This window comes from Gymnoscopelus braueri, assembly GCF_963280865.1.
Source record: "Gymnoscopelus braueri genome assembly, chromosome: 7".
Classification (NCBI taxonomy): Eukaryota; Metazoa; Chordata; class Actinopteri; order Myctophiformes; family Myctophidae; genus Gymnoscopelus; species Gymnoscopelus braueri.
This window is the reverse complement of record NC_137608.1, coordinates 42899335-43013767: the sequence shown is the minus strand read 5'-3', so window position 1 is coordinate 43013767 and position 114433 is coordinate 42899335. Positions and strand designations below refer to the sequence as shown.

Here is a 114433-nt window from a genome sequence, read left to right as displayed (position 1 = left end):
CTTAAGTAAAAGGATCAATTCCACAATGTAGAAAAACTCTGTTAGGGCGCGCTCCCACCAAGAGTTGGCTGGCCGCTGTTTGCAGAATCTGCCAATGCATTGTCAATGCAAATGCGTTGATTCACGCAAGAGCAGATTTTTCCGCTTGTCGCGCAGACCTTGCGTTTATCTGCTCTCCGCGACTAAGCATAAAACTGCTGGAGGCAGGCGCTGATTTTCTCCCTCTGTCCAATCGGGTGAGTTGAAGGCGGACCGTCCCAAGATTCAGGAAGCACCATGGTTCTCAAGGCAGCAGGCCGTGCGGGCTGCGGGGACGATCTTGAGTGTGAGTGACAGGTGCGTCACAGCGTTTTTTTTAATCCGCTGGCTGCAAAAAACTGTGACCGCGCACAACCTGCGTTTAACAGCGGCCAGCCAACTCTTGGTGGGAGCGCGCCCTTACAAGTAAAAGTCAATAATTAAACATTTACTTGACTGAGTAAAAGCACCAAAGTAGTGGTATTAAAATGTACTTAAAGTACCAAAAGTAGAAAGTACTCATAGCCTATGCTGAATGTTCCATTTCAGTTTTCAAATGTATACAAATCTTTTGAAAATAGCAGATCTACATAACAGATCTACGCGATGCGACGCATTAAACTTGTAGATCGGCTATTTTCAAATGGCTGAAATATAAGGGTTGAAGTGTATGTTTTGTAATAATAATCAAAAATCTACAAAGTAACTAGTAACTAAAGTTACAAATACATGGGGGCTTTCACCTCATATAGTTTCTTTCCAATCCAATCCACTTTATTTATATAGCACATTTTACAACTCAAGGTTTCCTGTACAGAAAATCAAAAAACAATCTTTGATAGGTCACCAACTCACCATAGCCACTAAGTTTGATTGAGTGAGTCCTGGTTGTTATGGTTATTGCTGTTAGTAGGTCCACATCAAGGACACCATATGGTTATTATTATGACTGCCCACCAGTGGTGGAAAGTAACTAATTAAATGTACTCAAGTACTGTACTTAACTTAAGTACAAATTTGAGGAATGTTTACTTTACTGGAGTATTTCCAAATTTCAGTACTTTTACTTCTACTCCACTACATCTCAGAGACAAATATTGAAGTTTACTCCATTTGAAAACAGCCTGGCTCCTGGATGCCATTGTCAGGCGCCAATACCAATACTATAGCATCTTCACAGGTAATAATAGTTACTTACTAGTTACTTTGTAGATGTTTATTGTTATTACAAAACATGCATTAACCACTTTGTCTTTATTCCTATATACTTCGGCTATTTTCAAATAGCCGATTTACAAGCTCATGTGAGCTTGTATCTACAAGCTCACATGAGCTTGTAAATCGGCTTGTAAATCGAGATTTTGATGCCAATACTTTTGTACCTTTAATCAAGTAAATTTTCAATACCAGACTTTTACTTGTAAATACTGCAATGCAGTATCAATACTGCATTGCAGTATTGATACTTTTACTTAAGTAAAACATTTGAGTACTTTTTCCACCACTGCTGTCCACCCAGCACCCCATACAAGGAGCTGAATGTCATATCCAAGTCTGACATCATGGACCTTATTTGGACATGGCTGACCTGGGGAATCCATGTGGATATCACAGACTCATCATGACATGTCAGGATGACACGAGTAGTCTAACTGACGGTATAAAAGAGGTCTCCAGATAAAGGATGAATTCAAACAACGCTCTTGAATTCTCCACCATTATTATCTTCAGGACTCTTGACACCTTTCTTTTAATAAAATTCAGATCATCCTTGACTCAGGTGGCCGCAGCTGGATCCTCTGGACTCTTGAATCACCTTCCAAATCCAAACCACACACACACACACACACACTGTTTAAATACCCCCTCCACTGTCCTGGTCGCAGTCAACCAGTAGAGCTACCCTTTCTTTTATTAGTATTGTTTCAATATAGTCTTGTTTTGATGTGAAATAATCCAGGGACTCATACTAGGGACTCACACTACACACTCCGGTACAGTAGGTGGCGGTATGCGCCTCAAAGCAATGGTTGCAAAACTATCATAAAAGAAGCACGTCAGCTGACACATAACACTAGAAGAACCAACATGGCGGCGCGCACCACCAGGTTGCCCTTCTTGCAGGCGTTCAACAAAAACACCCCTCTGTTGTTCAGGAGGCTCGTCCACAGCGCCGAGGCGGTGGTCCCGCAGGCGGTGTATCCGCCCGTGGTCTGCTCTCTCACGGCTAAAAGCAAGGCGGCGCGCCGGCGGCAGACGGACGTGCATGTGGAGAAGGTGCGTAATGTCACTGTGCAGGAAAGACTCGAGCTGCTCACCCGCATCGAGCGGATGAAGTACGTGGTTTACCCGCAGACGTTCGCCCGCAACGCGGATACATGGTACCAGCACCTGACCAAGACGGCGGTTCTCCCCGGCCTGCCGGAGATATTCCATTTTAATGGTCAGGGTGAGAGTGAGAGCTCCACCATCATCACAGAGGATGGACATCAGAGAGCGTCATCATCCCCCCCTAGCGGCGGGGAAGAGGAGGCACTGCTGCTGGATGATGTCAGGTCCTATGTCACACATGCAGTCTTACAGGTAGGGATGCACAATGTCAGTGGTGGAAAGACTACTCACATTTTTTTTTACTTAAGTAGAAGTATCAATACTGCAATGTAGAAGTACTCTGTTACTGTCAAAATGTACTCTCACAATGCCTCTCGATGCCACGCATTGTGAGCTTTTCAAATGGCAGAACTGTATATAGGGCTGAAGTGGGTAATGTACAGTATGTGTTGTAATAATATTCTAAATCTACAAAGTAACTAAGTTTTCAAATTATTTCTAGTGGAGTAAAAGTACAATATTTGCTTCTGAGATGTAGTGGAGTAGAAGTAAAAGTACCGAAATTTGGAAATACTCCAGTAAAGTAAATCTTTTACTTTACTGGAATACCTTGAAAGTGTACCAAGTACAGTACTTGAGTACATGTACTTTGTTACTTTCCACCACTGGGTAGGGATGCACAGTATTGAAATTTTGGCCGATATCCAATCGATTGCATGGTCAAATTAACTGAAGCTGATATTGCAATACAAGGTTTGCTGTACAGGGTGTACCTTATACAGTAACTGATTCTGGGTGCAGGTGGAGATTAAAAAAACTAAACAAAATAAATGTTATTGGATTTATTAGGTCTACCGATGCACTGCACACATTAGTTCAAACAACTTACAATGTATTTTTGCTTAACATTTTTCCAACTTGTTGACCCTTTTGAAAACCTATCCAGAAAACACGGGCTGAATCTGCAGCCTTCACCACAAAAGGCTTTATCCAATATATTATTTTGTTATCGCTTTGATACCGATATTGCATTTTTAAGGCCGATGGAGATATGATGACCAATTATCCCTACTTACAGGAGTTCTGGCACATGAAGAAAGGCAGACCTTTCCTGCAGAAACAACAGGAGCACTCTGCGGCCCCCTTTCTGCGGAATCTGGTGTCTGGACTCACCAATATGCTGATCAAACGCAACCCGGTGTTCTCCCATTCATGTTTAGGTATACAGTCAAATCCTTAGGGTTAATTTCATGGGGGTGTAAGATAAAGGGGTATAGAGTTAAATCTATACCCCTGGAGGGTCAGTAACAGGGTTCTCCCCGTCTCCAGCTCTTAAGTGAACAGAAAATAAATCTTCAGGTTGGGATACCAATTGTTATCCAATCAGGAGAGAGAACTCATTCATGATACAGGATAAACAAGGGGTATTGGAAGTAATGAAATGAAACACAAAATGAGAAGACAAAATTAGAACTGGAACAAAATATTTTACAGGGTTGGTTCTCCTGATTGGTATGTATTTTCTGTAGTTTACTAAAGAGCTGAAGAGTTGGGAAGAATTAAATGGAATATAGAGCAACCAAAAGAATACCTTTTGAAAATGAAAATATCACTTTAACTTTACAATATTTTTTACACAAATTAACTAATTGATTTACTATGTGTAATTGTGGCATTATTGTTTGATATTTTGTCTTGTTAGTCTTAATTTGAGATTTTAATTCCTGAGCAAATGCTCAGTCCATGCTGTTGCTATTCGTAATTGTATTATGTCTTCTCACACCCCAACATCCTATTGCTTCTTTTTTCTTTTAGATATTAGCCCTCAGGTGAATTTCTATTGGCTGAGAGGACAAAGGATAATCCCTAGAGGTCATCGGAGAGGCAGAATAGAGACAACCCGGTTCCAGATTGATGATAAACCACATAGTCAAATTAGGATAACCCAACAACTGCCACAGGTAAGTCGATCAATAACTAGAAAATGTGCTCCTCGGAGCACAAGTCTCCGCCAGCAGACCTGTGCTATTTTAATCAACACTTACCCTATCTTTAACAATAGTTTTCTGGGAATGTTCTAATTCTTACTTAAAATAGAACATGTTACTATATCATAGCAATTATATTATCATAGCAATAACTAATGAGATACAGTAGGGTAAAAGATATATCTTTTAGTTAAACAAAAAGTTCTTTGTTAAAAGGTGAATGTTAAAGTAATTTATGTACCCCTGAGATGAGGAACATAAAGAAATATTTATTGTCAAAAATATGTTCTAAAAGCACATTTTGCCAATAGGCTGGTGAACCTTTTGTGTTTTTTAGGAATTTGAAGGCTATGTCTGTGAATAACATTGTTTGTACATTTTGTTGTGATTTGAATATGCCAGCATTAACCCTTTGGCAGAAGGCCAAAGCTAAGAAACAGAGACAAAGAACACTAAACAGAGACAAAGAATCCCCTAAATGATTGGAATGTTTGACCGCCAGGAGATAGTCTATGTCTTTAGCAAAACGGTCATCACAATGCTTTTTTGCTCTTTCTGTTTTTAAACCACCGCGGCCATAAGGGTACTTTGATGGGTTTGCCAACTCTTCAAACTTGTCGTCTTGGTAGAATGCGCGTGGTTTTTGGTGTTCTGCAGGGGCGACTGAATATGTAGTGTCTGCATCTAAAAAATGTTCTTCTTGAAGGAATGTGTCATGTCATATTTTGATCTGTTTCAAAAACATTTAAAATGATTTAAAAAATCTGGAAGGTACTGTTCCTGTCTAAGCTATTTATATATTTATATTACATATTGTGATGTCACATGAAACTTGACCAATGTTAGGTGTTCTCAGAGGGACACACACACGCACGGACGGGTGATTTGTACTGGAAGGTACTGTTCCAATCAAGACTGATTGATCCTGTCTTACCTCACTTCATAAATGGCTTTTTGAAGTGACACACCTATTTATAGGATTTTATTTCGTCATGCGTCTCGCTAGCCAATCAAAAGCATTGGTGACAACATATTGTCACGTGTCACGTGAAGTTTGACCAATGTTAGCTTGGCTAGGGGGGGGGGACACACAGCGGGACAGAACGAAAACATACTCTCCACCTCCGGCGGAGACAAAAATGCCCCCAAAGTTGCAACCACCAATATTCACAAGCATCTTTACAGAAAAAGAAGCCCAAAGTAGCTTATAATAAGCGGACATGGCAACAATGTTAGAGCCATCCTTTCCTAGACCTTTTCCTCCTTTGCCTCGTCCTGGCACTTTTTCGTTAGACATGGAGAAACTTTTGTGATTGAATGTACTTTCACCACGACGTGTATAGTTTGAATGTGTTCTGAGGACGTAAGGGAAGGCAGGCAGATTTTGGGCGTTGCCAAAAATCTGCTCCTCCCACCCCCTCCTGCACACTATTTCAAAATAGCAGCCAATTAACTGTTCTGCAGCATGCCATGACCTCACCATCGTTCTAGACCATTGGGCATAGAAACAAAACCACACAATGTCAGGAAGAGGGAAGAGCGGTGGAAAGGCTAGGGCCAAGGCCAAGACTCGCTCATCCCGTGCAGGGCACACACAGCCGATCAATAAATGAAATCTATTTTCAATTTAATATATTAACTTGTGGACAGTAATATATATATACATATAATATATATATATATATTTTTTTCTTTCTTTTTTTTTTTTTTTTTCTGGATCACTGGGATTTATTTGGGTGACAGCAGGAGAGTGCCTGCACAACTTCACAATAAATCAACTCATCATCATACAGTACACTCACACACCGGAGCAATGAGTCAAGATAATACACTCCAAAAACACCAGGGATGTGCTTAGTGATGAATAGATGGACGGGCGGACAGAAAGGGACAGATGACAATGAGAGGCGGATGGATTTGGACATGTTCCTCCTCTGATTGCTTGGGGCCCTCAGCCACGGTTGCTCAGCAAGCTCTTCTTGGCTTGCTGGATGCAGGACATGTACTGCTTGGCCAGGCTGGAGCACTCCAGGGACTGCTGTGGGTTGTCTCGGTAGCACTGGAGCACACGGCCCTGCAGCTCAGTGCACACAGCTTGAGTCAGAAGATCCAGGCCCTGTGTCAGTGCACTCACTGCATCTTCTCTTTCCCTCTCCTTCTGGGCCAGTCTGGCAAGCTGCTCCTGCTCAGACTTTCTGCGCATTTCCTCCTGTATATCTGCAACAGATGGCCCTGTTTGTATTGGAATTGGTGGTGGTGGTGGTTGTTTTTTTTGTGGTGGTGGTGGTGAAGACCCCTGGGCTTCCCTCATCCGCTGGAGGACCTCTTTTGAGAGCTTCACTCCTTGAAAGACTGAGACATTGTCCTCTTCGTCCAGTCCGAACGATACCTTCCTGGTCGTGCTTCCATTGCCTCCCATTCTGGTCTGCTGTTTAATATTAAACTAGAAAATGTGCTCCTCGGAGCGACACACCTATTTATAGGTTTCTATGTCATCATGCGTCTCGCTAGCCAATCAGAGCATTGGTGACAACAATATTGTCACGTGAAGCTTGACCAATGTTAGCTTGGCTGAGACGGGGGGACACACGGAAGGACAAGAACGAAAACATACTCTCCACCTCTGGCGGAGACAATAATAGACTAGAGAATGTGCTCCTCGGAGCACAAGTCTCCGCCAGCGGACCCGTGCTATTTTAATCAAATGAAATCACCTACCTTATCTCTAACCATAGTTCTTTAGGAATGTTCTAATTTTTACGTAAAATAGAACATGTTTACTATATTATAGCAATTATATTATCATAACAATAAGTAATGAGATACAATAAGTAATGAGATACAACCTCCGGCAGGTGAACAGACAATAATACTAATTTTCATAAATGTATTACTGTATTACAAAAATGTATATATACTATGACGCATCTGATATATATAGCAATTATATTATCATAGCAATAACTAATGAGATACAATAGGGTAAAAGATATATAGTAGTGGAGAGCTTACGGGAGGACACGGGACGGACAGAGCGCTGCTTGGGACGACAGCTTGGACAGAACCAGTCTCCTTCCGGGACAGACTTCAGTCTGGGTCTCAAACACTGCAAATGATGTCCTCGGTCACATCCGTCACACAGTAACATAGTCTCTGCGTCTCCTTTCCGTCTGCACAGTTTACAGCGAGCGTTGTGGAGAGACTTTGCCCAAATGATGCTCTTTTCCAAAGTGGATAGGTGGACAAACACTTGGGAAAGACTGGAGCAGGACTGCAGAGATTCTCTCCAACGTTCCAAAACCATCTTATCACTGGCACTGCCATTGTCACTGGACGGGTCGTCATTTTTTCTTCCTGTTTTTACCGTTCTTCTTGTCTTTCTTGGACTCCTCGCCGCCCAGAGGAACTTGGAGAAACCTGCGTTCGATTTCCTGTTCTATCTGAAACAGGGCATGAGCAAGGCAGTGGACGGTACTGTTCACTGGCGGAGAGTCATCCACCTCCATCTCCTCTCCACCATTCATCTCTCTGTTCTTTCTGCCATCAGCAGCCAGCAGTTCATATTGTCCTCTCTCCAATGCTGATCTCCATGTCTCTCTCTCCGTTATCTTCAGCGTTCACAGATTTCCTTCGTAGATTCTTTCCTCAATGTCCAACAGCATATCTCTGAGTCGGCTCTCCACGAAACTCTCAGCTGTAGCAAGGGATTCTGGGGCCTTGGTTTTATAATTATATTTGACAGCAGCAGTGTTGTTCAGTATCTGTGTGATTCTGTCTTTCTCCTGGTGTAGCGTCTCCTTGAGGCTGCTCTCTCTGTGACCTCGCGGGTTCAATGCCTCCATCAGCTGCTCCACCTCCTCCACCGAGCTGTAGAAGGCCCATTGGTTGGGGCGTATGAATGGCAGGCAACTGGCAGGGATACAGGTGGGGCTATGTATGGTGTCCATCTGTGTGTCCCGCTGTCCTTCATCCTCCATCTGTTCATCCTGTAGAGATGCAGGGTGGGGTTCCAGCATGTCCTCCGTCAGCCCAAAGTAATCATCCTCCACAAACAGAGCACAGGTGGAAGGGAAAAGCCAGTATTGTTTGTAGATTCTGTCTCTGCCCAGAGGAACGAGCGACGTACGACGGGAAGCCTTCTGGATACGATTCTGCTGTTCCTCCTCCAGCTCTTCAGCTGTGAGGCTGACAGGGGCAACTGTGGAGGAGACTGCCTGATGTCCCTGTTGTAGATGAGTATGCTTTCTTAGCTTTGGCCTTCTGCGCCTTTGCTTGACCAATGTTAGGTGTTCTCAGAGGGACACACACACGCACGGACGGGTGATTTGGACTGGAAGGTACCGTTCCAATCAAGACTGATTGATCCTGTCTTACCTCACTTCAAGAAACGTAAACGGCTTTTTGAAGTGACACCTATTTATAGAATTGTATTTCGTCATGCGTCCCTCTAGCCAATCAAAGGCATTGGTGTCAACATATTGACACGTGTCACGTGGAGCTTGACCAGTGTTAGCTTGGCTAGGGGCCATGCTCACACACGGCGGGACGAAGCGAAAACAGACACGGGACGGACAGAGCGCTGCTTGGGACGACAGCTTGGACAGAACCAGTCTCCTTCCGGGACAGACTTCAGTCTGGGTCTCAAACACTGCAAATGATGTCCTCGGTCACATCCGTCACACAGTAACATAGTCTCTGCGTCTCCTTTCCGTCTGCACAGTTTACAGCGAGCGTTGAGGAGAGACTTTGCCCAAATGATGCTCTTTTCCAAAGTGGACAGATGGACAAACACTTGGGAAAGACTGGAGCAGGACTGCAGAGATTCTCTCCAACGTTCCAAAACCATCTTACCACTGGCACTGCCATTGTCACTGTCACTGGACGGGTCGTCATTTTTTCTTCCTGTTTTTACCGTTCTTCTTGTCTTTCTTGGACTCCTCGCCGCCCAGAGGAACTTGGAGGAACCTGCGTTCGATTTCCTGTTCTATCTGAAACAGGGCATGAGCAAGGCAGTGGACGGTACTGTTCACTGGCTGAGAGTCATCCACCTCCATCTCCTCTCCACCATTCATCTCTCCGTTCTTTCTGCCATCAGCAGCCAGCAGTTCATATTGTCCTCTCTCCAATGCTGATCTCCATGTCTCTCTCTCCGTTATCTTCAGCGTTTCCAGATTTCCTTCGTAGATTCTTTCCTCAATGTCCAACAGCATATCTCTGAGTCGGCTCTCCACGAAACTCTCAGCTGTAGCAAGGGATTCTGGGGCCTTGGTTTTATAATTATATTTGACAGCAGCAGTGTTGTTCAGTATCTGTGTGATTCTGTCTTTCTCCTGGTGTAGCGTCTCCTTGAGGCTGCTCTCTCTGTGACCTCGCGGGTTCAATGCCTCCATCAGCTGCTCCACCTCCTCCACCGAGCTGTAGAAGGCCCATTGGTTGGGGCGTATGAATGGCAGGCAACTGGCAGGGATACAGGTGGGGCTATGTATGGTGTCCATCTGTGTGTCCCGCTGTCCTTCATCCTCCATCTGTTCATCCTGTAGAGATGCAGGGTGGGGTTCCAGCATGTCCTCCGTCAGCCCAAAGTAATCATCCTCCACAAACAGAGCACAGGTGGAAGGGAAAAGCCAGTATTGTTTGTAGATTCTGTCTCTGCCCAGAGGAACGAGCGACGTACGACGGGAAGCCTTCTGGATACGATTCTGCTGTTCCTCCTCCAGCTCTTCAGCTGTGAGGCTGACAGGGGCAACTGTGGAGGAGACTGCCTGATGTCCCTGTTGTAGATGAGTATGCTTTCTTAGCTTTGGCCTTCTGCGCCTTTGCTTGACCAATGTTAGGTGTTCTCAGAGGGACACACACACGCACGGACGGGTGATTTGGACTGGAAGGTACCGTTCCAATCAAGACTGATTGATCCTGTCTTACCTCACTTCAAGAAACGTAAACGGCTTTTTGAAGTGACACACCTATTTATAGAATTGTATTTCGTCATGCGTCCCTCTAGCCAATCAAAGGCATTGGTGTCACGTGGAGCTTGACCAGTGTTAGCTTGGCTAGGGGCCATGCTCACACACGGCGGGACGAAGCGAAAACAGACACGGGACGGACAGAGCGCTGCTTGGGACGACAGCTTGGACAGAACCAGTCTCCTTCCGGGACAGACTTCAGTCTGGGTCTCAAACACTGCAAATGATGTCCTCGGTCACATCCGTCACACAGTAACATAGTCTCTGCGTCTCCTTTCCGTCTGCACAGTTTACAGTGAGCGTTGAGGAGAGACTTTGCCCAAATGATGCTCTTTTCCAAAGTGGACAGATGGACAAACACTTGGGAAAGACTGGAGCAGGACTGCAGAGATTCTCTCCAACGTTCCAAAACCATCTTACCACTGGCACTGCCATTGTCACTGTCACTGGACGGGTCGTCATTTTTTCTTCCTGTTTTTACCGTTCTTCTTGTCTTTCTTGGACTCCTCGCCGCCCAGAGGAACTTGGAGGAACCTGCGTTCGATTTCCTGTTCTATCTGAAACAGGGCATGAGCAAGGCAGTGGACGGTACTGTTCACTGGCTGAGAGTCATCCACCTCCATCTCCTCTCCACCATTCATCTCTCCGTTCTTTCTGCCATCAGCAGCCAGCAGTTCATATTGTCCTCTCTCCAATGCTGATCTCCATGTCTCTCTCTCCGTTATCTTCAGCGTTTCCAGATTTCCTTCGTAGATTCTTTCCTCAATGTCCAACAGCATATCTCTGAGTCGGCTCTCCACGAAACTCTCAGCTGTAGCAAGGGATTCTGGGGCCTTGGTTTTATAATTATATTTGACAGCAGCAGTGTTGTTCAGTATCTGTGTGATTCTGTCTTTCTCCTGGTGTAGCGTCTCCTTGAGGCTGCTCTCTCTGTGACCTCGCGGGTTCAATGCCTCCATCAGCTGCTCCACCTCCTCCACCGAGCTGTAGAAGGCCCATTGGTTGGGGCGTATGACTGGCAGGCAACTGGCAGGGATACAGGTGGGGCTATGTATGGTGTCCATCTGTGTGTCCTGCTGTCCTTCATCCTCCATCTGTTCATCCTGTAGAGATGCAGGGTGGGGTTCCAGCATGTCCTCCGTCAGCCCAAAGTAATCATCCTCCACAAACAGAGCACAGGTGGAAGGGAAAAAACAGTATTGTTTGTAGATTCTGTCTCTGCCCAGAGGAACGAGCGACGTACGACGGAAAGCCTTCTGGATACGATTCTTCTTCTTCTTGAACCTTCTGCTGTTCCTCCTCCAGCTCTTCAGCTGTGAGGCTGACAGGGGCAACTGTGGAGGAGACTGCCTGATGTCCCTGTTGTAGATGAGTATGCTTTCTTAGCTTTGGCCTTCTGCGCCTTTGCTTGACCAATGTTAGGTGTTCTCAGAGGGACACACACACGCACGGACGGGTGATTTGGACTGGAAGGTACTGTTCCAATCAAGACTGATTGATCCTGTCTTACCTCACTTCAAAAAGTAAAGCCTTTTTGAAGTGACACACCTATTTATAGAATTTTATTTTGTCATGCGTCCCTCTAGCCAATCAAAAGCATTGGTGTCAACATATTGACACGTGTCACGTGGAGCTTGACCAATGTTAGCTTGGCTAACAATGTTTGCTCACACACGGCGGGACGAAGCGAAAACATATTTTCCACCTACGGCGGAGACAATAATAGTGTGGCGCAAAGTCTAGGGGAAAATAAATGTAATGAATGGGCTAAAACTGTGAAAACAAAACTTGTTTAGTGGCCCTTCATATTGGGACAATACAGTATCATGATTGGTTTACAAAGCAGTGGGTGTAGGTTTGTTAGCGTTGGTTATTTTTGCTGTTCTAGTCCATACTGTACATTGAATGAAGAGTTCCCCAAACATATCAGTAGGCTCTGATCGTCTGACTACGTGTGACTAGCCACATTTCATGTGGGCGCTGTCACTAGGCCAAAGAAGTACCTCCACACATTTACAATTTGTTCTGTAAGTCAATGGGGCTCGGATCATACATCATAGATGTATTTTGTCATAGACAACTGATGTCACAGGCTGGTGAGTGGCTACATGAAGTCACGCCGAAAACAGTCAAGCATTCAGTTTCCTGTGTGTACTCTAATGATCTGATCTCATGTACTGTTTCAGTTCACCCCCCTGGAGGATTCATACACAGCTGAAGTTCCAGAGATCAGCCTGGCTCCTGACAGGTTGCCGTTGTTCAGGCGCCAATACCAAAATAGCATCTTCACAGGTAATACAGCATCCTGCAGCAAATCACACCCCAGTCTGATTTATGTTAATCAGCCTCACGTGGTCCATGTCCAATTAATATCAGCAAAGCGGTGAGTAGTATTTCTGGGGTTTACCACGTGGTCAGTTTTCTCTCTCCTCACTGCGTTTCCTAAAATAAAGGAGACGCATTTCACAACTGGGGCGTGTAATCCAGTCAGTCCAAGTGCAGACGGCCAGTCTATTTGTATGCCCTTGATACTGGTGATGGATCAATGCACAGTCACAATACCTATGCCTCTAGTTCTATCTACTAATGGCTCATACATTATGCAAACCTGACCAGCCCAGGCACAGGCGGCCTGGTCGGATGTTAACTCGACTCTTACATCGTTAGTTCTATTACTTATACTTATGCTACTTCGTCTCTACCCATACCTGTATCTTTGTTTCACCCATACCAGGTTGCTGCTATGGCAACTACATTTCTCTTGGGATCAATAAAGGTCTATCTACTGCATCTATACAACAAGGGGTTCCTCAACTTTTCCCTGTCTCCCTGTCACAGGTGCCAAGGTACCAGACCCAGCATGTTACGGCCACACACAGTTCCACCTGGTCCCTGATCGCTATCACAGGGACAGAATGGCCAAACGTAATGAAGCAGACCAGGTGGAGGTCTTCCTCAGGGCCAATGGCATCACCAGTCTCTTCGCATGGACAGCAGCTCAGGCCATGTACCAAGGTAGGTCGTCATGGCAGAGATGTCAGATGTACAGCTAATTTCATATTTCGTTTTTTTTTTTCTCAAACGTTTGCATGTCAACGATGCCCAAATTGATATTTATCTGAAAAGATTTTGTGCCAGGGGCCTCCAATCAGAGAAGATTTGTTTTGATACATTTTTCAAAAATATTCACAATTCTTCTAAATCCTTAAAAAAAATAGACATAAAATAGGGACTATTTTGATTTTGATTCTATATTAACTAATCTTGCTCGGGCCCCCCTTGGAACCCCCTCAAGGACCCACTTTATTATTATAATTTCGCAATAGAGGTTGGCTGCAGCCAGCGACTACTATGGCTATTTCAGGGTCCATGGCATGGAGAAGTGGGGAACCCCTCATGTAGTCATTTTTTTTCTTATATCTGCAGGGTTCTGGAACTGGGCGGACGTGAGCAGGCCGTTTGTGTCCCAGGCTGTCATCTCAGACGGCCAGTACTTCTCCTTCTTCTGCTACCAGCTCAACACTCTGGCTCTGTCCGTAGAGACGGACGCAGACAACCCCAGGAAGAACCTGTTCTGGGGCACGGAGAGCATGCGTCTGTACGAGGGGGTTGAAGACGGCACAGTGGTGGGCCTGGACGACCGCGTCCTCAAACTCCTAGTCCAGTTCCTCATGAACAAACCATCTACTGTGTAGGTTCTTCCGACTAAGGCGACGGTTCCTGTTTAATTTCAAGGACCCCCTGTTTGATATGCATCAGGACCCCGATCTGCACTGTAAAATTCTCAGTGTTCATTTATCTCTTTAGAGTGTGCAAATGGAACCAAATGGACCTGTAAGGGTGGAATGAAATTGATCCAGTATGATCGATCCCTCTATCACTGACCTGCCATTAGATGGCACTGAAGTGTTTCAGAATGTAATGCATGCTGTGTTTCTTCAGCATTTTACAGGAGTGGGCCTCAGCAAAGCAGTAAATCCCTACATAGTTATTAAATACATGTGACGCTCCAAGGCCTCTTAACTGATTCACTGCCAATCACGTAGATCTACGCGAACATATTTAAAGCCGCCACGTGCCAATCACGTAGATCTACGTGAACTAAAAAAAACAAAACAAGGAGATATGATTTTTCGAAGATCTAGACTCCTATCCACTTCCTTGTTAACTTAAAACTTAAAAATTCTGTATCTCGGCTCCTGAGTACTCTGGCACTGGCTAAAAAAATATGAAAATACCTCTGGCAGTTAATGGGTTAAGCAGCTGTGACATCCAACAAGTTTGATGAAATCAAGACTATGTATAAGGTTCTTGATGATAATACATTACCTGTGAGTGTTCATGGTTAGGGCCATTCTTATTTACCCATAAGGGTCAGTTTGGTTCCATTTGTACACTCTGAGTTACAGACCCATAAGGGTACATTTGATTCCCAACTATCAATCATTTAGCTTGTTCAATAACACGGGACTCGCCATCTCTCCAGTAAACAGAAAATGCATACAAAAATACATAACATTTGAACAACATTTGTTTCACTTCACTTATGATAATAAAATAATGCTGTTTAAATAAACTCACTTTACACTCAAGAGAACAAGGAGTGTTTTGGACTTGTCTGTGCTGCAGAGAGGAGTAGACGCATAAAATGTAATCACTATGAACATGGATACATCTGATCTTGTGTTGGAGAAAACCAACATGTCAATCTATATTGTACATGAATCACTGCTATTGTGTATGTATTTATGCAGAGAAATAAAGTAGGCTTTTCATAGTTTTCAAATGTTCATAATTGTGTCAGAAATGCTACTTTTCCAGCTCACAAGTCACTACATACTTTGGGTAGGGTTTCGTTAGATTATAGTTCGACTACTCATCCACTAGGGGGCACACAGTCACATAAAATAGCCGTTTACAAAGTTCTTTGACACAAACACAATTACCATGTTGCATTATAGGTTTAATTTTTGTGTTTGCAAACATACCTTAAATATTCATATTATCTTGAACTTTGTGAATGCAAAACATAAATAACACATTTAGGTAAAAGTTTAACTCAATGTAGGTAAAGTGCAGGTAAAGGTGTATACAGTCGATAAACTTGTATGACACTTATTGCAAACCAACAGTTCTATGGTAATCATGTCCCTTCTACTTTGAGAAGATGAGTGATGGTCATTTAACCACATGAACCCTGGCGTCCCTATTCTGGGCATGGCAAAATAGGTGAACATTTGGTGGAAATAGATCTACAAGCTCACAACGTGTCAGCTATCTGACATACAATTAAGTATATAGGGTTTAAAGTGGTTAACTGTATTTGGTGCTTGTCTACACCAGGATATAGTTCATTCATAAATAGGTAATTCTACTCTTAAGGACAGTACTTCAAGCAGGTACTTCATAAACGTGGGTCATCACTAGAGATGAATAAAAGAAACCTACTTTCCTTTTAGGGAAATAGTTGATGGCTTTTTTTCTTTATAGAATAAGGCACTGCACACGAATCATATGTGTATTGTCAAGCAAATGTTTTGAATAAGTAGTTGGAAAGTAATGTGGCAGGAAGCGTGAAAAGGTTTTGTGGCAGATGACATGACTAAACCACACTTTCATATCAGCAAATGTCTTCCACAGATGTTAGTCAATTGGTTGAAGGCAAACTAAGCTAAACTAAGCACTATTTGTTTAGTTGTCATAGCCTCTATCTTGATACAAAATAAACATGATCTTCTATAGTCAACATGGAAAGACATATAGTGGAGTGGATATATTGTGGTGAAAATACGTACATGCCAAGATGAGTCAATACAGATGAATATTTGGTGCTACTAGTGAAAATTGTTTTTTGGTGGACATGTTTTGATTGCACATCCTCAGTGTACATTTACCTCAGAGAACTTGGCAGGTCATTGTAGGCAAAATGTAGATGGGCTATGTTCGCCGCAGGGCTTAAGTGGTTAGTTATTGTGTAGTAATATTGCTACATTATTGTAGCCTATTGCTGCATTAGCTCAATACCAGTGCATCCTCATGATTACAACATTAATCGGGCCAATTTCACAAACGGCAGGAAATATGCAGACATGGTGAGAATCATCTGGAGAATGGAAGCTGTCATCTTCACTGCTTCAAACCTTCCGTTGTCTCATTGTCGTCTCACTATTCTCTCCTTGTGTACTGTACAAAGATTGAAAAAAGACAAAAATATCATGAACAGAGATTAACTGTAGACAGACAGACAGACAGAGGGTTAGTTCATAATCAAGCCTCTGAAAGAATATAAATAGATCCAACTACTTACAGCTGGCTAGTTTGCTCAGTATTTGTCCCATCTTCTGAGAATAAAAAGTGATGAACACACAATTAAAATGGTCATAGAAATATGGAATTCAATTAATCATCTCCGACTTGAAAATGTACAAAAGAGTCTTTATACAATAAAGTTCATGTAGCTACAGTACATACCTGTGGCCTCTGGTGTCTTTTTGCTACTCCTCTCATAGAGCAGAATGAGGACGACGAGGATGATGACCTCGATCACGATGGCTATGAAGGGCTTGAGAGGCTCCATGAAGGTGATGACCCTCAGCTCCGCGTGGCTCAAGCTGGTGCCCACCTCGTAGACGGCACCGCAGTGGTACACGCCAGAGTCACTCTGCGTCACGTCATGCACCACCAGCTTGGTCTTCTTTTGGTCCGCTTCGTTTTTGATGACGTAGCGATGCTCCACGCTGGTGTTGATGAGTGCCTGGTATACGAACACATAATTAACCACTTAAACCCCCATATGGTTGACTGGAGCGGAGTCCCTCAGGGGTCTATACTAGTGTGTTTTCTGTTATTGTGGGGGAAAGCTTTCGTTGAAAATAGCAGATTTCTTTCTTTCTTTCTTTCCCCACAATGCGGATGCTGGAGTTTTAAGTAGTTAATTAACCACTTAAGCCTGATTTGTATATTCAAATCAAAATAAATATTATACACAAATGAAAAAAAAAATATATATATTTTTTTTTAATAAAATAGGTTTAGGTTTAAAAAGTAACATAAGAAAATATTATAAAAAATAAATATTAAAATAAGACAAAACTATTATAAAATAAAATGAAATAGGTCTATGCTATAAAAAAAATCATATTATCAAAAATTATAAAACAAATATGATATTTATATTTTGAGAATGTGTGCATATAATTACAGTACATGCCTGAAATAGGGACGCCAGGGTTAACGTGTGAATGAACATGAACATGTAGGCACGATAATATACTTCATACCGTCAAGTCATTTTAAGTCATTCAGAGGTAGCCTATAGCCTACAGTGGTCCTCAAAGTGGGGTCCAGGGACTCTCGAGGTTCCTTTAGGAGTTTAGGGGGAAATTGACCCTTACAAGTCTGTAACTTTGACAGTATACAAATGGAACCAAATGGGGTCCATTTGGTTCCATTTGTATACTGTCACAGTTAAGGGGAGACCTTGAAATGTTAAAGTTTGAGAACCATTGGCCTATTACACAGGACTACAGTGTATCCCACACACCTTGTCTGTTCCGTTTGGTTTGTACCATTGCCAGGTCGTGGGCGGTGGTTTGGTGTCTTCCATTTTACATGTAAGAACCACAGAATCGCCCACATAGCTGACAACGGGCTTGTCGTGTACCTCGCCCATCTGCGGAACTGGAAGAAAGGAGGAAATGGGTAGAATGAGTGAGAGGATGCAGCTCAGTGTAGCTTACACATCCTGTATTACCACATTCACCGCCAAAGTTTTTTCATAATAAAATCACCCACTGCCAGGGTTTTAATCATTTTTTTCTAGAAACAATGTGAATTATTTGACCGTTTATTTTTTAACATTGAAGTGAATGGATTTTTTTTTTTTTTTTTTAATTCGTTAGGGTTAGGGTTATAAATTTATACTAAAAAATTAGAGAAACTTTTTAAGAATTCAAAAACAGAATAAAAGAAAATAATTAAAAGGGGAGAATTCTCCCCTTTGGCGGTAAAGACCATTGACTGAAAAGGGGAGAATTCTCCCCTTTGGCGGTGAGTGTGGTATGGGTTTCTGGGGGGGGATTTAAAAAAAAAACTTAAGTAAAGGTATCAAGAATACAGTTATGTAGAAATACTCTGTTCCAAGTAAAAGTATTTTTAAAATAATTCAACATTTACCTTTAAAAGTTCAAAAGTATTGGTATCAAAATGCACATAAAGTACCAAAAATAAAAGTACTCGTTATGCAGAATGTCCCGTTTCACAGGCTATCAAATGTCTAAAATGTATAGAAATCCTTTGAAAATAGCCGATCTACAAGCTCACAACGGTTCGCATCGCGACGCGTTGTGAGCTTGTAGATCTGCTGTTTTCAAATAGCCAACGTTTACATAGGGCTGAAGTGGTTAATACATGTTTTGTAATAATAATCTAAATCTAAAAGTAACACATTTTAGTAACTAAAGTTTTCAAATAATTATAGTGGAGTAAAAAGTACAATATTTGCCTCTGAGATGTAGTGGAGTAGAAGTAAAAGTATTGAAAATACTCCAGTAAATTAAAAGTACCTCAAAATTGTACTTAAGTACAGTACTTGACTAAATGTACTCAGTTACTTTATCAGAGGGTTTCTAAGAATTGTGTCATGGAGAGCTCGGCATTAACATATCGATATTACTTTTCCTGGTTTGACCCATTTAAGCCTCGTTTTATACATAAACTATTTTTTATTTAAATAGTGAGAATAGCAGATAAACAGCACAAGCTTGTAGATCGTCTATTTTGGCTATTTTTGAAGATTTTGGAATAATTAAAAAGAAAATGTATATTAGCAATATGACGATATCAGGGTATTACCAAAATATTGTGATATTTGATTTTGTCCATATTGCCCAGCCCAGATATAATTTCCTTTTTGACTATGGTATGTCTAATATACTCAACAGTCTGTGTGTAGCTCCCCAGATGTTGGGATATTGTAATACTCCCTAAGCTCAGAGCAAGATCTTTCTCAAAGCTGCATGAAACACTGTACCTGCGAAAATAAAGTCTATTTTTGCGTCCCCATCAAAGACACAGGTGTAATTTCCGAGGGTTTCATCACCAACAATGCTGAACCTGTAAATTAAAATTACATCACTCAATATACAATATATAATGAAATTCCATGTACATGAACTCAGCAGACAAGACTTTGAATTAAATTGTTAAAAGTGTGATATGGTCAAACATAAGTATCAAACATATCCAACGGTCTACATCAGTGGTTCTCAAACTTTTTCATGTCAAGGACCCCCAAATTGACACTTATTAGCCCGCGGACCCCCATTTCAAAAGATATGCCAGGGACCCCCATAAGAGAAGATTTTTTACGGCTCTAGCAGCGATTCTCAACCACTTTAATTTCAAGGACCCCCAGTTTGACATGCATTAGGCTATGGACCCCCATTTAATGGCATTTATATCTCTGGAACTCCAATTCATATTGTAAAATCAATGTTAATCTAACTCTGAGAGTGTACAAATGGAACCAAATGGACCATAACGGGTCCATTTGGTTCCATTTGGTTTTAATTCGGTCTGACCTGGGGATATACATGCATGTGTCAATGATTCATAAAATACTTACTCTCTTTTGAGGTTGTATTGGTTATTCTCCAATGGTACCGTGACCTGGCTGTTCTCAATTTCACCCCCATTCTTTGTCCAAACCCCAGTGATGTTTGGTAATTTGCTTTCGGTTCCAGTCCAGGTACACTGTAGCTCATATCTGACGGGCTTCAACACCTCAATATACTCAACGTGACTGTTCCCTGTGGTGAGAAGTGTATGGGAGAGGGAGGGGTTTGAAAACACAGTCAGACAGCTGTTCCTTCACAACACAGCTGCATGTTAATGAACAGAATTAATGATCACTTTTGATGAAAATCCTTGTCCCCGTCATAAAAAGAAGAAAAACTTTTTCTCTACTGTAACTACCTTGCTTTAAAGGGGCATTTCACTTTTAAAACACTTCTGGAGTCATTGTAACGTATACGCTGGCTTTTGTGTCTTTTTTATTTTTCCTTTTCATTGTCAAAACATAAATAAAAAAAATGGAGGGGGCCCCATGCATTAGGAGGATGTTAACCATGTTTGGTTAACATGGAGTTTTTTATAATTTAATATTGAATCAACTGCACATAAAAGCCAGAGAAGGCATTACAATGACCCCAGAAGTGTTTTAAATTTCCATTTTCTGAAAAGTTTTTGCATATCATATATGGACACCAGGTTAAAAGTGGTTACCAGCGTCAATTGATCAAGATGAAACGTTGGGAGATATAATGTAATATGGTGAGACAATTAAAGACAATTGAACACATTTATCACACACATACTGACTGTTAACAGGTCGTTGTGGTCAATCAAACAGGTCTGTTTACCTTTTAAGACCGCACTCCTCCGGACTGGTTCACCGGGGACCACTGGGGGGCCAGGTGGTTCAGGGGCCTCTTCTAGAAAGAGACACAGCAGAAATTAATACTTTATAAAACGTAAAGCTGCAATCTGTACATTTCAAATCCTCTCCCAATGGAGAGAGAGGATTCATTTGCAATGTTAATGACCAGGATTAAAAACCCCAGGTCTCTTGTGTGGGAAACCACATTTCCACCCTTATATCCCCACTTGGCCGGGTGAGATATTGGCTCATGAACTTCGGATAGTACTACTTGTCAACAGTAGACATATGGAGATCACCTCCAACCACTGCAGATATAGTTATATTGTATTAACTCTACCATACGGATTGGTTAAAATACTCATTATGCAGAATGATCCATTTCACAATAATATCATTGGATTGTAATTAGTAATGCCTTAATGTGCAGTTGGTAGGTGGGACTGATTTTAATTACTTTGTGCTGAGTAGCTCAACCTATTATAATAATACGGTACATCAATTTATCAGTTAATGTATGCTTTGAATTAATATTCTAAATTTGCAAAGTAACTAAAGCTGGAGTATAATAAAGTATACAAAAATGGAAATACTCAAGTAAAGTAAAAGTTCCTCATAATTCTACTTAAAGAAGCACTTCCCCCATTTGCAACCTTATCTTCAGATCATGTGTCCTCACTAAGGCTGATTATTGGTACCATTTCTGTCTACTGTGTACACAGAAAGGGCTGCGGACAGTTTAGAAACCCTGCCTACCAATGACATCAACCGTGTTGATTCCAGGAAGAGAGAGGCTGTAATTTATATTAATTTGTAAACCCCATCGATGATGTCATTGGTAAGCATGGTTCTGAAGCACTCCTTTAATTAAATGTTTCGAGTAAATGTCCTTAGATACTTTCCACCACTGGTTAAAAATGTTTTATTCATTAAAATAAGTCCGGATTGCAGCAATAATATAATGTTTCTTAATCGTACAAGGGGTATAATATACAATATACTATGATAATTCAATGTCAGCATCAGAACACCAGTTCAAACAGAAAATGACATCTCTAGAGACTCAAACACTGAAACTCTCACACTGAAATCCTCAGTGTTAATTTAACCGTTTGTAACTCAAGAGTACAAATGGTTGTAACCAAATGAACCCTGTACGGGTCCATTTGGTTACATTTGTACTCTCTGAGTTAAAATAACATTTTGGATGGATGGATACAGTGTAAACAGCAGAGCAGAGCTACAGAATGCTACTCTGCCAATGCAGTGCATTAAAAAGGATACATGACCTCCCCCTGTTTGCAAGGTCACACATGATTCAGCAACAAGCCACAGAAAGTGGTGGCAGCACAACACGCGTGCACACACACACACACACACACACACAGTGTCAGTTACTTGTATTGATGCCTCTGGAAGACAGGAGGAGGAGGAGGACTTGAAAAGGGAGCCGGGTCCACGAAGCCAACATGATTTTTCTCAATCCGTTCTGCTGCGTCTATATTCTGCCACAGCGTTCTCTCTCAAACAGAAAGTAGGTACAGCAACCTTTCCACGGGCTGTTTGTTCATCCGAGGTCTCTACGTAACAGATCCCCTTCACTCTGCACCCCCCACTGGCCCAGCAGCAGTATTCAGTGACGCAGTCAACCGCTCTCCTCCTGCTCTGTGTGGGCTGGCTCCCTCCTCCTCCTCCTCCTCCCATCCATTATTCAAACAGACACACCGTACGTGTGGCTCGTGTCCTGTCAAACACTGTCCGCTTAAACCCTCTATTTATAGTCAAAACTGATCTGAGTTGCACCTGTACTTGGACCGCTTTTATTCCCTCCACGCAAAATGTCTTCACCAAAAATAGCAGATCTACAAGCTCACAGTAGATCTGCTATATTTGGTGAACAGAATAGGTAACTCTAGAGAGTTGTGAGGAACAAAATATGAAATATTGCCTTTATTATAAAAAAACGATTTAAGATTATAATATGTGGCGTATTAATATTCCTACGCATGTACAGTGTGTGTCTGTGTGTGTCCCTGTACATTTGCAGTGGTATTCTGTTGGTTTAAATGTGTGTGTCATGATGAAGAGTTGAGATAAGGTCGGGCGTGGCCCAAGTCAGGCTGTGGGTAGTGTGTGTGTCAGATGAACGCAGAGGGTACCATGTGCTCAAATACAGATTAGGCAAAATGACATGCTTTGAATATATTAACCAATTTAGACCTGAAGGCCGATTCTACAAATGTCTTCTAAATAGTTGAGTAGTTCTCAAAATTTTTCGTGCCAAAGACCCCCAATTCGATGTATTTGACTGCGGACCCCCATCTGAAAAGACTTTGTGCCAGGGCCCCCAGAAGAGAAGATTTGTGTTCAAAATAATTCAAAATTATTAAAAGTTTTCTTAACATTTGATATAAAAAAAATAAAAAAAACATAACAAATTTACGTGCCGTGAGCTTGTATATCTGCTATTTTTTAGAACCATTGTTCTAAACCCGTCCCCATTCTGGGCATGGGCGAACATTTGGCCAAAACAGGTGAACATTTGGCAAAAATGGCATCCATCTACAAGCTCGCAGCGTGGCTATTTTCAGCAAAGAGATTTGTTGTGGAGGGGGAAAAAAGGAGAGGGCCAAGTCTAGAGCCCTGGGGCACCCCAGTCAATGAAGTATACAGGGTTTAAGTGCACAGAAATGTGTGCTAGAGTGGAACACTCACAATATGAGACCATAGCTTCTCTTCACTCGTTGCTGCTGGCGAGTTGCAGGCTTTCAGTCTCAGGCTCCCAGTTACATTTTACATTATGCTGGTCCCATGTGTCAGTGGTTGTCAAAGTAGGGGTCGGGGACCCCATCCTTGAGGGGGTTCCCTACAAAATCAGTTAATATACAGTAGCATCACAATCAGTTTAACCACTTTAACCCTATTTAATATACAGTAGCATCACAATCAGTTTAACCACTTTAACCCTTCAGCTATTCAAAAATACTACTTGAATAGCTACTTGTTCTACTTGTAGAACTGCCAAATTTGGGGGTCCGTGGGGTCCGTGGCCTAACGCATGTCAATTTGGGGGCCCTTGACATGAAAATGTGTGAGAAACAGTACCATATGTATGAGGCTGAGTACAGGCTTAGATTCTCAGATAGGGCTTTCTTGGTTGTTCCCAATCTGCAGCAGAATCTGTCTTGAGAGATGAGGTTGTTCCTAAAGCTGGCCTCATCACCTATGGGGTGATCAAGCTCTGGAACGCCCCTACCTGAGGATCTAAGGCTAGCAAAGTCAGTGTCATCATCCTTTAACTCATTACTGAGGCCGATTCTACAAATGCCTTCTAAAATCAGTAGTTCTCACACTTTCTTTTTCAAAATGTAAAAGATTGCAGATGTACAAGCTCTCAGCTGTATATCTGCTATTTTTGAATAATAACCTACTTTATCCTTTTCAGTTTTCTTCCTTCTTTTATCCATGCTCTTTTCCTTGTATACCTTTTCATGTTTGTTTTAAGTCGTTTAAACCGACGTTAATGTTTTTTATTGATATCTAATCTATCCACTGATTTTTACTCTACTGTAAATGGAATTTTTTGTCATGCTACTGTAAAGCACTTTGAAACCCTGTTTCAAAAAGCGCTTCGTAAATAAAACAAATTATCATCATAATCATGGACCTAGGCAGAGGGTAAGTGCACAGAGAAAGGATATAGGCCAGGGCGAATTACTTTCTATTAGAAGCCTAAAGCAATTTGCTCAGTTAAACTGATTATTTTCTTCAACGTTTAACCACATGAACCCTAGCATCTCTATTCTGGGGGCATTAGTCAAAAAAATTGCAGATCTAAAAGCTCGCAACACGTTGTGAGCTTATAGATCAGCTATTTTTGGCGAAGATATTTAGTGTATAGCTAAATTGTCAAAGTGTTGACATGGTGACATGAGATTTTTTCTTCGATCAAACCTTTGTAGAAGTACTGAATTCAACTGGATTTTGTAACTGCCTGCTTGTTTAATAATTTCAGTTTTTCATACTCTACTAGTACTAGTACTAGTAGAGCCCCCTTGTGGCCGTGATAGCAATTCAGTTCTAAAGTATGTTTTTCTTGATCACCAAGGGAGTAGAATCTATATATCTATACAGTAATCAATCTCTCTCTCTCTCATACACAACCAACAATATACACCTTAAAAATATATATATAAAAAGGGAAATAATCTTTTAACTTGGTCTGGTGGCCAAGTGGCCAAGTGTCAAGGTCCTTGACATGAAAATGTCTGAGAACCAGTTGTGAATTTGAACCAAATGTATCCATACGCAAGAGAGTGTTACATTTGTGACACTTTCAGAGTTAAATGAACACTCGGGACTTTACTGTGTACACAACAGCACAAGACAAAGTGTCCTCTGTGTTCCTCTCCTCTCACTGTCTTTACACAGTCAAATCCCCAAGTGTTCATTTAACCATTTCACCACAGCGGGTTCTTCTCCTCTCACTGGTGCTGAAGCTGCAGACTGTCGATGAACACGGCCTGCAGCTCGTTGATGTCCTCCGTGGTCTCGATGGGGATGCTGGGCCCGCCCGGGGAGCCCACCACCACCGCCGCGTCACCGGAGGTACTGAGGTTATCGTGATGGCGGCAAAAGCCGCCGCCGCCCCCCATAGCCCCCTGTAGGGGCTCGTAGACCTCCAGGTAGGGACTGGGGCAGTGGGGGGACAAACGATCATGGGCTAGCTGCTGCTGCTGCTGATGATGGTGATGGTGATGGAGGTGGCGTTCGGACCCGGGGCTGTGGCAGGGGCTGTGGGACGGGCTGTGGGGCATCAGGCAGGTCTGCAGGCAGCTGTTGCGGCGCATGGCTCGGTGCAGGTCCAGCCTGGCGACGAGCGGCTTGCCGATGTCGACGCTCCTGGTCCAGTGGACGGTCTCGTCTCCCAGGGCGGTGAAGGTGCCCTGGAGGCACACGGTGAACACCAGCTCCTCCTGCACCAAGGACATGAAGTATCACATGCCAGTAAGTAAGTAAGTAAGTAAGTAAGTAAGCCTCCGAGCCATGTGGTCAATAGGTCAGGAGCCTAGGGCTGGGCTAAATGACTTCAAATCAATATCACGATTATATCGTTGCTGTCGGGCAGAAATCTCCATATTCTAACTTTTTGTGTTTTTTTTTCCGTAAAGTAATGCCATACTTAATCATCCTACAGTGTCACACAGTCTGCAGACGTAAAAACGGATGATGATGAGCGGAAAGAGACAATATCAAACTTTTGCCTTGGTTACGATTAATGAACAATAAAAAAAGAAGAAAGAAATAGTGAAAATAGCAGATCTAGATCAGGAGTTATTTTTCCCCGATTTGGAAATCTGGTTGCATCACACACTACTACAGGATAATCTTAGAAGATTATCTTAAACATGCACACACTACACGTTTTAAACATAAAGCTGCATCATACACTACAGAATTGTATTAACCCATTAAGGCCTGAGGCCGATTCTACAAAATGTAATTTTTTTTAAAGAAAGCGTATGTTGCTATTTCAGTGGTTCTCAAACCTTTTCATGTCAAGGACCCCCAAAATGATATGCATTGGGCCGCAGCCCCTCATCTCAAAACATTTTGTTCCAGGGACCCCCCAGAAGCAAAGACTTGAGTTACAAATGTTAGCTATAAAAATATATACAGTATATTCAAAGATTAGCAAAAATGTTCACGATTTTTCAAAAATAGCAGATCTACAAGCTCATAGCGCGGCACTCGGTGAGCTTGTATATCTGCTATTTTTGAACAGCCAAAGTGTAAAATAATGCTTTTTTAGCTCAAATCAAAAAATGACACGTCCGAGGTCTTAAAGGGTTAATATTGTCGGACTTGCAGGAGCAACGCAAACATGGGGGAGGTCGCGGCCTGAAAAGTTTAGGGCACCCTTGCTGTAGTGTGAGCCCAGCATTAGTGCCACTAGGTGATAATGAGCATGTTTTGTACCCGGAGCTTCTGTAGGGAGCTCAGTCTGGTGTAGAGGCAGTGCTGGGGCAGGTCGCTGGAGAGGAGGTAGATGCCAGTCTCCTCTGGAGTCTCTCTGTTCATCTCTTTAGGATCCACATCAAGGTCCTGGAGAAAGAAAGGGTGGCTGTTAGCTCTTAAATTCAATGTACAAGTATTCAAACTCTGCTTGAAATGTGCTTGGTGATGATCACTATAGGGCTGCAACTGTTGATTATTGATAAAATAATGTACAGTTGCAGCCTCTGCAACAGTTGCAGCCTTGCAGCCTCTGCTTCTCACCTATTCGTGCTTCTCACGAATAAGTGAGAAGCACGTTATTTTAACTTAATATAACATTATTAATATGCAACTTAATAATCAATTAAATTGATTAGTTCGATTAACTGTTGCACCACTAGAGCAGTTATTCTCAAAGTGGGGTGGGGTCCCAGGGGGTCCCCAGCAAAATGTTTTAATACAGCATTGCAATCATTTTAACCACTTTATCGATTTATATGTTGGCTATACAAAAATGATGAAAAAATATCAAAAATCTTTTCATAAATATTTTCTTCTAGGGGGGTCCCAAAAACTTTTCAGATGGGGGGGTCTGCGGCCAAATACATATCAATTTTAGTGGTCCTTGACAGGAAAACGTTTGAGAACCAGTGCGCTAGAATAATCATTGTTTAATGAAATACAGCTGAAGGCCCGTCCGGGGGGAGTGTCTGACCAGGGAGAAGTCTGTGACGTGAGCCTGGCAGAAGGACATGTCGTCAGGCTTCTTCACGATGTGCGTGTAGATGATCAGCACGTTGGAGAACTCTGCTGCGAAACCCAACTTGATCTGAGCTCCACAGTCAAAGTCCAGACGCATGGTCTCAGGGAGCTCTGGGACAACAGACACAACAAGACCTGGGTCAAAACCACTTCAAATCCCCCTGACTGGAGATCAGTTAGAACAGTTAGTTCTCAAACCTTTTTGGCTTCAGTAACCCCTTTCCCAGATTTTTTAACCCAATTACCTCCTTTACCTGACTACACGTTGCTTAGAAAATGGCAAGAAATCCATCCCTAGCATATGAAGCTATGAATTAATTAATAACCCACCTTTTGAAGAATATAACATAACAAATAAGAAATATAGTGAAAGAGTTGCAATTCGTGCCTCCAAGAAGTCCAGAACAGATTTATTTTAATCTATGGCCATAACATTTCGGTAAGTCCAGTTTTGCAGTCAATATGTTCAAAACAATGGCATCATACAATTAAGTAGGCTATTGTTTTCTATTGAATAAAGTGCAGCTATATAGATATCGTTATAGTTATCGTGCTTGGTAGGAACTGGCCTTTACCAGTTGTACTAGTCACGGTTTGATTCAATATGGTTTTACACTTTATACTGTAGTAGTATTGTTTGTCAATGTTTTATCATTAAGAATAGTAAGTAAAATAATTTTTCTATTTTCTCTCAAGTAGCGTACCTATGCATACCTGTTGAGAAACACCGAGTTAGAATATCTATACCTCTGGTCGATTACAGAAACTCTAATGTGACTAAACTCCATGTTAGCTTCATGTTTTATAGAGTAATAACATCCACACAGATAGCGAGTTAGCACGCATGCATCTCACCGTGGACTTTAGCCCACTGGCGGCTGTGTGCCAGGGTCATGTCAGCGCTGTCGCCAGGCAGAACGGGATCGGTCAGAGCTCTCCTCTCCGATAGGCTGCTGCGGATCTCCAGGGCCTGTTTCCCCTTGGTGGCGTCAAACTGACCCATATCTGGACTCAGAAGGTTAACATAATTCACATCTTCAAAGCAATAAGACTTCATAACCACATTACTAAGGACTCCTGCACTGTTTTCTTAACCCATTAAGACCTGAGGCCGATTCTACAAATACCTTTTAAATCAGTAGTTCTCACACTTTTTAAAGAATGTTCAAAAATAGCAGATGTGCTGTGAGCTTGTACGTAGATCAGCTATTTTTGAATAGCCAGCGCAAAAATCTAAAATGACAGACACTTTCTCGGTTTGAATGGGTTAAAAAAGGTGCAGTATGTGATATTTTATTGTTAAAATACGTGTTAAATATCACTGTAATCTCCCTGTCTCAACAGCTATAGTATATCCACTCAGGAAAGAGAACTCATACAGGATAAACAAGTGACATTGGAAGCGATGACACAAAGAAATGAGCAGACACAATTGGAACTGGAACACAATCAAATTGAAGCTGATAAATGGGGACTCTCTCTTGAAATTGGCAACCCATCTGAAATTTTATTTTCAGCAAGACTATAGCAAAAACCTTTGTTTTAACCATAAAATATAACTTAAAATACCTTTTACTTGCAATAATTCTTTTTTTAATCTTTATTTTTAAACATTCACCAGAAAGAGCCGATCTACAAGTTATTTCCGGCAAAGAGATTTGGTTAAGATATAGATAAAGGGTTTAAGTGGTAAAAAAAAGAAAACCTTTTCATGAAACTTATATGTAGGCTGTCGCAAAGAGATGATTCACTTTTGGTTGTCGTCAAGGTCAAAATGACTATACCATTCATATACTGTATCTGAGGTGGAAATTACATATATTTGGTGGAAGTGATATCCAACAATAGCATAGTGTTGGTGGAGGTATGTACTCTACTGAGTGTTAGATAATGTCTCACTAATGTCTAATGTCTCTAGTGTAATCTCACCCTCAGCTACTCTGTCCAGCACCACTGTAATCTTCTCATCGTCCAGAAGACGCTTCTTCAAAAACTTGACAAAGACGCCGTTGGTAAAGCCACTGGAGCTCAGCTCAAAAGCTTCAGCGTCTTGGCAACTGAATAGCGATAAGAGACAATGATTACAAAACAAAGCATCTTGTATACTTTACCCACTATCACACTTTCAAATAATTGTCAACATTTTTTAAAGTGACAAAAACTGCTGATCTTTTCACCATTTGTCATAATGATGAAGTATATAACAGGGCTTAAGTGGTTAAAAAGTGATTTGGTCATTTATTACATTTTTTTCATTCATTTATGATTGAAGATAAACTTACGTAGCGTATCCGAAGACAATGTTAGCCGTGACCCTCAATACAATGTTTGGAGTGGTGTCATCGTGAATATTCCTGAAATAAATGTAAAAAGAAACATTATGCAGAAAAATTAAGTTTAAAAAATAAAGGATGTGAAACTGCCTTCCAGGCTGTTTTTCACTCACCTCTTCCTGCACATGTCCAGGAGGAACACATTGAGGCCTGTCTCTTTCTCCTGCATGAGTTTGAGGATGCTCTGCACACACAGGCAGTTGGCAGAGCGGTATGGGTTTGGTGCGTCTACTGGCACCATAAAGCTGTTACCATAGTTTTCATACCCATGGCCAGCGTAGTACAGCAACCCTAGAAATACAATTTTCAATTTAGGCATTTAGCAGATGCTCTTAATCCAGAACGATTTACAGTAAGCAGGGTAAACACAAGGTAATACATCAAATGCATACTGTAGAGACAGTGTAGTGCCTCAGTAATCTAGGATCATAGGTAAACCAGTCTAAACATTATAATATCAAAAGATTCATAATATGTGCATTGAAACTATACAAACTATAGGATGGCAGGTCAACAAATGAACCTGGAATCGATCTACATAACATGCATCTAAATCACATTAACACTAGCGTCCCTTCTTTGGGCCATAATAGGTGAACATTTGGAGAAAATAGGTGCAAATAGAAGATCTACAACCTTAACGCAACATGATGTGAGCTTGTAGATCGGCTATTTTTCGCTATGTGACGTACAACAAAGTATATAGGGTTTAAGTGGTTAAAACAAATCACTTCCAGTTAACTTTAATTTCTTACTGGTTACATATTTTTCAAGATTTGTGATTTAAGAGTCAAGACACACAAGACTAAGATTCTATTGTTTTGGTTCCTCAACATTGTAGCAGAAATATCAATAACGAAATAATAAAGAATAGCAGCAATCGTAAGAACAATAGTGAATTATGTGCGTTAGTCATAGCATACGTTTTACTCTCATTGTAAGTTGCTTTGAGTGTCTGCAAAATGCTTCAAAACTGGTAAATGTAAATGAATCTACTTGTCAGCGTTGCTCAGTGCTATAGAACACTGTTTCTTAACTTCAGATTTGGTTCCATTTGTACACTCCCAGAGTTAAATAAACACTGAGGATTTTACAGTGTAGATTGAGGCCCCAGAGATTTAAAAAAAAGAGGCATCTAATGGGGTCCGTGGCATTAAAACGCATCAAACTGGGGGTCTGAGGAAATTCAAAGGGTTGAGAACCACTGCTATAGACTACTGGCTCCATACCATACACTCCCTTGTGGAGCAGCAGCAGAAATTCATCCACGGCGTTCCTCATCTCTGACTCGGTGAGGTCCAGCAGAGACACAACCTTGAAGTTGAGCTGCCGCAGGAGGTTGGTGAGGTCGTACACATCCACCATGGGAGCTTTGAGCTGGGGGTGGTTCAGGTAGGACAGATTGCCTATCAGCAGTGCCACTTTGTCAGCCGCTAAACACAGGACACGGGAGAGACAGAAATAAATAAATGGGTATTAGTGTTGATCCCTGTGGGGGGAATGACTTTTCTGTATTTGCTAGCCCCAGGGGGTGCTTGGGGGAGCTCTTATACGTTCAGTGTCTTGCTCAGGGACACTTCAACACAAAGCCAAGAGGAGCCGGAGATTGAACCCGGAGACCATCCGGTTCCCAGATGACCGCTCGATCACCTGATTGCTCTACTGTTAGAAAGGAAAACAAGTTACCCACAACAAAGACATTTATGATCAGAATAGGTTTTAGAACGGAACAGTGACCCGGGTGAGACAACAACTGTTAAACAGCAGATGTTTAGGGGTTGCTTAAATGGCTGATCTATAAGCTCACAACGCGTTGCATCGCAACAAATTGTGAGCTTAGAGATCCACTATTTTCACTATTTGTTTGGGAGGGCAGGTTCAAAGTGGTTAAATCCAGGCTACACCATCCCCAAACCAACCAGTAGGGGTCAGCAATATTCTGACCAGGACATTATTCACTCCCAGGCTGAGAACAAAAAAGTAGCGCAAAGCACTCACCATAAAGTTGTTGTTCAGGTGTGCTATTTATGAAGAATTCATTGGCACCTACTGTAAGAATGCAATAACACAAATAAAACAATATGATAACACAATAGGCCTTGATCTTTGTAAATGTATGATCACAAATGATGTTAAACAAAGCCTTCAATGATTAAACTGCTACTTACTTGATCCAAAGGCATATATGTCATCTAGGGAAACAGAAACAGAAGTATAAGTTACTGAACGTTTTTGATAAATAAATAAAGTACTACTACTACTACTTTCTCTGTCTATGGATGAGTGCTTAAGTGAGTAGGGTTGTTAGAAATCAAATCTGTGGATGTGTGATTAAGTGAGTAGGTAGTTAGAGCTAAGGCCCACTTCAGATCAGCGGCAAGTGAAAACTCAAAGGCCATTTTTAAAAGATGATTTTCATTATTCAAACCCAGAGAAAACAATCACTCATGCAAAACAAGGAGATCCCACCATTTGAGCACTGTGCTAGTTAGTATTATGAAGAACCTTGACCCACATGCAGCTACAAAGTTAACACTTTAGTGTGTCGAGTTACCATGACACATTCGAAGTGATTACAGTTGTTATTGAGTGTACGTGATGTTATTTTTGTAAAATTTAAAATAAAATCAAAAAAGTTAAAGCTTTATATTCTGATAGTAATCATTGCTATATAATGTTTGTTCAGTAAGAGGTTTTATCCAATCAGGAAAGAGAGCTCCATTGATATGATCCTATGAGTTCTGTCTCCTGGTTGTATAAAACTGGTATCCTGACTTTAAAATGTTTTTCCTAGAGAGCTGGAGAGGCAGGGAGGCACCTGTTACTGAATAAACACGCTATAGCAATGATTGCTTTCAAAATATAGAGCTGTTTAACACTACTTTCAACAAAGCAATATCACGTACACCCCTTTAACCTTTTCATGCAGCATTGTCTCAAAGTTTGAGCCAAGTGCCAGGCTCTTTTCACTCTACCTTCCGAGCACTCCATTGCCCCTGAAACCTGGATAGATATCCTTGGTCCTTACGGTCAAGAAGAAAGTAAATTAACCATTTTGTTTTGTTAATTTCATTTGCTAAGCTAACACAGTGATATTGCCGTTTGATGGGACTGCAAATGATGGAAATTGGGTGGTACAAGTGAAGAAAAATCCTGACTGTTAAACTGCACTCAGGATTTCAGGTTTCTACCCGAGATTCAAACCAAGGTCCCCCACGCAAGTGCTGACTTCTTATGTTTAAAAAGTTTCATGGTGTAAGTTTTTTTTGGGCATATCCTTATAGATGAAAATGTTCAAATAAGATCTAAACAGATCTTCAAGCTCACAGCACGTTGCGATGCAACCCGTTGTGAGCTTGTAGATCGTCAATTTTCACTGCACAACACTATATTTTCTAGCGAATTAATCACATGAAAGAAATGCCTGCAGTGTTTAAGGACCTATTAACATGTAGGATTTTACAGTGCACAATATAACATAACATATGTACCTATCATAACGTCCACTTCACTGCTCCACATTCTCTCAGTGCTACTGCTGATCTCACATCGGTATCTCCCCTGGTGGTCCTGCATCACGAACTGGATCTGTGGAAATGTCACATTCTCTCCAGTCAGACCAGAGTTAAGCTTAATTTATGCTCTGTCGAAGGACCCTGAAAATAGCAGACCTACAAGCTTGTTAGGCCTGCTATTTTCAGTATGGCTGGCTTTATGATTTGTTTTTAAATGCATTTTTATTTTTCAGTTTGTTTGCTTTCTGTTTCGTTTTTTGTTCGTTTTACGATTGCATGAGTGGTTTTAGTTTTAGGAATGGATTAGTTTTAGTTCAGAAAAATTGTCTATATTATATACGATATATAATGTCCGAAGCTGAGAATAAACAATGACATGTATGCAGGCGGTGAGGTCCTCCCCTCACCGTGAGTTTCCTCTTAGAGGCGTTGGGGAGGGGGACTCCGTTCCTGTGCCACTGGTAGCGAGGGATGGGCTTCCCTACAGCTCCACACTCCAGCTGTAAAGTGTCCCCCAGCAACAGGCGCTGGGCCTGGGGTTGGACCACCACCCTCAGTCTGCCTTCCAGGGAATGGTAGCTCTGACCTGGGTGGCAAGGAGGAAGAAGACCACCTGAATCACATCTGTTACATATGCCATGACCCACATCTCTGGAATCCAAACTGTTGTTGTATTTGATTGATTGATTGATTCTCCATTCTCAGTCAACTCCGGAGTGTTTGCAGTTTGTTTTCCTGTACATGTTAAAAACGGCATAAACTGCAAAGATATGGCAGGCTAGAAAGCAAAACAGCTGCAGCTATTCAACAGTATTGTCAATGCTTGCACATTGGCAGACCTAAATCTAACACACTCATCATTATTCATTTGATCAGCTGTAGCTGTGTTTTACCATTGTGCAGTTTTTAACCTGAACCGGAAAGCAAACTACAAAATCAGTGTACAGTTTCATGCCCCTGAGAATACAAATGTACAAATCGAACCAAATGGAGTGTTGGAGTTACAAAGGGATAAATTAAATGAACACAGAGGATTTTAGTGTTGTTGTGTTTTTGTAGCTTATTATTTCCTGTTCTTGCTATCACCTGGAAAACAAAGATATCTATTTCTTGATTAAAAAAAACTAAAAAACAAAACAAAAATCTAATCTTGCACTAATATTATTGGGAATTTCCACTACTATTATTGGGTAGCTAATATCCAGATGTGGACTAAGATCTCTTCTGGTTATTATAGAATTTGTCCAGTGGTCCTGCCTCATTAATGCTGCACTCCGTAACTTTTATGTTTTGAACCCAGGTTGAACCCGTGTGAGAGACGAAACATCTACCACTCATCCAAGAGGGAATATCCACTTTTGAACAAAATCACGAAAAAGGTTCAATATCCCTCGTTCTCACATCTACAGATTCTTGCCGTTTCCTTTCAGTCTCCACCACCCAACAGTCTATTAGACTCCATCCTCTGTATAAAGGCAGGCATTTACTCTCAGCCTCATGTCGCCAATGATGAACAGATGCATAGCCTACTCAACTCACTAAATTTACCAACTCTCACAGCTGATCAAAACAAGAATTTAAAGTCACTAATATCAGAAGAAGAGATTTATTCGGCTATAGCCAGGTTGAAAGCTAATAAGTCACCAGGTACGGATGGATTTAGTTCAGAATGGTATAAAGCCCTGAAAGAGGTTTTGACACCTATTTTACAAAAGGCCTTCAACTGGGTCCTGACAAAAAATGAGATTCCAGCATCATGGAATGAAGCGATTATCTCAGTCATACCTAAGGGAGGTAAAGACAAATTAGATTGTGGAAATTATAGACCAATTAGTGTATTAAATGTGGATTATAAACTGTTCACATCAATTTTGGCTCGAAGACTTGAAAATATCATACCCGAAATTATTCATTTGGACCAAACAGGTTTTGTTTCATCCCGTCAAACTCATGATAATATTAGAAGATCCATTCATGTTATTAATCATATAAATCAGAATAAGATACCAGCTATGTTGATAAGTATTGATTCGTTTAAGGCATTTGATTCCGTCCGTTGGAAATTTTTGTTTAAAGTTATGGAAAAATTTGGATTTGACCAGGTGTTTATTAAGACAGTAGAGTCCCTTTACAGTAGACCATCAGCTAGATTGAAAATCAATGGTGAGCTCACAGACTCCTTTTTGTTGGAAAGGTCTTCTAGGCAGGGTTGTCCGATTTCGCCAGTATTATTCGCAATTTTTATTGAGCCTCTGGCACAATGGATTAGACAGAATAATTCGATTAAAGGTATATTAATGCCAGCAGGTGAACAAAAACTGGCTTTGTTCGCGGACGATATTTTGTTGTATCTTTCGTGCCCGACAGAGACCTTGCCTGCATTGATGTCTGTGCTGGGTGAATATGGGTCATATTCAGGGTACAAATTAAATGAACAAAAAACACAGGCTCTCTGCATGTATTACAATCCCCCTCAAGACCTTCGCTCTAGGTACAAAATTGGGTGGGACAAACAATCTGTGAAATATCTAGGCATTATACTACCAAAAGATTTATCCAAATTAGAAGAGTTAAATTATGACCCCCTCAGGAGGGACATATTAGCCGATATCAATAGATGGGATTTAATTCCATATTTAAATATAAGCTCTCGCATAGAATCTGTAAAAATGAATGTTTTACCAAGACTTTTGTATCTATTTCTATCAGTTCCTATTGGAAAACCAGAGCAGTACTTCTCTGAGTGGGATAAAGTTATCTCTAGATTCATTTGGGCGGGGAAAAAACCTAGAGTGAGGTTCAAGACATTACAATTATCAAAGGAGAAAGGGGGATTGGCCCTTCCATGTTTGAGGGACTACTACAGAGCAGCTCAAATCCGACCACTGATTGGATGGTGTAAGCCGAGTTATAGATCAAGATGGAAGGACATAGAAGGTTCGATGGGGAGGGGTCTACCTATTAACATGTTGGTAGGAGACCCATCCTTAGTTAAACACCTATCAGACCCTAAAAATTTGATGATAGCAGGTTCATTGAGGGTGTGGAGTGAAATAATTAGGAGGTATCAGTTGAAGGATAAAATTGGAATTCTCAAATGGTTTGCACATGACTCAGACTTCAGGCCTAGTATATATGACATGAGGTTTAAAGGTTGGATTGGGAATGGCCTTTCTGCATATTGTACACTTTTAAAGCAAGGTAATGTTATGAGCTTCCAGGACCTGAAAGACAAGTTTAATTTACAGAATCAGGACCTTTTCAGGTACCTGCAAATCCGAGACTTTATAAATAGGAAACTATTGAGAAGAGAAGGTACACTGGGAGTAGAGATCATTGAGCTTTTCCAAAATGCATATGAAGACTCTACTTATCAAAAGATAGTATCAAAACTATATGTGGTCCTTCAAAATTTGAAAGGAGATAATACTCTGAATATTAAAGCAAGATGGGAAGCAGAGAGCAATCTTACAATAACTACGGAAGAATGGGACAGGATATGCAAACACCAATGGAAAATGACTAGTTCCCCCACATGGAGAGAATTCAGCTGGAAGAATGTGACCCGTTTCTTTTGCACTCCAGCACAGAAAAGAAGATATTCAATATCTGATTGTTGGAGATCATGTGGGGAGACGATGGCGAACCATTTTCATATTTTTTGGGATTGCTCTTCTGTTGTCCCATTTTGGAGAAGTGTCCACAGTGTCCTGGAAGCTGTTATAGGAATTGAAATCAATTTTGATTTTAAAACCATGTATCTTGCTGACTTAGAAGAACTGCATTGTACTAAGCAAGATCAATATTTGTTAAGGGTATTACTAGTAGCGTCAAAAAAGGCGTTAACTAAAAAATGGCTTACGAACGTTATACCAACTATAAATGAGTGGATTGATTTAATCTATAATATATTTATTATGGAGAGAATTACATTTAGCTTTAGAGGTCAGACTGAAGTCTTCATGGACAACTGGTTTAAATGGCTTACTCATGTCTCTACATTAAGACCAGATTTTATTTGATGTCAGTTATTTTTATTGAATTTCCTTTCTTTTTCTCTGATTGACCATATTGAATAAGGTGCACGTCGAATTTGTCCCATTAATGGACCTTTTGTTCTCCGTTTTTGAAGATGTGACCAAGTGTATGGATTATATGTATGCATAACTAGTAAATAAGTGACCAAGTAGAGAGACAGTTTCCTCCCCTTATATGTTTGTATTTTTATGTTTTGTATGTTTGTTTTGTTTGTTAGTAATGTGCTAGTCTTTTCCTTTTTGTGTATGTTTGTTTTCTGAAAAATCCAATAAAAAGTTAATGGAAAAAAAAATAAAGGCAGGCATAAATTGGCACAATATACTGCTTCCTGAACTCACATTTCATTTACCTAAAGCCTGTTTTATACTTATACTATACTAGGGAATAGACCATCTCTACAAGCTTACAATGCATCACAATGCGTTGTGAGCTTGTAGATCAGCTATTTTTTCACTGTTTGTTCAAACATTTTTGAACATTTCTGCCTATAATGATATTCCCAAAATTGAGACGCCAGGTTGACAGTGGTTAAGCGAAGGACACTGTCGCTCAACATAGTATAAATCACTGGTTCTCAAAGTGGGGTCCGGGGACCCCCAGGGGTCCTTGAGGGCGTCCCCAGCTAAATGATAGATTAGGCACCAAATGGACCCTTATGGGTCTGTAACTCTGAGAGTGTACAAATGGAGCCAAATGGACCCTAACGGGTCCATTTGGTTCCATTTGTACACTCTCAGAGTTAAATTAACATTGATTTTACAATATAAATTGCAGTCCAAGTGATAGAAATGCCATTAAATGGGGGTCTGTAGCCCTAATGCATGTTAAACTGGGGGTCCTTGAAATTAAAATGGTTGAGAATCACTGCTAGAGCCGTAAGAAATCTTCTCTTATGGGGGGGTCCCTGGCATATCTTTTGAAATGGGGGTCCGCGGGCTAGTAAGTGTCAATTTGGGGGTCCTTGACATGAAAAAGTTTGAGAACCACTGGTATAAATGAGCCTGAGTGAGCGTGGTAGCTCACCATGACACATGGCAGTATCCAGGATATCCACTTGAGCCCACTGGCTGAACTCAAACGCATCTCCACAGTTGATCCTGCAGATGTAATGGCCGGCATCCTGCAGACGGACAGGGCTTATCATCAGATCCGGGAGGAAGCTGTTGGGTACCTGTGGCAGGTGAAATGTCGATTACATTGTTATTAAATGGCAGTGTAAAACAGAGGTTGTCACATTTTACACGAAGCTGAACAGAAACATATGAAAACGCCCAACATGAACATCCAAACTCATCTTCTATACACAAATCCACGGAGCGCTGCCCTGCGCGCAGCCATTGCTGCGGTGTCAACGCTCCACGGACGCGACACCGCAGCAATGGCCGCCTACAGGCAGCGCGTCTGTGGATTCGTCTACAGGATAGAGGATATTAATCCTCATGTCACATTCCAATAATGACTATTGCGATAAGTGACGACTGCAAATGCTTCGAACCCATTTCAGCGTATCAAAATGCACAGAGATGCTAAATAGGATAGAATAATGTGCACTGGGTAAGTATAGCTGAGAGTGTACAAATGTTTCTGAATGGATAAATTAACACAGAGGATATTAATGTTTAGCTTACCTCCTCTTTAGTCTTGAACCACTGGTATTGTACAGGAGTCTTTCCAACAGCGTAGCAGCTAAGGCGAAGCTTGTGGCCAGAGATGACAGACACAGACTGGGGCTGGACGAGGATCTGAAGGCCTGTGTGTTCACAGTGTTATCCTTTTAGCGCAACCTTTGACTGTACTACCTGTACTGTTAAAGGGATAGTTCACCCAAAAAAATACTTTTTTACGATCGCTTAGTCACCCCATGGGGACTTGAATTCATGGATATTTTTTGTTTTTGTCGCATTCCAAAGCCAATAATTTGATGACCAGCGGACCGGTAGGCAGCGGTTCCGGTAGGATATACAAAGGAGACTCTTTGTGTCTCCTACCGGAACCGCTGCCGGTAATCAAATTATTGGCTTGGGAATGCCACAAAAACTAAAAAATATCCATGAATTCAAGTCTCCATGGGGTTACTAATCAATTAAAAAAAAGTCATTTGGGGGGAACTATCCCTTTAACAAGCCTGCTAATAAAGTATTCAATCAATCAATCACAGACTCTACATTAATGCTATAGGAGAGACATGGTCAAATTACTCTATTTGTAGGAGAGAGGAAAAAGGACTTAAACCACTTTCAAAATGGCATCATATTGCTGGTCTTGACGAGCCCTTCTCAAAATGATAATTAACACACAATAAACATTGTATTAGGCTACACAATTGCAATACAAATGATGCTCAATCAAAATTCTGTGAGATTCCCAAATGTGGTTGAGAGTGCAGAGTAGACAATAAAAAAGTGTGAGAAAGTAGGGTTCACCTGGTGGCTTGAGACACTGGACTGCCTCCGAGTTGCCAATGGTTTGCATGCAGTCCTGCAGGTGACCCATGGTACATCCTCGCTCTCCCAGGAGTCTGAGCAGCGCGCGGCTGGGACTGCCCTCGATGTCCAACACCTTCAGAGAGCACATCTCCATGTCGCCTGAACTACAAGGAGAGATTCAGCAACAACTTTAGAGCAGTGGTTCTTAAACGTTGTCATGCAATGGACCCCCAAATTGATATATATTTGGCCGCGGACACCCATCTGAAAATGTTTTGTGCCAGGGACGCCCAGAAGAGAAAACTTGGGTTAAAAAAATATTCAAAATGATTCAAAATGAAGTTTTTGATATTTAAAAAAAAAGCCTCAAAAATAGCAGATGTGCAAGCAGATGTGTGAGCTTGTAGATCTCGCATTCCAAAGCCAATAATTTGATGACCAGCGGACCGGTAGGCAGCGGTTCCGGTAGGATATACAAAGGAGACTCTTTGTGTCTCCTACCGGAACCGCTGCCGGTAATCAAATTATTGGCTTGGGAATGCCACAAAAACTAAAAAATATCCATGAATTCAAGTCTCCATGGGGTTACTAATCAATTAAAAAAAAGTCATTTGGGGGGAACTATCCCTTTAACAAGCCTGCTAATAAAGTATTCAATCAATCAATCACAGACTCTACATTAATGCTATAGGAGAGACATGGTCAAATTACTCTATTTGTAGGAGAGAGGAAAAAGGACTTAAACCACTTTCAAAATGGCATCATATTGCTGGTCTTGACGAGCCCTTCTCAAAATGATAATTAACACACAATAAACATTGTATTAGGCTACACAATTGCAATACAAATGATGCTCAATCAAAATTCTGTGAGATTCCCAAATGTGGTTGAGAGTGCAGAGTAGACAATAAAAAAGTGTGAGAAAGTAGGGTTCACCTGGTGGCTTGAGACACTGGACTGCCTCCGAGTTGCCAATGGTTTGCATGCAGTCCTGCAGGTGACCCATGGTACATCCTCGCTCTCCCAGGAGTCTGAGCAGCGCGCGGCTGGGACTGCCCTCGATGTCCAACACCTTCAGAGAGCACATCTCCATGTCGCCTGAACTACAAGGAGAGATTCAGCAACAACTTTAGAGCAGTGGTTCTTAAACGTTGTCATGCAATGGACCCCCAAATTGATATATATTTGGCCGCGGACACCCATCTGAAAATGTTTTGTGCCAGGGACGCCCAGAAGAGAAAACTTGGGTTAAAAAAATATTCAAAATGATTCAAAATGAAGTTTTTGATATTTAAAAAAAAAGCCTCAAAAATAGCAGATGTGCAAGCAGATGTGTGAGCTTGTAGATCTGCTATTTTTTGAATAGCCAACATATAAATGGATGAAGTGGTTAAAGCGATTGTGATGCTGTATTAACACATTTTACTGGGGACCCCCTGGAACCTCCCCAAAGGACCCCTGGGGGTCCCCGAACCCCACTTTGAGAACCACTGCTTTAGAGAGAACATCTCCAAGTCTTCTGAACCACAAGAGCAGATCCAACACCTAGAGAGCACATCTCAAGAATCAAGAATCAACTTTATCACTGGTTCACAGGTGTAAAGCAGTGGGTGGAATTCGTTGACATGATAAAGGACAAGGAATTTAACGGGGCAAATTCTAATAAACTATGGCGGTCTTATACCTCAGTGGTTCTCAAACTATTTTGTGTCAACGACCCCCCAAATTGAGTTTTAAGAAAGTTTTAAGCCCCAGGGCCCCATTAAAAAAATACTTCTACCAGGGACATTTTTCGTTGTTAGATTATATTTAGTAGACATGAATTCTAAACTGTCTACTCAGACTCTACTCTATATTATAGCCTGTAGGAGTGGAGATAACAGTGAAACTAACCTCTTAATATAATATTCATTCTTATACAGTCTCTCATTAGGCTATAGTCTATAATTTGACTATTAGATTATTTCACTGCCCAAAGTATTAAGCTTTTCTTCATCTTGCTGGGGACCGACCCCCTCAAAGACCCCTGGGGGTCTTCTTGGACCCCACTTTGTGAACCACTGCAACTTACACCCTCCAACAATCTTTGACTGTATCTTAAAGCTAAAGTCATACTGTGCTATAGCTGTAGTATACAACCCTCGTAGACGTATTTATGATTCTGACGTTTTCAATCTACGAGAGTTGTAGGGTTCACGCCCCATGGAGACCTGGACTTTCTGCACTATGCCCCGCAAAGTACTCCAAACGTGTACAAATTGAAAATAAAGGTGCTTACCTCAAAGCCCCAAATGTTAACTACTTCTACGGGGTATTAGTTTAATGTAATAATCGATATCTTTCAATAAAGAAGTGTTTTAATGCCGTCTGTGGCCGAACGCCATTTTTTCACCCTCGTTTACTTCCTGTTTACATTTAGTGTAATTCCGGGTTTCACCGGATGCGCCCCCTCACTACCCGTCACTACCGCCCATTGGGAACTTCCGACAGAATCGGCCACAGGCGGCATTAAAACACTTCTTTATTGAAAGATATGGATTATTACATTAAACTACTACCCCGTAGAAGTAGATAACACTTGGGGCTTTGAGGTAAGCACCTTTATTTTCAATTTGTACACGTTTGGAGTACTTTGCGGGGCATAGTGCAGAAAGTCCAGGTCTCCATGGGGCGTGAACCCTACAACTCTCGTAGATTGAAAACGTCAGAATCATAAATACGTCTACGAGGGTTGTATACAACAGCTAACTGTGCTACAAAAATAAATACATAATAATAATATATATTTTTAAATAATAAAATAAAATAAATAAAATCTATATGAATCACTAGATTAAGTTCAACATTTAGTTCAACATAATAAATAAAGTTAAAAAAAAAAGTTTACCTGACTCTAAAGCGTCTATCACCGCCCACCACCTCCCCGAGTTTACGCCATCCTTTATTGTTGGTAGCGCCAGTCTGGTCCAGGATCTCACAGAGCCTCCTCAGAACGGGCTCCTTCAGGAGGCTGAGGCTGGTAGAGCGGTCAATAGATGAGTCCGTCATGATCCAGGCTTTAAACTATCGATCATCAGTAATCATCAATAAACTGATCACTAAACACAACCATACTTCAAGTTCAAAAAGATTCATCCACTTCCTGAAAAAAAAGAATCAGTGTTGCCAGATGGTGTGAGAGAAATAAGCAGAAATAACCATGACAAATACAACAACCAAAAAAAGACAAATACATATTAATTTGGGGGTCCTTCCTTGACATGAAAATATTTGAAATGCACTGGTTTAAATAATAATTAAAATGTTTTGGAAACAAGCCCAAATAAGCAACTGCACTTTAGAAACAATTGAAGCCCCCCAAAAAACGCAACCCGCAACTAAACCAATATTTACAATCAACTTTACAGAAAAACAAGCCCACACTCGCTTATAATAAGCGGACATGGCAACTCTGAAAAGAATCACAACACGCCCACACGAGTTGTTTCTCCGGCGGTATCACGGTGTGCGAACAGTGCGATGCTGGTGAAAAAGCACTGATCTACAAGCTCACAACGCGTAACGTTGCGATGCGTAGTCAGCTCGTAGATCAGTTTTTTTTTCACCAGTGGCAGCAGCTTCTGCGCATAGCTTCTACGCTCACCAGTGGGACGCGCAGGTACCACACGAGTACCACAGTCATGACCACAGTGCATATTGTAACTAATCACATAGCCCGGAGGGACAGTCGGTCGTCATTGGCTGGCTGGTTGCCGAGCAACTTCTGGTTTTAGTTGATAGATTTTTTTGACATTATTGCCCTTGGTTGGTGTGTATAACCTTAACAGATTTTGTTTGCAAAAACTAGAGCTTGAGTATACATTATCATTAGTTTAAATATGGACACCAATGGAAATAAGCCATAGGCTTTTTGGGGTTTAATCCTTTGCCTTTTAGCATCCTTTTTATATAAATGTACCTCTGTGCTTTTTTTGCAAACTGTTAATAAAGCATTCAATCAATCAATCAATAACTAATTTTAAGCTTGATTTAATTGCATGATTAAATAAACTGGAACGCTCAAACATTAGTTGGTCAACTCAATACATGGCTTCACATAGCTCTGTTACATAGCCTATAGAGTGGAGTTCCTCACTCCACTCTGCTATGTAACAGAACTAGGCTTCACATAGAACAGTGATTCTTAACGTTTTAATTACAACTAAGAACCACCCTTTTATATGCATTAGGCCATGGACCCTCATTTGATGATATATTTTTATCTCTGGGACCCTAAATTAAGAACATTTTTATTGTTATAGACATGAATTTGTCCGATATGGTCGGTCATTCGCCCCAGAATTCCTATCTGTGTAATGTAACTCATAGCCATTCTCATACATTCTCTAGTTGTATTTATTTGTACCTGTAACAATAGTTAAATTAACTTTAAACCATTTAGCTGCATGGAGAGCACCTGGAACCCCCTTAAGGAGCCTTTGGGGTCCCCAGACCAGGACCACTGATGGTTTCATCATTGACATTATAATATACAAACACAGCTGTCCATGGATAGGCAAACCAACTAGCCAATCACTGCTGGGCTGTATCATTTACCTGCCTGATGTGACGTCAGTGTCACTGTCACAGGCTCCACCTTGAGTACTGTGGACGTTCTCCACACCTGAGATGTTAGAGTTACTTTACAGGAAGATCTGTGCAGGTAGTTACTGCTATTCTATGGCTGATGTAATCACCCTTTCTTTTGGTTTCTCAGTGCAGTGGGTTGCGGTGCAGCTGAGAAGACTATAACATAGAGATCAAGATCTCCATACCATCCAGGTGAGTGAAGAATTACATCTCATCTCATTGCTTGCATTTTGCTCTACTACTGCTCTGTTAAAAAAAAGTGCAGTTTAACCTCTTACGCCCCTATATAGGCTACTTCATTGTATGATATGTTTTTTAATTGGGGCCCACCACTGGTGGCAGGCAGGCCTGAAGTGAAACTCAATGTTTTGACTCAAGTTGCAACTTATATTTAAGAAAATGTATGTTTATTTATTTTAAGGGTTTTAAAGTTTTATAACAACACAGACACGACGCAGGTGCATCTTCAACTCATCCTCATATAAAAGTTGCTACTTATGACACATAATACTACAATACAGTAACAAACCAAAAAAATAAGGCTGTTTCAGACCTGATTAATATGAAAATCTTGACTTATGATGCTGTTAAAAACACAATGCTCCTCTATCTATAACAATCAAGAAAACTGTAGCTCTCCACACTGGCTGCCCTGACCGAAACAAAAACAAACAAACAGGAAACATAAACTTAGGAAATAAGTTGCAACTAGTATTTCCTAGATAGTACAGTTAGGCTGACATTACAATTGAATATGACCTATTTTCCCATTTTAAATGAACACAGTAATGATATTGTATGATTTCAGAGGTCACTAGTGAGGCAATATCATTTTCCGTCTTCATAAAGCGCTATTGGTTGCTCTTTCTGGGTCAGTGTGTCAAAATGAAAGTTGAGAGGCGTATAGCAATAGATAAAACTTGTCTAATGTCCATGATTGTGCTCGCCTCTAAGCTAACCATTAACCGTCATGTCTTCCTTAAACCCTATATAGTCTACCTCATTGACCAGGGGTCTCTAGTTGGGCCCACTCCTTTTGTACCTCTACACAAAATCTCTTCGTTAAAATTGGCTCAGCATGGCATATTGTAACTCGTCGTGAGTTTACAGATCTGCTATTCACATTGAACTTTCCCACAATGTTTGCCTATTATGGCATGCTGCCCAGAGAGACCCTATAGGGTTCATGTGGTTAAATAAAGTATAGTCAAGCCTACAACACTGTGTTGTAATGTCAATGTTGTGTCAATGTTGTGCTGTCAGTCAAATGATGATAGCTACAGCAGCATAAGTCCAATCCAAAATATATATTTTACATTTTCCACCTATATGCCAGTTAGCCCGTATGTGTGCAACACATACAGAGACTTATTGTCTGTGTCACTTGTTTTCCCTCCACAACTATTGTTTCAGGTAGCAACAACACAATCATAACACCTCATTAACACCGGTGGTGGAAGAAGTACTCAGATTGTTTTTATTTGAGTAAAAGTAGCAATACCACAATACAAAAATACTGTGTTTACAAGTAAGTATGGCAAGTATGGGCATCAAAATGTACTTAAAGTACCAAAAGTAAAGTACTCATTATGCAGGATGTCCCATTTCACAAGTTTTTTCAAGTTTTAAAAATGTTTCAAAATCATTTAGAAATAGCAGATCTACAAGCTATTTTTGAATAGCCCAAGTATACAATAGTGTATATTTTTGTCATAATCAAAAACAGCAAAGTAACTAGCAACTAAAGTTTTCAAATAATTGCAGTGGAAGATAAAGTACAATTTGTCTCTGAGTTGTAGTGGAGTAGAATACTGTAGAGTACTGAAATATCTAAATACTCAAGCAAAGTAAAAGTACCTCAAAATGTTACTGAAGTACAGTATTGAGTAAATGTACTTAGTTACTTTCCACCACTGTCATTAACACATACCAGCCATGTCACTTCCTTTTTCTTCCAGGGCATATTGCATATTGCAACAGCTTTGTACAAGGATGAGAGGAGACCTTGGTGTGAAACTGTTGTTGTGGCTTCTATCCACAGCTCTAGGATGCAATTGTGAGTTGAAGGATTTCGACCAATTTATTCGCATGGTGGCCATTTTGCTTTTAATGCCGCAGACCAGAATGTATTATAATGAATAAAACTGCCATCCTTAACATATTATTTGTATGACATAACCGCAAAAGGCCACCTATAGGCCTTTTGCCCAGGTGGAATATGGTTGGGCTAATTTCAAATGCTATGGTAATGGTTTTCAAAGTGGGAAGGTTTTGGGGCTAATGTTTATTATTTTGGTGTGATTGGCAGGTGTATCTTTCCCAGGGAAACCAGTTCTCATCAATTGCCGGTCCCCTGAAAAGGAGACTTTTACCTGCAGGTGGGAACCGGGCTCTGATGGGGGACTCCCCACCACACATCGCCTCTACTACCAGAGAGACGAGTGAGTGATATAGATGCCATTACCAAAAGTGCTTCCATTTAAGGGCCAATGCATTACTTTGCTATGCCAATTTGAACACTTTCTGATAAGCTTTGCAGCTGAGTCAGCGGAAGTCAAAGTGAAACAAATTGTCAGTGGGAGACTGGGAGCTTGCGGGGGAGAGTAGAACAATACTGACTGATTTGTATTCGTTCTCAGTCAACTGAGCAGTGCACATAATGTTATTGTTGAGCAAGTTAGGCCTGACTTCAGCCACACACACTCCTGTGGGACCCACAGTCCACCTGCATCTTATACAAACAGCCATCCACACACAGTAAAATACAAAGCATTAGCTTATAATATACTTTGTCGTATGACGAATAGCGAAAATACCGATCTACAGTAGCGTCCTACAAGCAGTGGTTTCAAGTAACTGAGTACATTTACTCAAGTACTGTACTTAAGTACAATTTTGAGGTATTTTTTCTTTACTGGAGTATTTCCAACTTTCAATACTTTTACTTCTACTCCACTACATCTCGGAGGAAAGTATTATACTTTTAATCCACTACAATTATTTGACAACTCTAGTTACTAGTTACTTTGTAGATTTATATTATTATAACAGAACATACATTAACCACTTCAGCCCTATATACTTTTCGGCCATTCAAAAATAGCCGATCTACAAGCTCACAATGCGATGCGACTGGTGAAATATAATATATAATGACATATGCCCAAAATAGGGACACCAGGTTGACAGTGGTTAATACAACTCTCAAATAATTATAGGTCCGTTTTGACACTTAAAAATGAACGCTCCAGATTTGATTGTGTACTGTCACTGTGTAGGTGTGTGTCCATATCAGCTACTGTCACTGTGTAGGTGTGTGTCCATATCAGCTACTGTCACTGTGTAGGTGTGTGTGTGTGTCACTGTGTAGGTGTGTGTCAGCTATCATCGGTTGTCTATTTCTCGCACGCACGCACACACACGCACGCACGCACGCACGCACGCACGCACGCACGCACGCACGCACGCACGCACGCACGCACGCACGCACGCACGCACGCACGCACGCACGCACGCACGCACGCACGCACGCACACACACACACACACATATAACAGAGAAGTTACAATACCGACCTTGCGGTATACACAAAACGCCCTGGGCAGCTTTTCGCCCGCATCAGTGTCGCTAAAGGTCTTGTTTTGTATATATGCACAGTTTGGATGGAATACACGAGTGCCCAGATTACCAGTCGGCCGGGAGGAACTCCTGTTTCTTCAACAAGGGTCACACCAGGATCTGGGTCAACTACAACCTGACGGTGGTGGCCTCCAATGCCCTGGGGAGCGCCATCTCTGACCCTCTGGACCTGCTGGATGTCACCGACATTGGTGAGCTGATGCTCCAGATCAGTGGTCCTCAGACGTTTTCATGCCCATGGACCCCCGTCTGAAAATAGTTTGTGCCTGGTCACCCCCATAGAAGATTTGTGTTGTTAAAAGATATAAAACGATATTCAAAATATGTCACATATGTATTTGTTATGGATATAGTTGATTTTTATGCTATATTAAAACATTTTGCTGGGGACCCCCTGCCCACAAGGGGATGAAGGATGAGCATGCTAAATCTAAATAAAGCCAAGGTGACCTCATTGACCTCCCTAGAATACCCTGCATGTCTTAAAGCTTGCATTTAGTTATGTTTAGTCATGGGTTTGGTGTGGTTTAATACATTTAACTTAATATAAAGGCGGTGTAAGCGATGTGTTTCTTTGTTTAAAAAAAAGTTACCCTGTGAAATGAAGGGGAAGTATATAAGGGGGACCAAATATAGACTCATTTTTCCCCTCTACACCAAATCTCTTCTACGAAAATAGCAGATCTACAAGCTCACGTCACAACGTGACTCATAATCATATTATTGCAGAAGGTATGCATTCTCAAGATGTTTTTTTTGTGTGTGTGTGTGTGTGTGTGTGTGTGTGTGTGTGTGTGTGTGTGTGTGTGTGTGTGTGTGTGTGTGTGTGTGTGTGTGTGTGTGTGTGTGTGTGTGTGTGTGTGTGTGTGTGTGTGTGTGTGTGTGTGTGTGTGTGTGTAGTGCAGCCCAGTGCTCCTGAGAATGTTACAATGATTGTGGAAGAGGAGAGAGGGGAAAGCCCACGTCTGCTGGTCAAATGGGAGCCCCCTCGTGACACAGACCCCCATTCTGGTTGGGTGACCATTATCTATGAGCTACGAGTCAAACGAGAGGACGACAAGGAGTGGGAGGTGCGTGAAACACAAGTAAAGACTGTTGAAAGGGCATGGTCACTATTACATTATTTCACTGGCTGGAAGTTAGCCCAATGATACAATTGTGCCGTACAAGAATGGCTATTCATAGGTTTCACTCTCTCCCCTGTTATCTACTCACGTATTAGACCATTTTAAAATTTATATTGCCCTTTATATTTGAAACAAATATCAAAGTGCTACAGTACAGAATAAAAAACATTTGCATAAAACAAATAAAAACAATAAAAAAAAACAAGGGGGCAACCAGAACACCTGCTTTATTAAAAAGGAAAGTCTGGAGGGCACGGTGGCGCAGACCTTCACAGCTAGAAGGTCCTGGGTTCGATTCCCGCCGGGGACGCTGTGGGTGCTGGGGGCGTGTCTTCTCCTCCGTGTCATCAGCGCCCATACCCTAGGTGGGGTTGGCGAAAGGGCCTACTCTGTGTGGAGTTTGCATGTTCTCCCCGTGTCTCTCAGGGTAGTTAATACCCTCACAAAAACATGTAGCAATCCTGGTCGCTATACCACCTCCCCCATGACAGCCGGGGCGCCTGATGGAGGGGAAGGGAACTGGTTGGAATAACGTGTTCCTTCCACGCGCTACGTCCAACCAGGGAAACTCCCCCCTGTCAGGTGATAAGAAGGTCAGTTGGCTCTCATGCATTGAAGGAGGCATGAGCTCGGCCCTGGCCTCCCTAGGCTGGTGAGGGGAGTGTAGTGCCCAGGATCACTTAGAAAATTGGCACTGGGTGAAAAATAAGGGTTACAAAATCGTGGGATAAAAATTATATATAAAAAAAAAAAGGAAAGTCTTTAGTCCTCTCTTGAAAGCAACAACAGACTGTGGAGCTCTTAGCTGGTCCGGGAGTGAGTTCCACAGTTGAAAACACATACATTTGGGGGTCATTGACCTGAAAATGTTTGAGAACCACTGATATACCGTGAGCATCAATTTCGTTGTTAGTTAATCCACGGTATATCAACCACATAGACCTGCAATAATGTTTTTACGTTTTTGAAGAGGTTTGCCTATAATGACATGCCCAAAATAGCTGTTTTGTTTGTCTCTCTAGGAGTACACGTCAGGCAGGCAGACACATTTCAGTGTCTACAGCGTCCACCCCGGTGATGTGTACGTGGTACAGGTGCGCTGTAAGCTAGACCACGGCTACTGGAGTGACTGGAGCTTCACCACCGACACAGCAGTCCCTGAACGTAAGCCTCAATCATTCCTGTTGATCTTTGATAGAACCTTGGGTTATACCTGGCCATATATTGTACATCATTATCGTCATTTCTGCTGCTTCTGTGCTCTGAGATGGAGAAACCATAGTAGTGATTCTATTCACTCACTGCATGGTGAAACAGGTTTCATCAAATATTTGGACTAACAGAACCGTCTATATAAAGTTGTGAACTTTGAAGTGAAGTGTGTGTGTGTGCACAAATTCCAAATATAGACATGCCTGACGTCAGCATCAATCGCCGTTGTAAGGCAGCAGCTAGCCTTGCGAGCCAGGCTTTGTCTCTCTAGCTACACATTGGGCAGTGGTTGACTTCAGCGCAGAGGGTTAGGCAACGTTTTTTCTTGTGTCATATCAGATCACGAGAGAGAGAGAGGGAAAGATAGAGAAAGGGAGAGGGGGAAGGAGAGGGAGAGAGGGAGAGTTGGAGAGAGGGAGGGAGGGAGGTGGAGGGAGAGAGAGAGAGAGAGAGGGAGGGAGGGAGACAATTCCATCCACGCAATAACCAGTGATGGGTAACAAAACCATCACATGCTGATCGGCACATTGCTTTGTGACAGCGCAATAACGGATAAACCCAGCAACGCCAGGCAAGTTGATAACTGCTGGTATAAGTAGAGTACAAGGTTCTGCCAAAATTCAACATTAGCTTAAATCCCTCTTTGGATCTATAGTAAAGGAAGAAGATATTACTTTGTTCTGATAAGATTTCATTATTATCAAATGTTATTTGAAAAACTATTTTTCAGACACTGTTAAGGAGAGGCCAGAGAGGATTTTGCTGTCCATTTTTACATTTGCACTTTTCGCAGTGGCGTGCACCTTGGTCATGAAGAGGAAATGGTATGTATAAAAACAATATCTAACTCTACTGTTTACATAAAGCAGAAATTTGGAGAAGAACGTGACTCATGACTTTCTATTTCAGTGTGAAGCAATGTCTTCTGCCGCCTATACCTGGTCCAAAGATAAAAGGATTTGACGCTGACCATCGGAAGGTAACATAATTTATTGTGCATATATTTCTTGCAGCTCAGAAGAAAACAAAAGGCTTGCCCTGATGTAATTCTATCTTTTTTCCCCAGAGTGGATACTCAGAAGATGTTCTCAGTGCCTTGATCACCAACCAAATTTTTCCTCCTATGGTGGCCTGTAAGGATCAGAATGAGGAGCATCTGATAGTGTTGGACAGTGAAGACAGCCTCTGTCTGAGTTCCCAGAAGAACCAGAAGATAAGGAGAAGCCTGATCACTCCCAACTTATACTCTGACACCTACAGTCATGTGCCAACCACTGTCCAGAGCAACATGGAAAAGGTTGTGGCGAAAAATGAGGCACACTTTCCAAAAAGCAATAAATCTCCCCCTGGGAAAACCTTGTCTGCATTAGAGCAACTGAAGCTATTCACGCCACAGCCCTCAGCCAGTGAACGGTACACAGAGATCCAATCAAACGATGGCAGTAAACACAGCATTGACTGCATTGCTGAGCAAATTGTGGGCCCTTTTACAGACAATGGTTATGTGGATGTTCAGACAAATGAGGAAAGCGAGAGACAGGAAGACTATAGTAGAGTCAGTGGAGTGAACAGTGACAATGCACTGTTCCTCCAGAGAGAACCTGCTCCACTCAACATCACATGTAAAGAGAAATGCCACCTTGCAGATGGCTTCATTCTGATGCAGCGCAGTAGGCCTCATGTGACTGTCAGTTCAAAAGACGGAGTATGCATTGGACTAGATAATGGCTATGTGGAAACTATTCCCCTGTTGCCTACAATGTAAAATGATATGTCTTTGTGAATAAATTGTCCATTTATCAAATCATCCATATATTGCCATTTTCTATGATGGTGTATAATTTGGGAGACTAGCACATAGCATAACCTGGTTATGAAAAACATAACTTCATTTTACATTATGGAACAAGTTCAAAGCATGTTTGGTCACATCCTGATGCCTATACATTTCCCAGTCAACAATCAGCCACCTGTAGATTATTTGGAAGTATAGCATGCAAAAACCCCTACTGAGAGCAGCCAATAAACTTGTGAGATTATGAACAGGACCAGAGTGGCATACTCAGATATGACAATGTTTGGCAATGTCTAGCATTAGGCGGGTGCATATATATGAAAAAAAGCACCTTACCCCCCAAAAAAATGAACAAAAGGTTTCTCAACTGTTTTTTTGTAGTATGTGGTGTCCTGAATAACATACTAAAAGTTTACCAAAGTTTGACCACTGTTAAGGTGTTATTTCCAAGATGCCCAAAAAAAACGTTAAAATAGCTTCATTCCTTCATTATTTATCCTAGACAAGTACTTTTGTGTCTAATGTTTTGGGGGCCTGTGAATCCATTGGACTTGTCCAAATTGCAGAGATACAATTAGATAATTGTGAAATCCAATATTTTGTTTGTGACTCTATTAAAACCCTCTGAAATGGTCACCCGTTTCAAGTTAACTTAACTAATTATATAATAAATGTCCAACAACTTTTTTACTGGAACAAGGCTTCAAGATATCCTCAAAACACAACACAACTAATAGTCACAATTTGCAGAAGGTGGTGGCAGAGAATATTGTCAGTTGATATATAGTATGGTTTTCAATATTGAAAGGTTTTGGATAACTCTGTGGATCAAATTTAGCCCAAACTAAATTCATCTTTGACTATACATCCCACCCCAAAAAGGTGGGATCCCCTTACCCACCCCACAGGAACTTCATAACTCCTACCCTACATAGACGAGATTATTTCTTTTTCTCGTGGACCAGCGCATCTTGTAGACACAAGATTTTGAAAAACATGAAATAGATGTTTATAGAATTTTTCAACACATTAGGAAGGCAATCAGTTTGAGTGTGCAAAGAGGGATGGGGTGGTTATGGAGGTTAGTGTAGAGCTGTCAGAAGTTCAGAACTGGGTGCCTAGACAGAGGGGAGTATGGGGGGTGGGTCTGGTCTAGAGTTTAGTGGGCTTAGGATTCCCCTCAGGTGGGTAGAGGGGAGTATGCGGGTCACTGGATTGCTCCCTGGGCACTTGGAGCGCAGAAGAGCAAAGTTAGGAGCCAAGGAGACCATGAGCTTCTGAGCTCCCCCATGTCCGATGTGCAAAACCTCCAACAGAAATGATACGCCATTTCAACGAAGACAGTTCTGCAAACGATACATGAAAGATAAACTTGTATCTTTGCCAGATCTCACTCCAAGTGGCTTAGGGAGCCTGCGCTCTCCTCGTTCTCAGCTCCTCCAAAAGCAAATTAGCATTTGGGATGCAAACTATTTCTAAGTCACGGCACGCTGGAGGAGGAGAAGGCAGAAATTAAGGTATTGGAATTTAGCTAATGCGTGAGGCTGAGAGGAGTGTCCTTATGTCGCCTGGCTCACTGGATAGTCCCACTGGTCCCAACGCTGGCTCCCGAGATACTGTAGGCACTACCGAGATAGGCACTCTTGAGTTAGCAAAAAAAGAACAAAAAATTGATGTATGCCGAAAGCAATGCTTGTTTGTTGGATAGCAGCAGGGACACAGCCACTTATGGGCGTGGAAGTCAGTTAGATTGGGATTCTATGGGGAGACTGGATCCCAGGGCCCAAGGTCAAGGTTCAAGCGTATTGCCAGCAGTACCAATCACAAAATAAAGACAAATTAATTTTGCACTAAAACCTCACACAACTACTATAGTCACAGGAATAAGGAGATGTCTGTGACAAGCAAATCTGAACCTTATCCACGCCACACTCCTCCACCACCCCTGGCTAGACACCCAGTAGAAGACACTAGATAAATGTTGTGATAGCTCTGTACTGACTTGCACACCATCTCTAGGCCAATAAGGGGCCATTTATCTCCACTGTATCCCCACTGAGGAGTCCATCTTCCCCATAGACCAGACAAGTGGACATTTTTTTCCTACTGAGTGTAGCGTTGTGAGCTTGTACATTGGCTATTTTCACAATGTTTGCCTCTTTCTTACCGTATATTTGAGATAACATTGAGTCTTAAGAGTAATTCAATTGTAACTTTAGAAATGTGCAGATACCCTGTATACACTAATACTGTATGTTGATTTGTTTACTGTTGAGTGAGAAAACAATGTTGCACATTAAGCTAACCATCTGGGGACCCCCAAAAATATTTTGGGGGACCCCCAGATTGGGAACCAGACACCTTTACAAACAAATTGGTGAAGACATTTCTCTGTAAGGAATTTCTTCCAAGATTTGTGTAATATTCCCAGTCTATCACTTGGCAGCCATGTTTTTACAAATGTCACAGTACCACCCAGTAATTATTAATTTAATCCTTATTGGTATCCAAAGAAATGTTGAAAGCTTCAACAGAAGGTGAATTACATGTATAGGTGATGAATTCACCAATCCTGGGCATTATGGCATGTAGAAAAGGGAGAAATGTCCAATTACATTGTTAAATATGCTTATAAGTTATAACCAATTGCTTTAATATATAATTGTACTTAAAATCACTTGACTATAATTTATATAAGCTAATTGGATTCCTAGATCACCAGAACATGGGGTTAGGCACCAAAATTACTTGTGTAGGGCAAATAATGCAGGAGTAGCCTAATGGTCTTTTTAGGAACTGGTGGCGCAGCCATCTTGGAACTTTGACATTTCTAATGATCAGATTTCGTTAAACTTTTGATATGTTATTAAGTACACCTGATACTACAATAAACCATTGAGAAACCTTTTGTTCCAATTCTTTTTGGGTCAAACCATATTTGCACCTGCATACATGGGCATATTTGACATAAACATATAATAAAAGAAAAGAAAAGAAGGGAAATTCCATGTATAACCACCACCATGCTTGCTGCAGTTCTGTCTGCTGGATGTAGTAAACTCTAGTCTAGAGACTGCTTGCATAAGTGATAAAACACTCAAAACCACTTAAAACCATTAATTTGCATTAAAATCACACCAAACAACCTTTGACTGGTTGGGGGCGCTGTCAAAACACACAACAGAATCTGTGTTCCAAAATCACTCATGAACCCTCACTACTCACTACTCACTAATCTATATAGTTCTATGTAGAGAGTGAGACGGCAAAAACAACAAATGTGTTTGGAACACACTAGATTATCTCACAATCTCATGTCTGTTGCAAATTAATGGACCTTTTTCACATCACACATATTTGATGGGTAAATGCAGGTGAAGGTAATAAGGTTAATTGCCAGTGCTTCATTTAGGTTTAGTGACAGTTTATATTAGCATAATGGCCTGGTAGTCTGGATTACAGACAGAAAAAAACTGTTGTTTTCAACACTTGTCTTTCAGCACATTGGACAGCGACCTTGGGCACCCATCCCTCTTTATTGAGATACAGTAGGTATCGGGTGCGCCCCCGCAGACCTGCATGCATTCTAAGGATTCTACCTCCTCCACCTCCCTTTAGTTTCCCCATAGTGTTGTAAAAGTTATAGGCAATAAAATATTTTTTTGAAAATAATTTTGTCTGCTCCTCACACAACAATAACTGACTCGTTGAGCCTACAAGTCTGAAAGTTTGTAAAACTTTCAGATATAGTGTGGTTTACAAATAAGGTATTTGTTCTCTCACGCACAGTCACACAATATCATGCATTGTGACATCAGATGGACAATCGCAATTGTGTTTCTTCCTTATCAAACTTACCGCCATGGAGACCATGCAGTCATCACACATTCCATGGCATCCACAGACCCTATAAATTTGATTCCCTTCAATCCAGCGACACACTCCAGACAACACGCTCCAGACGACACGATACTGATTTCAGGTAAAATTTTGTTATTAATCTGTTATGAACATAGGATAGGCCAGGCTTAAAATTGTCTGCGTCTTACCAGGTAAAGAATAATTCTGATGGGTGGGGAGGGGGGGGGCGACACGTTCAGGATAGATGGCCTATGGCCTATGGTTTATTTTAAACCATTGCTTTAATTCAAAACGCTCTAATTCGGTGTTTGAGCAGCGTTCTATATGTTTCTCTGATCCGGTCCATCAAATTGACTCTAAAGTCTCGACAGGTCACCAAAGTATTATTAATTATTATTATTCATGTAATGTTTGGTGTAATTGCTTGTAGGCCTATCCTTGAGTAGCCTACTGCTACTCGTTCATGCCTGTTCTGCACCCAAAAGTTCATATTAGACAAGCTGCTCTAAGAATAGGGTTTTAAAGGAACTACAAACATTTGATAAAAGGGTAAAAGGGGCACTGTCCCATTGGTGCTTGGTTCCTTGGTTACCAGTGGTGGAAAACGTACTAAATTAATACATTAATAATACTAAATAACTAAAACTAGCACTAATACTGCAATGTAGAAATGTAAAAGTCCGGAATTTACTTGAGTAAAAGTACAAGCTATGGCATTGTGAGCTTGTAGATCGGATTTTCAAATGGCCGAAATGTATATAGGGCTGAAGTGGTTAATGCATGTTTTGTAATAATAATCAAGATCTATAAAGTAACTAGTAACTAAAGTTTTCAAATAATTGTAGTAGAGTAAAAGTACAATATTTGCCTCTGAGATGTAGTGGAGTAGAAGTAAAAGTACAGAAAATTGGAAATACTCCAGTAAACTATAAATACCTCAAAATGTTACTTAAGTACAGTACTTGAGTAAATGTACTTAGTTACTTTCCACCACTGCCTGCTACATAGGTGTGTTAATATGGTATTGCGGCGTTCTGTGTAGCCTATGCATGTGCCTGCAGTTGAAAATAGTTACTGTGCTGTCAATCTGGGAACCCATAGTCAAACAGCGCCCTCTGCTGTTTTTTCCCCCTGAGCTCTTTATCTGTCTTGAGAGATTACTGTGGTGTTGACTGCAACTGCAACTGCCCAGGGGTTGGGATGGGACTTTGTGTCCAGGGGGCCCATTTTCTCATAATACACCTATGTTTGCCTATAATGGTCTACTGCCCTGATTGTCAACATCAGGTCCAGGACCACCAGGGGTCCAAATGTAGCTATACCCTTAAGGGTCTGTAACTCTGGGTGAACAAATGGAACCAAATGGACCCTTACACGGTTCAGTAACTCTGAGAGTGTACGAATTGAACCGGCCTAGAATCTTCTAGGCCCTAGGCAAGTGCTAGCTTGCTCTTTGACTTGCTATAGCGCATTGATTGATAGGTGATAGCCTAATTTGATTGTGTTTCATTTTACTTATTGTTTGTTGTCGGTGCTTAATTTTACACATTGTTTTTAGGAGCATCATTGTGTAGGCTATATACTGTATGTGACATGTGTGTGGATCTATGGGAAGAGGAATGACGTTTATTTTTAATCAGAAGATCCAAGCCATTACAATATTATTGTTGCACAAATTATATTGTGCAATAATGTCATTTTGTTGGCTGACAGTGTGTGTGTGTGTGTGTGTGAGAGAGAGAGAGAGAGAGAGAGAGAGAGAGAGAGAGAGAGAGAGAGAGAGAGAGAGAGAGAGAGAGAGACTGTACTGAGAGACGTGTGTGTGGTTTTAAAAAGGAATCCTATAGGTAGAGATTTTCTCTGTAAGAGACCCTATTGAGGACACAATGGGTCTGCCTGGAGGTGACTCCAAGCGTTTGTGAATTTTGGGCAGCGTGTAAATGACTGGGGTGACAGGGTATTTGACTTTCGTAAACTCAAATTCATTTTTATCAATTTCATGATTGTCCAAAAAATGCTGCAGTTTTCCATGTAATTCAGTTTTGAACTGGACTGGATGGTAACTTTCTATAGAACGATGCGTCTCCTAGTTGTCTTGTAATTTCTTTTACATAGTCCACCCGGTTCTGAATCACTATAGCACCGCCTTTATCTGCGGGTTTACAATCACATTCACATACTTTTTCAAATCAATCAAAGCATCTCTCTGTTCTTTTGGGAGGTTATTCATTGTTTTATACTCCCGTTTTTTATTCATGATTGAGGTTACATCTTTTTTCACCAATCTACAATAAGTCTCTAGAGAGGGGTTCTTATTCCTAGGTGGACAGAAAGTAGACCTGGCACGGAAAGGATGCTGACTGTGCCCTGATCACATTCTCATTAGCAGTATTTTCATTTTCTGGCTCATTGGGGGTGTGTTTGGGGCTAAATAATTCCTTTAATCTGAGAGTGCGGAAAAACTTGTGAAAATCAATGATGGTGTTAAAGTCATTGCATTGTGTGGTAGGGACAAAAGAAAGGCCTATACTTAGGGCCAACTTACATGGGGTACTTATGGGTTTATTAGACAGAATAATCACATTCAGTGATTCTGGCTGCGTGTCCAGTAGTGGGGAGGTGGCCGTCTTCCTCTTGCTCCTCCAGCATTTTCTCCAGGGCCTCTCTGGCCTCTCCCTTTTTGTGGTGCCGACATACCTCTGCGTCCACCTCGTCTGCCTAAAAAATGGTCATGGTTGTGGACTCCGTCGCTGAATTCCGAGTCTGCATCGAAGGATGAGGTGTCAGAATAGGGAGAGTTGTGTAGCCTCGATCTCCAGGCTTTTATTAACAGCAGATCCGAGAGGAATCTCTCTGGTCCATCACACAGGTTAACATTTCCCTCTAGTGGCCAAACAATGGCCAAAGCACCACATGCACATGTAACTCGATGATAGAACATTCTCTAGATAGATTGGCTATAAATGATGACAACATCATTGTGGGTGTCCGCATAATTAGCACACTCGTGTTCTCCTCAGCTTTTATTCTTTAATTAATCCTTATGCTTTTTTGTGACTCAAAGTCCATTTGGTTCCATTTGTACACTCTCTGAGTTAAAGACCCATAAGGGTCCATTTGGTTCCTAACTATCTATTAGTTGGGGACCCCCTGGAACTCCCTCAAGGACCCCTGGGGGTCCCCGGACCCCACTTTGAGAACCAACAGTCTAGCAAGTAGGCCTATAACTCTATACAGTATCTGCCTCTGACTTCTGTTGCATTTCCCATTCTTTCTGCTATTGCACTGTCTGTCTGCCTATGTATAAAAATATTTTTAAATTAGCAGACCAGCTCACAATGCCTTGTAGCTATACCCTTACGGTTCAGTAACTCCTAGCCCGGAGCCCAGAGTTCCTGGTTTTTGATTTTTTGACATTGCCAACTCTCACATGTACATAAACGTTCAAGTTTCAAATATAAAGTGCTTACCCAAGTGCCACGGATGTTACAAGGCGATCCGTACCATGATAAGTACCTGTATCTCCCGTATTGTTCAATAAAAAGCATTTTAATCCGATCGCTGGCCATTTTCTTATTTTTTGTAATGTATCAGAGTGCAACACAGCTCCCAACCATTAGTGTCGCATAGTTGAAAGCAACGGAGAACATTTGAAGAAAATGGCTGGCAATCGGATTAAAATGCTTTTTATTGAACAACACGGGAGATACGGGTACTTAGACCAGGTCGGATCAACTTGTAACATCCGTGGCTCATGGGTAAGCACTTTATATTTGAAATATGAACGTTTATGTACATGTGAGAGTTGTCAATGTAACTAACTGTAACTAACTAACGAAAACCAGGATCTCGGTTCCATGTGAACCATGGCTAAGTAACTCCGAGAGTGTACGAATTGAACTGGCCTTGATCAATGTTTCTCTACGGCGGGTCTAGGGACCACCAGGAGACCCGTACGGGTCCATTTGGTTCCATTTGTAAACTCTCATTACATTAGCACTGAGGATTCAGTGTAGAATGCATATCATTATCGTGTGTGTGTGTGTGTGTGTGTGTGTGTGTGTGTGTGTGTGTGTGTGTGTGTGTGTGTGTGTGTGTGTGTGTGTGTGTGTGTGTGTGTGTGTGTGTGTGTGTGTGAGTGTGTGTGTGTGTGTGTGTGTGTGTGTGTGTGTGTGTGTGTGTGTGTGTGTGTGTGTGTGTGTGTGTGTGTGTGTGTGTGTGTGTGTGTGTGTGTGTGTACAGTACAAAACAAAACAATGATGTCATACTGTACATCTTTGCCCTCCTGACTCCCTAGAATAAACTCCCCATTGCAGTCAGAACTGAGCTACTTAACATTTATTATTTAAAAAAAAAGATGAAAAAAAAGGCAGCACCTTTAACATCAAATATAAAATGCTAAATGTAATGTCTGTGAAAAGCTGATTTGAAAGTGTTTTTCCTCATGAGGCTGTGTGTGAAATGGCTTGTTTCCACCGTCTAGGCCTACAGTATGTCCCATAGGAACAATGTTTCAGGTTGAATATCTGATTTGAAGTAAAGCAAGGTCATGTCCGCACACAGTATTGCTCTAACATTTCACCCATGACAGTCTTCATTCGGTTCTGATTTGATATTTTATGAGAACATAACTAAAGCTGTTATGTCAACTTATCATACAACTAAAATACACAAATTGTCTTATATCAGAATGTGGAATATGGAAATTATATCAATGTATATCCACAATGTAAAGTAATGATTACAATAAGCTACACCTTCCCACAGGTGGAATCAAACAGGTGTATATAACAGCAGATCCTGCAAAGGAATGAATCTCTCTGGTCCATCACACAGGTTAACATTGCCCCCTAGTGGCCAAACAATGGCCAAAGCACCACATGCACATGTAACTCGATGATAGAACATGTTCTAGAATCATAGATTGGCTATAAATGATGACAACAACATTGTGGGTGTCCACATAATTAGCACACTCGTGTTCTCTTCGCCTTTTATTCTGTATTTAATCCTTATTCTTTTTTGTGACTCAATGCCTCGCACTCACAACAACTTTCAAAGTCTCAAGATTGCTGTGCAGTTAGTTCACTGTGCAACAAATAAATCATCCTTCTAAGTTAAAATTGTACCTATGATAACATGACCTAATTGCTTGATCTAACAGCAATATTAAATAAGCAATATCTGTTTTGTTCTTCTTCATAGCCTATAAGATCACAGAACAGAAAATGATGTGTGTGCTGTGCTGTAAGTTTCCCCAGGTAATCAGTATATGAATTCATTACAGAATATTTGTGTGCTTTTTAAAGGAACAAGGTGGACTGTGGAACTACAGTTGAAGGATGAAGAATCTGGTTCTCATCTCAATGCTGCTCTATGCTGATGTGATAAGTGGCACAAGAGGCAGGCTAATCTTTATTGTACATTGTGTTGTTGTCACACACTTTATTTCATTAGGTTCTGATATACAAACTGTTTTAATGTTTTGGTTTGAACCATCTCACAATTCATAATGAAATATTTTTAGAAAATAAGAAAAGAAAATGATATAATTTAAAGATATTTGCTTATAGGCTATGTCTTTGCTTTAAACAGATACTGATAATGGTGAAGTTGAGGGAATCCTCTACGACAATGAAGACCCCATAACGGCTGAACGTGGGACCAGTGCTGTAATTAGCTGTACTTTCACCCATCCTGCTTCATTCAAACCCACATCTGTAAGACTGCTGTGGTGTGACTCTAGATCTGCATGTGGGAAGGATGACATCATTTTCGACTCTGAGGATGTCAATGCAACTACGGGCCAGTTCAGGGGTCGAGTGTCCGTCTTGGAGCCAGATCTCCGAAAAAAGAACTGCAGTATCCGCATCGATGACGTCAGCCCCTCGATGTCTGGATCCTATGAAGTTGAAGTTAGAGGTCTAAAAGATGGACGCCCTAGAAAAATAATGTCTGCCTTCAAAAGGCTCATCAAAGTTACAGGTATGAATTATTGTTACTTTTATTCAAATGTAACTCTTAAGTCTGTACAAATAACCAAACAAACCCGTCTGGTTACATTTGTAAAAGTTAAATTAACACTTATTAACATTTATTTTCACTATTTTAAAATTTTCACACTTCTATATCCTACACATTTCTCTATCATGTGATTTTATAGTGCAACTTTGCTTGTTTGCAGACTTTCAAAAGATTGTTCTGACAGTCATTCTCACCACTGTGGCTCTGGTTGGTGCTGTGGCTCTGACTGCAGCTGTTTTCAGGTAAAGTGTTACAATCTCTCTATAATCTCTCTTATGTTTCAATTTGAATTTTTATTGAGAAATATAAAACAATATTTCTTAATCATTTAACTAAACAATTGTTGAGATGCTTTTTTTTCTTTCTCAAAATGTCTATTCAGATGCAGAAAGCGCTACAGAGAACTGAGAGACCAGGCCCCGGAGATGGTGATTCCTCAAGACCAGCAGGTATTTTTCTTTATATCTAATTCCACTTTGTACTGTATACCATTGATGTTTGAGACGTTTCTGAATTTTCGTTTTCACTGAACGTTTGTGTTAGAAGAAAGGATTTGTCATCATCACCGACTTGCTCATGTCATTTCCACATTATGTTCACAGACAGAAGGAGGACAAGTAGATGGTTTCGATGTGGATGAGCAGAACTTCCATGAGGGAAGAGGTAAGAGCAGTTGTCGACAGGGGGAGGTCCCCGGAACCCTAGCGAAACGCACTCCCCTCTGAGGAGGAGAATGTTTTTAATGCTATTATCCCAGTTGATAATAGTCAAATCTCACACATGGTTTCATGGCTAACAGATAAACTGACATGGCTTTATTCCAGATTCTGCTCAAGTGCTCAATAATAACCCAAAAATGGACATACATTTCTTGTTTTTAGTTTCTTTTTCCCCTGTTAATGATGTCTATTTTGTGTTTATTTGGTGCTTTAGTTGTTTAGTTCTCTTTGTTTTGTTATGTCCTGATTTGTCCCAACGTTGTATTTTGTGTTGTCTTTGTAGTCATATGACTACTCACTGTGGTGCCCATATGAAAAAAATTTAGTATAAAAAAAATAAAAATGGACATACATGCTGTTTTTATCGATTTCTCATGAGATTTTGACACAATAAATCTCAGTCAACTGCTACAATCTATGGCAGACATATCTGGGTCATTGAGTAGGTTTATCTAAGCATACACATAAAAACACATTGGCCCCTGCATGGGGCCATCCGTCAACATCGCTGCCATCGGGGCAGCTTGCCATAACTCTGCCTGAGATGTATGTACCTGAAACAAAAACTTTTCTCCCTGTTTTATAACAGTTAATGATATTATCTACATATAATTTTTGGTATGAAATCCCAAATTTTTTATTTAACCACTATCCTATAACAGTTAAAAAGTGCGCTCCTCAGAGCTCAGATCTCTGCCAGGCCCGGTTGCCTACCCAGGGCTATGTGAGTCGTGACCTGCCATTAGAGGTGCAACAGAACTAACAGGAGTGTGAGGGAGCTGTCAACCAAACCTAGTCTGTGCACACGCACATAGCCCTGAGAGGAGGTTAATGACACAGAGGAACACTGTATGTTCTGGACCTTTAAGAAGGGATGACGCACATTAATTAATGTAACATTAATGTTTCAGTAAATTTGCCAATAGGGAAAAGTTTGATCTGCAATAGGGCATTCAGCACAGCAAGTGAAACAGACAAATAGAAAAAAAGTATACTTATGTAGATACAAAGGTTACAGGTAATGATAAACAAGCAGCCCCAAGCACATTCTAACAGCATCAACAGGTGCTATCTATCCTAATGAAAATTCCCATGGGGCCCTCCAATGTGTGAAAGGTCTGGGAACACTTGAGGACTTTTGGGGCCCTTTTTAGTTTTTAAACATGCACTACTCAGCACATCTCATTGTGAGCTCCCATTAAATAATATCTCCTAACATGTTTGTTGTTCTTATTCTGTATGTCCTGTAGTGGCCGAGGCCCTGCCCTTCCTTCAGCTGCGTCGTCTCTCCGCACAGGGAGAGCTGCCTCCTCCTTCCCCTTCAACCACATCTTCTGCCTCCACACCCCCGCCTGACTTTCGACCCCCGCCACCCCCTGGCCGTAAAAACCCTGCCCCTCGCCCCCCACCTCCATCTCCTTCCCCTTCAACCACATCTTCTGCCTCCACACCCCCGCCTGACTTTCGACCCCCGCCACCCCCTGGCCGCTCAAACCCTGCTCCTCGCCCCCTAACTCGATCTGCTCCCCATCACTCCGTGGTCACACCCCCTCCCCCTGTTGCGCCAAAGCCCAGCAGAAGTGGACCTCCTCCTCCTGTTGCACCAAAGCCCAGCAGAAGTGGACCTGTTGCACCACCAAAGCCCAGCAGAAGTGAACATGTGTGTTCCTCTGCATGCCCTTCTCCCCCTGCAAGCCCTCCTCCCCCTGATACACCACCAAAGCCCCTCAGAAGTGGACATGTGTGTTCCTCTGCATGCCCTCCTCCCCCTCCATACCCTCCTCCCCCTGTTGCACCACCAAAGCCCAGCAGTAGTGGACCTCGTTCCCTTGTTGCACCACCAAAGCCCCCCAGAGTTGGACATGTGTGTTCCTCTGCATGCCCCTCGTTCTCTCAGTGAAACTTCTCACTGTCAGGTGAAAAGAAGCAGCTGACTACTAAAGTGTCAGTGTACAGTACGTTTTAACAGCGGGCGACTCTCGGGCGATCGCCGGGCGACATCGTCCAAAAGATAAAGAAAATCCATCTTTCATCGCCCCCCCGCCCACTTCGCCCTATCGCCAGTAGTTGCCGGCTCTCATAGACATATAATGCACTTCCGGAAAATACTATCCTGAATCGCCCGCCGTTAAAACGCACCGTAAGAATAGTGTGGCTTTAACCCTTCTGCAGTGTTCGCTACACCCCCTTACTTCAGTGTTCCTGGTCAAATTTGACTGACCTGTTTTAACTGCTTTTAAAATTAAAACACATAAATCATCATTTCCTTCAACCAGTGCTCAACAGGTAGCCTGGTAAACCCCTCCCTCAGGAAAACTCATTTCCATTTGTTTTCAGAAGTGAGTCTGGCCTACAGGCCTGTCTGGGCGTTTCTCCGGAGCTCATAACATGAACTCTCTTATCAGCATCCTCGCTCAAAGTTCTGTGATTGACAGCGAAGGTTGGCCAATCAGGTGGCGAGTTCGAGTGAAACCGAATGGAACCGAGTGCAGCCGACGAAAATGGAACGGCCCGCCATCTTGTCTGTCCGCTATAAAACTTTTCGCTTTAAAACTTTAAAACGCTCTCAAACTTCTTTTTTGAGGCACGGAATTTACTTTTAAGATAGCGTTTGGATAGAATGTAGTTGTTTAACTTCATATATGTGGTCAATTAATCATGACAGAGCCTATTTTTTTTATTTTATTCAGAGAACCGGCAGGGGCGGGCAGTGACACGTCTGTATCTAAATAAAGCAACCTATTTTCGGCATAGCCCCTTCAAAAGTCCCCTTGCGTCATACTTGGCTGGGGATGGGGAAAATGAGCTGCTGATTGGCTGAAGGGGTTGTCAGTCAACTGTACTAATCCAGCACAGCTCCCAAATTGTCCATACAGGCCTGTAGACCAGACTCCTTCCTGAAATCAAATGCAAATGAGATTTCCAGAGGGAGGGGGGTTTACCAGGCTACTCAACAGGGGTCTCTCAGGTGATTATATAGAACAGACAATGAAAATTATTATCATAAATACAAATTGAAAATGGATACCATAATTTGTATACAGAACATCAACACAGTCGTCTGTGTGTCTATGTGTCAAAGAGGGATACTGGACACTGAAAGCAAAGTTAAAAATCTACAAGTCTAAATGAAATGTACATGATGTATTGTTGTGCTGATTTATTTCTTAAGAACATGAAGGACACTGTATCATAAATCACCCTGCTTATTTGCTCTGTCTGGTGGGAGGGACCATGGGGTATTTAATGTGTGAGCTGTATTTCTGATAGTCTGTGTTGTCTGTCTGCTGAGGTGCTTAGAATCTGTCATTTCCAATGAGGTGAAGTGTTTGGTTAAAATGCATTTGTTATTAGAATTTGGTTGGCTTAATCATTTGTTGTATTTATTTTATTGTCTCCACTAGGCTAAAATTGTCTTGTTTGCAGGAGTACTCCGTTTTGAACAAAATGCCTCAAATCATGAACACGGCATGCAATTTCCATGAAACTTTGCACACACATTCCCATTAGGCCGAGGAAGAAATGCCATTTGAAATATTTCAAATCAGCCTCATGGTGGCAACTTTGTATGCACACTCCCTAGAGGCCCAGGTAAAACCTTTGCCCTGCATTTTTCACATTTGCCTTTATAGCGCCACCAGGAGGCCGACTTATGTAAAACATATTTTTTGATATTTGATATTAAGATTTTACCCAAATTTCACGCTATTCGGTACACGTGATCTCTATAGTTATGTGATCAAGACGGATCTGTTAGATGTTTCATATTCCATCCTAATTGGCTAAGATTGACATCTAAAGTTTGCAGGAGTGGCCCGTTTTGAACAAAATGCCGCAAATCATGAACGCAGCGTCCGATTGCTGTGAAACTTTGCACGCACATTTGCACTACGTTGAAGAAAAAATATCACCCTTTTAACATTGCCCTATTATAGCGCCACCAGGAGGGCTATTTTTGCAACAATTTTCTTTTTTATATTACTCATACAAATTTTGTCCAAACATCATGCCAATCGGTACACATTATCTCTATAGCCAAGTGATCAAGATGATTCCGTCCGATTTTTCATATTCCATCCTGATTGGCAAATTCCGAACATTGCTGGCCCACAATAACCTACCTGACCTGGCGGAGACCTGTGCTCCGAGGAGCACTTTTTCTAGTTTTAATAATACTTGATTTATTTGACATATTTGTTTTTTGAATATTTTTCTATTTACAGATATCTGGTCTCCTTTGTTTTTTGCCACTTTATGATGACATTTTGAGAAAATAAATGATGTAAAAACCTCCCGCTCTGTGTTCTTTGCCATCCATTGATGTCTAGTCGTGCTAAGAGGTTGCACACTACCCTCACCCGAGACAGGGGTGTGTGACAGTCATGTCAGTACCATGGTCAGTAGTATCATAGTCAGTAGCATGGTCAGAATGTCAGTATCATATCACTAGCATGGTCAGTATCATGGCCAGTATGTCCGTATCATAATAATTATACATACATTTTATATAGTGCTTTTCTGAGTACTCAAAGTCTCTTTACAATGTCAGTAGCATGGTCAGTATCATGGTCAGTAGTATCCCCAAATGTGCCATGGTAAACATACTAATCTTTTATATTTTATTTCAATTGTAATGTTGGGCATGAAAACTAAAGAAGGATGCTGTAGAACAATGCACATAGGCATTTTATTACCTGCCAGCCCCTGTACTAGGTCCAGGGTCTCTATGTGCGCATGTACCAGTATTGTCAACAGAAAGCCTTGAATCAACTAGTTTCTATGAGTATTAATAAAATTCATGAAAGAAAACAAGTCTTATTGATCACAACAAAAACCTCCCAGTTTCCTGTCAAACTATGGAGCACATAACCGGAGCATGCTTACCTTTTACTTCTAAGTGTAGGTTCAATTATTAATAGCCATTAGCATTAGAACTGTTTCAGTGATGTAGCATTAACTGCATTAGTGCCATTTCTCTCTTAAAATGGCACTGAGACTAGGCCGGTGCTGTAAAAGATGTATGGCCCTTATGCAATACCCATTTTACTCATTGTACCAGTCTGTGTCCCTTGTGTCCATATATGGATATCTGTCTGTGTGCCTGTATGCCCACATATGGAGATCTCTGTATCTATCTGTCCCTTTTATGCCCATATATGGAGTTCCGTGTCAGCCATGCCCAAATATGGAGTCCAGGCCTGTCTATGACATCAGTACTATGATGTCATATTGATGACACCAGGGTACTCCATATATGGGGATTTGCAGATTTATTGATATGCTGATCCGACTTCCCACACAGGCTACTCTCTCAGGTCCACGTGATATGCACGCCGAGTTTGAAGTCGGTTGGTTGGGCGGTTCTCAAGATATACAGATGACACACTCACTCACACAGAGTTTTTGTGCATTCATAGAAGGATAAGAACGTCTATGGACAAACTGCAGGAATGCCTGTGCAAAAATCGGCATCGTTAGGCATCCATGACAACGGTCTGTGTTGTGTATGCCCCTCAGCAGGCTACGGGGAAGGAGAATCAGTAGGACCGGCTCTGTGGAAGGTAGACCGCTAAGGTAGACCCTGGCAGGATGCCCGGAAACCCATATAGAGGGATAAATGACCTATTCAGTCCCGACCTTTAGTGACCTATTCAATCTCAATCTTCCCATATATGAAGATACCCATATATGGAGATAACCGACCTACCCAAGTCTGACATCAGAGACTCTCTCCTAGACTTCTATATATGGAGATAATTAACATGGTCTAGCTCTGACATCAGAGATCTCCCCCTGGAGCCCTATATATGGAGCTAACAGAAACATCCAAGACTGACATCATAGACCCTATCTTTGGGTATAACTGACATCACTTGCTCCATGTATGGATATGACTGACATCACCATGACACTAGCACCACAGCCAAACGTATAAAAGGCAAAAGACTCCACAGGTTAACTCAGTTCCATCAGCGACAGACCCTCAGCGACATTAACTCTCTCCAGAGGAAGCAGCAGCAATACAAACCACAATTAACTGGCTTTACAGCCCAAATAGACACCTTGCACGGAGCCGGTCCCACTGATTCTCCTTCTCCGTAGCCTGGCAAGGGGCATATCGGTTCACCTCCTGCTTGGATACCATCACAGCAGCTCTTGGATCGGGTAAAACAACCAGTCGAGTGGCCAGCAGAGATAGAGAATTGAGAAGATAAACTGAAGAGAGAAAAGTCATCTGGCGGGTTCAATACTTAGTGAATAGGCTCCCAGCGTATTCATTGACAACAAGTGACACAGCACAGAGTCCACTGTATCTGCTGTAGAAATAAATATCCAGAGACCCAATACACACCCTGTACGCTAGACGTAATGAACGCCGTAGGTGTCCTCCTGTGCTTCGTGTTCGTAATGTGCCACTTTGGCCTTGGAACTCCAGCACATATAAGTGACATCTGCTGTCCAGGACCACAATATAATGATCAAAATATCGTTTTGATATCCAGTCCGGATCGATATCCCCCTTTTCTATACGGCGATAACCTGCGATTTAGTTGCAAGCCTGGATCTGGCAGAGTCATGGTCGGCGCAAACGTTGTCACCTGTGACATTAATGGTGAGTGGTCACCTCCGCTCCCAGAATGCAAACACCCTGCCCACTGTCTCCCACCAACAGGACCAAACATGGTTTTGAATGATGACGACGTCGTAAAGCCAGTGTTTGAGCAAGGCTCTTCAGCCACACTTGTCTGTGATATTGGTTTTGTGAGTAAGGGAGGCAATGGGACTGTCATCTGTTCCGCTGGCACTTGGAGTTCTGTCACACTCATGTGTACGCCATGGTATTTGTCATGGTGGTTTGCCTTGCTTGCCTTATCATTTGTTGCAGTTCTCATTGCCGGGTTTGCCTACATGTGCTACAAGTACAAGCCCAAATGTGGAAATTGCATTTGCTGTTAAAAGCAAGTGTCATAGGCCCGGACGGTTGGCGTAACCGTCTGGGCACCTATTTCAGCCTGAAAGCATGTCGTGGGTTTGACGTTCCCGACGACTTTTGCTGCGTGTCACCCCCCATCTCTCTCCCCATTTCCTGTCAGCCAACTTTACTATCTCTAATAAAGATATGAAAAGCCACAAAAAAAATCTTATGAAAAAATAATAAAAAAAGCAAGGGTCATATAATGAATAATGTCTGTGTTCAAGCAGTGGGATGGATCCAATTTCCCATTGTGAGTTTTGTTTTCTGTGACTTTGGAGCATATTGTGTTTCTTTTAATGATTGCTGTGAGCTGTACGGTCAGTGTACACCTAATGTTGGGTTTTAATCTTTGCTGTGCACTATGGAGGCGATGGACAAACGATTGAACTGCCATCTCACAGCACTGTTTAGCTGTCAGGAGCTGTCAAAACAAAGGCGCTTGTGGCTAATGAGACACCAGCTGATCAGGGCATTCATTTGTCACCCTCCGACTCCACTCTCACCTGCAGCTCTCCAACGTTTTTTACAGACCAAGGATCCCTTAGCTGAGAAAGACACAAAGCAGGGACCCCCACTACATATATTGTATAACATTGTGTTGCATATTAAAGTGCATAGAGATCTGAGATTAGGCTCACCCTGCCAAGCCCTCAAAATCTCCATCAGAGGCTTGGAACAGAGCAACCCTGTAACCTCTGCGGGACCATCAATGCCTCACTCCAGCATGTCCTGTCAGGATGTAAAACAGCTCTGACACAGGGTCGGCTCAGATGGCGGCATGACCAAGTGCTCAGGAAGCTGGCAGAGGTGATGGCAGAAAAGTCGCCTGGAGGCAAATAACCAGAGTCCATCAAGGAGCCAACAGATGATCCACTTCCTCAGGCAGGGGGAACTGCAGAAAACTCCAGCAAGAGATCACCACCCTCCAAGCTGTTAACACCAGGAGTGGAGTGTATAATGGAAGTGGACCTGGGTAGACAGCTCCAGTTCCCACGGGAAATCTGCACTCTGCAGCACCACTTTAAGACCAGACGTGGTGTTGTGGGAGGAGGGACTGGAAGCTATCTTAGAAAGAAAGATGGCAAAATACGCAGACCTTGTTGCGGAGTGCAGGGAAAGTGGATGGAGCGCGAGGACGTACCCGGTGGAGGTGGGAGCTAGAGGCTTTGTTGGCAGCTCAAGGACGTGGGGCTACGGGGAGCCAGACTGAGCAAAGCCATGAAGAACTCTCAGAGGAAGCAACCCACTGGCTCTGCCTGAGATGACGAGACAAGCGTTGATTAGCTGGAAGCTGTTTATGTGTAGGGTCTACTTCAAAAAAGTTTAAAAAGTGCCCGCAACTTGATGCTTTGCAAGTATGCTTCACAGCTGAAACAAAATAAAACACAATTTAAAGTTAAAACAATTTACCCACAACATAAAATATCCACTGTGTCAATAAAGACATAGTAGGCATCCACATAATACATATTTAGGCTACAACACATATTTTAACTGGCAAGTTGAGTTGGAGTTGAATGTAGGCCTACAGATCTAAACTATGGTAAGGCAACATCTATAGCCTATGAAGTTAAATCGCTGTGTAACTTTCTCAGTTACTTTTTATATAATCTTTAAATGGTATATTTTTCACAAGAACCATTCTACTTAAACAGTCGTGTGCTAAAAATAATTGATCAGCCTGATCACCAGCCTATCTATGCACATGATTAATGGAATCTATATTGGTAGATTTGCTGTCATTTCAAATGTTATGACACAACATAATCCACTGATTAAAACAAGCTTTTTGACTGTCTTAAAAAGAAAACTGTGTGGTATGGATCTATCACCTTTATTTGGTGGAAAATCGTTCACTTTACAGGACAAAGCACAAGGATTCAAAGCAATACAGCCACAAAACATATTTTAATGTGATGGTGATAAAATGACAGTAGCCACAAGGCTGTTTTCATTGAACAGAGTGAGAGTATTGCATAGGTTGTTGTGACTCCAACAAGTCTCTAGTGTTCCTAAACAAAATGTAGTTCACTCATCTCTGTTCCTATTGGCGAAGTGGATAAATTCAGTGGACAAAGTACTCTCGAGTCAAAGTATTCATACTCCTGGTCAAATATTACTGAGTCAAATGTGTACTTTAAACTTAAGTACTGCAGTACACGTTTTTTTTAATATATGTTTTAATATCAATGCAAGGCTGTATTGAAATTTACCCATTTCCCCCTCCAAGATGCAAAGATTTTCCAGAAATGTCCCCAAAATATCAATAGTGAAAATAGCAGCTCTACGGGCTCATGAGTCGCATAGCAACATGTTGTGAGCTTGTAGATCTGTTATTTTCACTATATTTGAAATAAGGCTTAAGTGGTTAATTCATAACATACCTTTTCACTTCCTAGAAATGTAGTGGAGTCAAAAGTACATTGAAATGTAGTGGCGTGAAAGTTATACAGTAAGTATCCAAAAATACAAATACTCAAGTAAAGTACAGATACTCAAAAATATACTTAAGTACAGTACTCAAGTAAAGGTACTTTGTTACTGTCCACTACTGCTAGTCCCTAAACAAAATGTAGTACACAAATTTCTGTTCCTATATTGACAAAGTGGATACATTTGATGCATTTTCATTTTATTTTGCTTAAATGGTCAATCTGATGGTTTTGCTTGAAATGTCAATGGAAATGATTATTCCCAAGAAGTTATGAGATAGCTGCTCACTGTGGCCACGACTGAGATACATGGCACAGCAGCGAGACACCCAGAGACACCCTGTACACAAATACTTTCACATTCAAAAAATGATGTCGTAATTTTGACCCTTTGTAAAAACAAACTAAAAACAATTGAATTATTTCAGTAATTTGTATCATTCAACTTTCAGGTCACCTAAAACATTTGTCATAAGAGAAATTTAAGTGTTTGGCTTCAATTATAAACAATACATAGTTCAAGCTAATTCTTCTCTTTAAAAACATTTAAATATGTTCAAATATTGCATTTACCAAACCATGTTTCATGATGCTCCAACCCATACACATTATTATGGTTAGTCAAAGCCATTTTGTTTTAAATCCCAGATTAGCAGATGAGTAGAGGTTTGCCTTGGTGGCCCTAGAAAAAACAATGCCTCCCTGAGCAGAAAGTCACATCAATACCACATTTCAAAGATTGAATAGAAACACTCAAGCTTGGCAAAAACACACACCACCCTCCAAGTTACTTTTATCTCACAATAAAACTGAGAAAGGCAAAAGCTCAATTTATATGCAACCGCATGACTGTGTCGCTCACTGAAAGGAACTGATTTATCCTCAGGTACCCATGCGTTGTTTTTTTTGGTAGCCAACATGCAACATTTGATGCATGGATAGCTTGTAAATCGGTTATTTCCGGCAAGCGACACTGTAGTGTGATAGAGTATAAATTAGGCCCATTGTTAAGTAGCAGTAGATTTTTACAGTATGCAATGCAATGGGTAATATTTATTACAGACACACAACCCAATGCATTTCACACAGTTCTAACACTCAAATCAAATATAATTATTACAGGTCAAAGTAATTCCATTCCCTAGCTATTGCACGGATATACATGGTGTCTTTGTAGTAGGTAGGTCTACATCTTAATCCTGAATTATCCTTACTTGCGTGCGTTGTGCACCAAAAACAGCGGATATACAAGCTCACAATGCATCACGCTGCAAAGCCATGTGAGCTTGTAGACTTGATATTTTTGGGTACGCAACACCCGTACGCAGCTACGCAGAACTCAGGCATAACTCGTCATAATAGTGAAATTGTGGTTTGACAGCATAAATCTTCGTTGCTCTCAAAGGAAAATAGCCACGATAAGACAATGCTAGATTTAATCCTTTAGTACTTTTAATTAGTCCGAAGATACTGTGGTATGCACCTTAGTTGATTGATTCTGTGGGAAGAGGAGATGATGCATCTTCACTCATTCAACTTGGCTCAGGTTCCTTTGTCATCCCACGCTGCTGCAGTCCTCTAAATTTAGAGGCATATTCTTTTGTCCAGTGAACAGTATTCAGAGGTGTGAGTAAGTGCTAAATGGTTGCAACATGATAATGTGACATTCAAGAGCACACTGACAATTAAACATGTAGGTCTGCAGGTAGTATAACTTCTGTTTTGTAACAAACATGATCAAGACACAAACAGACTGCGTGGTGTATGTTTTTCCCCCTTCAAAAGGCAAAAAAATAAATAACTAAGAAAGTCTTTCTAGGGTGGTGGTGGCTGATTTAAACAGTCAGAACTGTTCACAACTGGCCTCAGTTAAACAAATTTGACTCTAGGCTGGGTGTGACTAGACACCTTGATGCACATCAATGCACACGGGATAAATCAGCCATCCCCATACAGAATCAAGGAAAGAGCCGTTTTAACCAGATGTGACTGCTTATATCACCCGCCACCACCCTCTACAAAGTAATAAATAAATTCTCAAAGAGCACAAAGACATGTTCTCCACTTAAAAGTCAGGAGTGTGATTTACAGTGACCAGACAGGGGTCCTCTCAAAGCACAGACCACAGAGATGAGAGAGGTGACGTGTCTGAAAACCCACATTGGATGACCGTAACAGACACTCAACATTTTGATATTCACTTTGGGGCCCTGGATGATCGGCAGGGCCATTTCTCCTAGGAGTGAAAATAGAAAACCAAACTCGCTGATAAGGAGAGGAAACCCCCCCCAAACATTCACCTCGTATGAAATGAACAATTTAAAGCACAATTAGTAGATGTTTGAATTGTGTAGTTATTACTGTACCTTCATTAGAAAGAAATAGTCTGCACAACAGCCAAAGGCTCCGAAGAAATCTACTTACTGTTCAAACTGCAAACATTTTGACCCAATTGTCTGGTTAAAACGTTGTGATTTGGCAGTTTGCACAGTAAAATCGGTTTGGGAGCATTAAGGGCCTTTCAGACGGGGAGCGACAATGCCGGCGTTCTCGCCTGGATCAGCGGGAAACCTCGTGAATACACAGACACACAACCACTGCGCGAGTAAACGACAGGCGTTCCGTCTGAAAGTTGACCACAATCCAGCTCGTCGCGGGCAGGCGTGTGCGTGAAATGAGCACGAGAGCGACACACATTCACAAGATCGCGTCCGCTTCAGATTGCCCGTGGTCTCCCAACTAGTTGTCATTGAAAATTAATTACTAAATGCGTCAATCGCTCCCCATCTGAAAAGCCCTTATAGACTCCTTGTGCTGACTTTTTCATTTCTGATACTGTTACTCAAGTCACTCATCTTGTCCTGGTTGCACCAGCAACAAACATATGGATGTGCACAACATTGTTCTTTGAATTTGTGTAGTTACCTTACCATTATGTAATTCCAAATATTGGTGAGATATATTCAGTAATTGTGCATTGTAAGTCAACGGGGAGAATATTTTGGATCTTGAATTTCTTAATCTATAGAAGAACTATTGAGGATATCTCATCAATATTTGGGGTTACATCATGGCAAGGTAACTGCACAACCTACCCTTTAATTGTGCTTTAAAGAGACAAAACAATTATAATTAATATTTAAATATTGCAAAACATACAAAAAAGAAGTGTAAACATTGAATTGATGCCTATTGATGTCTTTTTTTGCACATGGAGAAATTATACAAAATAAATCATGTCTGTCATACTCATAACTACAAATTGTTCTCATTAAAATGTAAAAACAACATACTAAATTTTAATTATCATAATAATGTTCATGTTAACATTTATTTTGTATAAGTCTTCTTTTTTCTCTGCAACATTATAAATAGATATATACTATATATATATATATATATATATATGTATATATATATATATATGTGTGTGTGTAACATCTCTTTAACAGACCCCACAGTTCTTTGACTCAGGCTGTGTCTTTTCAAGGCAAAAACAATACTTGCCGCTTCCACAAACACCCGTACATCCCCACACACGCACTCACACACACAGACACACAGAGTCAAACTGGCTGCAACAGTCACACAGTGGGATCACCAGGTGACTCTACGTGCGATTAAGGGTCTGGAAGATTCTGGAGATTTGGAGCATGACAGGGCCCGTCTCTGGGTCATTCATCCACTGGGTGCTGTTCAGAGGGTTCTCAAGCATGTCTTCAAAGGCTGCAACAGACGACAACAAACGACAACATATCTTTATAACTACTACCTTTAACCACTAAAACACTCTAGGACTTACAGTAGTAGAACAGACCCAAGTTGGCTCAAATATCTTCACTAAAAATAGTCAATCTACAAGCTCACGCGCCGTGAGGTCTTCACACACCAGAGAGGTGAGGACATTATCTGAAAATGTGTTGGTGAATATTTCACATCAGACAATTCATATAGTTGATGCCTCATTCATACAGGTTTATGCCATTGTTCGTGGTAAAATAAAATCGACCACATTCTAGATTGTGTTGCGTTATTACCGCATAATATTCACGTTCTGTGTGGCTGTACTCTTGACACAAAAAGTGCCCTTGGTTTCTAAGGAAAGAGACAAAGAAAGAAGCGAACAAGACCAAGAAAGACTTCTTGGTCCTGTGGACTGGAGGCAGAGGGACTGTCCTCTGCCTCCCAGTTTGATGGTGTTACAGTTCCATTTTTAAGACCCTACTTATGTTTTGGACGTTTGTTTTGCTCACTAATTACATTCCTTTTTGTTTCACATCACCCTATATAATGTTGTAGTAATTTATTTCATATGAGCCATAATTTAAATAGATTTGAAACAAACAGTCTGCCAACTAACTTTGAAGCCAATACATGCGTATATATAGCTCTTTTACACACTATATCAGCTGACATCATCTTACGGTTTTGCTGTTAGGCGTGCGTACCATGATTGCAGAGAAGTTGCAGTCTGAATATTGGCTTGGAAAACATGTACATGTGCATTGACACCAAGGTGGTGTCAATGCACATGTACATGTTTTCAAAATAAAGGGGAAGGACACAGTATTTGGATACAAAGTGTCTTTTAGATCTGCTATTTCAGTTATTTTTCTGTTCTGGGTTCCTAGGGTTGAAACCGAACGGTAGCGCATGGAAACGAATCCAGAAACTGAAATATGTTAACAACACAGTACGGTTTGCTTGGTTCTTGTAGCCTAAAAGAGCCGTTAGGTACCCAGCAGAGTCTTGGGGTTGGTGAGTCCCAGCTGGACCACAGGGTTCTCCAGGATGGCTTGGAAAAGAGGGCTATTGGTGTCGATGCCTTTGTCCAAATCCTCAGGAGATGGTTTTCTGTCACCCAGCAGCCATTCACACTAGAAGAGGACAAATGACATTTCATGACAGCATGAAAACTTGTACAACTCTTAAACCTAGCGTGGCATTTCTTCCAACATCTGTGCTGGAGGTGTCACTAGTCTAAAACCTTTATTTATCACTTGGGGACATGCTGAGGATAAACTCTCATTCATAATTGTGCAGAGTTGACGATGAAAACAACACATGAAAGTACAAATTAGGAAATAAAATACCAAAATAATGGCAATAAAAATAATTTATGTTAAAAGGGGAAGCAATGGAAACTGAGTGGACATTTTTTGAATAACTTACAAAAGAGAAAACAGCTCTCACACAGTTGGGCTCTGAAACGTCGTCTTTACTGCACCCACGAGTGCCTGCGTGACTTTTCAAGCTACATGCTCTTCATCAGACAATGACACCTGTCTGTTAAAGAGCATGTAGCTCGAAACGTCACGCAGGCACTAGCTGGTGCAATAGGTTCTGTGCACAGCAGCCATACTGGAAAGAAATTGGGCCTCTTCCTTACTTCCTTCACAGGTTTGACCAATTATACTAATTTAAGGCTCTGATCCATTTAGTGTAGCACAGTGGTTCTCAAACTTTTTAATTTCCCCCATAACTCTGAGTGTACAAATGGACCCTAAGGGACCACTTGGAACCATGAGCGTACTTGGACCACACTTTGAGACCCACTGGTGTAACAAGAGTGTTTCCAGTGAGCCAAGATGCACAATATCAGCACCCTGACTCTGTTTGACCAGAAAGAAACAGAGCCTTCATTAGTATCATTGGTAACGCCTGTGAAGGAAGTAAGGAAGAGGCCCAATTTCTTTACAAAATGGCTGCTGTGCATAGAGCCTATAAACAACAATGTTTCAACTGGAGCTCAACTGTGTGCGAGCCGTTTTCTTTCTTTTTGTACAGTAAGTCATTGTGTTTTCTGCAAAGCACCTGCCTAATTGGGGTTTGGACGTGCGTGTTCATCCTCATCATTTTCAAAATAACACCACTGAACATACAGAATATTGAATTTTCCTCTAAATGCATCCATCCTGTTGTAGAATTATGGTTTAACAACCCATTAAGACCTGGAACGCATCTGTGTCACTTTAGATTTATTTGGCTATTCAAAAATAGCAGATATACAAGCTCATAGCTATGAGCTTGTAGATCTGCTATTTTTGAAAAATCTTGAAAAAAATGTTTAGATTTTTTTCAAAAAACTGTTAGGATTTTGAAAACATTTTTAAAAATCGCCTCAGGTATTAATGGGTTAAACAAAACAACAGGAGCATGGACTGCAGTGTGTTGGTACCAGTAGAAACGTACAGCGGCATCTTGCTGGTTGTTGTTCACTCTCAGCGCGTCGATCACCTCCTTCTCGTCAAAGCCCATCTCCATCAGTGCCATCACCGCCTGCACAAGACACAGTCAAAAACACACAGGCTGTTGACTAGGTCACTTCAACAAGTCACCCTGCTGCTCACAACAGCCCCATGCACTTTCACCTCCATCTTCTCAAAATAGCATGTTGTTGCGTTGTCGGGCAGAAACCTCTCATCTCCATAATTTAACTTTTTGTGTTTTTCCGTAAATTAATGGCCTACTTGATCATACTACAGCGTCACACAAAAGCATCAAAAGTAGCAGTTCTGCCACTTTTGCTAATTTGAATCCTGAAAAGTAACAGTTTTGGTATCCACCCGTATTTGGTCCAAATACGGTGTTGCAGATCAAGCAGATCTACAAGCTCACAACGTGCTGTGAACTTGTAGATTGCCCATTTCCCTATTTGGCGTACAACAAAGACGATATGCTTATAATTGGCTAAAAGAAACAACCACCCACTCTGGAGTCGGGCCTGAATTCTCGTTTCCTGCGGATCCTCTTGAAGATTTCGGTGAGTTCGTCTTGCCTGCTGTCCTCTACGGCTGCGCTGGACTGTGAGAGGCTGCGGAGGAGCTGGGCGCCTGAGACGGAGGAGGCTGAAGCTGAGACGGAGGAGGCTGAAGCTGAGACGGAGGAGGCTGAAGCTGAGACGGAGGAGGCTGAAGCGGAGATGGAGGGGCCTGCTGCGGCTGCGGCCGTGGCCCCCGCTACACCAGACGAAGGGTCCTGGCCAGGTAGAGGAGAGTCCACCGTGGGGTCGTCTACATGCTCAATGAGCCACTCCATGGCCTGTGTCACTGACATGCTGCTGGAAAGTAGGAGAGGAATGAGAGGAGGCCGCATATACTTTTCAAAGAATAGTGAAGCTGTGTGTTTGCAGTCTTGTTTTTTGCAGTAAGTTAAAGGGTCTACACCATGAAAATCACTTTTTTCTTGTTTTTTTGTATTTTTTGGGGTCCCCAGTGTCTCTTGTTTTTTTATTCAGTCATTCCTTCTCATTTCATGGATTTCCAGAATGGGCGTGTCTGAACAGGCGATCTCAGAATGGCAATGTTTATGAGGTCATAAACATTTTTGATGGCAAACCCCAATGTTAAATGAAAAGTGCCCGAATCGCTCCGAAACTTTTTCTACCCCCCCTAAGTGGGGGTCTACGAACAAATACTTCGGGCTCGGATTTTGGCTCCGCCCCCCGGAAGTGGGTGAAACAGGCACCTCAAACACTTGGTGGAATTGTTCAAAAATGTTCAAAGTGTTTTTTTTTCGATTTTGTATTTTTCTTAGATGCTTCTTTTTTATGCAGAATTTTTCCAGTTTTTTTTTTTTTTAAATATTTTTTTTAATTAACTGAATTTATTAACTGAACAGAATTGCTCAGTAGCCCCCCCCTGCCCAAGTGGACGTTTTGGTATTGCAGCTGAAAGTGCTGTATAAGCCAGAGACAATTGACTTGGGATGAGTATATCTGAGTGATGATTTAGGCTCAAACCTTTTGAAAAAGGTTTGAGGGACATACACCATATGATATTAAATATCAAATATTTTTTTTAAATTCATGGTGTAGCTCCTTTAAAGTTCCAAATACACAACTAAGCGAAACTTTTTTTTTTCAACCAATGAAGAAGAAATTTATTTTCCCCGTTCCACTTTTTTTCCTCCCCCAACAAGAGAAGTGACCATTTTTATTTAAAATGGAGATAGATTTAAAATACATAGTGTATTATTTTTTCCAATTCAGACATGACGTAACCTCATGTCAAGTCTGAATTGGAAAAATAATATACAACAATACAATTTTACTGCACGGTCGATTTTAAGCTGATTTATCTAACAATAACACAATTCTTCCACTGCTGAATTACAGAATTGCATTGGATTTCAGGTCTGACTTTCCCGAACCTTCCCGTTATCGTGCTGGGTTACACTTTAAATAAGGCTTTGCACGAAGCAGACACTCTTGACTCTTATTAGTGAGTAAATAATCAGGCCTCCACCTACAGTATCTACAAACAAATCGCTTAAATCTATATACACAGTATAAAGCTGTTATGATGTATTAATAACATGTATTTAACATATTAATTAATGCATGTATGCCACAATTATTCATAGCATAAGCATACTGATGTACACTCAATGAATGCAGATCACAGATCAGTGCCTCTCAAAGTGTGGTCCTTTAGGTCCAACAGGCTTTCCTTCTTAGTTCAGCAGCATAATGTGTGGGGGACATGCAGGTTTCAATACCGGGTAGGACGTAAATTGTACGTACGGATTGCACCTTTAACTTAAATATTATAGTGGAAGTCACTGCCGTTCAAATCAGGCTGAAACCACACTTCCTTGCGGAGATACAGTATGCACTCCACTGAGTGCATGAAACTCCCTACTTCTAGCAATGTTTCCACTTTGCATTACACATTGCACTTCTAGAGTAAATATTGCACAAACAAAATACTTCTTTAGAACAAGAGAACCATCTTGCATGGGCGCATTGGAGAAGATAACCAATCTGACAACTTCCCTTTAATATATATATTTTTTTCATTTAAGTTAAATTGATACAATTCACTCTCTACACTCTCTGATATGTCCAACTATATCAAATTAAGGTCAAGTAACCAACATTATGTGTTTAACGTATAATGTGCGTAATATGTGCAAACAGTCCATAATGCTGTGTATTATCTACAGCAATCCATACAGTTATTATTAGTAATGAAACTATCTCTGTTACAATAGTTTACAATGAATCAGTACTATGGTCATATCAGACTGAGGTGTCAGGACAAATGAAGCAATTACTGCCGTACAATAACTATCATCATACGGGATAGAACACAGCCAAAGCATCAGCCACAATATAATCTATATGCTACATACTGAAGCTGATGGGTTGAAGGATTCGTGCTGGTCTGGAATAGACCCTTTAACCACTTATAGCCTCTATACATTGTTGACCGGTGTCCCCCAGGAGTCTGTACTTGGCCCCCTCCCTTTCCCCCTCAGCACCAAATCTCTTATAACCAATCGACAAGCTCACAACGTTGCAACACGTTGCGAGCCTGTAGATCTGCCATTTTCGCACAATGTTTGCCTATTTTGCTCATCTATTAGTCCATAAATGCCACCATCGGTTTTATGGATACAAAGCAGCCTGCAGACCAGAGCTGAGCAAATGAGGAAAGGTAGACTGAAAGTAGCTAATTAGATAGATATTACAACCTCATGTATACGACAATGTATGTGATCTGTGTTCACTCAGTGTCCATCAATATGCCATGGATAACTGTGGCATGCATTCTACAACTTAACATGATAACAATAGCTTTATATATACTATATCTAGATGAAAAGAGGTTATAGACAGGTAAAGGCCTAATTATAGCCCTATTATGCATAACTGTGTTATGAACGTGAAGAAAATCGTGATAGATTTTAGACTCATTATGACTGTGTTACGAATGTGGTTAATGTAACGCATCGCCCACTATTAAAATACAATAATGTGATTCCTTTGAAAATCTGCTTTGTGCAATGGATTTATTGTGGTTTGACTCATTCCGGTGAATAGATTGCAGAGATTAAACATATAGCACTATACTGTAGTAAATAATGGCATATGGCTGTAGGGGGTGGGAAACTGTAGAACTAATACATTTAAGAAAGTGGTTGACTCACTGGTTCAGTCGGAGAGCTTTGATGGCTCTGCTCTCAGGGAAGCCCATCTCGGTCAACTGCTGAAGGGCAGTCTCATCTACCCGGTCCTCTTCATCCTCATCCAGCATGGCTACCAGAAACAACAACAGACATAAATATAGATCCATAATTGGCTCCGTGCATAACTGTAGTCCCAGTTTTCAGGAGATGACATACCCGTTTCCTGTTTCAATAAATTTTCCCACAGCCTCATTTGATTGGCTCGGCATCAGATTTTTACTCGAAACACATGTGAAGGTGTCGTGTGTTTCCGGTTCAAACCTGCTGCAGAGCCAAACAAAAAATGAACCGAAAGAGGAAACAAATATGCCACCTTCTGAAAACTGGGACTACAGTTATGCACACAGCCGATTCTAGATCATCTACCCACTGTACATCTATATCGTGTGAATAAACCCACTGCAAAATAATTCTGGACATGTAAAACGTATCGTAAAGTACTGCTGAGATCACGGACATGGGCTTTTAACCACTTAAACCGGTGCTTGGAAGTGCAGATGTTCTTTTATCACCAAATAAATTCATTCATTCAATAAAATATAATTCATTGACCAGGGGAACTATACATGTTCGGTCCCCACCTTTCACCTCTCTACACCAACTCTCTTCAAGGACACAAGGTGGCACATTGTGTGCTATGACATGACATGACATACTATGACATGCCCAGAATAGGGACGCAAGCCGTTCGTGTGGTTTAAAGTCTCATGTGTTGGCCTCATGTTAACCTCACCATTGGCCTTCTTGAAGAGTTCAACCGCATCAGGGTTCAAGGCAAGAAGCTTCTGGGCCACCTCGATGAGAGAGACCAGGATTTTCCGAAGCTCCGTCTGGAACTGGTGAAATATGAACACGCACAGTATAAATATACACAAGTATAAATATTCAATATACACACAACCCATTATATACAATTTAGTCTTTATGCCAATTAACCCAACCCACACATGTTTGTGTTGCCACTGCTGCTGTATCCTACGGCAAGCCTACAGTACCTGGCAGTGAGGAGGCCCCACCGGGAGGACATGTCTGTCCTACTCCTCCTGTTCAACAACCCCCCCCCCCCCCCCCGGCTGACACCCCAGCCTGTAGATTGCCCTCCCCGCCTGGCTTCCCTCTCCCAAACAAGGCCAATTGTGTTTGCATAGAGCCGGATTCACCGCAGTGAATTCCAACCCCTGTCCACCCAAGGTGGTGGACAGGTACTCTACCCCTGCGCCACCCGAGTGCCATACATGACATTGTGTGGAGCTCAGCTACACCCGATCAGCTGAAGCGATCCATCCTGGAGGAGACACACACACACTTACGTCTCTGATGTTGTGCTGGGTGACGGTGCGGTCGGTGTGACGGGTAGACAGGCTGGTGGTGGCTTTCAGGATGGCATCCTTATCTGGAGCCTTAGTATCCTGCTTCTTCTGAGACACAATAAGGTAATCAATGTGGAGACAGGCAGCAAACATCTTGGACACTGGGTGGGGAAATGCACATTTTTCAGTGTGCAACATCTTTTTTGGGGCTTTTTCTGCCTCTATTGACAGAACACAGTAGAACGACAGGAAATGGGGAGAGAGATGGGGGAGGGCGGGGGTGACACGAAGAAAAGGTCGTCGGGGTCGATTATCAGCCTAGGTGCCCAGACGGCTACGCCAGCACTTGGTGTTATTTTACATAGAGTTTAGAAAGCAGAGAGGTGGGAGACAGTGAAAAATAGGGACGGCAGGCACCAGTGCCAGTGGAATCCCCCTTATATGTGGATCTGGAGGCATTTAAGGACACTAATGTCCTGGGCGACAGTGCCTCAGGAGATGACACTGTCTGAACCCCTAACTGCTCCTGATGAGCAAGTAGGTGCTACGACACGTTGTGAGCTTGTAGATCAGCAATCTTTTGCTATTTGTCATACAGCGAAGCATATAGGGCTTAACTTGTACGTTGTAAACTCTTGTTATGGGATCACTCCAGTTGAGTCTTAATGAACAAATATATCTGGCTTACCTTCTCCTCTGCAGCTATGTCTGCCATCTTTGGGGGGGTCGGTGGCGGTCTCTTCTTGATAAGCAGCAATACATCTAAAAATAAATAAACAAGTGAAACAATGATCAGTCAGTTCACACCATTAGGATAGGATCACCGTTTACGTAATAAAAAAGGGCAACACACCTTTATCTTTGAGATTTTCCTCGGCGACTGTTTTAGTGTCATTAAGGATCCTCTCTGTAGCAGCGTGGATAAGTTTATGGTGGGTAAGTGTTTTGGGGTCTTCTAGGCTTCCGTGCACATACTATAAACAAAAAAAAAGAAGCACAATGGAATAAGCAGGTAACAAGTGCAGCTCAGTATCAAGCTACAGAAGGTAGTTAAAGTATTATGAGAAACCTTCTCATGGTAGAATATTAAGCGCAACAATTTCACGACCCAGGAAAGATACTATGTCGGAAGTATTAAGATAATTTGAACGTCTGAATTTTACTATGTCATATATGTGTAATAATAATAGGGAAAACCATCTATCACTAAACTATGGAAGCCCATTTCTGCCAACTTGATGAAACAAAAGTTCCTCTCTCTCTCTATATATATGAGAACCTTCGACTGAACAATGACTTAGGATCTCAAACTAATGAGTTAGTATCTAAAAAATAATGCAGAGTGATAACTCAAAATAATGAGCTAGTATCTAACATAATGACTTGGTATCTCGAAATAATGAGTTCATGAAGTATCAAATTATTTTGAGGTATTAAGTCATTATTTTTTTTACCAAGTCATTGTTTTTGAGTCATTAATTTAAGGTAACTGAGCCATCAGTTTGTGACACCAAGTCATCAGTTTGAGCTACTACAAATCATTAAGACATTATGATTTACTGTAGTGACTAGTCAATAGGATCTCTGTATTCCCCCATACATATCAGACGCAGGCTTGCTTAGGGTGGGGGGGGGGGGTGTTGACATGTACTGTATAGGTAACGTTAAAGTGACGCTCGCTGGAGAGCCGACTTGTTAAATTATAAATAGCAAAGTCTACCCGGTGACTATTTATAGTGAACCGCTGACACAGACACTGGCTGCCGGGGCCTGGGCTGACTAGACCCGGGGCCACACAAACAAACAAACAAACAAACAAACAGGAGAAAGGGGGCTGACAAACACTTAAAAAATAGCAGATCTACAAGCTCACAACGCGTCGCTCGGCGACGCGTTGTGAGCTTGTAGATCTGCTATTTTCAAAGCAGCTCATGCCCCCAAAGTAGAGGATGGGTCGGTTGGGGACAGTCAGCCAGACAAGAGAGAGAGAGACACAACCGGTTGGTGGCCCCGGCCTTATCGAACCTACATGTTTATATATATATATCTTTTTTTTAATAATAAATAACAATTGTGATAATAAACAATAAAGTAAACACAGCTATATAAAAAAACCTACATGTTTCAAGCACTTCTCTTTGAGCTTCTCGATGGTCGTGTCTTCCGTGACCTCCTCCAGCCACTCGGCGCCCTCCATGGTGCAGACGTGGATCTTCAGCACCTTCCCGGCGAAGATCTTCTCCTCCTGCACGAACATGGTGTCTCTCGTCCCCCTCCTGAAGGAGGTAGCACCAACCACTAGTCAGGTCCCACTGGATGTCGCTGCTATAGCTAGCGAGCTTAGCGTGTTGCTAACGCTAGCAACTGTCTAGTCTTCTTCCCTCTCCGTTCCGAACCGAACCGACCCGGGGGCCCCGACGACACAACGGTGCCACAAATTAGCGCACCTTTACCGGGGACTAACTGGCGACCATTTTGGGTCTATTGTTGTTGTTGTCGTCCGTGTTCCTCTCTCCCAGGTCGTGTTTGTTTATTTGTTGTAGATACGAGCGGAGCAGCGGAGGAACGGCCGAGCATAGGCGAAGAGAAGAGGACCCCTATTTTGACGGCAATGTTTGAACTCTGAACTCTCTCTCAAGGGACGAGGTAGTGGCCCCGGTGCATCTTGGGAACTGTGGTTCTTTTATTGGTTGCGTATTGTATTCTCTGAGAGACACTTCCTGGTTTTTGACCAATAAGCACCTTTGTTTGACCCGGCGCCTGGACAGCTGACGCTTCTGCGGGTCAAACAAAGGCATCACGTGACGTTTATTCCCCTTCCCCTATTCGCTCATACTAGGACATGACGTATGTGTAGGCAGCAGAATATAACTTTTTTTCTTTTTGACAGAACTATAGACACTGAAATATTATAAAACATCAGGACAAAGTGTAGTTACAAAAATAGAAATAGAAATAACTTAAATATTTTTAAAATAAATAAAATGTACATACAATACATTTGTTCGAGGTTGTACAGAATTTAGGCAATATCATATATATCACACTTTTTTTTGCTTTGATAGCTTTGGGGTTTGTACAATGTTTTACATTTTCTAAATAGGACAATAATAATATTGTATAGAATATAATAATTGTATTGTATGGAGCTCACAAGATTCAGGATTTTTATTGGTACTAAAACTGTACACAAAAGAGAGGGAAAAAACATTTGGTTGTTTCTTTAACGTTGTGTCAGCAATAATAAACAGTAAAACAAAATATATATATATGAATAATAGCAGCAGCAACAACAACAAGTTGTACGAAAAAAATAACAAAGTATGTAGTGTACACTGGTCAAGTTGGTCACATGATGAGAACCAGTGCTTTAAACTCTTCCAGTTAATGCAAGGATATTCAGGTTTACTGGTTAATGTTAGATAATAGGAGAAAAAAACAATTGCATTCAATGTGATCACTCAAAGGCTACCAGTGCTGTGGAATACCACAGCACTGGTACCAATGAAGTTGTCAATGTTGACAACTTCATTGGATTTTATTGGTGCTCTGTATGGACCATAGACTGTAAAATCTAGGTATAGACATACACTGATCGATTTGAACCATCTGCTCCTCTTTTCAAGAAACTAAACATTCTGTCTGTCTCTGAAGTTCATTCTTTACAGATATGTAACATTTGTCTACAAATGTTTGTATGAACAAAACAATCTACCAAATGGTTTCAATAAAGAAGTTAACATATAGCATTAGAGGGACTCCTTCTAACGCTATGGACCAGCGCTACATACAGTATACCTTATTGTCATAGGCCTATATTTCTCTTAGACAGTTCTCAATAAGGTATAGACTACTCTTTGGGAGGGAGGGATATAATGGGAGAGAGGGGAGTGGATGATTTTGGGTCCCAGGATTGCACTTGCCACCCTCTAGCATTCACATTTAACCTCAAATTCAGTTATTGTATACATATTTTCTCCTCTTTTGTTTTGTTGAAAATTCATCAGATTTTAAGAATAATTATGGTGACAACTTGAGCCCCATAATGTGATATAGGCTACAGATGAGATAAGACAGACACAGCTGAGACATATGGAGATCCCAATTAATTTGAACACAATGAGAGTGGACAGGTGTGATTAATCATTAGCTGCTTCATATAAAGCCCAGACTGAGGTGCTTGAAGTTACTCTATACTCTTTTTCTGCAAGGAACTGAAGTAGCTACAATAACACTATCTGGTGAGTGAGTGCCAATCTGGAGTCTGAGGTTCTTTAATCTGTGATGTTGGTTTGATTTGTGTGGGGTGTTGAAAGGTTTGAGGTGGAATGAATAACAAAGTTAGAATTTCATTGAGTCACTTGAGTCTTTTCATGCTGTTAAAATGTAGCCTTCATGATTCACTCCCTGTTGGTGAAAGTGTTAACAGCCCTTTTCACATTTAAAGCTAATAGTTTCATGTTTTCAACAGTGGTGGAAGAAGTACTGATGTTTTACTTGCATAAAAGTAGCAATGCCACAATATGTACTGTTCCAAGTAGGTCCTGTATTAAAATTTAGTAAATAAGTAGGCCTATTGGCATCACAATATATAGAGCAGTCTTTTTTCAGGCCAAGGAGGACCCCTAGCCCTAGATGAAATTGTTGAATGGCACTGCAGTTGCTTTATTTTGCCAGGAGATGGCACAGTTCACCATCAAACCAGAGGGTGCACATCATCTTGTGCAATATACAACAAAGTGTGAAAGAGCACTTCATCCATTTTCAACCTTATCTTATATAATTGGTCCTCACCAATGCACAATATAAGATGGCACAATTTGTCTGCTCACTTTGTCTCATTGGTGGGCTGTGCACAGTTCAGAAACCTTAATGACATGTGGTCATAAATACGATCGATTTAAAACTTATTATTATTATTAAAACTAATTGAATCAAGTACAGTGGCTTCTATTTCAGTGTGCTAACTTTCGAGGAAGAGAAAGGCTGTAGTTCCCATTAGCTTGGAATCCCCATCGATGTCACTGTTATGCAGGTTTCTGAACTGTCCATAGCCCACCATAGTCTCAGGGTTGAGGACAGAGTACAGCAACTTGCTATGGGCCCATGGTCTACAAGATTCGACAAAACATTGGGATCCCCCTGTATTTGTCAAAATACTTCCAAAAAGTCCACGATCATAACACCAGAGGCAGCTCCACGGATCATGTTCAACCCAGATTTGTCTCAACAAAGGGAATGAACTCGTTCTAATGCTATTCAACAAAAATGTGGAATGCCCTACCATAAGGAGTAAAGGAGTGTAAAGTGTCAAAAAATGCCCTAAAGATACACCTTCAGGAGGCTGCGCACTGTCATCACCATACTCGTCTGCCCTCTGCCCACCCTGGAAGATATCACCAACTTCCGCTGCCTCGGCAGAGCAAACTAAACACATCCTCAAGGACCCCTCTCATCCTCGACACCACCTGATTAACCTAGTGCCCAGGTTCAAAGCTTGGTGGTCCGAGCTAAAAGATAGGTTACTTAAAGGGGTAGTTCACCCCCAAAATAACTTTTTTTCTATGTATTACTCACCACCTGGAGCCTTGAATTCATAGATATTTTTTTGTTTTTGTCACATTCCTAAGCCAATAATTTGATTATAATAAATTTGTCCCCATTGATTCCGGTAGGAGACACAAATGCATTTGTGTCTCCTACCGGAATCAATGGGGCTAAATTTATTATAATCAAATAATAAAGGAAGGAATGCGACAAAAACAAAAAAATATCCATGAATTCAAGGCTCCATGGGGTGAGTAATCCATAGAAAATTATTTTGGGGGTGAACTACCCCTTTAACACCAACAAGCACTGAATGACCCCTCACCCGCAGCATGGTTGACAGTCTCTCTGGGACGACCTACTAATTGATCAAGTGCAATGTTTCAAATTGGTGCAATATTACATTCATCCTTGGATGGAATCGAGGAATATCGATATATATATCATATAAATATCAGATAAATATCGCTCCCTTCTATCGTTCTGGCCAACGTGCGTTCCCTGCACAACAAAATAGGCACGATACGGACATATACCAGGTACAATCATGATTTTCGTGAGGCATCACTGTTTTGTTTCACTGAGAGCTGGTTAAAGCCATCACAACCAGACTCACTCTATGAAGTCCCCGGATTCACTCTGGTACGACTGGACAGAGGTGGAGGGAGGGGTTACGGCGGTGTATGTGTGTACATAAATGATCTCTGGTGTCGATCCTTCTCCGTCAAACTTAGGATATGCGACGATCCCAACGTGGAGATCCTAGGCATGACTTTAAGACCTTTCTATCTTCCCCGCGAATTTGGGTGCATTTTACTTTTTCTAGTTTATGTGCCTCCTAAAGGGCCAGGAAGAGCTGCACAAGCAGCAAAAACCACTGCTGACTGTGTGCACGGACTGCAACTGCAGTATCCAGAGGCACCAGCAATCGTGCTGGGAGACTTAAATCAGTGCTATCTGGACACCGTGTTGCCGGGATTTGAACAGTATGTTAAGGATGCGACGAGGAAAAATAACATTCTGGACAAGTGTTATGTGAACATCCCAAATGCATATGTTGCCACGGTTGGGCCGCCTATATTGACCTCTGATCACAACGTTGTGTGCATGACTCCAGTTTATAAGTCAAAACTGAAGAGAGGAAAGGTGGAGAAGAAAGTAGTTAGGACATGGACAAATGAAAGCAAGGAACAACTGAGAGCATGCCTGGACTGTACAGATTGGGACACCTTTAGAGATGGTTCATTGGACGAAGTAACCACAGTTACAAATGATTACATTAATTTTTGTGTACAGCTGGTTGTTCCTACAAAAGAAATTAAAATCTATCCGAACAATAAATCTTATGTGACCAAGGACATAAAGAATGTTATAAATGAAAGGAAAACAGCCTTCATAAACAAAGATTTCGGTGCACTCAAATTGACAGAAAAAAAGCTAAAAACAAAAATGAGGCAGGCAAAATTGGCACATAGACAGCATCTAGAGGATGCGTTCAAAGCCAAAAATCACAAAAAGGCGTGGGATACTATGAAATCCATGACGGGAATGTCATCCCCAACAAAACCTATTGTGACAGATAATGAACTTGGCTTTTCTAATGACCTAAATACTTTCTTTGCTAGATTCGAATCATTAGGTGATTCCTCTAAGTGCACTGAAATACTTAAGGCTGTAACACCTGCCCCCTCAGACAGAATTATCATCACTGAAGAGGATGTCAGAAAAGTGTTTTGGTGTACTAACACAAGGAAAGCTAATGGGCCGGACGAGTGCAGTGCTTTCCTCCTCAAAAACTTCGCATCTGAGTTGGCTCCTGTGTGGCAACCAATATTTCAAACCTCTGTAGACACACACATAATTCCTCTGTGTTGGAAAACCTCACATATAAAACCACTACCCAAAATCCAATGTCCAAAAGAACATAAGGATTATAGACCCATAGCTCTCACTTCAGTGATCATGAAATCACTGGAAAGAATACTGTTGCAACATCTTGTAAGTATAACTAAAGACAAATTCGACCCCTGTCAGTTTGCTTATAAGAAAGGTTGCGGTACAGAGGATGCGGTTGTCACACTGGTCCACTTCATTACAAAACACCTAGATAAGTCTAATAAGAATCATGCAAGGGTGCTGTTCTTAGACTTCTCTTCAGCTTTCAATACAATACAGTCTGATATTCTGGTGTCAAAGATGGTACAGTTGGAACTGAATCCATACTTAATTCACTGGTATGCTTCCTTCCTTACTAACAGAGTACAGAGGGTGAAAGTGAACAGAACCCTCTCCGCAGCATTAACTACTAATGTTGGTGCTCCCCAGGGTTGTGTAAGCTCAGCTGTACTTTTCACCCTTTATACTGACAGCTGTCGTACTGAGGAATGTCTGTCTGAATGTCGCACTGACAAACCAGACCAATACATTCTAAAGTACTCTGATGATACAGTTTTGATTTCTCTTTTGGATAGTTCCAGTGATCCTGGACTGCACCAACACAGAGTAAATAAGGTGGTGGAGTGGAGTGATAACAACGCTCTTATCATTAACACAAAAAAGACAGAGGAGATTGTTTTTGGTGCCCCACTAGAGATACACAGATCCCCCATTACTATTCATAGTGAACAGATCAACCAGGTATGTTCGTATACATACCTAGGAGTAGTAATTGACCACCTTCTGTCATGGAAAGACCAGATTGAATCAGTGGGTAAGAAGACAAAGCAAAGAGTCCATTTCCTTCGCCGCCTGAGATCTTTTGGTGCTAGTAGACAGATTCTTCTTTTGTTTTTCACTTCTGTTATTATGAGTGTTCTTCAGTACTGTAGTACCACCTGGTATGGATGTCTGTCTGTAGCCTTAAAGTCACAACTGCTGCAGCAACTGAACATTTGTTCAAAGATTGTTGGACAACCACTTCAGAGGCTCTATACATCTACGTATAATGACAGTATGATAAGGTTGGCAAGGAATATCACTTCAAACACAAGCCATACTTTGTATGGAGAATATAGGTTGCTGCCTTCAGGAAGGAGATAGTGTTCCTACATACAATAAGGTCAAACTGAAGAGGTCCTTTGTCCATCAGACGACATTGAGGCTTAATCAGGAGTTGTAGGCTTGGGGTAGGCTGAGAGGTGGACATTGCTCTTGTCTTTGTATGTCTTTATGTATGTATTCTGTTTTGTTTTCTTATGTCATGTTTATTGTTGCATACATGGCTGCTGTGTCGCAAGACAAATTTCAGTGTGAACTGACAAAGTATTATCGTATCGTATCGTATCGATCTTCGTGCAATAATTACACTTATTCTAGGGTAAAATAGGGCATACGTGGTTAAGCATTTTATGCTATCTAGCATTTGTTTAGGAAATATAATTGTATTTGACATTTCTAAAGTGTGTTTCTTATGTGTATTTCAAAGACACATTCAGTTGACATTCTTGTAAGGGTTAAAACCATACAGACAGTAATTGTTTATTTTTTTTCTACCCTTCTGAACAGAATACAGTATAATAAACGTATATATATTTTATATGTACACATACATAAACGTACACTGGCGATGCATAGACATGAGACTAAACAGCAAGAACAAAATCTCTTCAACTTAACAGGAAAATAAATATGCAGTCTCAAACATTGGTATCATTCTTTATAACGAAAACAAAAAAACATTTGCATCAAACATAGATCTATAAGGGCACCAAGGATATTCTTAAGAAAACATCTCAACATCTGTAGAAACAACTCAAAACAAAATAGAATATTGGTATTGAGGCAAGAACAAATTATAAATACAGCACACTGCCAAAAGCCACAAGCCACATCTCACTGGAATTCTAGACAGGTTTAAAACAATAATAAAAAAATCCCTTTTAGGGATTGAAATAATTGGGAGCTACTGTAAGAACAGTGTGCGGACTTCCCTTCCTTCTCCAAAATAAAATTTCCAAGACTTCAAGATATTCTGTGTACCCCTGGTGGTTCAAACTATTCAATCATTTAACTTCCTGTTTTTCTTCAAGGATTCCAACGGCACTCCGGATCCTCTTCAGAGTGATGCGTGATTCAGGCTTCAGGGTGTCTTCCAGGTCCGGTTTGATAGGGGAACGCTCCTCTTTCTTCAGGGTGTCTTCCAGGTTTGGTTTGATAGGGGAACGCTCCTCTTTCTTCAGGGTGTCTTCCAGGTTCGGTCTGATGGGGGAACGCTCCTCTTTCTTCAGGGTGTCTTCCAGGTTCGGTCTGATGGGGGAACGCTCCTCTTTCTTCAGGGTGTCTCCCAGGTTCGGTCTGATAGGGGAACACTCCTCTTTCTTCAGGGTGTCTTCCAGGTCCGGTTTGATGGTGGAACCCTCCTCTGTCTTGACACTGGCCTTCTCCACAGACATGGCCTCAGAAATGAACTGTACACAGGAGAAACAGGTTTGTGATATCATTCATGGACCGGGCACAGCACAAATTTGTGTCCATGTTGTTAAGGTGAATTTGCACATTTTCTACTATATAAAAAACCCTTTTCTTTCTTCCTAAATCTGGCAGCATACCTCAAACAAAGTAGAATATTTTTTTGACAAAAGTTAATGCTCTGAGGACAACAGTTTTATATTCAGACAAAACAAACTTTGGAAATGCAATGCAATCTCCACAATGACCTCATTTTAGGAATAAGGAGTAAGCATTTACACGTGATTGAGGCAATGTGAATTTTGTGAAAAAACAAAAAGCAGTAAAACACAACTGCAAATCAAGTCCCAGAGGACCAGAGTTGAAGAACCCTGATATAAAGGACTGATATCAGGTTGAAATCTTTGTACCTGATCATCTGGTCAGTCTACGCACTGCCTTCTTTGTGTCCATCCAGCTTATTGCAAATTTGCCTCGATTACGATAATGAACATGTGTGTGTGTGTGTGTGTGTGTGTGTGTGTGTGTGTGTATGTATGTATGTATGTATGTATGCATGTGTATATATATATATACATAGTGAAAATAGCAGATCTAAAAGGTCAATGCGTCTATATATTATATATAGACTGCTTCTTGATTATTCAATTAAACTTCATGAGAAAGATTAAGTCTGTTGTTTCTAAATGTCGGTTTGGATATATTTTTGGTTAATTGCCCAGCCCTATTACAGATGTACCTGTTCTTCCAAAAGAGTAAGGAGATGGTAGTCCACGCACTCTTGAACTAAACGGATATCATATTACTGTATATCATACATCTAACATACTACATATAAACTCTTGAAATCATACTGCTATGCTTGAGAAATTCGATATGAAGACTGTGGTTATTTTGCTACCTATGGTTAATAATAAGTCTAGAATATTAAACTGTTCCACTGAGTCTCATTTGCTGCTGTCAGCTAACAATATGGAACTAAAATAATTCTGTTTAGTTTGTGCTGTTCATTTAAAATATTTGATAATGCGTTATTTGTTTCGATTTGTGACCCATTTGTCATATATAGTTCAATCATATTTACCTCAACTCTGGGTTTTTTGGCCTCAGATGATACCTCATCATCTGTTCTTTTGACTGAGGAGAAAACAAAAACGTAACTGCATGTATCACACTTTTCATTAGGGCATGGCTCCTAGCTGAGATTTGCGCTCTACCTTTTCTAGCTAACATCAAAATGATTAAAGTCTTATTTCTAATTTGTGGTAATAAAAACTAACTAGCTAACTGGACCACTCCCTGAAATAGACCACTTAAAATGTAGAAACTAATTCATGCTTTACACGTTTGTCTTTGCGTACTGCTGGGCCTGTAAGCTTACCAGATGATGTGGCCATGCTGGATGCAGATGGTCTCTGGGCAGCTGGGGGCTCCTAAAGACAACCCATCAAAAACAATAAAGCAGTTATTTTTGTGTCAGTAATGGCTGCCATTAGTGTATTGTTGATGTATTCAACTTACAGCATTTTCCATCACTACAGGGTGATTTGGCAAGAACTCAGGCTTTCCCATGGCCACAGGACAATTTGCCAGCTCAATCAAAGCATCCCTTGTGTAGGATATTCTTCCTAAAACAAAAATGTATAAAGTGTTCCTATCAACCAGCCATTAGTTTCATCTGGGCCAAATCCCTCTAACCTGCTGAAGGTAATTCTTTTTTTTTTTTACAAAATTTTTATCCCACGATTTTGTAACCCTATTTTTTACACCCAGTGCCAATTGTCTATGTAATCCTGGGCACTACCTTCCCTCTGCCAACCTAGGGAGGCCAGGGCCGAGCTCATGCCTCCTTCAATGCATGAGAGCCAACTGACCTTCTTGTCACCTGACAGGGGAGAGTTTCCCTGGTTGGACGTAGCGCGTGGAAGGAACACGTTATTCCAACCAGTTTCCTTCCCCTCCATCAGGCGCCCCGGCTGGCCAGGGGGAGGCAGTATAGTGACCAGGATTACTGCATGTTTTTGTGAGGGTAGACACGGGGAGAACATGCAAACTCCACACAGAAAGGCCCTTTCGCCAACCCCACCTAGGGTATGGGCACTGATGACGCGGAGGAGAGAACACACCCCCAGCGCCCACAGCGTCCCCTGCGGGAATCGAACCCAGGACCTTCTAGCTGTGAGGCGACAGCACTACCGACTGTGCCACCGTGCCCCCTTCTGAAGGTAATTCTTACTAAAATATTATTACATGGCTCCGTTGTTTGCTGTGCCACCTGTGTTTGTCATCTCTGTCAGGAGTCACGCGTGCGTGCGTGCGTGCGCAGCTAATCTTGCATACTATTTGGCCAATCAGCGTCATATTTCTTGTGCACACTGATAACAGGCAATTTTCCAAATCTGTCAACAACTATGTCATTTAAAAGAACAAAATCAGAACAGTTGTCCCTCTAGTTATGGCATAAGCCCCGCCAGGCTGTGGAGAAGAATAGGGACGCTAGGGTTCATGTGGTTAATATAAGATTCTCGATGCATGCATAAGGAAGAATACATTGTAATGTTGTCAATCCAATGGTCTTCGAGAACACATAAAACCATGGTTATCTAACATTCGCTTACATACCTTGTGTCTGTATTTGCCGGCCCATTTCTATGGGGGCACTGCTGTCAACGCTTGTTGAAGCTGTGATGAAAACAGACAATCACGAGTCCGTTATCCATTAATTAACCCTCCAAACAGGCTCTCACCTACAGACCCCGTCAACTATGACAATGTTATGGCCAGTTAATATCTGCATGAAAAAGGAATTACAGTTGCCTACAATGCATGATTTGTCTCATCACAGCATATACTGTACAGGTCAAATACTATTCTCACTGCTCACTCCTGGCATGTTTATAGTACTTATTTTTCCACTTTCCACTTCTCTGATCTGTTATATGTTTCTTCCATGTCTGATAGCAATACACCATTCCTTGAATGTGAGCATACTTGCCGAATAAACATATTCTGATTCTAAATGGCTAAACACAAAAGCAAGCCGTTCAATAGTTATTCCAAATCATAGGGATTGATTGATGTACTTTATTTAGTAAGACATGAGAATAACAGTACATGGAAGTACAAATTCACAATACAAGGTCTACTAAACTGGAAGACTCATTAAGCACTGAGCTTGTTTAAGATGAGATCCCAAGGGTACTTACCACTTTCACCATTGAGATATCTCAGAAGGGCTTTTCGATCAGGTCTTCTGACATGTGGAATGTTGTTCTTCTATGGGAAAGTACAAAAAATATTGAAGGTCAATCCACATTTACAAGATGTAACCATATACAGTACAATACCAAGTTTGGTCATCATAACCCCTATTGGTATATGAGATATTCGCCAGACAAGATCTCGACCGGACGGAAGGACAAATGGAATTTTGATAAACACCACTCCACCTTCCCTAAAGATAACCACATATCAAATGTAGTCATCCTAGGCTTCTGGAAAACATCTCAGACAGATGGACAGACAGAGCTTGAAACTATAGTATAATAACAAGTACATTTCCTGATGAATGTACAATATAATATTACACAAGTGATTTCATATGAGTGGAAAAGAACACACTATGGAATGCACAATTTTATTAGAGTATTGAGATAATGTAATGGATAGTCTAAATTCCTAATCTGGACCCCATTTCCAGGTTGATTATTATTTTATGATAGAAGTTTTTCACTTGACTTTCACATGCTTGGACAGCTGCAAGAAGCAGTATGAGAAAATAAACAATGAAAAAAGTGAGTGGTTATCATAACCGATTGGCACCACAAGGAAAATAGCAACCATTTGAATTGCCCTTTAATTTTGAAGTAAGGGTGTTTCGGTGACTTACTGCAGCCCTTCGCACATACGATGGATGAGAGAGATGCACATTGTTGAGCAAAAACAAAATTGGCTCAAGAGTATAATACTCCTTGGGCAGCCCCTCCTTTCCAGTTCTGAAAGAAAATAGAAGACAGAACAGATAATTGGCATCCTATATTCTGATTATAATCACATTCATCTTGTTATTCAACCGTCTGACTGTATTTAGGCTAAACAATTCCAACAAGTGGTATTAGTGAGTATTTTCCATATTCACTAATAACCACTATATTGCCTCATATACAATTCAATTTGTTTTCTAACACTTCCAACAGCTGACTGACTGGCGAATATGTTTGGGGAGACCCTTTAACTTTATAACCTTCTGGTCTGTAAACATACTATTTTTCAGTTTAGCTAGGCCTACATCAATTTATAATGTTCAATATAATTATACAGTGGAAAATGGACATGGTCCACTTGCAGATTTTACTGGGGAATGGGATATCTATAACTTGCTGTCGGATATTCAAGTCCAAATCAGCTTTGATGATGATGGATAAATGGGCAAATGTTAATCCAGTGAAGGAGGTAGTGCACGTACATCTGTGGCCCAGGTGTAAGACAAGCAAGTATCACAAAAGAAAATAGTCTGCACATGGGTGATGCTGAAAAAGCTCTGCTGTATTTTTAAGTTATCAACGTTTCGATTATCAGGACATTAGTATATGTCCTGATGATTAGTTATATGTCCTGATGATGAAGTATACGTCCTGATGATGAAGTACATCCTGATAAAAGATTTTTGTAAAGAATACATTGAGGACTCTGACAGGAGCACTCATCCAAGGTCACTTGGACTATGCATGCACCTCATGGTATCATAGCACCACAAAGGCCTTAAAAACAAGGCTCCAGACATCCCAAAACAAACTGGTAAGGCTACTTCTTGGCCTTACATCTACAACTCATTTAACCCCTGCTCACTTTGCTAGGGTCGGATGGCTCAGGGTAAAGGACAGAGTACAACTACTTGCAATGGGCCTGGTCTACAAGATACACTATAACCACAAAGACACCCATGTCTAGTAGCTGTCAAACTACTTCACAAACGTCACTGAAGTCTACAATCACAACACCAGAGGGAGCTCCACTAATCACGTTCAACCCAGATTTGGCTCAAACAAGGGGTTAAATTCGTTCGTACCAACAGTTGTAAAGGAGAGTAAATCCCCATAGATATAGAAGCCTAGATACCTAATTGGCCTCTGCAGTTCATTGGAGCGACCTGTATCGCTCAGGCGGCCGCCATAGAGGGCAAGCTGCCACTCAAAGTGACTACTGGCCAATCACAGCGCGTTGACTACTGGCCAATCACAGCGTGTCTAACTTAGTGGCTGGTTTACAAAAAGACCCGCCCCCACCGGCCTCTGATTGGCCTACCGAACGTCCCCTTCTGTGACGCACGCGGAAACTTCCCGAGGGAGGGCGGAAGCTGGTGCGCGCCCGAGATACAGACGCCTCAGAGCCGGAGGAGGCGTCTACCTTTATACGTCTATGGTAAATCCCTATCTCCTTCAAAAGCGCTCTAAAAGGTGGCTGCAATTCGAAACTGGCCCCTGTAAATGTCAAAGCCTAACCCCCCCCTAGCCTGGTAAACCCCTCCCTCCGGAAATCTCATTTGTATTTGTTTGCAGGAGTGAGTCTGGCCTACAGGCCTGTCTGGGCGTTTCTCCGGAGTTCATAACATGAACTCTCCTATCAGTGTCCTCCCTCATTGTTCTGTGATTGACAGTGTAGGTTGGCCAATCAGGTGGAACCCGAGTGAACCCGAGTGCAGCCGACAAAAATGGAACCGGCCGCCATTGAAATTCTGTCCGCTGTTTTGGTTTTAAAAATTCAAAACGCTCTTAAACTTTACTTCGTTCGGATAGAATTTAGTTGTTTAACTTCACATATTATGTGGTCAAATCAATTAATCATGACGGAGCCTATTTAAAAACAAAAATTCTGAGAACTGGCAGGGCGGGCAGTGACACTAGGCATGGCTGTTTCTGGTGGTCGGGGAAACGAACTGCTGATTGGCTGAAGGGGAACGGACTGCTGATTGGCTGAAGGGGTTGTCAGTCTACTCTACGGTACTAATCCCGCCCAGCTCCCGGCCACAGCCAAATTGCCCATACAGGCCTGTAGGCCAGACCAATTCCTGAAATCAAATGCAAATGACATTTCCGGAAGGAAAGATGCTAAAGATGGCCATTACTCCTCATGTAATGAAGAATATGGTAGCACATTGTGAACACAGAGTAAGAATTTGTATATATTTATCAACCATATTCTCAGAATTATGAAAATGTATCAATTTCCTCTATAGTTAAGCATAACAGGGTGGAGATGTTATGCTTTACCACATCAGTAATACAACCTAAAACATTGATACAAAGGCAAATTAAACAGTGATACTTATACTTCTTCGGGTATAGGGTTTCCTGTCAAAAATATATTCTATTTTCTGAAGTCAAGGCTATAGGAATAGACAGGGGACATGTACAGGTGGATTTGCATCAGCGTAGCAGGGCCCTGTTACGCTAGCCTGGTAAAGCCTGGTAAAGCCCTGTTATCTTGAAATGAATGCCTCTCTGAGTTGACTGTCCCAGGGGACAGTCAACTCAGGGACACATTCATGTCAAGATTTTAAGCATTAATAATACATTATCACAATTAATAACATTTGGTGAGAAACATTAGAACTAATACTAAATAATAATAACTGTTTATTTTGTTTGAATTTTATTACTTATGTGTAACTGAAGCTGAATAAACATGATTGGGAACATGGCATTTTAGCTCATCTCTACTCAAATCAAAGTGATTATTTAATTCACCCTGAGGAACATATATCATTGTGTGCTATGGTAGAGAGGCTTCAAGATATGATGTCATTGGGAAACAAATGGCACCGAATAGCCTACTATCTATGAATAACCCGTCATTAAATGTTTCAATGAATTGAGTTCCCCCTCCCCCGAAAAACAAAACAACAAAGTCACAAGTTCACAACGCAATGTGCGACATTGTCTGTCTGTCGCACATATGACGAAGTATAGGGCACAGTTATGTAGGCTACCTACCCGTGAATTATGTAGTTGGTCCTGACATTTTTGGGCCAGGCAAACTCCCCGAAAATCACATCATCTCCTTGAGTGATGATCTCTTTTTCCTGAAGGTTGTAGTGACGGAGAACACTCAGCACGTCATCCGCCATGATTTCACCTGTCATTTCAGCTCACCTGTCTGAACCATATAGAGTCTATGGTCTGAAGCCCTGAATGAATCATCTGTAGATTGAACAAGTAAAACAACATTCAATCTCACATTTTGTGAATGGAAATTCTCCAGTAGAGTACGTAGGCCTAAATGTAGTATGCCTACTTCAGTAAAAGTACTTGATGTTACTTTTTTCATGCAGGTTCATAAAGCATGTGCCGCCCATTCATTGCATGTGAAACTCGAGTTCTTTTTACTTATGTTTATTTGCTGAAAACACTGTAGAACTGACAGTATTTCAGACTAGACAAAAAACTAAACATTAACTTGGACATTCTTACATTTACATTAATATACATGACTTTCACAATAACACTCACAAAAGAAACAATACTGACCACTTTGCCTGCTTGCACACAAATAGGCGGGGGGGGGTAGAGGGATGCCTCAGACTTTCTTCAAAAACCTTTACTTTATTTTAGTTTACTTCTATTTTATTTTACTTTCTTCCAACTCTCTTACACAGAGTGCTCTCCCTCAGTCGAATGAGCCGACTGACTCACCCTACCACAACAGGTGTATCAAACAAAACTTGATTACAAAAACACAGATGTAACAAATGAGACATAATTGGAAACTTACAACACATAGGGCGCGTTCGAAAATTACGCACCGGAGCACACTCGCCTATTAGTTTGTATTGGCCAGTGCGCTCAGTGCTGTATTTTCGAACGCACCCATAGAAAACCCCAAAGGGACGTCACTTGAGTCGGTCACTACAAGGACAAATACAGAAGAAATAAAACACTCACTTGACAGCATTTACAATGTCTGGCCATGGGAAGAAGGTTGCATGCATTATGAGCTTGTAGATCGGCTATTTTCCAAATATTTTTGTATACAATTTGAACTTGTGAAATGGGACATTCTGCACAATGAGTAGCCTACCTTTACTTTTGGTACTTAAAGTATATTTTGATGCCGATACTTTTGTACTTTTACTCAAGTACATTTTGAATACGGGACTTCTAATTGTAACATCTACATTGCATTATTGATACTTTACTAAAGTAAAACATGTGAGTCCTACTTCTTCCATCACTGCTCCTCACCACATCCTTCTGGCAGTGAGAAATGATGAGGAGCTGACCAAACTTATTATTATTACAATCTCAGAAGGAGGCCTTGTACCCAACATCTGGGCTGCACTTCTGGTCAAGAAGATATGTGGATTACCTGTATACTATTTCAAATTGCTTAGAAAAAGACCTGCTTGGGGTAAGGACGCAAAATAATACTGACACACCTGGAAAAAACCCTCTGCCATTGACTGAAGGAATAGTCATTTAGCTTGAGAGTGGGCCTATTAGCTGGTCATCAAGTTCATTAACCCCTTCTGCTGTTGGAAATGGCAAACAGTTTATGGTGTGCCATAGGCCTACTGTAGAAGCTTAGCCACAGGGCACACAGAATTTACTTTCCATATGGTCTTGCCTCTTAAAAGCTGCTGTGGGTAAAAAGTAACCAATGGCCATGGTATTAACATGGTTGAGTTTTTACTTTTTATAATGTCTTACTGTCTTTCAGTCATGTTTACAAGACTGTAAGGGATGTGATGGTCATTCATCCCTTACAGTCCCTTACAGAATCCTTGGTATTCTGATAATCAGAATCTTGATCAGTGTTTCTCAAACTTTTCAGTTCCAGACCCAGAAGATAAATTAGGTGTCTCCCTGTTACTCAAACTCGTAAAAAATAGCCGACATTGTGAAGCCCTATTGAAAATAGGCAATATACAATTTTTTATGTTTTGAAAATGTATCTTTGGGAAAAACTTGTGACTAAAAGACATTTCTTCTTATCTATGTGTAGGCCTATATGATCTGATGGTTTGATCTGTGGCTTTGGCAGAGATCAAACCATCTATACTGCCCTTGCAACACGTGCCTATGTGAAGCTAGACAGCTAGTTAACAATCCTGGGATCCTCCAATAAACAAACAAGGCTTGACTTTTCTTGGTAATTTACTGAAGTCTCTGCAGGGTATTTTTGATTGTAAAACTGAAACAGTACAGAAATAGACAGAAATACACACACATATGAATTAGTACGTATATAAGTATACATAAATTGTAAGTATTTGCATTTGAACCAGTTACACAATGCTACAAACACAGAATACAGTCACTGCATCAGTAAGCTAACATGGAATGCAGAGCACATGTGCTTACACAACTATCAAACAAACCTAGTCTACACAGGAAAGTTGCAAACATCAAATCTTACATGAAATGCAATCATTACACCGAATAGCTACAACTTAATGTACTTACAGACAAATAATGTCCAAGGCAAAAACGTTTTATGATTATTCTCATCAGACCACAAGCACAGCTCATTGATCACTGGAGAAATGCTGGCTTCACTGAGTGTGCATTTTACTTTCATTTTCGTTTTTATACTTTTTTACCTCCACCACTAGATGGCAGTACAAATACTATGATCTGTTACAAAGAACATGACCTTTTAGCTTAACTTATTGACTTATTAAATGACAGAATTATTTAAAAAAATTTAAACTTTGGATCTTAACCAATCTGCCATTTGGAGGCAGCACACCATCATATGCCCGTTTTTGGGCACGTTATTGTAGGCATTGTTCAAAGATTTCCAAAAACAATTCTGCAATTCAGATCTGCTATTTTAGGGCAGGCTATAAAGGGGCTCAATTGATTTAACCACTTGAACCTCAGCATCCCTATTCTGGGGGAAACTTTGCCAAAAATAGTAGTGAGCATGTAGATTGGCTATTTTGGGGGAAAAAGTTGGGGGGAAAGAATGCACCGAGTGCAGAGAAAACTAATGTCCAGTTTAAGTATAGATAGACGGTTTAAGTGGTTAAGTATCCTTCTGTTACCTCTCTATACTTCTGTTTCATACTCATGTATTTACCTTCCAACTTTGTTATATTTGTATGAGATTATCGTTTGTAGGACCCTGCAGACTCCTCTCCCCACACATCTGCTGAAAGGATCGGTCCATTGGAGGCTGTTAAGGTCTACTTGTCAGGACTGCCTTTCCTTGGACGGCTGTTAAGGACTACTTGTCAGGACTGCCTGAATTCCCTGAACCAAACAGTTGAAGAGATTATGGGAGGTCGTGATTTAGAGCAGTAGTGGTTCTCAAAGTAGGGTCTGTTGACCCCCAGGGGTCCTTGAGTGGGTTCCAGGGGCAGGGGGTCCCCAGCAGCTAAATTAGTTAATATAGCATCACAATTAGTTTAACCAACTTAACATGGTTATTTTAACACATTTATATATAACCGCTATGGAAAAATAGTCAATCTGTATCACCTGCGACACATTGTGAGCTTGTAGATCTTACATTTTTGAAAGAATCTTGAAAGATTATGACACTTTTGGCATAATTTAGATTCCCCTGGCACAAAATCTTTTCAAATGGGGGTCCATGACAATTATTATTATTGTCACAGGAGACGCCTGAACAGTGTTTGTGGCAAGTTTGGTGTGGATTTGAGCAACGGTGGGCCTTGCAAGTCCAGATGTTACGTTTGTGACAGCCGTCCACCCATTAGGCAATTTTTATATAAGATAAGATAGGTTGGGGAGAATGGATCTACAAGCTCACAAGGCGTCACATCGATATTTAACATTTCTGGATAATCCTTGATTTTTTTGGGAAAATGACATTTTAAAACAGCAATGCATTGATATAAAAATAAATGTACTTTGTAATTTGTACTTTTGAATAGGCCTAAGTATTTTGAAAAAGCATGTACTTTTAAATATTTTTCAAAGCAAGTAGCCTACTCCAGTACTTTAAACCAAGCACACATTTTATTGAGCAACTTTCAATAAGTAGTTGAATAATAGGTCTATACAGTATGTATGTATGTATGTAGGTGTGTGGGCAGGTGGGTAGGTGGTTATACTGTGTATGTAGGTGTATGAGTACTGTATGTATATCTCTTGATAGTATTACTGGTAATTATTTTAATAATTTATATCCATTTTTATATGTCTGAGGATTTTACAAAAAGGGGAAGTTATCTATAAGCCTCTAGGCTTCTAAACTTCTCTTGCACAGAATACCTTAGTTGTCTGGTGGCTTCCTTCCCTAGCAGCCACTAGAGGGAACCATGCCAAGCAAAATGTTGTACTCTTACTGTAGTCTTATGCAAAGGTTAAAATGTAATTTCCTATAGTTTGTATAGTTTCAATGTACAGATCTTTTTTTATTATTATTGTACTGTTTAGACTGAACAGGTCTGTAGGTCTGTTTTGCAAACCATACTGTACTGTATGGTACTGCACAGGCTTATGAAACAGCTGGCAGTGGGAGAAAACTGAAGACAAAAGATTAAAAAAAAGAGAAGTATGACTAAGTTACAGAAGTGGTAAATTTTATCACCAACTTCATGTCATGAGTGGACTGGAAACAAAAGTCAGCCTGGGAATATTAATTACAGCGGCCCTCATATTTGTGATTAAAGAAATAATAAGTAATAATGATAAGTAGTGAAAGCTCATCTGTCAATCAACTAAATACAATAAAATAAATACAAATTAAAGGGCCCCAGCGTGATAATCTATAGGGCAAGACCCCTACGGTCTTTTTTACAAACCAGTATTGTACCGCACACGGCTTATGAAACTATCTCACTACTCAAACTATCTCACGCTATGGGAGTAAACTGATTACAAAAAGATAAAATAAGAGAAGTGAGCAGTTACAGAAGTGGTCAATTTCATCATCAACTTTATGTTGAAATTTGTGGGCCAGTAGATCATATCTCACACTAGATATAGCCTACTGTAAATGGTTGTGTGTGTGTGTGTGTGTGTGTGTGTGTGTGTGTGTGTGTGTGTGTGTGTGTGTGTGTGTGTGTGTGTGTGTGTGTGTGTGTGTGTGTGTGCGTGCGTGCGTGCGTGTGTGTGTGTCTACAACACGTCGCTATTTTCGGCACGCAGCTAAGTATAAATCAGGCATTACGACACCATCACGGCCCACCAAATGACATTTTAGTCTTCTGAATCATACATGGGCAACTGGTGGCCCGGGGGCCACATGCGGCCCCCACCTTCACTTAATGCGGCCCGCAGGTTAATATCGGAATACTGATATATTATTGATTTCAGCTGTTACAATGTCAAACATGCCAACATGACCCGCTTTAATTACTTCAGTCTATATTAGTAGCTTAATGACTAGTATTAAAATTCTAGTCTTTTTTATGTCCAATGTATTTGTATTTAAGTTCATAAAGTTAACATAAGTAGCCTATAACTAAATGCATTTGAAATTAAATATAGTACTTTTCAGGATTCCATTAGAAAAATAGCAAAAAAATAAGTCTTGATTCCAATTCAAAAATGGCAAAAAATAGCAGATCTACAGGCTCAAAACGCGTCGCACTGCGACATGTTTTGAGCTTGTAGAGCTTGTAGATCGGCTACTTTTGCTACTTTTGTGTGACATAGAATGGCAAAGTACGGCATTAATGTATGAACAATTTTAAAATACAGAGAGATATAAGAGTTGTCTGCCCGACAGTATATGCAATGTGGCCCTCTGGAGTAATTATTTATTAGGCTAACACTAATTTAAAAAAAAGTTTGGTGAAAATATATTCTTAAAGGATTTATATATATGAATTATATATATGAATTACATAAGAGTTATACAATGTTTTGGTCTGTTTTCCTTTTTTTTTTTACATCTAAACTTGCACGCCAGAAAACACCATAAACATTTATTTAATTTTTTTGTTAAAAGCATTAAAAAGACTAACCATGTGTATTGATAACATAGGTGTATGAATGTACCTTTTTACCTTTTGTACCTTTTTTTAATGTGTTTTTTTGCCCTTGTGTCAAAGATCGTCAATTCTACGATTCTACGATTCTACAAAAACATAATTTAATCAGGCATAAACCGGTTTTAGCTATATTCTAAGGTCCCGTCTCACTTCCGGGTTTAAAAAGGCGGGAAAGCTGCGAAAGCTCTGGTAAGCTTTTATTTTTTGATAAATCCATATAATAATAATAATATTACTATCTGCCTGGTGTGTCCCAACCAACATGTCAACTCCGTCAGTCCTTCTAAATCCAAACTATAAAAAAAAAACTTTGAAAAATAAATGGTCTACTCACTATGACTCACATTTTGTCAACTCCATCAGACTCCGTCAGATGTCAACTCCGTCAGATATGCCATCTTATGGAGTTGACATCTAAAAAAACACACACGTCTCACACACACACACACACACACACACACACACACACACACACACACACACACACACACACACACACACACACACACACACACACACACACACACACACACACACACACACACACACACACACACACACACACACACACACACACATATATACATCAAGAGGCACTGTTGTATAGGCCCACCAGAGCATACATTTGTCACAATGCTGAACAATGACCTTTCTTTAATTTGGGCATTTGCTCTCCAGGGTCTAAATTCTACAATTAATCTCAGAATACGTGCAGGAAACTGCTTTTTATAGAAAGACACATTTAGAAAAGGACAATTCACAAGCAGAAGGTTCAAATCAAGACACACAGAGGTGCTCTTTATTATAACAAGAAACATTTTTTTTGTACAGAGGGAAAATACATTTTATCCAAATTTAAAATTTAGGTGGAAGGAAACATTACATTTTAGATATTACAATTTTACTATAGCCTATTTATTTTATAACATTTTGAGAACTATACCATGAAGCGTCTCAACAAGAAACCATTAGAGACAACAATAGAGAACTTGGCCAACAGTTTTCCTTTTACAGTAATTACAGTAGTCTTAAAAATAAAATAAAAATCCAAAAATCCAAAAATGTCAAATAAATATAAATGTATAAAACTTGAATATTTCCGTTGTTTTATATTTATGAAAAAAATCGAATGTTTCCTATTAATACATTGTACATGTAGACATTTTTCATCTCTGCCTCAGGGGCAGTGTGTTATTTTGTGTAACATTTAGAAGACTGTTGACCCTCTCTATGAGAATGGCATGCTTAAAAGTCATCAGATTTCTGAAACAAAATCCTGTTTACAAGGGAAATGCGTAACTTATTTACACAGCAAAAAAACAACAACAACACAGCCATAGGCTAGAACTAACATGAGGGAATGGAAAAGTGAATCTTCTGTGTCCCTTTGGACAGTGTGGACGTGTGTGAGACAAACGTGACCCACGGACCAGTTCTCTAAAGGCCTGATTAAGAACGATTTATAATTTGTTGTACGATGGCATCCTGCACCGATCTACAAGCTCGACAAGACACGTTGTGAGCTTGTAGATCGGCTATCTTCGGCATGCGACACCGTCATATGACAAAGTATAAATCGGGCCTTACTTAGGCATTATACAAGTTGTGTTTATACACAAGATTATAAAAATAATATCAAAATATAAACAAAGACGTTCACAATTTATAGGAAAAAGGCAAAGACTTAACTGAACAAATAAATACCCAGTGTGTATACTGACCCTGCTCACTGTAGAAAAAATTTACTAACTGAACATAAAGAGAATTTTATAAAGAGCTTTTTTCTCCCCCTGCGGATGACCCTACCAACACCATGGATCCCTCAAATGTCAGTATGCAGGTGATAAAAGTATAAATAAGACATTAATAAATAAAAAGAAAATGAAAGAGACACAGGTCGTTCTTGCTGTTAGTATAAAAGTTTATTTAAAAAAAAAAATCCTTCTGTCAAATGAATTTACAGCTTTACCTTTTTCCTTTATTTCTTCCTCCAAGAGTGCCCTTTTCATATAAAAATATTCAGCAGTTCGTCTCGGCGGAAAGGTACAAGTTGGCTACTTGAACTGTTCGGGTATGTGTCCGATCTGAGACTGCATGCTGGTCGGCGGACTCGAGATGCCCTCCGACCAGTCGGACATATTGGAATGCGGAGAGGAGCTGGACCACTGGTCAGGGGAGCCGGGCGAGGGCGTCAGAAAGGGGTGGTCAGGCACTTGGAGCTGATGGTTGGGGGTGTTGTCCATGGGGCCAGAGTAGCTGTGCTGGGAGGGTGGGGTCAGGAACTGGGTGCTGGCCATGGACTGGTTGAGAGAAGAGGGCATGATCTGAGTGTCCTGGGGCAGGATGGTGTGGATGGGTATGCTGCTGTTGCCCGTGCCCTGTTGGAGCTCGGGGGAGCTCATCTCGCTACTGATGAAGTTCTGGCCGCCAGCAGTGCTCGAGTTCTGATGCTGCAGTTGGATGTTTTGCTGTTGCTGTTGCTGTTGTTGTTGTTGTAGCTGCTGGATGTTCTGCATTTGCTGCATCTGTTGAGCCTGCTGCTGCAAGAGGTGCGGCTGGGAGCCCAGCCTAGTGTTCTGCATCCCCTGGTAGCTCATCATCTGGGAGAGGTTGGAGGCAGGGTGGCCGTTGTGGAGGGACGTCATCAGGCTGTGCTGCTGCCCACCCTGATGCAAGGCCCCCTGTCCAACCGGGGCTCCTCTCATGGGGTTAAACTGACCGTGCATCCTGGATAGCCAATCACACTGGCCGTTGATGGCGCCCTGGCCGCCCCCCGACACCGGCAGGTGCGTGAGACGGGGCGGCAGCGGGTCGAACTGCATGCGCGCCAGCTCCTGCTTGGGAATGACCATGTGGCCGACGGCCAGGTGGGGATCGGACATGCCCTGGAGGCGGTTGAGGGACACCGACGACGACTGCTGGAAGGGCGACGTCATCATGGGCGGCGAGGCCACGTCAGAGATGTAGCCGTGGGGCGACTCCAGCGAGTCGACCGGCGACAGGACGGCCGAGCTGTCCAGGAGGCTGCCGGACTTCCCGTCCTGGGAGTGCTTCTTCTTGTTCTTCATGTCTTTACCGTCTTTGCAGCCGATGCCCTTGGTGCTGGGCTTGCGTGCCTTTTTGCCCTGGCCCTGCGGCATGTGGTGCTGTTTCATGCTGCTGAGGTAGCCGTTAGGGGAACAGAGGGCAGGCGACAACGTGGTGCCCAGCGAGCCGCCGTGCATCGGAGGGCTCCGCACCAGGTTGTATTCGTCCAGGAGCCGCACGATGTCGTGATGCATGCGCTCCTGGGCGATGTCCCGGGGCAGTCGGTCCATGTGGTCGGTGATCTCCCGGTTGGCAAAGTGCTCCAGCAAGACCTTGGCTGTCTGGTGGCTTCCTTCCCTGGCTGCCAGGAACAGTGGCGTTTCCTCCTGAAGCAGATTGGACAGGGAAAACCCATTCAGAGATACACACACACATAGAATGTTGTCTTGGAAAGAGTTTCGCTATTGTTTTTGCTAAGTGATGACAAAGACGTTTTCTTATTACGAACCTTGTTATTTTGCATGTCCTTATTGGCGCCATTCTTCAGTAGCACTATAACTGCTTCCACGTTGTTCACAGCAGCGGCCCAGTGTAGTGCTGATTTACCTGGTGAGGCAGAAATAAAACAAACAGGTTATACATAATTCCATGTCTACATCAGCTCTATAACTATACAAGACTGTTGAACCACTCAAACCCTATTTGATACCAGGTCTTACGACGGTGGTCCGAGGCAAAAATGATGCTGATGTACAACGTGTCGCATAGCGACTTATTGTGAGCTATTTTGAAAGATTTTGTCTATACTAATAATAATACCTCAGATTTATATTGCCCTTTTAGGGTACTCAAAGTAGCTTTACAGAAAACAAAACAAACAAATTATTAAAGCAAAAGAACAAGTATATCTGTAATACACATGCCCAAAATAGGGCGACACCAGGTTGCAAGTGGTTAAAGATTAGGTACATTTTGCTATTGCTATTTACACTATAGTAATACTAAACTATTACTATGACTACTATTATGTTGAGTATTGTGTACATACTTCTATTCAGTCATATGCTTGAAAGAGAAGGGCACAAAAATCTTTACCAAAGTCGTCGATGGCATTGACATCAGCGTGACAGTTAATGAGCTCCTCCACCATCCCTTCCACTGCCAGCCTGGCAGCCAGGATCAGAGGGGTGGTGCCATCATGCATGCGGGCATCCAGGTCCGTGGCACGGTTCCTTATTAAAATCTACAGAGATGATGAAGACATGAAGCTGGGGTCATTGTGGGGCAAATGTGATCATATTGACTCATATGGACTGTTAGTTCAGTGGTTCTCAACCTTTTCTGCATCAGGGCCCAGAAATCATGAAAGTGTTTGCGGCCCAACCATCTTTTGGGTAGACCACGTGTTTATTGATTGATCAATCGATCGTGTTCTGGCTTAGATCAATGGAACGAACGTAGTATATTTTAAGTTCTTATTTATCACTATGAAAACAAATGTTTCTGGCTTTAAAGACTCTTTTTTCATATATTTTTAATTAATGTTATATTATCATTTAAATCTTAGTGTTTTGCCAATTATTTGGGGGCCCACTTGCAATACCCTCGTGGCTCACCAGTGGGCCCCGGCTCACAGGTTCAGAACCACTAAATAGTTGAAAATGTTCAACAAAAAACATCACCCATAATCCGCCTTAAAAAGGGACGCCAGGTTGAAAAGTGATTAAAATATTTCTTTAAGGTTATAGAATTTGCCTATGTATTGGGAAATTAGTGAGCACAAAGTATTGATATAGTAAAAAGAAAAATGAATTCACAACTCTTTATGAAGTTGCATATATTGCAATAATAATGTGTGGTTGTCACAAAATCCCAAGGCACACCTGGACGATTATGACATTTTACGTGACGATTAATTGTCACACGAATAATTATGATTAACGATTTAATTGTGTTTTTGTCATTGGGACATAATGAACAGAAATTACATTTACGTTTGGGCTTTTAGACTTTGAAGTTACACAGGTGCAGATATGACAAATAACCTAAATATACAAATAAATGAATGACATATTTAATAACTTTATACTTAATAAACGTAATTTAAAAAATCATTAATAGTGGAAATAGCGATCTACAAGCTCACAACCCATCGCAATGCGTTGTGAGCTTGTAGATCAGCTATTTCCATTACTTTCTTTGAAAATGTTTGAAAAATTACGAAGATTTTTCAACATAGAAAAGATATGACGATTATGAACAAATAATTGTGATTATCTCAAATAATTGCAATTAGGCGACTATGTAATAACTGTGACAGGTCTACTCGCCACACCGTTTGGAACCCCCTGCAGTATACCGTACCTTACTAAGATGAAGAGGAAGTATGTTAGCCATGTTTGTAGGGCCGCAATTGTCGATTATTTTCTCAGCAATTACTATATCGATAACTTTTTAGATTAATCGAATAATCGAGGAGCATTTGTTTTATTTCTTGTGTAAATGAATTAACGCAAAAAAAATCTAATTGATAACCGACTAAATCAATCATATTATTAAACACTCAAGACCTATTTTATATACCTATTTATACCTATTTTAAAATAGCCGATCTACATACTCACAATGCGTCACGATGCAATGCGTTGTGAGCTCGTAGATTCGCTACTTTCGCTATTAAAAATATATACGTATAATAAAATACTAGATTTCAGATTTTCACCCCAAAATAGATTCATTTGAGTTAAAAAACTATTATCAATTTATTTTTGTAATTGATTAAATCGATCAGTTTGATTAAATGTCGCAACCCTACGTGTGTGTGTGTAAAAATGTTCTACATGTTATGTGGCCTTTGGATCCCACCTGGAATACCCCCTGGGCATCGGCTGCCACGGCGGCGTGCAGAGGCGTCCTGCCCATGTTGTCCTGGACGTTGGCATCGGCGCTGGCCTCCAGCAGGCGTTTGGCGGCGTCGGAGCGGGCGTAGCGAGCGGCCAGGTGCAGGGCGGTCTCGCCCGTGCGGTCCGTCTGGTTGTGAAGGTTGGCGCCCTGGTAGATGAAGTCATTGATGACGTTGGCCGCCACGTCCTCCTCTTCCTCGCTGTTGCCCGTTTCCAAACCTCCGCCGCTGCAGGACGCAATCATCAGGGGCGTGAATCCGTCTGGATGGAGGCAAGAGAGAGGAGAAGGGAAAGAAAGGGAGAATCGGATTAAGTTCAGGGGAGAGGAATGAAGGATGAGAAGATGAGAAGGAAGAAGACCAGTGGTTTCTCATAGTGGGGTCCGGGGACTCCCAGGGACCCTCGAGATGGTTCCAGGGGGTCCCCAGCTAAATGTGTTAATATAGCATCAACAGCAGTTTAACCACTTTAACCCGATTATACTTCGGCTATTTTCAAAGCATTCTGAAACTTCTTGAAATTTGTGAAAATCTTTGAACATTTGTAACTTGGCACAAAATCTTTTCAGATTGGGGGTCTGTGGCAAAATGCATATCAATTTGGGGGTCCTTGACATGAAAATGTTTGAAGACCACTGCCATAGACAGGGGAGGAGAAACCGGGGCCCGGCATTAGGCAGGTAGAGGAAGATTGCAGGGGTCAGCAGATTGCAGGGGTCAGAGCAGCACGGGCCCCCGACTCTAGAGCAAACGTTATAGGAGCCTGCACTTCAAAGAGCCGGGGAGATCAAAACAAAGCAACAAACAAATCGAATGTGGATTTGATGCTTTTGCCTGAGTGGAATCACCGCGGCTTTCTCTGTCTTCGATAACGGATTCTGATCAAGCGCTGGCGTAGGGGAAGCTTCAGAAGGAGAGCGAAGCTAGAGGGGATAGAGGCCAGGGCTGGCTAAAGCTGGCGAGCTGGAAAACCCCAGCATTATCACCTATCTGTGAGAGGCGGTTCAGCCAGTCAGTCAGTCAGTCTACTTGGATGGGTTTTTCTCCTCTTCAAAAGGATAGCAAACCCCAGATCTGGCAGAATCTGGTCGATTGTAAGCACATCAATACGCCACGGGGAGAAAACGCGTGCTCTCTAGTTTTTAACCCGGCTACTTTTGATTTTTCTTAGATGTTCTTCGGGGGATTTGTCACTTAGTACAGTCGTGATTTTTTAATGCGTTATGCGTTATTAATATGGCGTACGGCAGGAAAACAGAGACCCATTACTGGTCAAATGATTCATCTGAGCAGGAATCAGCGTTTTCCCCCAGGTGCTTGGCTTCCAGCCAGCTGCTTTGAAGAAGATCCCCTTACCCTGAAGACATGGGGCTTTAGCTACTCCCACGTACACGCACACGCGCACGCACACACACACACGCACACACACACACACACACACACACACACACACACACACACACATACACACACTAAACTAGAATTGAATCAATCAATCTTCTCAACATAGAGACATACCATCAGAAAAATTTAGTTTTTCATTTCTTTTTCTTTTTTCTTAATAAAAAGATTTGCAGTGATTTTATTTTTACATAGCACTCTAAAAGGGACAAAGCTAAAGCTATATGCAGTAAAATGCGAATATTAGAATTCCATATTTTCTTTTATATGTTTGTTATATTGTAGGTTGTTGCACTAAATATTTCCCCCATACAAATACAGTACATTCAACAATAATAACAATTAGAGAAAGAGCCCATAAAAACATCAACACTTTGAATTGATCTCTATAGGTTTTTGTGAAAAGAAAGCACGTTACATTTCATCACCTGGGCTAAAATTGGGTGCCACACATACACGAAATGTCTTCTTTTCCAGAATAAAAAGGGGGTAGAGTGAATCAGTGGACCCACCTGGTCCACGGACGTTGACATCCATGCAGTCATTCTCTATCTCGCCCTGCGGGGGAGTGGGGGCGATGGGGGGGATGCGCAGGTCGGCGGCATCCAGATGCTGCTGCGTCCACTGCCTGTGGTCCGTCTGGTCGTCCAGCTCCAGGATCGCTTGCTCCTCAAACT

At 41.3% G+C, this 114433-nt stretch overlaps 8 protein-coding genes across 16 annotated transcripts in view; 2 read left to right on the top strand and 6 right to left on the bottom strand.

The window, feature by feature from the left end:
- The first annotated feature begins 2092 nt into the window (after positions 1–2092).
- On the top strand, positions 2093–15080 carry mrps30 (mitochondrial ribosomal protein S30). Its single transcript, XM_080434428.1, has 6 exons — positions 2093–2601; positions 3428–3569; positions 4165–4310; positions 12487–12592; positions 13139–13315; positions 13727–15080. The coding sequence occupies exons 1-6, from the start codon at positions 2107–2109 to the stop codon at positions 13993–13995; spliced, it is 1335 nt and encodes a 444-aa protein (XP_080290554.1). The 5' UTR covers positions 2093–2106; the 3' UTR covers positions 13996–15080.
- On the bottom strand, positions 5836–6774 carry LOC308088230 (MICOS complex subunit mic25a-like). Its single transcript, XM_080432636.1, has one exon. The coding sequence runs from the start codon at positions 6754–6756 to the stop codon at positions 6289–6291; it is 468 nt and encodes a 155-aa protein (XP_080288762.1). The 5' UTR covers positions 6757–6774; the 3' UTR covers positions 5836–6288.
- Positions 15081–15233: 153 nt separating the features above from the next.
- Positions 15234–22277, bottom strand: emb (embigin). Of its 2 annotated transcripts, none has more exons than XM_080434429.1 (8): positions 22137–22277; positions 20722–20793; positions 19926–20109; positions 19332–19414; positions 17844–17980; positions 16772–17054; positions 16608–16641; positions 15234–16483 (listed from the first exon to the last, which is right to left on the bottom strand). In XM_080434429.1, exons 1-8 carry the CDS (start codon positions 22207–22209, stop codon positions 16435–16437), a joined length of 915 nt encoding a protein of 304 aa, XP_080290555.1. In that variant the 5' UTR covers positions 22210–22277; the 3' UTR covers positions 15234–16434. The 2 variants fall into 2 exon arrangements, with proteins under 2 accessions (XP_080290555.1, XP_080290556.1); XM_080434430.1 differs by having other exon boundaries at positions 16608–16638.
- Positions 22278–25213: 2936 nt separating this feature from the next.
- malt1 (MALT paracaspase 1) lies at positions 25214–42939 on the bottom strand. Of its 3 annotated transcripts, none has more exons than XM_080434423.1 (18): positions 42697–42939; positions 40746–40907; positions 39807–39973; positions 39012–39133; positions 38407–38554; positions 33753–33931; positions 33322–33418; positions 32806–32853; positions 31999–32022; positions 31829–31879; positions 31060–31263; positions 29944–30121; positions 29780–29851; positions 29427–29554; positions 28353–28502; positions 27451–27608; positions 26718–26843; positions 25214–25714 (listed from the first exon to the last, which is right to left on the bottom strand). In XM_080434423.1, the coding sequence occupies exons 1-18, from the start codon at positions 42855–42857 to the stop codon at positions 25223–25225; spliced, it is 2667 nt and encodes an 888-aa protein (XP_080290549.1). In that variant the 5' UTR covers positions 42858–42939; the 3' UTR covers positions 25214–25222. The 3 variants fall into 3 exon arrangements, with proteins under 3 accessions (XP_080290549.1, XP_080290551.1, XP_080290550.1); XM_080434425.1 differs by having other exon boundaries at positions 40746–40912; positions 42697–42832; XM_080434424.1 differs by lacking the exon at positions 32806–32853.
- A 1551-nt stretch (positions 42940–44490) lies between these two features.
- prlrb (prolactin receptor b) lies at positions 44491–54991 on the top strand. The gene is made up of 9 exons (XM_080434427.1): positions 44491–44630; positions 46397–46494; positions 46747–46879; positions 48096–48268; positions 48978–49147; positions 50227–50368; positions 51147–51240; positions 51326–51395; positions 51483–54991. Exons 2-9 carry the CDS (start codon positions 46431–46433, stop codon positions 52179–52181), a joined length of 1545 nt encoding a protein of 514 aa, XP_080290553.1. The 5' UTR covers positions 44491–44630; positions 46397–46430; the 3' UTR covers positions 52182–54991.
- Positions 54992–71690: 16699 nt separating this feature from the next.
- On the bottom strand, positions 71691–86127 carry ubac1 (UBA domain containing 1). 3 transcript variants are annotated; one of them, XM_080434192.1, is made up of 10 exons: positions 85625–86127; positions 84359–84479; positions 84194–84267; positions 83506–83613; positions 82929–83031; positions 82157–82265; positions 78935–79283; positions 78416–78502; positions 76962–77100; positions 71691–75949 (listed from the first exon to the last, which is right to left on the bottom strand). In XM_080434192.1, exons 1-10 carry the CDS (start codon positions 85760–85762, stop codon positions 75834–75836), a joined length of 1344 nt encoding a protein of 447 aa, XP_080290318.1. In that variant the 5' UTR covers positions 85763–86127; the 3' UTR covers positions 71691–75833. The 3 variants fall into 3 exon arrangements, with proteins under 3 accessions (XP_080290318.1, XP_080290319.1, XP_080290320.1); XM_080434193.1 differs by having other exon boundaries at positions 78935–79280; XM_080434194.1 differs by having other exon boundaries at positions 83506–83610.
- A 6414-nt stretch (positions 86128–92541) lies between these two features.
- On the bottom strand, positions 92542–103006 carry LOC308088112 (parafibromin-like). Of its 4 annotated transcripts, none has more exons than XM_080432471.1 (9): positions 102921–103006; positions 100452–101151; positions 97349–97454; positions 96666–96735; positions 96082–96141; positions 94981–95087; positions 94841–94892; positions 94544–94596; positions 92542–93458 (listed from the first exon to the last, which is right to left on the bottom strand). In XM_080432471.1, the coding sequence occupies exons 2-9, from the start codon at positions 100598–100600 to the stop codon at positions 93054–93056; spliced, it is 1002 nt and encodes a 333-aa protein (XP_080288597.1). In that variant the 5' UTR covers positions 100601–101151; positions 102921–103006; the 3' UTR covers positions 92542–93053. The 4 variants fall into 4 exon arrangements, with proteins under 4 accessions (XP_080288597.1, XP_080288599.1, XP_080288598.1 ...); XM_080432473.1 differs by having other exon boundaries at positions 100452–100658; XM_080432472.1 differs by having other exon boundaries at positions 100452–100658; positions 100986–103000.
- Positions 103007–107197: 4191 nt separating this feature from the next.
- The window catches only part of notch1b (notch receptor 1b), a 54599-nt gene continuing 47363 nt past the window's right edge, over positions 107198–114433 (bottom strand). The window contains exons 32-36 of the mRNA XM_080434422.1: positions 114269–114433; positions 112319–112617; positions 110549–110696; positions 109962–110059; positions 107198–109839 (exon numbers count right to left, since the gene is read on the bottom strand). The exon at positions 114269–114433 is cut by the window's right edge and continues 1 nt beyond it. Coding sequence (XP_080290548.1) covers positions 108481–109839; positions 109962–110059; positions 110549–110696; positions 112319–112617; positions 114269–114433 — 2069 coding nt within the window. The 3' untranslated portion in view covers positions 107198–108480. The remainder of the gene's footprint in view (positions 109840–109961; positions 110060–110548; positions 110697–112318; positions 112618–114268) is intronic.

What these genes read in the sequence shown, in the direction of transcription:
- mrps30 (XM_080434428.1), top strand. Translation starts at nt 2,107, where the DNA reads ATGGCGGCGCGCACCACCAGGTTGCCCTTCTTGCAGGCGTTCAACAAA. An exon ending in TCACACATGCAGTCTTACAG is followed by an intron (nt 2,602 to 3,427) that starts GTAGGGATGCAC and finishes CCCTACTTACAG; the next exon opens with GAGTTCTGGCACATGAAGAA. An exon ending in CCAAAATAGCATCTTCACAG is followed by an intron (nt 12,593 to 13,138) that starts GTAATACAGCAT and finishes TCCCTGTCACAG; the next exon opens with GTGCCAAGGTACCAGACCCA.
- LOC308088230 (XM_080432636.1), bottom strand. Translation starts at nt 6,756, where the DNA reads ATGGGAGGCAATGGAAGCACGACCAGGAAGGTATCGTTCGGACTGGAC.
- emb (XM_080434429.1), bottom strand. Translation starts at nt 22,209, where the DNA reads ATGTTGGCTTCGTGGACCCGGCTCCCTTTTCAAGTCCTCCTCCTCCTC. An exon ending in GAGGAGTGCGGTCTTAAAAG is followed by an intron (nt 20,110 to 20,721) that starts GTAAACAGACCT and finishes TTCTCACCACAG; the next exon opens with GGAACAGTCACGTTGAGTAT. An exon ending in ACTGAGCAAACTAGCCAGCT is followed by an intron (nt 16,484 to 16,607) that starts GTAAGTAGTTGG and finishes ATCTTTGTACAG; the next exon opens with TACACAAGGAGAGAATAGTG.
- malt1 (XM_080434423.1), bottom strand. Translation starts at nt 42,857, where the DNA reads ATGACGGACTCATCTATTGACCGCTCTACCAGCCTCAGCCTCCTGAAG. An exon ending in GGATACTGCCATGTGTCATG is followed by an intron (nt 33,932 to 38,406) that starts GTGAGCTACCAC and finishes CTTGCCACCCAG; the next exon opens with GTCAGAGCTACCATTCCCTG. An exon ending in CCAGTGGGCTAAAGTCCACG is followed by an intron (nt 27,609 to 28,352) that starts GTGAGATGCATG and finishes CTGTTGTCCCAG; the next exon opens with AGCTCCCTGAGACCATGCGT.
- prlrb (XM_080434427.1), top strand. Translation starts at nt 46,431, where the DNA reads ATGAGAGGAGACCTTGGTGTGAAACTGTTGTTGTGGCTTCTATCCACA. An exon ending in CGACACAGCAGTCCCTGAAC is followed by an intron (nt 50,369 to 51,146) that starts GTAAGCCTCAAT and finishes ACTATTTTTCAG; the next exon opens with ACACTGTTAAGGAGAGGCCA. An exon ending in TTGGTCATGAAGAGGAAATG is followed by an intron (nt 51,241 to 51,325) that starts GTATGTATAAAA and finishes TTTCTATTTCAG; the next exon opens with TGTGAAGCAATGTCTTCTGC.
- ubac1 (XM_080434192.1), bottom strand. Translation starts at nt 85,762, where the DNA reads ATGTTCGTGCAGGAGGAGAAGATCTTCGCCGGGAAGGTGCTGAAGATC. An exon ending in ACTCTTCAAGAAGGCCAATG is followed by an intron (nt 82,266 to 82,928) that starts GTGAGGTTAACA and finishes TGTTTCTGGTAG; the next exon opens with CCATGCTGGATGAGGATGAA. An exon ending in AATTCAGGCCCGACTCCAGA is followed by an intron (nt 78,503 to 78,934) that starts GTGGGTGGTTGT and finishes TGTCTTGTGCAG; the next exon opens with GCGGTGATGGCACTGATGGA.
- LOC308088112 (XM_080432471.1), bottom strand. Translation starts at nt 100,600, where the DNA reads ATGACAGGTGAAATCATGGCGGATGACGTGCTGAGTGTTCTCCGTCAC. An exon ending in ACCAACTACATAATTCACGG is followed by an intron (nt 97,455 to 100,451) that starts GTAGGTAGCCTA and finishes ATTTTCTTTCAG; the next exon opens with AACTGGAAAGGAGGGGCTGC. An exon ending in CAGCATGGCCACATCATCTG is followed by an intron (nt 94,597 to 94,840) that starts GTAAGCTTACAG and finishes TTTTCTCCTCAG; the next exon opens with TCAAAAGAACAGATGATGAG.